At 43.9% G+C, this 121896-nt stretch overlaps 1 protein-coding gene and 2 long non-coding RNA genes across 15 annotated transcripts; 1 reads left to right on the top strand and 2 right to left on the bottom strand.

The window, feature by feature from the left end:
- Positions 1-1754: 1754 nt before the first annotated feature.
- Positions 1755-31616, bottom strand: LOC140386396 (uncharacterized). Its single transcript, XR_011933602.1, has 2 exons — positions 30375-31616; positions 1755-3592 (listed from the first exon to the last, which is right to left on the bottom strand). It is a non-coding gene; the product is annotated as an uncharacterized lncRNA (long non-coding RNA).
- Positions 31617-37218: 5602 nt separating this feature from the next.
- Positions 37219-48127, bottom strand: nr2f2 (nuclear receptor subfamily 2, group F, member 2). Of its 4 annotated transcripts, none has more exons than XM_072468695.1 (3): positions 47963-48127; positions 41427-41975; positions 37219-40029 (listed from the first exon to the last, which is right to left on the bottom strand). In XM_072468695.1, the coding sequence occupies exons 1-3, from the start codon at positions 47970-47972 to the stop codon at positions 39755-39757; spliced, it is 834 nt and encodes a 277-aa protein (XP_072324796.1). In that variant the 5' UTR covers positions 47973-48127; the 3' UTR covers positions 37219-39754. The 4 variants fall into 4 exon arrangements, with proteins under 4 accessions (XP_072324796.1, XP_072324797.1, XP_072324794.1 ...); XM_072468696.1 differs by having other exon boundaries at positions 41427-41954; XM_072468693.1 differs by lacking the exon at positions 47963-48127 and adding an exon at positions 42735-43953.
- LOC140386395 (uncharacterized) lies at positions 45092-70184 on the top strand. Of its 10 annotated transcripts, none has more exons than XR_011933595.1 (6): positions 45092-47207; positions 56200-56877; positions 59311-59429; positions 60150-61880; positions 64894-65080; positions 66225-70184. It is a non-coding gene; the product is annotated as an uncharacterized lncRNA (long non-coding RNA). The 10 variants fall into 10 exon arrangements; XR_011933596.1 differs by having other exon boundaries at positions 59311-61491; positions 61756-61880; XR_011933594.1 differs by adding an exon at positions 48122-49175 and having other exon boundaries at positions 59311-61880.
- The last annotated feature ends 51712 nt before the right edge of the window (positions 70185-121896 follow it).

Genomic DNA, 121896 nt, shown 5'->3' with positions numbered 1-121896 from the left:
TGTTTCAAATTGTTTGAATACAAAATGTGCACTGAATGCGTGCAGTCGAGTGTGAGAGTGGGTGAGACTGGAATCTGCAGTATATAATTTTACAGTTAGACCATTGGAAGAGAGTTTACTTCTAATGTCTCTCGCATTTTAAAAGAGGAAGGTTACCGTCGCCCAGTAGGTAACCAAAATAAAGCAATTCTATTCTGAAAGTTATCACAGATCCACTTATTCGGAAAAAATAGTCATCTATTTTCATGCTTGATCACATTCCCACACAGGTAAAGTAGAAGGCGTTGCTTGTATTTATTATATATATAGAGAGAGAAAATACCTATATGATCTATTGGGCGATGTTGTGTGTTTATGCATGATTCAATTGGACACAAGAAAATGGGATTCAAATCAAATAACAAACATTGGAATCAGTCTTCTCTGCAAATACAGAAGGTGCTTTTTGCATGAGTTACAGCCATTGCTTACATTGCAGTCGAAAATGTATACTGCCGTGAGATCTATATCAATGAGAATTAATATACTATCTAAAACTTTGATTCGTGTACTAGATTGACAGATAACCTCTAACAATGTTTTAAGAATGCACCATTTATTATAGAGCCTCAAATAGCCCCGAAGTTTCTTGGGACCTGGCGAAAAACAGTCAGCACAGACGATTGACCCATTCAGCGACTGAACGCAGGTTTGATTTTATTTGGCGGCAGGAAACAATGTTAAACAACTGTTTTCTGGCAAAATAAATAACTGCACTTTTGATTAGGGAACGAGAGCCCCGCCGGAAGTGACTCTACTAGACACACTGAATTTGCATCTTGGACTATTGCACTTTAAGACATAAGGCTACACTTGCATTGGAATGTAACTAACTTTATTGTTGGAACCTGTTTTAATTTCTCCGCAGGTGCATCCATTATTTGCAGGACTCCTGCCTCACCCCGCTCCACCCCCCCCCCCCAAAAAAAAGAGCGCAAAGTCGAATGGGAAAAAAAGTGAATTATACTTTCTAGTTACCCAAATGGTTTGACACCCTTGTGTTGACTGAGCAAACCCTCGCTTGTTCAAGTGCACAGAAATAAGTTGTTAGCATTCCAGATCATACATTCGAATGCAGAAAATGATGACTGTGCTCAGCCAAGCACATATTAGTTCAATTTGTCTGATTCCCCGCGGGGATTGTTCATAAGAATAAAGCAAGAAAGTTGTTCGAACTGTATGTTGTGGTGGAATTAACTACCAGGAATGCCATGCCTGTCTACGTGGTTGCTCGTTTAACGTGAGGAACTGCCTTTGCTTCAATTTGTGGAAATTGCACAAGAGAAGTCGTCGCTCACACTGCCACAACAACAAAAATTGAAGCCATTGAGCCACTTTCTGTGGATTCCATTCTGCTGGCCTTGCGGCAGATTAAAGGAGAGGGATAAAAATCAATCTCGAGGTGTTCTACTTAACAAGCCTCAGAAAACCTCTCCGTCGTCAAGTTTTCGTAGCATCTGCAGAGGAGCAGTGTTGCTTTGATCACGATGATTGTGAAGTCTTTGCCATTACTTCGCTTTTGCTTTACACTCTACGCAATTTGGTGATTTTCCCATGAATACGATTTACAGAAATGGCAATGGCCATCCACAGAAAGCCCGTCTCTTTTTGAAACACTAAGGGATACATGCATTTTTAACATTCTAGATAACTTATCGAATATGCTCGGAATAAACTTTCGAGCCATAATACTGAAAAATAGACCAGGCTTGGTGCTGCATTACAGAAGCATGTTTATTTTTAATTTAGGTTTCAGTTTTGCCAGAGAGAGAAGATCGCAATGGACGTCATGGCTATTTGATTGCATTAAATCTGCCGCCTTTGAAGTATCCATCTTTCCATCTCCCTGCCACATACGATTCAACACTTTCCAATCTCCTTGCTGCAGCATTCCATTTGCAAAGGAAACATTTTATCATGTTGACGAATGCGCTCAACTCCAATATCCCACGGTCATAATCTGCACGTGGCAATATCCTTATTAATTTCAGGATTGATGGGGAGCGAGCAGCTTGCCTGATGTCGGGAGGGGGGGCGCTGAGGGGAGTGGGGTGCGTGGAGGGAGTGGGTTTAGCGGGGTCGGGGTGAGGGGGGGGGGGCGGGCGGAGAGACTACAGCGATATATCTCCACTGCCACAAATATGTGGCTGTGGTGCCCACCTTCACCTCGCTAATTGTAACGAGGTGCAGACACAATGCCCCTGTGCTTCTACTGTGCTCAGATTTTGTAACGATGCCCGTTTATAATGAGCTGTTGGCACTTGGCTGAACCAATGGAATGGGTGTTTTGTTTGAACAATTGGGGGATTCGCCTCCCAGTTGAGAACTTTGCTGACGCCAAGTGTGCCGGACAGGTACACTCTGTGACGGGAAGCCGTGGCACAGCAAGATCCCATCCAATTTGTATATTTGATATCAGCTGGCGTTGGCTATGCAGTTGAAAAGGGCAGGAAAGGGATGGGGGTTTATCATCCCCTATCGTTGCAGCATGGGCGAGTTGTGGTCGACGTTGGAATTATATTGGGTAAGGTGAAGAGAAAATTGGGCGTGGGGGATGGGAATTGGAATAGAAAGGATTCAGTTGCGCAGAGAAAAGGAAAGAGGTGTAGAGGGGAAAGTGGGTGAGCGAGGAAGAAGGCGAGGTGGAATCTGGAAACGATTTATTCGACGAAATATGAAGAGAAGGAAGGGAGAGGCTGGCGGGGAGAGCTGGCGGGCGGGGGTGGGGGAGGGGTGGTGGTCACTGTAAAGCAGGGGAGCTAACCTTCTCTCCCGTAATCAGCCCTCATTAATTTGTTTTCAGGATATCGTGCTTCGAGTGTGTAAGCTGATTAAAGCAGGGTAGTATTTAGAGTTTGTTTAGGGAAGGGAGAGACTGCGTGATTGAGTGGAGAAAAGCTGATTACACCAAGGCATTCGACTTACCTAGAATTTTTGATCAAGTGAAGTCTGCTCACTGAACTGACCATTCAGAGCATGTGATCTCACTTGCTGTTTCCTTCCTGCCTCTCTATGGTTTGCCATAACCTGTCATAAAATGCTTCCTGATAGGAGTTAAACTCTTATCGACGACCAGATTCATTACCAACTGACAGGCACAATGTATATATATAAAATATATAATATCCTTTACAAGCTTCAGGCTTGAGAAAAGAATGTAAGAAACTAATGATGTACATTGGAGACATAATTCTCAGGACAATGGAAACACAGATTCAGTTTGCGTACAGTGATCACTTTTTAATGTTGGTAGCAATGGGCTGCAACTTAGCGTTCCTGTCCTGGCTGATTATTGTCCTTTGCATTAGTAGACGAGGCATTTCACCCGTATATTTTCTCCATGCAGATATCAAAGGTCTTCTGGTCAAACCGATGGGAGGTCATTCTAATAATACTCAAGGTCACTTCTGGGAGCCAGTGAGTCTCACAGTCATTTTTCATTTGCTTGCAGCATTCAATGACAGTTGCAGGGGACCTGATGTTGCCGGCAATGGACATCATGTGATGTCATCAGCACATGCCACGGGATTTTTCGACAAGCAGAAGCACGGGCCTGTGAATTAAAAAGCGAGAAAGAATAAGAGAGAGAGAGGAGACATATGATGGCAGCAAACACATATCTTGCAGATCGTATTCAGTGTGCACAAAAACTAGAAGACACGATTGTGTTTACTTTGGTGTGAGCCCAAGCCTTTCCTTGGCGCTGCTCCAGCATATCTAACGTTTGGCCATTGGTACCACAGTGAAAAGTCAACACAGTTCAGTGACTGGGTCTCGAGGGAAAAACAATCGCCGGGAGTGTTGCTTGAACATTTATCTAATAAAGAGTTTCCGCAGACATCCTGCAGAACATCCCTGGGACCCCTATTCCTTCCTGCCCTACCCAACCCCCTCACAACAACAAAAAACAATGGCAAGACTTCAGGCTCCATTGCCCTCCTCAGTGTTTGATTTACGTTTGGGCTGTAATTAAACAGTTGAAGAATAACAATGTAGACAAATTCCAGCTGAACTTAAGGCTGCTTCTCCCCTGCCTTAGTGGCCCTTCATTAGATACTTTCCTCTTGGAGCAGAAGGTCAGGGAGTATAAATATAAATTGCATTTTGCATTACTTCTAGATGAGTGAAGCTGTCAAAGCAATAATACTAGCTTTCAGTCCCACTTTCTGCCACTTCTATCCCCTTTTTCGGCCAGCAGGTCATGCACAAATTAAAACTGACAGCCGAGCCGGCATGTCCAACAGACTTATATTGTTATAGCTCTCTGCCGTGGCACAGATCTCAGATCACAGCCTCAGCCAGTCTCTGTGTCCCCGGTGCCTGCTGGAGATACTGCCAGCCTTGAGGAAGCACTGAAGCAAAATAACCAAAAAGAAAACGGGCTTGAACATGTGGCAATTGATGGTGACGTAAAGATGGGGAAGCTTTTGTTGACAAAATATGTTGCCTTGCATTTCTCAACCTGCCCCGTCTCATAGGCCCCACATTATTATCTGCCCGCCACTACGTCTTCAAGACTTCTTCAAAGCGAAGTTTCAACGTGGTGATTGGAAAATTGAAATTGAAGGCACATGTTCTTATTTGCAAGTTGATCACTGTTATTGTCATTTGAAAGGACTTTCTGCAGGATATATAATTTTTTTTTAAAAACAAATTGCATTTTAGTGAAGCTCCTGTTCTGTGTCCTGAAAGTCGCTTGATATAAATGCAATACGTTCTATCGCTCACATTTTCATGGAAATGTTTTGATATGGCTTGTTCACTGATGAAGGATTATTTATGGAAAAGACAAAATGCTCACCGCCATTGCCTTATGTTATTTATATATGGATTCGATTTTGCCGGGCTCTTTAACTTCGTGGTCCTGTTCTTGGCGTCAATCTTGTCGCTGGACCCTTTGAATGGCGATGTAGACAGATACCTGCAAAATTGTTTTACCCCAGAAGGTGACAATTCGACTTGCAGGTCAACCTTACCAAAACGTTAAGGTTTGCTCCCTGATGCGAAAAACATTGGTGTGTGTGTGGGGGGGGGGGGGGGGGGCGGTGCTGACGGACGTTTAATATCAAGTGTTGCCTTAAATGGATAAATTCAACCACACTTCTCTATACGATGAATACCCATTTACTGTCTTCCTGGCGGATATGTGTTCTTAAAACTGTCGTGCAACTTTCAGTGGACTTTGTTTTGGCTTTTATGTTCATGTGCAAAACTTTAAACCTGTTCGTAAATGTTTCCCTCAATATTGGAGCGTTGATTTCGCAATGTTCAAAGTTTGTCTTTGCTTGGAGAAGTATAATCTCTGTTAAGTGCAGTCGAAAAAATAATCGGTGAAATGTACATGAGGAAAAGACGGCCACATCAGTAAACTGTTGTATATTACTGACACTTTTTAAAAAATCTGACGAGTTTGCACAAGAGGTAGTTATTGCAAAGTAAATCATGTGAAAAATGTACATATTTTAATTGAATGAGAGGTGATTACCCCTAAACTGTCAATCATCCTCTTGCCATTTCTGCATAAATTATTTTACAGTTTCAGTTATCTTCTGGTGCTACAGTGCTCACATACTAACACTATAAGTGATTTTTTACATTTTTTGGAGGACTGTCTAAGAGGCGAGCATATCAAGTGGGCTGCATTGCAGACATTCATCGTTTCGGGCGAAGGCACCTATATGTTTTGTTCCTCCGTTTTTCGCTAATTGTCTCGACTGCTGAAGGCATTCATGTTGGGATATGGTTCTTGAACATCACGTTTCCCTCGTTATTTCACTCAAGTCGCTGCGATTCAAACGGGAGCCTTAAGGGCGATAGTTGACATTAGACACAACCCCGCTAGCTATCGCACCAGGTTAAGCCCTCACGCGGCGTCCAAACATGCGCACTTCGTATGGGGAACTGAATAGCGATCAGTCATGGGAAGCCCTCTTGCATCCAATTGTAGCACCTTTATCACTAACACAGCCGAGAACAGCCCGTGCAGTGCACCTTCCTGGTCTATATCCTTCGGAAATTTTACCCGTTCCCGAGTATGCAATTTGCACCATTCGGACTGTGATAGTTGGATAAATGGCTAATCCCATTCTGTAACCTCAGAAATAATCACATACAGTGCCAAATGTATTATTTCATGGGCACAAGCTATTCTTCAGGGTTGCGAGCTTGAGATAGTTAAATTAGCCAAACTCTGCTTTTATTAAATGGGACTTAACGGTTTTTGTTGTTAGAGACGTGAGATAGAGAATGTGCAATGTTCTCGTTGGCAATGGTGACCCGCGATTTGTAATGGCACGATGAATCAAATTACAATGTCATTTATGGGATTCCTGCATTTACACCAGTGTTTTGAGAGCAAATCTCTTTCCATGATTCTGTGCACTTTTCTGTGCTAACTTTATGTTAGCAGCATCCCGCCTCCATGTCAAGATAAAATATCGTAATGGCATACCTCCAATGGAAGCGGTGGATATGTATAATTTTTATATTACTGCCATTCGTGATTCAAATATCGTTCAACAGTAAAAAAAATAATGTTAATCAGATTTGGCTCTGCCATTTTCTTTCTTGATATTGGCACATCGTTTCTGTCACCACTGGAGTAATAGTCTTGGGGCAGGGACACCGAGAGTTCTCGAAATATGAACTTACTTCAATCGTTAATTACAAAAGAGTCATTACGTGCGAAATGCGGAAGAATATTATATGCGGGCACTAACATGAAAGAAAACTCTGAAAAAAGTTCAAACGTAAGAAAACTCTGGTTAGCACTACTACCTCACAGCCCCAGGGATCCGGGTTCGGCCTTGGGTGACTGGCTGTGTGGAATTTGCACGTTCTCCCCGTGTCTGCGTGGGTCTCCTCGGAGCGCTCTAATTACCTCCATTGTCCAAAGATGTGCAGGTTAGGTGGATTGATCATTATCTATTGCCCCTTAGTGTCCAAATATGAGCAGGTTAGGTAGATTGGTCATTATCGTTGCCCCTTAGTGTGCAAAGGTTAGGTGGGGTTACGGGGATAGAGTGGGGGAATGGGCCGAGGTAGGGTGCTCTTTCAGAGGATCGGTGCAGACTCCAGGGACCGAATGGCCTCCTTCTGCACTGTCGGGATTCTATGAAAATCTTGACACAGTCACCTTCTGCTTATTGAACCTGAAGGTTTTGGTGGATGCAATCTTGCCCGCCACTTCAAGATCTCGATCGTGACTCAATATGCCACAGCATCTTGGTGCATGTGTGGTGACGCCGGGGTCACAAGGTATACGCACAAATAGTTTCGTTCATTTTATCACTGTGAAAAATAGTTTTATCGCCTTCAAAATTAGGCAAATAGTTCAGTAAACGACATGCTGTTTTTTTTTAACTTCCCTTATCCTTTGAGAGCAAAGTGATTTGCTTTTACAATCTGGGATCTCTCGTTCAGGTGTGAAGTAAGAAGGTGCTGAGGCTGGGCATTGGCGCGAAATGCTATTTACCATGTTTTGACTTTAGCAGTGCCTGACGAGCGAACCGCTTTTCAGCAACACTACAGATGGCGTGTGAATGTTCCTTACACTCCTGTGATCGGGGCTACTGTGATGCTCAGTAACTCACCCATCAAATCACAAAACCAATGTGTCCCTTAATAGAAATTGGCACACAAAAAATGGAAAGCATACAAAATTCAATTGCAATTACCATCATACGATCACTTTCAATCCAATGAGAATCTCTTTAGAGTATGCATTATTACATGAGGCCAGCAGCATAACATGGGATGAGGCATTGATCTGATTCAGATGCAGTTACATGAAACCCATGAAACCCATAGAATCACTGCCATTCGGCCCATCGAGTCTGCGCCGACCCTCCGAAAGAGAACCCTACCGAGGCCCACTCTTCAACCCCGTAACCTCACCTCATCTGCACATCTTTGGATACTGAGAAGCAATTTAGCATGGCCAATCCATCTAACCTGCAAATCTTGTCTGAACCCATGTCCAGTGAGCGTTGTTCAAATCGTCTTTGGATCTCACGCAGGATGTAGTATAACTCCAATCCAGGGTGAAATCAGTTTCAAATCCCTCTCTTGGCCCTACATGGATTTTATTAAAGTCCTAAAACGAAAGCGTTTTTCCCTTCCAACGAAACGATTACAGAATAGATAGAAAAAAAATGACATGCTTATTTTGTTTTAACATGTACCAAATATCAGAAGCATATAGTAATATGAAAACAAAATGTCGTCGTTGATGTCTGGTTGAAATCAAGCAGGAAATGCTGGAAATACTCAGCAGGTCAGGCAGTATCTGTGGAGATGAAAACCACTTTAAGATTTTGGTCATTGACCTGAAACATTAAGTTTGTTTTTGTTTGCCCAGGTGCAGTGCAACAGTATACAGGTTTCCACCAGTAGTGTCGGTGCATAATCTTAATATGGGATTTAATGTATGGGACTTTGACTAAGGCATTGCGGGATATTTAACAGATTTCAGATCTGAGACGGACTGGAGAGTGCACAGTTACCTAGCAATGCATGGGGTTTATCTGCGTGTTCATTATATGGGACTACCCCATTCTCCGATACACAGGCGCTATCCCAACTTTGATACGCAGGGAATTCCTGGTCCCCACCAAGGGAACATGGAAACTCGTCGTCACACTGCTAGATTGGTAGTAATTACAGAGCATTTGCTCTCTCTCTGCCCCAGTTGAACAGAGTATAAAGTGTTGCAATATCCAACCCACAGTTCTGCTGCAGACCATCACATCGCACAGGTCCTGGCTAAAGTAGGGCGCTTGAGGTAGAATGGTAATCGCAATTCTTTGAATCACAAAATCAATTACAAAATTGTGATGGCGCAGACTGAAGCCCATCGTGCTTGCACCAGCTCTCCAAACAAGCATCGTCACGTATTGCCCTTGCCTTTTCCCGTATTCCTCCACATCGTTTCTCGTCAAGTAATCATCTAATGCCCCCTTGAATGCCTCGATTGAACCTGCATCCACCACTCTTCGAAGCAGCGTATTCAAGGGTTGTATGAAAAAAACTTCACTCTCACATCACAATTGTTTCTTTTGCAAATCATTTTAAAACTGTGCCCTCTCTGCGGAAACAGTCTCTACTGCATCTATTCTTTACAGCCCCCTCAGGACTGTAGCATCTCTGTCAAATCTCCTCTTAGCTTCCTTCTCTGCAAGGAGAACAGACCCGACCTCTCCAGTCTATCCTCATAACGCAATCTGGGGGGAAAAGGCCTGATAGTGAAGTTTTAGCTTTACCAGCAACGTGCGAAATGTTCTTGCTAGATTCCATACGGCCCAATTAAAAGTTAACTCAAATGAAACAAAGAATAATTAAACAACTTGTAGTGATGTTCTTGGTCTGTCTCGAGCTGTTTCACGGTCAATTAATTACTCGTTGAACTACAATCACGGTTGTGAAGGAGACAATTACAACAACCAATCTGTGCACACTAATATCCCAGAAACAGCAAATAAGACAAATGGCTAGTTAATCCGTTTTGGCTGAGGGCCCCGTCTTGACCAGGTCACCAGCAAAATCCTCTGCTCTTCTTCAAATAGTGAATGGGATATTTTATAGACAGGGCGGCATCCGCAGAATAATTCCTAATCTGAAAGCCTGCTCTTCCAGAGAGAGAGAAAAAAACCCTCCTCGTATCTGAGCGGCAGGGTGGCACAGTGGTTAGCACTGCTGCCTCATGGTGCCAGGGACCCGGGCTCGATTCCGACCGCCTATGGGAGTTTGCACTTTCCCCCCGTGTCTGCGTGGGTTACGTTTGGGTGCTCCGGTTTCCTCCCACAGTCTCAAAGCTGTTAGGTGGATTGGCCCTTAGTGTCCAGAAGGTTAGGTGGGGTTACTGGGTTAGGGGGATAGGGCGGGGCTGTATGGTGCTCGGTAGGGTGGTTCTTCTGCACTGTAGGAAATCTGCGAGTTCTCTATGATCTGCTTTGGAACGTCGCCTTAAATTATATACTCAAGTCCGGGAGCACAGCTTGAATTCATAACCTCTAGAACGAGAGACAAAAATGCACTCACTCATGGGCTACAGAGATGAAGAGTGAAAATTAACCTTTGTCACTTCATTAACTAAAGCACACAATTGACATCTCATCGCACTCTGGACTGGTATTTCTTCCGATCATTGTAACTAACCAGCTGTTTTGTTGTCTGTTTCAGGTCTGATCAGCTCTCCACCACTTCTCCAATTTGCTAAGTGGTTTACACTCACACTTCTCTGTACCTTATTCAATAAACACAAAGTTCGATCGTGACTCGTAACTAGTTCCTTTGGTAACTTGGAATGGAGTGTGTGTGTGTGTGGGGGGGGGGGGGGGGGGATCTGCCCCTAGCCTAAACACATTAGAAATGCCATCTTTGTAAATTGAAGAATATACTTTTCACCTCAACAACTTCAGCATCGCTACTGAAGAGGTTGGGCTATGTCTTACAATCCAAAGTTCGGTGAGAGGTCTTGGTCCTGGGTATACTAATACTGGAGGGTATGGGGAGCGGGGGGCGGGGGGGGGGGGGAGGGGTGGTGGGGTGACGGAAGCACTCAAATTGCTCGGGTTTTTGCAATGGATGCAGTGCAAGGCGCATTTTCAAAGGACGTGGCTGTTACACATGTTTGAAACGTCACCGCCATATTCTTCAGAATGTTCCATGTTAGGAGGAAGCAGAGGCGCTTGCCAGTGTTACAAAATAAACTATTTAGGTGTGTCCAACTCTTGTGTGGCGGACCTAATCGCAGCCGGCTCCAGTGTGTCAGCTGCGCGTTAACAGCTGAGACCGGTACCTGGGGCATAGGCACAGCGTCAATTTACGCTCAGATTGACACTGGACAATTGGCATTGGACGGAAGCTTCTTTGAATCGGCACTGAGTGCAAAAGTGAGCCCTTCCCTCTGGAGTCACATTGTTCCTTGCTCTTTTCGTGGACCCAAATGCATATATCTGTAATACATAACAACAGTCGCTGCACCTTATGAAGTAATACTTTACGTGGAGATGTTGTCAGTTCAATAATGAGCTGTAACAATGTAAGTGCTAAGACCAGGAGTTCAATAATTCTTTCTTCCACCATCAATTCAGAGAATGCCAAAATAACCATCCCCCCACACCCCCAAGATGGACGCCGTCAGTCCGTGGATTTCGAGAAACTCGATGGTTTTCAATCTTTTGTCGCCCGCACTAAAATACCCCGCGAAAGGACAAGGCGATATTTGGCCTCGCTCTATCGCCAGTCCGCTCGCCGCGTCTTCCTCGCCACATCGTGCATAAGTAGAAGTCGATCCTGAAATAAACTTGCATGATATTTCCCCCCCCAACGATCTTATGCATCTTGTTTTTCTTTCAATGGAAACGTTTGTCTTCACTTCTGCCCATTGGGTAACATCATGAAATCGGCACCGAAAGACTGGAGGAATAGTAATGTGATTTACCTACACGTCCGGGATTTTCCCTGGTCCTGGGCGGAACCCGGGCACGTGGCGAGGTGCGTCAAATGTGGATCGCAATTTGGAACTTCGGGAAGTACAAAAAAAAATCAACCGTTTCTCTCTCTACCTTTGTATTTTTGTTTCCAGGATCAGATTGCCAGCTGAACCTTAAAGGCTGAAATAACTTTGAGCGTTTCAGAGATACTCCGGGTTTCGGGGCCGTAAAGAGGGCCTAAAATAATAAATAGCGTCCAGCAATTCTATGTGACACGTTTTCGAACATCGGTCACTTTTTTTTCTATCTCGTGCAGTTTTATCCTTGCTATTCTTAATTTCAAAGTGCATCTTGCTGTGCCACTATGGAGGAGAGACCTCTCCTCTTTTCCCGCTTTAATATGTATCCGAATTGCATCAACCATGAACTATTGCTCGAATTGGGCTATCGTCCTTAACATTAGAGGCTCTTGGCAATCCCCAAACTCGCTTCACTCTTGGGTGGGTGTCATTTGGCAGGATTGCCATTTCAATCAAAGTGCTGCCACTTGGTGAATATCCACGTGCTGCCGGTACCAGGGAAAATCACTCCAACTCAAGCTGCTGGGTGGAAAATAAATAGGTTTGGATGGGTCGTAATGTTGTTAATGTAACTGTCAGAACTATTGACAGCTGAAACCTTCATGCTGGGACTAATGCCTCTTGTACTGGTGAGAATGGCAGGTGGCTTGTTTATATATACCCTCCACAAGACGTACATTATGAATGACGGTTAATAGTTACATTCGAATTTCAGGGGCTGCTTCTTAAAGAGTTAATCTGAGATTCTGAAACCTCCAGCATAATCACACGTGAAATATGTAACCATATCGTCCAAGAACGTTGTTTATTTCTCCCGGATTTCACGTTCACAGACTCTCTGCAAGCTGGACGACTAATGGCCAAATCCCTCTAGCTGGACTAACGGAACCGGGCAAGGGCACCTGCACTCTTCCGGTACTCTTATCCCCAAAAGAAGAGGCAGGGACCCGGCAGATAGCCCATCAAAATCGACCTTCGTTTTAATACTGAACCGAAAGTTGTGGGGCCTGTTACAAATCCGGATCTGTAAAGATGCTAAACTACCAATAAGGCATCGGACTACAGCTGTGTCAATGGCTAGGTTCTGCTTCTTAATTATTATTTTTTTATAACCGCCTTTTGCAGAAAACAAATCGAATGCCTTTCAAATCGGCAGGATAACCCCAGATGACATTCTTTCCTGTCAGCTGGTTAGTTTGGGGTTAATTGTGTTAAATAACCAGATAAACCAGAGATGTAACGAAGTAGAAACATCAGGGTATATGTTACACTTTTGATTGGACGTGTCCTACTAATCTGCCGGTCTTCTGCGCCGAGACATTTACCTTTCATTTACTGCCCTCATTTCTTGTTGTTGGAGATATGTTAATTCTCTTCTTTTCCTTCTGTTTCTCATCTCGCCTTAATCGCTCTCTGTGGCATTTCTTGCGCTTTTAATTATTTACCTTGATATATATCTAGTAGATTTATTGGCCGGTGTGACACACTGCCTGCTAGCTTCCCCTTCTCTTCTTCATTGTCCCCGTTCTGGGGAATATTAACCCAGATTTTCTGTTCGCTTCAGATTTTTTAATGTTGCCTTTTTTACCTATTGCTTGCTGATCAGGTCAATTTTTAACATGACTGAAGCATAGATCGTCTGGGCCATGCCTTCATTCACGGTTGGAATTGAACTGCAGCCAATACTGAGAGTCTAATTAGTGCGAGACCAGGTCCTCGAAGTGGACTAATACCGTCCTTGCTTTAAAAAAAAGCAAGTCGCTCTCAAGCCCTCTCACGTGTTTTGTGCCCAATCGATGCAATTGGTCCAAATGGTGAACATTGCTATAATTCCTGTTCCAGCTTGGGAAATGTAAGTTACGAAAAAATTGAGTTATTTCAAGATTATTGGGAAAGTAAGGGGCCTGCCGATTTCCTAACAGCCAATATCCTTACAATTTGATGTCTTCTTTATCACATTAATGAACTACAAGTTAAGTGCCGAGCTAATTTGGCATTCCCCTGATAAATCCTAATGTCACCACCTTTTAGCACAGGGCTAAATCGCTGGCTTTGAAAGCAGACCAAGGCAGGCCAGCAGCACGGTTCAATTCCCGTAACAGCCTCCCCGAACAGGCGCCGGAATGTGGCGACTAGGGACTTTTCACAGTAACATCATTTGAATCACAAGCCTACTTGTGACAATCAGCGATTTTCATTTCATTTCATTTCATTCAGAGCAAATCGAATTCAAAAACAAATATTCGCCGCAAAAAATAGGATTAGTTCTGGAATGTGTTCATCTCAATGTTTGGACTCCAAACTTCTAAATGACTTGTCATCTAAAAACATAAGTGAGTCTACATTTGGCGGCTCATAGGGACTAATCAATCAGAGTATATGGTCTGATTCCACCTGTAAAGTGAATGTCAGCCCCATTGCACCGATTCGGAGTCACTCAACAGCACCGATCTGAAACATATAAACAGGCAGATATAAAAAGGGCGAAAGATTTCACAAAATGTGCGCCATGCTTCAATTGGAGAACATTTCAATTAATGTTAGCATCCGTGAGGTGGTGTGCGTTGCTGATATGCACTGTGAAATAGTATGCACCCTGCAACAACTCCTTTGAGTGCACTAGCCATGTGGACATTCTAGAAACTTAGAAGGGTTAAATACTGTAATAAAATGACTGCATGCCAGTCTGAGAGAGGTGAATTCAAGTGAACTAATATCACCGAGGTTACATGAAATGAATACGCCCCGTTAGCTTCCGACTCAGAGGTTTGATTGGCTATGATTTGTACATAAAAACGAGACAGACAGGCCGGCTTGCGCTTTCCCCCTGATCAGGCTGTTTATTCTTTGAACTCCAAAGCAGCATTTTTGTGCGTGAATTTTTATTGAAATATAAAGTGTATCTGATAAGAATAATTTGTTGAGTAACTGGTTGAGTGCAGACTATCCTACACTGTCAAACACGTGCAGAGCAAATGCTTTTCTTCCTGAACGTAGAGACTCTTGCTGATTAATAGTGAGCCACTAAAGGCAGCCAGGCGTGAGGCTATTAGAAAAAAATTAAGCAGCTTGTGGTAGAGGTTCGCCACAGACAACACAACTAGGAAACTGGGCAATAATTTAATGGTAATGTCAGCTACAAAAACTGGTCATCAATCAGGACAGGCCTTTATCTCCAGCCCCTTCTATCTTACTTTCCTCAGATTCACACTTTCTCTCGTCTGCCAACTCTTCCCCTCCCCTCCATTTTTGCTTATTGCGTAAGTTCTTTGTCGCTCCTGTTTCTATTCTTCTTGTTTATTGTGGTGCACTTTTGAACACATTTTTCTTGCTCAGCCGTTTTCCTCTCCCCGCTTTGCGATCGTTTCTCGTTCTGTTCTTCCTGTTTACACTGATGTTAATGCTCATTTGTCCCACTTTCTTATCCATGGATAATATGCATCTCAAGTTGCCTTTTTAATTTTTTTACCTTTATTGCTCCACACCCTTTTTCGTTATCTCATTCTTTTTCTTCCTCTCTCTTCAAACCATCAGCATGCCTTTTGTTTTTTGTTAAATGTCTATTTGAAACACATGTCTCTTGCTGCACCAGGAGAGGGGAGAAATTTAGTTCTAGCTTTACTGATTGACAAAAGTACAAACGAGGCAACTGAGAAGCCAATTGGGCTGAGGTCCTCACTAGTATCTATTAAACCCGCATCTCAGCTACAGAATCATCAAACCACAGGAAATGTCACAAAATGAGACTTGGGTTGAAATCGATATCCCCCCCCCCCCCCCCCCTCCGCCCCCAACTTATTTGACTTGTGTCTCACGCTAATTAAGAAAATGAATCTCGTTTCTTCCCTTTTCCCAAAACACGTCGTTAGTTCATTTCGTGACGAGAACGCCCACATATATTCCGTGAATCCTGATTAAATCCTTCATATCTCCAACGCCCCATAGTATTTTATTTCACGAGAAGTCGTTATTAATGGAATAGCAGTAGATAGCCAACACCAATGATAATACATGGAGGACTGGCACAATTGCGTACCTTCAGAATTATATTATTTTTCATACCCTTTTAGTTTCAGAATGCTAAAACAAATGGCAAACATTTGAAATGTTTCAAGGTGATCGCCTCGTCATTGTGAATGCCATTACAACTTATCCAAGTTTAAACCTTGTCTTTATGAAGGAGAAAAAATATTGCATAAGATTATTATAAAACCAACTATTTTCGTTAGGAAATGATGGCAGCCTAGCCCGATAGCTTTAAAACCCGCAGGCATGGCAAGATTGCAAGATGATAATTATTTTTTCTTTCATTCTAATAAGGTATTAATTTCTGCAACTTGGCAGAGGTCATCCATTTACAATATTCCTGATATCACGATCTGGGTGTTTTACTTTTCTATCAAACTTTTACTTCAAGCTCATTCTTGCACGTGACGTCATTGATGTAACCGACATCATGCCATGGTAAACAAAAAAGATGTTTCTTTAAACATCCACCTATTTGGAACTGCGCTGAATTATTCTGTTTTGTCTCTGAATGTGTTGCCTTTCTCTCAGTGTCCAGAGCAGTGGAAATAAAACAAATGTACACGAGTGGGGAAAAACGCGCGACCACTCTCGTGATCAACTCGTGCTTGAAAAAAACGAAAGCCTTTGGCTCTTTTTTAAAAAAAATTGGACCACCACTTAATTTGATCCCCAATTTCCGCTCACTAGGGCTTTGATGGCGGAGAGACAACAAGACAGGCAACAATCTCCTCTTTTTCTCTGGGAGACCCGTCAGCGGAAGCGATCAGAGACGTGTCAGAACAGTGCTTTCCAAATTCACTCACCCTACAAGACATCTCTGCGCATCAAAATGCAGCCCAGTTACAGACCTCAATTTTTTGATTATGACTCCACTGATCTTGTTTTGAAATGCGAATCAGTAAAGCCTATAAGCCTTCAAACGTGTGAAATTTGAAAGATCTCAAGAAGCAATCTCAGGCTGCCTGACCCCTGACTGCCAGACTTTTCTACCTCTGCCAGTCTCTCTCTCTCTCTCTCTATCTCTCTGTATGTCCCTGGCAGTATTTTCTTCGCTACAAAATAGCGTTCGCGCCACGTTTAATATCTGTGGATGGCTGTTCCCGTATGGGGCAAGCCTTTGTCAGGCCCCACATCCAGAATCAGTGAGAAAAACACAATTATGTGTGTTGGAAATTAATGGGGACGGCCACCGGTCAGTTGAAAGTATACAAGGGTACATGCAAAATGCCATATCGCCCATTTGGTCTCACTTTAAAAAGCTTTGATTAAATAAGGTGCGATTAAGTCATTTGATACGAGGCACAAGGCAAAAGTTTCCGTCGCAGACGACCGGTCAGTGTTATACGGTAACAAGCAGTGTGTCAAACATAATTCGGGACATGCTAACAATCGTAAATAATCTGATGCGGTTATTTCTGATTGAGAAAAATGAATCGATGAAAAGTTTGCAAGTGAAAGTTAAATAAGTATTTAATACTACCTGTTTAGCTAAAAAAAAGTTTGGTCAATTTGCCTTCATCATTGAAGGCACCTTGTTGCAGAGACACTACCCCTGAATCCCAAACCCTGCGTGATACTGGCTTGAGAGGTTTGCTTTACATTTTTGGTCAATAACATTCAGAACCAAAGCCTCCAGAAGCCATGTGTTTCCTTCCTTACAACGACAAAACAGCAAAATAGGAAACAGACTACCAACTACTGAAAGTAAGCGCGTGTCTGTGCTTATTTGTCCCAGTTTAGACAATCATTATAAAACCTCTTAAAATTCCGGATTGTCCTGTCCACCCCCCGCCGCCCCCCCCCCCCCCCCCCCCCCCATGCCCCGCAATGTCAAGAAGCTATATTTGTTTCAGCTTGCTGGTTGCATTTCACACATTACTCTTTATTTTCTGCTTTGACGGTGAGAGAAAGTTCTGCTAAAGTAATCAGTGATTTGCGGCCTTGTTTCTGTTGAACGTCTCAGCTACCCTTTGATTTGCTGATTATCGATTCCTCAAATTTTGTACAAAATGCAACTAATTCAATCCCAACTGTCAGGTCCCTTTCACAATGCACTTGTCAATGTCCCGTCAGCCCAGAGAGATGCATGCCATGCACTGATCCCTCGTTTCTATCAATAACTGCCATTAAACCAAAAATGAGGCGGTAGGGGGTGGTCGGAGATACATATTTGTACAGACTGATACAGTGCATTTATCATGAAGAAAAGAAAAAAGCAGGAAGACTGCGTGGCTGTAACTGCACTTGCAGTTTGTAACTTCGCAGGTATAGTTATTTGCGTGGCTTTCATTTGGGGGCGGGGGTGTAACTTTCTCTCTCTCTCTCTCTCCCCCCCCCCCCCCCCCCCCCCACCAATCCACCGCCACCATCACTCTCCACCCCTCACCCAACCCCAATACACACACACACGTACACACATAGTTTTGGACCGTAGACTATGTCATTAGATCGAATGGCAAGTCTTTATGGAAAGTGTTTTGCATAATTACATGCCATAGCCAGAATACTAACCCCGAAATTTTATGGGTCACAAAACTTTAACAATTGCCACATTATTGTCCAAGACATGAAGTACGCCACTATCGGCTCGAGGAGAAAGTAGATTTAGCTACATCTAAGAATGTGAGGCCGAAATTTTCTCAGAACCCCAAAGAAGAGAGATTATTCCAATCTGACAACTTGTTTACTTATACCAAACCGAGTTCAACGAACTTCAGGCTTCCCTGATTGAGAACTTCATCGTGATCCCACATAGAAATCCATCAAAGAAATATACCGAATGGCTCCCTTTTACAAATCTTACTTTTTTTTTTGCAATCGTTACCTTTGTGCCGCAGTAATTAAGATATTCTTATCTGAGGAGACAGTTTCTCTGGTAACTGAATAATGTTGTCTTTGATGTAAACTTTTGACAGATTTCGCATCGAGGTTGAACAATTTGCGTAGATACCCGCCTTTAAGATTCGATGAAAATTATAATAAGTGAATTAACCGTGCAAAGCAATGATTCAAATTTTACTGAGCACTGGCCATTGGTATAAGTTACTCTAGGTTCTATGTAGTTTTGGTGTGGCGCAATAAACTGTAATAATTGCTTAAGTTTAGACAATTATTTCCACCATTAAAATCCTACGATCTTTTTGTATATTCTTAGAGGCTGGGGGAATCCGCGTTGTAGTGTAGCACTTAATTTACATTAGGTCTGCTATAAATTATGGAGATATGTGGGTTTAGCAAAACACCCCTAATTGTGTTAGAATTACTAGCATCGTCTCACGTTGCATGATATCGCAGCAATACGCATTATAAAAACTTGTTTTTTTCGGTTGTGCTGATCATCTCTCATGCTATATGAAGTTTTCTTATTTTAACCTCTCTTCCAAGTCATTAAGGTCTTGAGAATATGATGAACTTGTGGTAGAGTTTAATTGGATCTGTATATCTTGTCTCAATTCACTTGAGCTGGAGATTTCTCGTGTAGGGGAAAAATCCCTAATACATTCCCTGTGGGGCTCGCCTTTTGGGAAACGGGATAAGGGGGTAAGTGTTGGTGGGGGGCGAGGGGGTGGGGGAAGGAAAAATGGACAGTAAATCAATGCTACATTAAATCCGTCGCAAATATGCCTTCTGAATGCATTGCTATATTTTATTCCTCAAACAACGATGTTAGGGTAAAACAATTTTAATCGACGTGTTTTTGTTTTGGTTAAGCAGGGCCCTGATGAAATATCTCCCTCGCCCACACCTCAAATACAATTTCGTTTCAAGCCATTCATTATACCTGTTCCACTTGAAACTCTTCCTGCCAAGCGGCCTGATATTCCAGCACCTGTAACAGTGCCATCTCTGCAGGTGTGCTGTACAAATGTTTGAACTGACAACAATCTGAATTGTCGATTAGGTTCGAATTTCCCTTAAAATCAGCAGGCGGTACTTGCAGCGTCTACCCTGACAGCTGTGCATGCCACCGTGTTGACATTTAAAAGTGGCTGATATATTTTGGACCATTTGGAGAGGGAAGAGGGCGGGAAGTGCATAAACAGTAACTTGTTGAATAAAATTGCCGGGGCGTCTTAAGTTGTTAAGTGGCTTCAATGTTTAGTTCGATTTCATTGAAGTTTACATTCGTTTGATTCCAAAGTCGGTTTCCGGAGATAGGGCACAAATTTCGCTAGATAGGCCTCGCACATTCGTTCGAAATGAACCGAGCTTTTTTGACATCAGGTAGCACAAAATACAAAAAAAGTATATCGTTTTTTAAATTAATGAGACATTTAATTTCACAACCCGATGACTATTAGTTATAAATAATAGCAAAATCTATGTTTTCCCTTACGATGCTATGGAATCATTAAAAAGCTAGGTATGTCTCAATGGGAAGATGGTTGGATCTCCAGTACGGATACTTTCAGCAGTGAACTTGTCGAATGTGAAGCTCAACAGGTGCTTTGCAGGAGCTCGCCATTCTCTAGGCAGTTCTGATCTCTACCGGCTATACCTGTCTGAGACATTCTAAGTCTCCGTTATGCAAAGAATGTCTAATATACATGCAATCATCGATTGTGCTAAAATAAACCTTAATTTCTATTAATGAAACCTGATTTAAAATCTGTGCTCTTTGCGGATGCCAAACCCGTAGTCTTAGCACAACACTAAAATACAGACAACAACAGAACATTTCATAAATTGGCTTGATGGGGTTCTTCTAACAGGTACTGACTGTTCCAGAACATTTCATTTTCTGTAAATACTATTGTGCAGAACTCGAAATGTACACATTTGTACATCACGTTGCAATTCAAATACATTTTTTCATGCTGTCTTCAGAAATTACATGCAATGCAACAAAGGGAGCATAACACATAGGTTCATAGGGTCCTAATTGGCTCAAGGCAGTCGTTTATAGGATAATATTTTATTAAAGTTAGCATCATAAATATTCTAATTAACACGGTTGCTTTAATTGTCCAGATATTAGTGGACGCGCATTACATCAGTTTACCATAACGTAGAGAGAAAGATTTAAAAATAAACAACCCTGGCCTACACGATAACTTTCCCGTTTTAATTATCAATGTGAAAATGATTTTCCAAACCGTCATCCAATTGACCTTACCGTTCAGGTCATTTTTGAAAGATACATCAAGAGATAACTGAGCTAAGAAACTTGAAGAAAAATGTAAAAATTTACCACAATCATAACCGCACGGTTGTCGGTTTCAAATGAAATAGCAAGTCATCAAAATTTGCGAATCAGTTTTGGAAAGATTTTATTCCACTGTTAAGTAGCGGAGGGATGCACATTTCACGTGAACGTCCATCATTTGACAAGATACCCGTTATATAATGAGTAGAATTGTTATGTTACACTGCTGAAATAGTTTAAAGCATTTGGTCAAACCTTTACCTTAATTTCAATTAAAAGCATTTATTATAAGAATGTGATTTTTTTTTTGCTTTCAAACCTGGTAACGATTCATCGAATGATGGTGCCAGTGTTGGATTTTGGCGTTTAAAATAAGTATGTCAAATGATGATTAAATATGCTTTCTGAGCACTTTACCTTTTCGCGAATTAGCAGTGCAAAATTATCTAAACGGAGACCTAATTTCACGCAGTAAACATGTGTGTCCACTTTCTTGAAATCTGCAAAGAAAATAACCTGTTTTATAACCTGGAGTCAGCTTTCAAAAAGGAATAAAATGCAAAGAATAAATTGATTTGCTCTGGACGTTATTATATTGATGCCGCGACGGTGACAACCTGACGATTGCAAAGATTATAAGAAAACAGGAAATTAGAAAAAAAACACCGAGGGCTATAAACCTCAGTGAAATTGACGCTCAGAACACAAGCCATAACAGATCACAAGTAGATTGATTATTAATTTATGACAACGGCCCTATCCTTGGAATATACCTGCAATCTATTTCAGGGCAACATATGAAAATGTAATTTGAATGTAGGGAATAACTTTTCTGTGAACTATTACTTCTGCGCCTCAGCAAATCTGAAATCAAATTTCCACAATAAATTCGTCGCGTGCAATTTTCTGCTAACTTATTCTCTCAATAGCCTATCATTCCATATTAATGATCACAAGTCAGCATCGTTGAGCTCAAATTGTTCAAGTTCATCACTTTCCTCTTAATTTTAACATATGTTTTACAGGCGAATTGTTCCCCCCCCCGGTCAAAAAAGAGAGAGATGGGTATTCTAATTATCAATGTTATCGTCCTTATCTGCACTGGTCAAAAAGTTTAATGGTAGCATTAGTTCAGTGTTGATCGCCTGATACTCGTTTGGGACGGTGAGATTGGTGCCCAATTTTATATCAGCTCTCTTTTCAATTACAATCTATCAGTTCCCCAAACGTCGTGGAGGAGACATACTTTCATTGATTAGCCCCTTTCGTCTTTTCCTGGCTTATTTATCAGGGCCCCGGACGAATCCGTGGTACGACTTCACTTATTACATTTAAGAGATTTTAATGCCAAAATGTCACTTTTAATTTCGCGAGACTAGCAACATTCTCGACGTATAATATTCAACGAAACTGGGGCAACAATGTATACGTTTCGGTTCATTTTGTACTGTGAAATTAAAGGAAATATCCAGTTTCTCGCTTTTAATTGATGATAGTGAGCATCTACTTTGATTTGATTTTTAAATGAAGGCTTGATATGTTTGCATTTCCAAAACAGGCGCATGCAATTCAGCAAAGACATTTTGATAAGACACTGTAAGTGCATGTAATTTAATTTTGCAACCAAGTGGATTTTAAATAACACCAACCGTTGCGGTATATTTTATACAATTAGAGGTAAGTAAGCTGGTCTTTCGTTCGCCAGAATTTAATTTTGAAATTTGATATCACCTTCGACACATATCACCTAGACAAAGAACAGGGTCTTTTAAAGCACATAATTTTGTTCGGGGACCAGCGCCTCCTAGTACCTGACTTGGTAATAACTCTAATGGTTTCTCATGAAGATTCATTATACCACATGAACTAAAACAGATAACGTGATCACAGGGCTGGGGTTTTAAAGAAAGTGGACAGTCGGCAATTTTATATCCGCCAATGCCACTCCAGTGTAAATTTCTAACTTCGGAGAGAGTCGCAAAATCCAATGCATGGGTGGGTTTCATTTCGCGGCTGTGCGAGTTCATCCTGACTTCAAACGATTCTTCAACCCGAGAAACTATGCTCACAGCTAAAAGTGTTTCACGTTTATTGGTGATTAATCATGAACGACTGACGAAGGTGAACATTAAATGAATAAATACCAGCTTTAGGGTGTTGGGGGGGGGGGGGGGGTAGAGAAGAAAAAACATGTGGCTTTATTTTACCAGAATAAGGATTCCAATGTCTACTGTTCAGAATTCATCAATCCAGCCCAAGTTGATCGACACAATCATATGTAACTGTAAGGCAGCTACTAGAGGCTCCGATTATTTCACAATCTCTTAGTCACCTAACTTTCACCTGTCCGACTTTCCTCATGTCCTGTCGTATAAACAAAAACATACCAAGCGACAGCGTGTAAACACTTCGTTGCTAAAGAAGGTGCGCAAAACTAGTTAAATCGCCAGGGTGATGTTTTGAAGGGGGCGGGAGGAGAGGGCGTGGGGGTGGGGGAGTAATGTATAGTGGTCATTTCGCTACTATTTTATAATTAAATACTTTCCTATTTGATAAACTTCTGTAAATAAAAATAATTTCACAGTGAGACATCCGACACTCTCTTATTTTAACTGGCCTGTTTTGCAGTTTAATTTGTGTTTGGCCCCAACGCTTTAGACCCGAGATTATTTGGTGAATTTTAAAGGGGAAAACATGTAAATGCAATCCTTACGTGTGAAGTCTCTGTGCAGTTATTTTGCAGAAAAGAGTGCCGTTTCTATCCTCTGATATATACTTCAGCAAAAGAGTCAAAATTGTAATCTGGCTAAATTCAGAGGCTCCAGTTGGTCAGATACTTTGCAGTCGAGTTGGATCACAATTAATAGAAAAAAATCGTTTTCGCTGCAAATATTTATTCCATCTATAGCTGTGTGTGTGTGTGTGTGTGTGTGGCGGGGGGGGGGGGGGGGGTGGATTAAAATGTTTAATCTGAGGATCTCTTCACTGCAGCGGTCACTGAATAGAATTGTGGTATTCACATGATGTGGGTTTCAGCACAATTTTGTTTTACAAAGATGCACAAAATCTATGTGGGGGTTTATCACGTTTCATGGACCCCCAAACAAATCCAATAATGTAAAATTCTTTTGTGTCTGTTTGTATTGCAGCATCTTGAAAGGACAGCAGGAATACCACAGATATTAGCGCCACCCCGCTGTCATTCGTGGGATATGCACTCCAAAAGCAGGGAGCAGATCAAACAGTCTTTCAAATATGACACACACATCGTTACCCTTTGTAACTTTTCATTAAATTATTGAACCTTTTATTAGACACCAACAACAGCATCCTTTTTGACGTGCTGATCCTGAACCGCTCACATTAAAATAATGTTTTTGTTCGGAGACTTAGTAGTTTATCTGCTGATGGCAAAGTTATGCAATGCTAATTAATTCCATTAGCAATCCATATTAAACGATATAAAAATGAATATTGAAAGAAAAAAGAACCACATTAATATATTTTCCATTGAATCGTGAATCCGATCAATCCCTCCTTACAAACTCAAGGATGGGAGATGTAAAAATGTTTGCTCAATGTATCAGCATTTTTCTTATTCGCACAAGATCATTGTCGCGCGTCGCAGTTTTCAGACTTGTGAGGATGAATTCTGCTGCTGTTAAACTTCCTGCCACAAAAGGCAAAGCAAGACTGAGGAGTTTGTATTACAACTGTGTCATAGTGTTACACCGATGCAAAACATGTAGCCAGAGGGGCTGCTAATGATTACAGTATAAAACTCGGCTCCAACAGAACAGGCAGCCTCGAAACTAGCCATTATTAATTCAGTGGTCAGGCACTTATCCAACTCTCCCTGGACTATAAAACAAGAAACACATAGCACTCCAACATAACATTGTTTTTTAAATATGGTGCTTTATGTCTTACGCTAATTATAAACTTTTCCCCTCTTCTTTTCAAGCCCAGTTCCACTCTTTATCCAGCTGATTTCCTCCCCAGCACCATGCTGTAGCATGGTTAGCAGCAAATTATCCCTACGTTTTTGCTATTACATTACAAATTTATTTTATGTGACGCGCCGTCAGACCTTTCCAGCAGCATTTCACTGTATGAGTAATTGTGGAGATCCAGATGGAATAGATTTTCTACATTTGACAAGACATTTGTCATTTTTTACGGAATATAAGTCAGGCTTTTTTTTCGTGCATCAAGTTTCCTAACAATTCATATGATATTTAATACTGTGGAATCAAGAGATTTTTTTTGACGATTCAAGATTAAAAAGACAGAACTGAATTCATTACAAAATCGACACTTATTAAAGTTGGGGACTTATTAAATGTGGCCGGACGTGGCTATGCAGGTTGTAAATCATCGTCCATCGTTTTATTGAAAAGGAGCATTTGAATTCATTTATAAGTGTTGGAGAGTGTGGAAACACTTGTAATAATGGACAGAGGGCGGAACTACTTTCTGGACATCTTTTTAGGTGTTATTTATCTCAGAAGAAATGGTTCTGATTCAGTTCTTTATTGGACTGATCAAGCCACTTTATTGTACCAATGCGAACCTCACCGCAGCTAGTTTTAGGGAAACTGAATAGATTTCGCGTTGGAACCCCCCCCCCCCCCCCCCCCCCCCCGCCCCCCGCAGTAGATTTCTAATTCGCAAAGTATTTAATGAAATAATCTGGTGAATTTGAACAATTTGGACCGCTGCAAAGATGCTTGCGGATCACTGCCTCTAGACAAGCTGCAACAGCGTGTAACATTGAGCCCATTTGGGCAGGCATATTTATAAAATACATCGCTCTCCAAATCAGTCCTTCACCTTACAGTTTCAAAAGATACAAGCTGTAGAGCATCGCCGGTTATTTATGCTCCAGTAAATATGTTGCAAATTTCCTGACTACCCCCAGTTTGTATCATGCTCGCGGTGATTAATAGGCACAATGTCATCGTATCTGGGTCTAAAGTAAACGCGCAGGCGTGTTACTTTATTAATATATTGAACAATGCACTGTAATAATGTGAAATATTAATCGTGCATTATAGTTACACCCCCATCTCAGCAATTTGTCCTATAGCCATTCAAATGAGCGCCGGGTGTTGGATATTTTAATAAAGTCTTGGTTTTTGTTTGATTGTCCTGAGATTATAATAAATGCAATTGTTCAGAGTCACGTGTTAGGCCAGGATTCCAATCTCAGGTCCGATTTAATCTACTGGCTCTCAGCTTGCTTTAATGGTCAGATCTTCGGTGTGGAGGGGGGTGGGGAGAGAAAATGTGAATTAAAAAAGACACGGGCCTTATTTAAAAAGAAAAGCAACATACACGCACAGACACAAACACACACACAAAGCACTAAGGTATGTGTGTCTATTGAACGCCACATTGGAAAAGGAGCGGAGGTATCTGCCCATTCCAAAAGACATTCAGAAGATATTCCAGACATACATAGTGTATGCATATCAGTATATATATGGTGAAAATAACATGCCACTTGAACAAATTTAATGCATGCTGTAACTAAGATCAATGCATGCTGGGATATTAAATATATCTCCGCTATCATTGATTGTGCTGGGACTGTAGAGGCCAGCCTGCTTGGGTTAGCTGTTCAGTGTGGTCTATTTATTAAAGCAAATAACCTGCCTTGGCTATTTCCCCGATATATCAGCAATAATATGATACCCAGTTAAATGAGATTGTCTTAACTGCTCGACGGGGACATGTTGTTCTGCCAACTTTAAATCCAATGCAGTTATTTTTTCTCTTCATATTAACTTTAAAAAACGACGAATCATAATACTTAGCAATACGGGCGGATTTTTTTATTATTAATACTTGCAATAAATAGTCCCACTTATCCGCGTCCACAGAATGGCGACAGTTGATAACCTGCTACAGAGCAGCCATTTTTTTAATCGCTTAGAAATCGTGCCTGGGTGAAGTATTGATACAATAAACTGATCCGCCTAACAATCGAATCAAAGTTTTATTGCCAGATAAATGACTGCAAATAAACACGTAAATAGTGCATCGCCCGAACTTTAAACTCAGCGTGCCAAGCTAAAGCTACCATAAGTAATACTGGGAGACTAAATGTTTTAAATATTACCCTAGTATAACTCCTGGCCAGCAAGAGCATGCTATGATTTCAATGATAGTGTGCGTTTCTGTTTCTGTTGCCCGATACTTATTTAGATATGCTACAATGGTGATTTTTTTTAAAATAGTATCGGTTAAGTGTACCAAATTAATTGGGTACTCCATTGTAACACAACTCTATTTCTATAATTCGGGAGAATAAGAGATATCATTCAGCCTCATCTGGTTGCTGTACTTAACATACAATTTTCAATTAGTACGTGGAAGTATGGAACGTATTTAATTGTGATTCCACAATCATGGTTCCAGACGATATACTTCCACACTTTGCACGGCCTGTCATGCTTCCTAATAAACATTCTGCATATTTTGGCGAAGGTTTAGCTGAAGATTATGTTGTGTGCAATCTGCAAAAGAGTAATCTACGAAGACTTCGGTGTGACTTTTTTTTAAAATGCTTTACAGATTCCGCGTGCTTATTGGGAGACAGTAAGCAGATGTGGTTGAAGAATATGTCATCAATATACAAGATGTGTGAGTCACTCTGTAAATAAATTATTGCTGGCCGTCGATTTAATAATCAAATTTGAAGAGATGCTACAAGGATTAACTACTTACTATATCGCCAAATGACGCCTTATTCTGTCTTCCAGCTAATGATATTAGAAGTTTAGACTTTCTGTTGGATCTGATGTATGGATTCTTTGCACTCTGATTTCTAGACAATTGATAGAAATTTAACATTCTCATCAAACCTCGTTTACCAAGAAGAACAAACCAATCAGATTATTCAAAGGAACAGGAATCCTCCAGGCTGGTGTTACGTTTTAAAGGCTATGCTTTTAGTAATAAATAAATTTGCCTCGATCAATCAGGACATTATTTAGACCAATGCATAGTAGTCCAGCCGACTTCTCCTTAACTGTTGAGATCTGTCATTCAGCCTTTACACATAAAGTGCAGCTAATGCAGCCCATTGCACCAGCAAGTCGCGTGTTATGTCATCTTTCTTATAAAGATTTCTACTTTCAAATGCCTTGCAAAATGTTTGCTGTCGAAGTGCATTCTGCGCAAGTTATGCTTTATGACATGGCAAAATGTTCCATTCATAATATGAACGTATTGTGACCCATCTTTAAATAGGTTGTATTTGTGCGCCGTTTGCCCCTGATGTGTCTCAACATATTTCTGTTTAAATGAACCGAATTCTTAAGCAGGTTGTGTGAGTGGAAACCGCCAAGGTAGTATTTAGCAGCCGTTCCAATTTTCTTATTTCTTGAATAGTTTGGGGTGCTATGCTTTCAAGTAATGGGACAGTAAATTGCCAGTGACCCTGAACTATCGCTAGGTCTGCTTGAAAAGCGTTACTCCCAAACCCAGACAAAGGTTCCATGCACACAAATACAACCTATTTAAAGATGGGTCACAATGCTCGGCAGATTGAATTCTATATATATATCTATAAGGTCTCATAAGGGTTGCAACTTCCATTTAAATTTAATTTATGTTGAAAGTTTGTCCCGTACAAGCACGGTTGTACTTCGAATACGAAGGTTGATTAGGTAAATAAAATAGCCTCCTCCTCGCTTTTCCTTAATATAGCAGATGCACCAAATTCGGGCGTGCTGAAAGTTTCTTTTTGCATTTAGCTTTGAAGGAATAAGGAACACAAATGGAGGCACTTGATTTTCATGTACATAGATATCCACATATATATAAATTTGTGGATGGTTAGAATCTAGTGAAAGCGGTGGAAATGGGACGAAACAATAGATGTTCATAGAACGAGAGAACTTTGTAAATCTTCGTTACTGTTTTCCAATAGCAAAGTGCCAGAATGCGCCAAAGAGCTTAAAGGCTTAACGCTGGCAGTAAGTTCATCATCTGAGCGTGCTATTCTTTCAGGCTTTTTAACCATCCTTTGAGACGATTCAAACCACTCTCTCCCCGGCTTTATCCCAAAAGAAAAAAAAAACCAAAGGACCAGAGGTCGAAGTTTAACAGCATTCCCTTGACTTCCAGGTGTTCTACATGTCGTATTCAAGCATCGGCGCTGTTATACTTCACCTAGGGTTTATTTATTTTTTAAATTCATTTAAAAAAATAAATATATTGGAACTCACATCGATCAAGATGGGTGTCGTGTGAGAGACCTGCGTAAATGTCTATGTGAATAAATACATATGGAAATGTGTAGCTACTGTACCGTGCCACTCACTGTTATAGACAGGGGCACCGAATTAACTGGCATTTTACATTATGGCGCGACGGAAATTTTAGCCACGCAATCGTTTCTTATCTAAAGGATGTGCTGATAATGGCACCAACCAACAACAAAAAAATAAATTTGTGTCATTACGCTTTTCGTAATAGGAAACCACAAGTCCGCCACACAGCACTAGTTGCAACATTATCTGGACTAGAGGAGCATTCATCAAATCAGTCAGTGTTGACAAATTAGAAATATTTGAAGAAAATTTACAACTTTCGCAATAGTTAAAAATCACCAGCATTGTAGTGGCAATTAATAACACTCTTGAGTGGAACACTCGATGACGAATGGATCCTCCTGTTCCGGGAATGATAAGCCCAGCTGTCCCATACTGATGCCGGGTGATAGAAAGATCCGACAAGGGCGGTTGGTGGGTGGGTGAGTGGGTGGGTGGATGAGCTTTGGGTGGGAAGAGGGGGGTGCAATAGTCAATTTGGAGAAAGCATTAACAATGAAACGTTCTCAGGTAGGAAAAGAGGAAGGAAGCAAAGGTACAGAGGGATGTGGGGAGGGGGGGGGGGGGCGGTAGGAGGAGAGAAGGGAAAACAAATAGATGCTAATTGCAATACTTCACGCCGCAACGGATGCTCGACACGCTGCCTAAAGAGCATTTTATGGCTACAAGTACAGCGAACAACAGTAGGCTCCCCAAATGTCCACAACGAACGGAGAACTTACTGAAAAGGTTGCAAATAAAAATCGAAGACCAGCACTCAAGAAAAAAGGACTCACTTACAAGCATAAAACACATACATGCATCACAGTACGGAAATGACCGGTGGGACAGTCATTTATTTAATGGACTCCTGACATTTCCATTTTAGAGTCGGAGATTTTGCAGGCCAAATGCTTCAATGTTAAACTTTCCTTCTCTCTCTCTCTTCATTCTTTCTCGCGCATGCACAACATTTACAGGCCCTTCCCCCAACCCCTAAATGCTGACAGTTCGACATAAACTTCAGCTAAAATATTCTTTTTTGCGTGTGCGTGTCGCTGTTCAGCTCGTTTACAAGCATCCTTTTCAATTGACCATTTATTTATCTATTTCTCTGTCCTGTATATCTTCCCTCTCCCCCCACTCTCTCTCTCTCTCTGTCTCTCTCAGCCCCTCAGCCCTTCGACCCGTTTCTACCCACTCGGCTCGAATCACAGCAGGTCCTAACTACTTGAAATTCACCAAAATAATGACCGTTTCGGAATGATAAATCACCGTCTGCATGTAAACCTTGAAGGAGCTTTTTAGAAAATAGCGTGCTTACTGTGTATGTGTGTGCTCCGCTTCCAGTCCGATCGCTTCAACGATCCCCTCCTGTGAACAGCCAGTTCCGCACTTTACACTGGAATCTGTACATTTTTTAAAAAGTTATACTTTTCTTTTATCGGTTGCAACTTTTTGTTTTACTTTTTTTTGTTGTTGTTGTTGAACGCACACTTGGCTTACTAAATCGTAGCGTGCTGCACAAAAGGAGCTACGGAATGAGATTTATGGCTTTGCAAATGAAAAGATTCATTCGGCATAAGAGGTTAACACAAAGTTCGTATGACCGTGACTTGCATTGGCAAAAAGCAGCGCCCAGTCAGCACAAAGGCAGTTCAAAGGAACCTTTAAAATACACGCAGACCCACACACACACACATACAAACAGACACACACATACAGACACACACACATACGGACACACATACATACAGACGCATACACTCATAAAGGCACACACACACACTCATACAAACACACACACATACTGATACACACTCATACGCGCACACACGCACACACACACATACTCACTGATCACAGACACACACATCCAGACAGACACACAAATACAGCCAGACAAACACACGCACATACACTCATCACAGACACACTGACATGCAGACAAGACACACACACACACACAGGCACACATACACACACATACAAACACTTATACAGACACACACACACACAGACGCACGCACACTCGCACCAGTCGAAACTGCGGGTTTCATATCCCTGCTATAGTTTCCAAGCCCAGGCATCCTTTTGTTCATGACTGGAGATTTTTTTTCTCTCTCTCTCTCTCTCTCCCTCTCCGTCTCCCTCAACCTGAACTTTGCCACTTCGGTGTGGAGTAAACCTCGACTACTTCAGAAGGCGAACAAAAAATCGTTCAAAGCACCGGGATAGAGTGAGAGAGGACGGGGTGATTTGGAATGGGCGGAATATAGTGGGGAGGAAAAAAAAACAGAAAATAAAAAAGCAAGTAATAAACAAAAAGGGGGGAAATGGGGGGAGAGAATGCAATGGAGAAAATAAATGAAGAAAAAGGGGGGATTGATTGGGTGTCTTGGTGTGTGTGTGTCTCTGTTTACGAGTAATGGAAGATAAAAAAGGAAAAACAAGTGTAGAGATAAGACTTGCTATTTCGATGGGGAAAAGCTTTTTAAAATAAGCAAGGAGCAGATGTGTTAGTTGTCAATCTGTGGGTTCGTGCAATGGGAAATGCTAATGAGAGAAAATTAACCCGTCCTTTCGTTATATAGGAAGGGATCGATGGTTGACCCTGGACTCTCAGGACGTCTCATTTATGCGGGGTGGCAATGATATAATCAGCCTCATCTTTAGCACGGAACTTCTCACCAGCTAGCAACTTTTGTTAAGAACCCAGGTTGCATTTCCCAAGCATCCGTACTGTCTCACCTATCAATGATAAACAGACAGAAAATGATTCTTTGCTTACAAATCCCCATCCAGACCCGGGTGTCTATTTAATTATTAACTCCCTGTTATTTCACTTAGAGGTCGGGTTGAACGACTAAAACCTGGAGGCGCCTTTTGGCTATGCTGGACAGTGTTGATGAAATGCTCCTCCGTCTTCTTGCGAAGTGTTTGCGGCGAAACTGTCAGAATTGGAAACACTAAAGTTACAAAACTGGCTTCATTAGTAATGTAGTCGGGTTAGTGCACTTTTCTGTGTGTGTATCTATGAGTGTGGCTGCGTGTGCGTCTGTGTGTATCTGTGTGTGACTGCGTCTTTGTGGCTGCGTGTGTGTGTCTGTGTGTGTATATTGTGTCTGCGTGTGTGTGCCTGCATGCTGCGTGTGTATATGTGTGTGTGCCTGTGCTCGTCTGTGCGTGTGTCTGCCTGTGTCTGTGTACGTGTGCGTGTGCCTGTCTATGTCTGTGTGTGTTTGTATGTGCCTATGTTTGTGTCTGTCTAAGCCTGTGCGTGTCTGTATGTCTGTGTGTGTGCTTGACTGTGTGCCTGTCTGTGTATGTCTGTATGTGTCTATGTGTGTGTTTGTCTGAGCCGGTGCGTGTCTGTATGTGTGTGAGTGTGTCTGTGTGTGTCACTGTGTGTCTGTGTGTGTCTTTATGGGTCTGTGAGGTTGAGTGTGTGTCCGTGTGTGTGTCTGCGGGTGTGTGCCTGTGTGTGTGTGTGACTGTGCATGTGTATGACTGTGTTTCTGTGTGTGTGTTCGTGTGTGTCTGTCGGTGTGTGTCAGGGTGCATGTCTATCTGTGTGTGTGTCTGTGTGTATGTGTAGGTATGTGTCTCCAGAAGTATTGCACCAGTTCCTGTAAAAACGATTGTTGCTGTTTTTTAGTAATCAGTCCACAATGGAGTTCTCCCGGTCAGACGTACCCGTGGAAATACAAAAAAAAATGCGGACAAACACTCTCTAATAATGTGCGGCTGGTTTGTTTAAATTGTTGTTTGTTGAGCAGAGCAAATGTAATCCCCTCACGGCCTTCGAGCCCCATTCATGTATTGCGGGGTGGTGCACGATTCTGCACATCCCTTCTTCACATGCTTCCACCATCTGAGGCGCCAAGACTTGGTTTTGAGATAGGATCCGGCCAGAGGCGCCCCATCATAAAGTTGGAGCAAAATGGGCGAGTGGAGTTTTTCTTCCTTTTGGGCCTCTATGTGTGGTCAAGTGTAGGCAACTGCGCAATTGACGTGGTCCGAAAACATTGACCATAACACGGAACCTTCCGAAAACTTCGGACTGAGCCTAACAGGTGGGCAATATAGGACAGGTTTTAATAAAGCTGGAGATTGGTAATTATACGAAGCAGGGTGGGGGGGGCGGGAGGGCGGGGGGTCCAGTAACATGGTTAACTTATGCCTGAATGCAGGCATTAAGATAATATAGCCTTTACCCCACTTTCAATCATTCTTGTCCCTGTCGTGTTTAACTTGTGGTTGAAACTCGAAGTCGGTTTTAAGTGACAATTCTGTGAATAACGGGTAGATGGCACAATTTTCTAACATTTAGAGAGCACACACGCTGAGCACTAAGTCCATTTAGAAGCACTTTCTTTGTGTGCACAGCGATAACTTGACAGACAAGCAGAACATAGACATCTCAATGAAGCCTATAAAAGTTTGCACAAAGGAATTCGCAAATCACGCGTTTTTGAAGAAACATTGCAGAAGTAAAGATTATGGAGAAGGGCAACACTATTCCGCGGGGCTGTCAATAAATTAATTCCCCTCTCAAGAAATGTCAATTTGAACCACAAATAAATAGTGCAGAAGCTTTGAGTTTTAGAAGACTGGGCTTCGAACAGCAGCCTGCTTGAGTTGAAGGCGAATCCCTGGTGGTAAATCCATCATTAGCATTTATTTCCTTTATGGCGGCAGCTACAGTAAATGTATCCCGTTTTTGTAGCGCTTTAATAGACATTTATTAAATGACTTTGGAAAGTGCGTGGGGAGCCGTCTTCAGAAACTTAGAAACGGAGCATCAAAGGCGCAAGTCAGTAGTAATCGGTTTGTCCTACCTCACCATATCAAACTGAATATATGTATGGTTTATATTTTGGCAGGGCAGGATAATCGTTTTCAATCACACACCTCAGCTGGGACAGTGTATGAGTACCCAGATGAAACGCCTGGATTCGGAGCGCCCAATGTTCCTTTCATAATGCAGTTGGCGTCTCCCGGTTAAATATGTCCACACAAAAAAAAACTTACTCCAGACTTCAGCATGTTGGGCACAGAAGGCATAAAAACCGCGTGTGTGTCTGTTTGTGTGTTAACAATGCGATCAATAACACCCCTCTTGTCGAGGGATTTATACCATCTTCCCTCAATAGGTAACACTGCTTAAGATGGACAACCTCCTCGCGATGAGGGCCTGGGATAGGAGTGGTGGTGGGAGGGGGGGGGGGGGGGGGGGGGGTGCAAATAAAACTTGTCTGCAACACATGTTCTCACTCGCTGTAGCTCGAAAGAGGTTTAATGGAGAGTTGCACTTTATTTAAAATCCAGACAGTTGTCCCTATTTCGCTCTTTTCCCGCCGTAATGTCAACGTCTTACATACCGCTTTAAAGTCAACATGTACTAGGGTTAGTTGAAACGGTATGTGCGTGTGCAGTTTCATGCTTACACGAGTTTATTATCGATTTTGCTTTCATTTTACAAGTGAATGAAGTGACAGAATGCGGCGCCATTCCAGTTAACATTTTCCTTTTCTTCCTCAAAAATAAAAAAAATTCCTTCCTTGAGGAATGAAGTGTGTGTGTGTGTGGTGTGCGTGGAGTTACCCGGTGCTGTATCAAGGAGCGTTGGGACGTCGTGCAAAACCCTCGGCTTTTTCTCAAACTTTCTCGCAGAAGAAAATAAATAAATGTGACATTCGGCTAAGCAAGCGCTCATTGGTTCGCTGTACGCTCCTAATACGGGGACATAAGTGCAAATTATAGAGTTCAAACCGAGCACACGCGTTGTCAACTGAAATCAGCCCCCTAGCATCATGATAGAAATTGCTGCAAAATTGCATCTCAGTCACTTGGAGCTTGAGTGTGGTGACAATCATCGCTGGTTTGAATGCAGCAGTAAAATGAATTTTGCGTTGGAATATGCAGAGCTCAAATTTTGCAAGATATTACACCTCATCCAAATTGTGCTTTTAAAAAAAAGAAAGCTCCACTGGCTTCTCCTGGTCTGAGTTTTAAGGAATGATCTGGCGATTAAATACATTTATATTGAATGAGATTAACAGCCACACATAGCGATCAAACTTTTTATTCAGCAACTCGAATCCTGTTACAACCAACGCCCAGCTTTAACTACTTCAAGATTATTGAGTAATTAGCTTTAGTTGCGTTTCACCATTAATTAGACCAACAACACAGTAGGGAGGCTTTGAAATTCGAGAAAATGGTTTGGGGGGTGGGGAGGGGGAGGATGGGGGGTGGTTGCTGCTGTTGCAGAATCATCTGAAGGAACTTTCAGGCCAGTTTATATAAATAAATGTGCTCGCAGGAGTTTTAAAGATTCTGCACCTTTGCGCGGTGTCCGAAAGCTGTAAATAACATTTCCCTCAAGTCCATGGCACGGCCAATGCAAGACTTTTGTCAAATCACTTGCGTTTTGTTTTTTTGTGTGTGGCTAGCTTTGTCGTGACATCATTAAACCCGAACAAGGCTGAATTTAACCCATTCGCTCTGCGACGAGAGAGGATTTAAAGCGAAGTGAGAAGTATGTTCTCTGTGGAGCGCAGCAAATGTAAATAGATTATTCAAGAGACAACTATCTATGCAAATACGCGTTATTATTTTGCGGTGCGTATGTGCAGCCAACACATTGCACCCTATAAAAAACCATTGAATTGAAAGGCTGGCGATTTTTGTTGTTGTTGTTTTTGAATATTTAAATATCAAACCACAATGGGATCGCATGAAAACGCCGGGCCTTTCTCTTGGTGTTTTGATCTCAGGGACTGTGAGGAATCAAATCTGGTCGGCTCCAGAGCCGAGGTTCTCATTTCCCACACACCCCACTCCCCAAAACAACACCCGCCCCCCCCCCCCCCCCCCCCTCTCTGGATCGCTCTCCTTTAGCATTTGCAATGGAATAAGGAAATAAATAAGGCCCATGCATACGCCCTGCTGCTAATAGTTTATTGGAGCCGCTCTGTACACAAATGGCACCAGAAGAGGAGGAGGGGGGGTGCTGGAAATGTGTTTCCTATTAGTGCTCGCCTGGAGACGGCAGCCTCTTACACGCCGCCATGTTGGGTTTACGAACAGGACACTGAGCCCAGCCGGCTGAACACATACTTTCACACGCTCGGTCTCCAATTACAAATACAGCAGTGCCCCTCACCCCACCCCACCCCCCTAAAAAATTAAACTCCCATTAAAGACACTGGGCGGGCGGCTGCACAAAACTTTCTACCACAACGCAACCGCGTCCTTTGCAAAAGCAACCTTCAGAAATCGCATTGGCTTTGGTGCAGTGCAGATGGGTGTAATATTGAGTTGTATCCGCTTAATTGGGTTTTTCCCCCCCCTTCTTTCGCCTGTGTGTGTGTGTTATTGTTGCTGTTAAAATATCACCAAGCCGCGTTGTAAAACATGATCTGATATACCCCCCCCCCCCCTCTCCCCACACCACCACCACCCTCACGATTTTGTCATTAGCGGTTAAAGGGAAATCACTTGGTTGCTGAGAATGCCGAGTGAACTCATATTGCATAGACCTCCCTTCACTGGCTCCGGGGAAAAAAGTGTTGAGAGAAAGAGAGAGAGAGAGAAGGGGGCGGCACGCCAGATCCATACAAGCTTGCAGATCATGTTTGGCTGGTTTCTTTTAACCCCTCGCACAGAAATGCGAAGCACAGATCAGATTTGGAAGAAAAAGAGGCCGCAGGAAATATAAATGGACACTTCAGGCGAGCCTCACCATATTTCAACAGCCTCAGATCTCGCCAGTTAAATGACAAGCTCGTCAATTTCAAACCCTTTTGTCAGTTTCTCTCCCCCCCCCCCCCCCCCCCAACCACCACCACCTCCACCACCACCCTCCTCCCCGGGTTAATTTCATTGTTCTAAAGCAGCTAGGTTGGGGGTAACTTTTTTTTGGAGTGAGGGGGCGGGCGGGGGGAGTGGACGGGAAGGATTTAGCGTATCAGTATTTATAAACTAACCTCATCTAAATTGTAGAATAGGTAATCAAGCGATCTGCAGTTGAGAAACTTTACTGTCTAGAGATACATTTCTCATTCTGGGTAGATACCATTATGCATCACAGCTGATTATGGTCAAGGCCTCCGCTTATCACTATTTAAATTAAGAACATAGGGAATAAAACAGTGAGAGCCTTTGATTCAAAGCCATAAATTATAATTTAATACCAAGAACAATTTACAACAAAAACGCTGTATACAATTGCTAACACAAACAGGAGCCTGGCGGAGTAACTCCAATACACATATTACTTGCAATAAAAAAAACATCTGAGAAGGCTCGATCTATAAGTTAGAACAGCGGAGCAATACCCTGAAGTAAAAAAACGTGGGTCAGCTGCAAACGTGTTAATAATCACAACCATACATCATTTCTGGTCCAGATCTGTCTCTATAACAGGTAAAGATCACTGTTCCATCAACTATACAAAACGATTTTTTTTTGTGTGTGTAACCACAACATGATGTAGTACGTGGCTGGAAAGCCACACACACAAAAAAAGTTTTTTTTTTGTCTTTTTTTTTAAAAGGGACAAAATGCAAGTTTTCACACTGCAGTGTAGGTAGCAGCACTACCAGAAAAGCTCGGAACAAATGGCTTGGCCAACTCAAACCAGCTCGCTCTGTATTTTTTTTAGTTGTTTTGTTTTTAATACAAGGGTATATGGGAGCACTGAAGGCAAACATTCGCCAAAATGTATATCCTCTATACAATCCAACATTTACATGTATGTAACAAATGTAAAATGTGTTAGCGACCTGTGGCCATGCTCTCACAGTCTATTCCCATATATAAAAATTCAAATGAATTTATATGTATATACATTAAATCAGGCTCACTTATAGTGCTACACATCAAACGTCAGTCACATCATCCTCAGTTTGAAGAACTTCCAATAACAAAAATTGGCAACCACATTTTCCAGACATACTTTTTTTGAATAAATCTCATTTAATATATTTTATTTACAATCAACACTGTTCCTAGTAGCAATTGCTTGTTTAAGTGTGTTCTGTGCGTGAACTTTAGACACAATAAGCTTCAAAACAAAATCTTGACCATTAAAACACATAATGATCCATGCTTCCTAACACCTGTCTAATGTACATTGGTTGCACAGGCACTTAAGTTAGAACTAAATAAGGGTCGGTGGTCAAAATCCCTATGGCATTTTGAATTTAAAAGAGGAGGGGGAACGGCGTTTCGTATTGGGGATTTTTTGACTGTATCTTTAAGGTGTCACTGCTAAACCCAAAAGACAATGAGCAGCATGAGCCCACGGTTTAAATCCTTTCATCGAAAGAGCATGTAGTTTGTCCACTACTACAGACAGTGGTAGTAAACCATACAGGTATATCGAGTAAATAAGACAAATAATCCACGAATTGTAATGACTCCAGTAAACTGCGATGTTTGACCATTGTAATGAGATTTTTTTTCCCTTGGGTGAATATACAGTTGTAACAGCGAAAAAGTTCCATATATCAAATAATATTATAATCTCCGAATACTTCCATTTTTTCTTGAATATAACACACAAGACTGACCAAACAATCCAATCATGACTCTTTACAGTACAGAAATGTTGCACTTTTTTTTAAAAAAACCTTCAGCTTGTATACACGACTTGTAAACTCTAGATACTTAATTAACCACATGTCAAATAGTAAGTGCCGACATAGAGTTCCATGCTGAATCCAAGAAAAGAAATTGTGGCATTACGCTTCCTTTAAAAGGGCAATGGGTTGGTAATTGTTACAAATGGGCTGGAAATATACAAACAGGCGCTTTTATTTTTGGAGCCTGGGAGGACTCTATACTGCAACAGGAACTAAATGGAGCCACATTCAGATCACAAAAATGTTCTTAAATTTAATGAAACAAAATTGTACTGTGTCTTGGACACATAAATGATTTTTGCTTTCGGTAATATACCCACAAAGTACTCCTCCTCCCCCTCCCCACCCTCCCCCCACATGTCAATATTAACGAGTTTTCAACAATGGATTTTTAAATTACAAGTGTGTATCATTTAATACAGGTCTGCAGTCCATTTCCCCCAAATTAAACGTCTCATGAGTTAACACTATAAGTGCGTTTCCAGCATTAAGTTTCAATTCTGTCAATAAAACCTTTCGTCTAACTTTATAGTGGATTCAGTTTTAATTCTTGCAGAACATATTTACGTGATACACCGTATCTGATAAGAAGCAATGGTTATATCAAAAGTATTAGTAGAGAATCACAGAGGAGACTGGTTTGAAACCAGGAAAAATACAAAACAGCTATAGATACATAGACACAGGACAATTTATAATAATTTGGAAAATGTTATTTTCTTTCCTCCTAATTTTGAAATTCTTGTTTAAATGCACTTATCTTTATATCGATATTTCTCAAAAGTTTACAAAATAAACCAAAATAAAAGACTAATTTCCTTTTGTTACAAAAATGATAAGTAGCAAGTTGTTCTGAACGACACAGGAGAGTTTCTGAATGCGTTTTTTTAAAGTTCTTGTACAGTCATTGAAATCCACAGTCCTTTTTCTTCCCTCGCTTCATTTTTTGTGTGTCACATAGGTAAACTTGTAACAGCCTTTTATTTCCTCCCTTACAGAAGGAAGTTGCAAAATAATGTCACTTGCCTTTTTTATTTCCCCCCCTTCCTATTTATTGAATCGACATGTAAGGCCAGTTGAAGCTGCTCCCGGATAGTAACATATCACGGATCAGGGTTTCTATGGGGGTTTTACCTACCAAACGGACGAAGAATAATTGCTCGATGACAGAAGATGAGACGGTGCGAAGAGAAGGGAGACGAAGTAAAAGCTTCCCAAAGCGGGTCGGTTGGTTCGGATACTGGCTGCGGACATATTCCTCCAGAGCACATTGCGATTTCTCCTGTAAGCTTTCTATATGGGCCACATCAGACAAGCCACAAGCATCTTCATTAAGGAAATAGAGCCGGAGAAATGAGTGAGGGAGAAAAAAAGAAATATATTAGAAAAAAGTGTCGGATTAAATAAATTACACCCATACGTGCATTGGACCTTTAATTAGAGAGCATAGGTTATGACCTGACCCAGCCATTGCATCTTGCAATGCTCTAGACCCAACCCAACAGACGCATATTATTAGAGGCATCAAAGAAACACAATGCACAGATACAGCAGCCATTCACAACCACATTCTACATAATACTTTTTCGTTTGGTTTTCTAAACTTAAACCAGATTTAGCTATCCCTGGCATGTAGCATTGCACATGTATGCAATAAATACCCCCCCCCCCCCCCAAACAGCATGTAACAGCAAAGTGCTCACAAAACAGTGAGTTTGCCTGGCTGCACACAGGGCCTGACATTTTACAAATAGTAATAAATTAACTGCTATGGTAATGTCATCGATTGCTCTTGGTTGAGTAGGATCAAGTAGACTGAACAAACAAAATAAACCGCATAACATTTAAAAGTGTTTCCAAGTCGGTTAGTAATTCAAGTATATAAAAAAAGACTAAGAAAAATAGTACTTCACAAAAACTGGCATGTGATAACTTAAAGCAAACACACAACACGTCACCCCCACTTAAGCTCAATCGCCTGGATATTTTTCCTCTCTAACTAAATGCTCCCTTCTAATTTGATTAGTTTGGTTTTAAAAAAAGGCATTTTGGAAAGCGTGGTTATTTTTTATGTGTGAAGTAATAATGTAGGAAAGGAAGTTCAGGTCACGACCCGAGCACTGGAAAGGGTCCAGAGAGTCCTCTGGATACCCAGATCACCCTAACACAACAAGGAAAGGATTGTGGACCGCTTTCCCACAGAAACTGAACATTTCTGTTTCCTGATATCAACCCATGAAAGCTTTATACCAACCCCAGATGAATACTTGCGCTACTGTGCGAACTTGCATGCAGCAACCTTTCACACAATATGAAGGGACATTCAACTCAATCTGCAATGTTTGCAAAATGGCAAAATCTAACTATATTTTCATCGCTACCCTGGTTTTCATTTGTCCTTATGCTTAAAGAAATTCTATTGGGATGGGTTTTCAAGCGAAACGTTGTACATTTTGCAGTAACTGTCTTTGAGATGAAATCACTAATAGTCGTTAAATGTGTTTTTTAAATGAAATTGTTCTAAATATATTTTTAAATTTACATTAAGCTAAAACATGAAGACTTTGCAGCCGTATCTTTGTTCATGTGTAGATGTTGTATAAAGAGTGCATGACACTACACTGAGATCAGAGCTTAGTATTTGACTGTATGTTCATTCTGACCTGATAGCATGGCTGTTCTCATTGCTGATCAGCCATATTTCGGAATGAATATTTGCCTACCTGAGGTGAAGAGGACGATGGCCTTCAAGCAGCTGTACTCTGCCGAGTCGACATGCAAAGCCTTGAGTTTCTCGACCTGCTCCTGGAAGATCCTTATGTGATCCATGAAGGCGACGACCCTGTCTGCAGACATGGGGGACGCGTGCAGCCCGGCGGCGGCCAAGAGAGGTGCCACATGGAGAGGCATGGAGCACTGGGCAGCGTTCAGAACAAACAACTCACTCCAGGTCAGCCTCAGCAGGGCTACCTGGTCTGTGATCTGAAGATCCGGGAAGAAAGGAATATTCCTCGCCCATTCCACGGCGCTGAAGAGCAGCCGAGCGGCCAGTTCACAAATGTTCTCAATGCCCATAATATTGTTCGGCTGCATGCACTGACTGCCGTAGCGGGAGGTCGGGTAGGGCTCGGCCCGCAGTAACAGGGAGATATATCCCGATAAATAGGAATGGCAGTTGAGTGGGTCTCCGTTTGTCAAGGCGAACTGGCCAGGAGTCGGTTGTGTAGGTGGCATTCTTCCTCTTTGGACTGCTGCAGTGCGAAAAGAACAGACTACAGATATTGAAACCTGAATCTTACCACATTTTCAGACAGTTTGCATACAGTAACACACCCCTAAACCATTTACAAACAACAATAGCTGCTGCACACACTATCATTTTTTGTTTTGTTTAAAGCTCCCAGCGATTGTACAACATGAAGCTGTATCTTTCAAACCTAGCCGGCATATTTTACACCGAGCACTGCCATGCCATTTTGCTATGTCATTTCCCTAAAGCGTGTAAAAAAAACTGATTGAATTTTTTTTTACAACAATGGCTGATTTATTTTCCTATCTGGACTTTACTCTGTAAACTGCTCGAACTTGCACAGTGCCTTATTAACACCCTCCCCTCTTTTCATGTGGAGTTTCATGTGTAACATAACACATTTTTTCAATATAGATTACAATCAAAGCACGCTTTCTGCGGCCAATCTACATCTTACTATTTTTTAAGAGCCCCCCTCTCACTCTCGCTTTCACACACACACAGTTTTCTCATATAAATACAGTTTTCTCTGTCTCTCACACGCACACACTGAAATGAAGAAAACAAATCATTTACAGAGATACCCATAAGACTTTCTCAACCAGAAGCACCCTGCAAAGTACAGACTCAAGCGATGGCAATTGATTTTAACTGGCAAGCAGGGAGCACACTTGCAACTTTATAGAATTAAGTCAGAGCAGTTCGGCTTCTTTTCGGCTGGGTGGGAGTGGGTGCTGGCGAGAGTAAAGTCAAACATTTGAAATAAATGAATTCTCAATACCTTCCCGTCTCATGCCGACTTTCAGGCATTTTTTCAGGCGACAGTACTGACACTGATTGCGGTGGTGCTGGTCTATGGGGCAGTTCCTGTTGGCACGACATGTGTACGTCAAGTTTCTGCGCACACTTCTCTTAAAGAAACTCTTGCAACCCTCACAGGTGAACTGGCCGTAGTGTTTGCCGCTGGATTTGTCACCGCACACCACACACTCGATATGCTGCTGCTGCTTCTCGCCTTGTTGCTGGGTCTGCTGGTTGGATTGGGCCGGGGTGCCCGGGGCTCCCGGCTGGCCTGGGGTCTGCGGGGTAAGGGGTGCTCCAGAAGGCGGTTGCGGTCCTTGCTGAGGCGGGGGTGGCTGTGTGCCCTGCGCACCAGCCACGTCGTCTTGCGGGTCTCGCCACGTACTAACTACCATTGCCATATCTCGGGCAAGAGTGTAATCAGACAAAAAAAAACCTGTCTTCTCTTTGAACCGGCTGATCAGGAAAATGAAGGAGGGAGAGTCGATGAGCAGACAACACACAAAAAAAAATACAGAGAAGGGAGAGAGAGAGAGAGAGAGAGAAAGGGAGAGAGAGAAAGAGAGAGAGAGAGAGAGAGAGAAAGAGTAGCAGTTCAAACCAGATCGGCAGAGAAGAAGCGAGTGTCGGGGGGCCAGGACCAGGGCAGCACGCAGTCAGCCATTCAGGAAACCCATAAAAAAAGGACGAAGGGGGGACGAAAGGTTAAAGATTTTAAAAAAAATAGGGATCGACTCTTGAAGGCAGATGCACGATCCGGAGTAGAACTGCCCCGACCATCAACTGATCATAAATTCTTCGCCGTACTGGTAGGAACTGCACACACACACACACACGAAGAGAGTCAACAACTCGCTAGCAAAGAGAGAGAGAGACTACAAAAAAAAGGAGTCGACGTCGTGGAAAAAAAAGGGAGCTATAGAACCTCTCTCATGCGAGAGGAGGCAGAAAATAAGGGAAGAGGGAGAAAATCAAACTGATCAAATATGCAAAAAGGGGGTTGGAAGTGAATCCGATTTGAACGAGCGGGCTTGCGGAGTAATTTTTCTGAAAGGGGGAATCTGCGCGGATGGCTGTATATAGTGAACTTTGACACGACTATTGAAACTGACACGTTTCTATGGAGATGCTTTCCTTATATGGCGCTGCCGAGTGACGGAGCCAAGCGGCGGCTGCTGGCGACTGACAATCAAAGGCGACTGGTCAGAGCTTTAGGTTCGAGGGGCTGGGACATCTGGTCCGCCCCTTGCACCGCATTGGACAGGCACCTTACTTATTATCCAGCACGTCCTGGCCGGGAAGAAATTTACATTACATCCATGCGCAGAGGTCTACTTGGAGAAAATAAGTTTTTTAATTCTCTCTCTATCTCCCCCCCCCCCCCCCCCCCGCCACCCAACACACACACACATTATTTCATTTTTAATACAATCTGGAGAGATTTGGGAGGGTGGCTCAATGCTTTAAATATTACTACCACAAATTAACAGGATACATATATTAACTGATCTAATGAAGAATATTAAGCAGAGAAGGCTCAGGAATGCCACAACATTGAACATTCCCCAATTAAAATTATTTTATAAACACGTCCTTTTAAAAAAAAATGCAGGTGGAATCTTGCCACGCGAAAGCCTAACTTGACATTAATAAAGAATCCACGGCATAGCCGCCAAAGAGCGTGATTGTAACATATGTATTTTTAAAAAACAGAGTTTCTTCAGGAATACCAGGGGAAAACACACACACACTATTCACAAATTAGTATGGCCGAGGACAAAAGTTGATGTTGAAAGATGTAACATTGGTGGCGGTGCTTTTGCATTGATTGAGACGTCCTGATGGGAGTTGTTTTGAAGTGTGGCGAGGATTATTAGAGATTTTATGAAAGTATCCAAATAAAATTAAGGGCACCCTTGTGAAAACTCAGCCACGGCTGGTTTGTGAAGAATTATTTGTTCCTGTACGGTTGCAGAAGGTGTGTAGCCTGAGAAAAGCCATGGATGCTCGTGAGGGTCTCATTCATCTAATGAACCATTATTAATACGGATAAATATCACGTTTACTTTGAAATACTTAAAAGTAAGAACAGCTTTGAAGTGTGCGTATACTTAGCTAGATACGCATAAACATACATAGTCAGACATGCATATAGATGCATGAGGATTAATGAATAATTTCGCTTTAAATTGCCCCAAACTATCTGAAAGAGCGGCGAATCTTTGGAGCCGAGCTGCCCGGACAACGCTATCCCCCCTCTCTACCCCTCTGTAATAATGGATTCGAATTTCCAATTCTTTATTTTGGAAGAAAGATAACTGTATTTATACCACATTATATCTGGCGGTCACCCGGGTTTGGTTGGGGTTAGTCTATTGGCAGTGCTGCCAGAATTAACTTCTTAAAAAATGGACGTTTCAACAGAACAAAATTGACAAATGTTTCTACGTCTGAGAAATATACAGGCTCAGATCAATTAATTGGTTTGGGGGCTCTGGTCGCATTGTGAGCTATATTTATTTGCAGGAATTGGATGATTAGCGAAATTTATCTCGCCTGCTAAGTGAGTACATGCGATTGAACTGGCGTTTGGGGTAAAAAGAACACGGAATTTTTTCTTGTAGGAAAATGTTCAGAATTCGCTGGTCGCTGAGTTGCAGATGCGCGTTTCACAGGATTCGTCATTCTAAAAGATGCACTCTGGTGCACATTTTAGAAGAATCCTGTACATTTCACAGGTAAGTCTTGGAAAATTAAATGCACGTGCGAACTGTTAATGTTCCAATATTTACACGCTTGAACGATGACTGCAAGTTGTACCAGCTAATATATAAAATATGATATTATGAACATTGGAGGGTACAGCACACGGTCAGGGAAACATTACATTAAACAGGTGTTCGATTTGAGGTGCAGCGGGCGAGCACATTAAATACCGTTACACCACAGAAATGTTTACCCCTCTGCCTTGTGGACTTTCTTTTAGAAATTTGCCTGAATGTAGATACTATGTGGAAACAATCTCTTGGCGACGTGTTTACAATTTAATGAAGTGCTTAAGAATTGTAACACACCATATTATGTTTACTGGGGGGGTAAACAAACTCAATTCCATCTTGATGCTCATTTACTGCAATCGCACAGAAAGCATGCCCCGGTCACATTAGCAAAGAATGGACAAAACCTTCGGCACATCATCTTCAGCAACATATATATTACAATCTGCAAAATGCATGCATCTTTTCAAACGTAACAGTTTACCATAGAAAAGGTCAGTGAAAAAGATAAGTATGAAGTATTGACATTCAACAACACAAAATGCAACATGCGGTTAACTTTTGAGAAATATTAAGTGAATAATCTTATGTTATTAATTAAACTGACGTGCCAAAACACGGTGTTATCTGGCGAAGTATGCAGAATGCCAGGGGGCTTTTTTTGCTTAGAAAGGCACACGAAAGTTTGAATTTTATCGGTTTTCAGGAGCACGGGTGCAATGCCTGTTTTCTTTATTGCAAATGGACAGGTTGCACTTTGCAATGATTTCAAAAGTAACTTTGGGTTTGCTTAGAAACAAGCCAGCGAGGCTGTCAGAAGCCGCCATTTAAATGCAGTTTTTTTTAAAAGACGAGGAAAAGTATGAGATTTGGTAAATTGAATATTGTAACGGGTGCCAACCCGAGCGTGCTAGAGGAACCTATTTATAACACGATCTGGTTGCCACTTACTTCTCAGTTCTCTGATAACCAGTTAGATCTATTGAATTTGAGTTCCCTGTGATTTTGCCCTTCTTTTTCCACCCCCCACCCCCCTCTCTCTCACTACATTGCAACACGATGAATAGGGAAAGTGGTTCCCATTGTGTCCCGGTGATCTCAAAGTCATTGCAGTTTTTAAGCGGTGACTTGTGGCACTTTGATAACCGCCGGGAGCTGTCAGAGCAGCGGGCTTCTGAAAAATTTACAGTGCTAAATCGCAGCATATGCTGGAGAATTTGTCAAAATCTTGTACAGTATCTGGCTGCCACCTAGCGTATGGAGTGTCGCTGTAGAACTCCAGAGGAGAAAAGGCTTTCAAAAGGATCGCGGCGCCTCCTCGCTCACAACGCGCCCTTTATACCCCGAAAAAAAAAACTTCTGCACCCTTAATGTGATTAATTCTTTAGGATTTTTCTCTAATTGACTCGGACGTTGCTGAGCGGGACTGCTGATCTCCGTCGCTTTGTGCTTTTTAAAAAAAAAAACAGATCTGCCTGGACGCTTGCTTGACTTAGGTGCTTGGCGTTGTCTTCTTTCTGAAACAACCGATTGGTAACAGATTTTTTTTAAAACTCTAAAGCGATTCTTCTAACGCAGTTAAAGCCAAATCGAAGCCGGCTGCTTCCTACCCCCAAAAATAAATATGCTCCCTCCCCCTCCAATCATCAGATGGTGTGGACCTAGATTAAACAGTGGTGAGTACCAATTTCTAATACCCAATTTAAATAGGAAAAAAAAAAAATCTGTTGATTGTAGCAATGGCTATTTTCTTATTTGCCGCGAATCTGTGTTATTTTTTAAAGTTTTTAAAATAAGCGCACCAGGGATACCTAGTATTGTAAATCAAAGCACTATTGCAGAGCAATTTAGCAATGAATGGGGAGGTGTGTGTGTGTGTGGGGGGGGGGGGGAACAAATTTAATTCATTAAAAAACAGGAGCAAAGAGGCTTTGGGAATCTATGCACACAACGGTAACCCGCTTCAGGAAGGTTCGAAGTCCCCCTTTATTTCTAAGTTGGCAAATTCGTATTATACCTGCTCCTTCTGTTGTCTAATGCTAATATTACACAGTGGGGCGATACTGCGACCCAATTGCAGTGCGACTGAATGTCCGACGGACGATATGTTACATTGGGAGACAGATAGACAACTACCCGGATTCCTAAAGGCTGTGCACCAGATTATCAAAATAACCCGAGCAAAAAACTCAAGCCTGATTTAATGTCATATCAAAATAAAAATCTAAAATGAGCTGAAGCCAACATTTAATTGTTTGAACGGACATTGAATATGCTCCGAGGCAGAGCATGTGTTGAAGTTCAAAGCCTGCTTGGTGTCAAAATAATATAGATTAATTAATAAATACAGGTGTTTAAGAACGATTCTGTATTGCTCAAGGAAAGCGAATCTTCCCTCGGCTAAGTAAAACATATATTTATTAAAACATACCAAACATCATTGCTTGCAATTGTCTTTGTTCGGTGTCCGAAATTATTTGCGTCGTGATGGGTTCGAGTCTCCTCTCTGGACACAGGAAGTTGTGAATCTTGGCGGAACTGAGTTGCAAACTACTGAGTGAGATGAATCTCTTTTTTTTCTCTCTGGCAGGTGAACTGAAGGAGGGTTTGTCTCCTACTCACCTGATCTATTTGTCTATTGAAGACAATCATTCATTTCATCGACCGTCATATGTTTGCTCGACCGATAGTGTAAACTGATAAAAAAAAAGGCTCGCCTTTGGCGAGAAGCGAGAGGGGCTCACCATGCATATTCAGAAAGCAGGGAAGTACTTTCGATTTTGCAATTTAACTTTCGCTCCATCTCTCGGTAAACTTCTTATGGGATTGACGTTACCGCCGAGATGCAGCCGAGATGCAGGAAGTGCCAGCCGCGCAAACACCCCAAAGCGACGAGCTCTCTGCAACTTTTGACTCTTTCCCTGCCATCAGTTCCACAGCTTTCACTAAAATTCCCCAATAAACCTTGTCTCTCTTTTTAAGGCGGCGGCGTTGGAAAGCCATGAAAACAGCAAATAGTTCAGAACTCATGCATATAGTCTAAAACCAGATCTGCTTTGCCCCTGAGTTAGTTAAACATGGTAAGAGAGAGGGGGGGCGGGGTGATAATTGAATCAGAACCTTTTTACCCTCATCCCCAAATAGTGTCAGGTGTGTGTGCTTTCTGGAGTTTGGAGAACTTCTCTGTTGTCAAAGCTCATTTGCTTCTTCTATAAACTTGCTTAGTCTCAGAATATGAAGGTGATGATTTCCTCCAACGCTTATACCCCACCCCGCCCTTTGCCCCATCAGCCCCGTCTAAAAGCTAAGATTACTTTGAGATTTTTTGAGACGAATTGTTGATTCGAGAACATGGGTTTGTCGCCAGTGTAAAATTATCTGCGCGGTATCCGAAAGGGTATCTGTAGCTTGTGGAGAATCCCCCCAGCCTCAGGCCTTTGTCTCGGCAGAGTTGAGAGAGGATTGTGTGTGAATCGTGTGAAAAGGACGGCCAGGGTCGCTTCAGATCGATTTTTATTTGTCCGCTCTGTCTTTTCGGATCAGCGCCCTTCAATGGACACATAGGCGCTCTTTCAAGAGAAAAATCTTGTGCAACATTTCTGGCCTGATTACAGCTAAATACTGCTCACTGTCCGGATTCTAGGGTAGGAATCTGCTGCAATTAAATCATTAAGTACATGTGCACTTCCAAATCTTGCCAGTATTAGCCGCTCCACTACTTTTCCATACAGCCATTTCTAATAGCACAATAGGTGAGAGAACCTAAACATGGTATAGACGTTTTCTAACACTATAGGTATATATATATTAAAACAAACCCGTTTGTGCAGCGGCTATTTCTTGATGCTTTTGTGTTTTATAAAGAACAAATAATGCCTCAGCGAGGGAGAACCATTTAAAGTGCATTTGAAGATAAGCCATGCCTATATGTGGAACCCTATTTTAATTGGCAAAGATGCAAAAAAGAAACTAACTGGATATTTTATCTGTGTTTAATGTCTGCAGACCCCCCCCCCCCCCCCCCCCCCCCACAACTGCCAGATATCACCCATGCAGTTTCTCAAAAGTCTTGATGTGGTTAAATTGTGAGGATGCCGCTCGGCAAGTGAATAGCTACGCAAAGCTAAAATTTGTTCAATTCGAAAAAGAAAACCTTTTCCTTTTGGTTTCAATTATTTTACACATCACATTGAGAAGTACATTTGAAAGTTGACTGGGGGCGAAGTCCAGTGGTGTCTGCTTGGCGTGTAACTAAGCAAATAACGTGGCGACCTAATTGAGAAGGAATAGATGGGACTTAAAGATCAAAACGCAATGCTGGCACTCTGGTCTTGCCAGTAAATATTTTGCAATGAAAGTTAACACTGCAGGGTCGCATCTCAAAACTAAAATGCCTCCTTGATTTCAAACTTCACCTTTAGCTAGCGTCCCCACTCAAACGATGGCCCATCTGCAGAAGTTACTGCGGCTTAAGGCAAGATAAAAATAGAATGAATACCGTTTTAAAAGACCAGACCTAAGAATGTATGGCATTGGAGATAAGCACGATTCAAGCATTGCCGGGTTGTCTTGTGAACGCAGGGCCACCGCCTCATTTCAGGTTAGCGCCAATACTTGTGCTGGATAAAACTATTAAGCAGTTATGTGCACTCTCGCCTTAATAAGAGTCACTCTGTTTTATGAATGGAAAGTTGACAAGACAACTAGCTTATTAACAATCGCGTCGCATTAAAGGGATACGGGGCGTGACTCAGAGGTTGAGTCAAGAAGAAATTGATCTTAACAGAAGAGCAGGAACAGAGAGAGAGCGAGACAAACGTGAAGGGCTAGAAAGGTATACCATGGAGACAGCAGTTGTCTACATGTTACAGCACGCCTCCTATTGGGTCCTGTATCGATTGGGAGGGAAGCTGAAGATGTCACCAGACCAAATATTTACTGATCACACACAAATAACACGGGCATATCGATTGTGTTTTTTTTTCGCTGGTGAGCAGAGAGCAAAGGGGTAAATCATTGTGTGTAAAGAGAGAGAGGTTTTAAAGGCATGTTTAAGATGCTGGGATAACCGGATAAAAAGAGAGGTGCGAAAATCGATAGACACTGATTAGGAGGTGATTTCTGACAGTGGGGAAAGTGCTCTGTTAAGGATAAAACAAAGCAGGCTGTCATAGAAAATTATGGGAAAGGAGCAGAGGGAGCGAGCGAGGACAAGAGGTACCCGTGTTAGCTTTAGTGCAGTGAACAGCATTTGCCATTTGGCTGAAGTGTAAATACTAAAAAAAAGAAAGAGTGCAAAGAAGATAGGCGGTACATCCCTCCTTTATGAAGATCCTATATCTATGCATTCCAATGAATATACATAGATGAATACTAAGTGTCATAACATCGATGTAAATAGATAAGCTTTAAAAAAACAGCAGGATGCCGAATCAAAGCTGCACGTTAACATTTTAAACAAATTAAGCTTCTATCTATATTTAGCTATAAAGCTGCACAGAAGCGAAAAGGCAAACTGCATCCCGAGGTATCTGGGAAAGTCTAATTAGCGATTTGTAGAGTGTCATCTCCTGTTTTGCACTCCCTGGAGATAAACTGAGAGCTGCAGGTGGAGAGGATGATAGTGATAGAGAGAGAGAGAAAGACGCGATGCATTCACCGTCAACTTCCAGCCAGAATCCCGCACTCCAAGCTCAAGATGGGCGCCTCTGACCCCCAGGCCTCACGGTGCTGCCCTGATTAACCCATCCCGGCCCAAGATATAGCAAAGGTTAACCATGCTAATGAACACGTAAAACAAATCTGATGGAGTTTGAAGGCGAGACGAGAAGCGTCAGAGCAGACGGGAGTTCCATTGGAAACTCATTGGTGTTTCGTTGGCGAGAGAGTAGAGAAATTAGTATAGTTCTCTTGTGACACGCTTCTCTGGGTATGGTCTGATGGGAGAATATGAGAAAATAGGCGATTAAATGACTAGCCTAATGTAAAACTGGTTAGAGATCAGAGACTCAGAATTTCAGAAATAGTTTGTAATATTTGAGTTCTGGTGAAATCGCAGGTTATGAATTCTGCTGATTTTTGGCCTGGCTGATTTTGTAATCATCGTCTGTACAAGAGATTCCTCTCGTCTTTCCCTACACGTTGCCCCGATTCACATTAAGAACCCGCACATTTTTCCGACCCAACATACCAATGGAAATTGGCGGCACATGTAGATGTCTCACTTCAAGTCCATTTCGAATGCCTTTAGCCGACCCAACTTACGACGCACTTTGCACTCGCTTATGTTACACGATTAATGATGCTGAAAGGTAGCAAGGCAATGGGATCGATAGCTACAGACTCCCAGAAACAAACAATAAACAAGAGTTGTCAACAGGGGGTGTCAGAAAGATTATTTGAGGCGGAAAAAGTGAAAGTTTGGTGAGCAAGTGGTGGATATCGTGAGGACTGAGTACAGGGTTAGGAAGCGGAGAGCAAATACAATTTAATAAAGGCACTTGTGTCGTGAATGCCTGTCCAGCCTGGTCATGTCTGGACAATGGAAGCAAACATATTTATTTGGAGCTAAGAGAATTCAACTTTTCTTCAGAACAAAAAAAAACAACTGCGAAAAAGCTGTTTTGCTTTTGGAAAAAAACTTTGGTACTAGCTTGCAGACTGCTGCAGACACGATTTGTGTTACCGATGTAAACCAATTTGTCACTGTCCGCTTTAATTATTGGGGAAACGCCAGGGTTCTACAACCTTTCCTCTTAATATATTGTTTAAAGGTTTTCACTCGCGTCCCCCGATACCCCTTTTCGCAACGCAACTTCACACATCCCTTGAATTCGGAGATCCCTCCGCGCAACATTTCCTGAGCCCAACTTTGTTCTGAACGTGGGCTCAAACGTCAATGAAGTATTGCAGCAAATGATCAGCCTCTCCCCACCCCCACCCCATCACCCGCCCCCCAACCCCCCAACCACCCAGACCACCACCACCCCAAACAAGATCGCTGTGATACAGATGCGAAATTAGCTTTGCAAAGCTCCACGCCCCCCCCCCCCCCCCCACCCCCATTCCTATTTATTAGTCAATCGATAGGAGTTTCCCTTGTTTGCAACTGGTTCCAATTCATGTTTAAGATAACTGAGCCCTTTATGGCTTATGTTGAAATATGACTAAACCAGGCTTATTTGTATGTGTCAGGGTGGATACCAACCGCTACATTAAAAAAAATTACTTCAGTTTTGCTAATAATTAACGGTCCTGGGACAGTGTCATTTTTAAAAAAAGAAACAAAGTACCATATTGTTTACACAAGGTGTGGGGAGCACACATTTCACCTACTGTCCATCAGCCTCGTCTTCCTCTGTGGACAGTCAATTCAGTGTTCGTTTTAACTTGCATTAATCACCGACTTGGATGCTGCTTTAACTTTTTGGGGTTTCGTTTATTGTTCGTCCCATTTCTTCCGCAAACACTTTGTTGTTCATTTAAAGGTGCAGGTTACATGCGCCCCCCCCCCCCCCCCCCCCACCCCCCCTCCCCGCCTTTCCCCTTCTCTATCTGTCTCTGTGCCCTCAGGGACAATCTGAGAACATGCAGCCAGTAGATTGCTTTCAGAGGCTGGCTCTGGGATGATGGATTGCCATGTCAATTTAACCGGCGAAGGATTAATTTGTTTCAATGATTTCTCTTTAGGCAGAACGCCAGCATTTTTCTATCTCTTCCTTTCCCCCCCTTCCCTCTCCTCTTTACAACCAAAGTAGATGTAGTTTGTAAGGGTGATAATAGTAAGAGATAAGTTTGACTCTGCCGTGGCGTGACATTGCAATAGGGTTACACAGTGATTTTCTATCTCCGTAAAATGACTGCTCGCTAGCTATCTGATCAGAACTTTACATTCAAATGTATTATGTCTATGGGTGTTTGTTTATAATGCAGCACAAAGGAGTTTGTGTAAACCACCTTTTCCGAACACTATTTAAATGCCAAATGCAAAATCAGTCTTTTTAAAGTTTGGTGCATGTTTTTTATGCTCAACTTATTTTCGAAGAAGTATTGAAACGGAGGGAATTTTTGGCATTACGTAACATAGCACAAGCAAACCGGAACATTGTACTGATACAGACGAATTTATCAAGCCCCAACTCTGTTCTCTTAAAAGATAATGGCCTAGATGCCCTCTATCTGATATAACTGGCTCACAGCAAACTCTCCCCACCCACAGTAGAGTGCGCCCCCCTCCTCCCTAACGCAAGCAACTTGATTGCTTGAGTCCTCTACGCAAAAATGACTTGCTGAAATCTTGTTTCTTCCTAATTATTCCAGCTAATAAGTTGGTAGACCTGCTGCTCAAAAACGGACTAGTTGATCAATAAAACTCCACAGTGCATAATAGCTAAGTTTTGCTTCTGCACTTTCAATAATGATGTATACATCAAGTGGCCTCGCCTGAAGAGCTTCCCCTCCCTCCCTCCTGTGACTGACATTTATATTACACGTAACATTTCCGTGCAAGATATTAAAGTATTGATCAATTCGAATTAAATAGATTTGGGATTCGATTTTATTTATGCTCTTCCTGGAACCGTACAGGCGGAGTAGCTCAAGCTGGAAGCTCCCTTCTGCCCTTCTAGATGACAATTTAGATGTTAGCAGATCACATGGGCGCAAATAGCTGTAGTCTCCTATCGAAAACTTGGTGAAGAAGATTAATAGGACTCGTCAGAGCTATGAAAGCACAGCTTTGCAGCAAATTTATGCTCCAGGAAGATAAATTGCTGATGAAGATTTTAGTTATCAAACATCTCCAGTCCTCGGATACTAGATTTAATTAGTATTTTCTTCCTCTCCAAAATCTGAAATTATGTTGTGTCAAAATCAGCTTGGTAAGATAATTAAAGCATGTCTTTTCAAACGTTGCTCCTTCTGACTACTTCTTTCGGGCAAACCTTGCATATATGTCCAATGGGTAAACTGCTTCCTCCCTTCGTTGCTTTATTCGAAATATTATGCTTACCCTTTAATTCTGAGCCAGCATTATTCAAACCGCTGATTTATGATCAATAGCAGCCGACAGAAATGTGTGTATTATTTAACTACCTCCTTCTTTAGTGATGGAAATAGCTGTAAGGAGAAAATATAACATATCCTTCATGCCAGGAGTTTAGGGACCACAATAGAAGCTGGCGGTTAAGTGTGTAATAGAATAATAACTTTGCATATGCATTGTAAGATTCGATGCTTTCACAGAAGTGTCTGCCACCTGACACGCAGCTCCTCCATCACAGCGCTTCACTGGAGTACCTGCCTCAGAAGTTGCAGTGCAGGCCCGGATTAAATTTCCTGAACTTTAAACATTTGGATATTGCAAGACAATTAGAATGGCCAGTGTGGGGGCGGGGGGCAGGTCGCTCCGGGTGTAAATCAGTGAGAGAATATGTCACTTGCGAGAAAAGTGAAAATAAGTTTTTTTAATGTGTTGTGAATCGAGCAAACAGAATTGATTCCCTGACAGATAGTCAACTGGGTCTGAGGTCCATTGGAAATTGTTGCTTTAAAGTCCGCTTGTCTTGTCCTCCAACTTTGCAGCAACCTCCATAACTGTTGACTTCGGCAAGTGATTAGAACAGAGATGAAAAAAAAACATGGAAAGTTAAACTGTAGTTAAATTTAACGCTTCATTTTACCTCGAAACATATTTGCGCCTTACACATACTCCGATTGGGCACAAATAAAAACAATTGTATCTCATTAAAATGGGAAATGTGATATATTGTGAGAATGTGAAGCTTTATATATTAATAGAAAGCCTTGAATAAATGCAATTTGTATCACCAAGGGTTTGGCACAGAATGCAATATAGCAGAGGAGGATTACTTAACAGTGCAGTACTCGAATTCATTGGACAAAAATTTGGGACTTCGCTGCGAATTGAGCATTGAATGCAGCTTTTTTTTTCTCCAACGTGTTGACTCAAATATTATTTTGACCATGGTTCACTTAAATCTGGAACATACATCTTTTCTCTCTACCAATAATTTCGGGAATCTATTATAGCCAACGCTGGAAAGAAGCGAATACATTTGTCAAGAGTGAGAGGGATGTTTTAGCTTTATTAAAATATTTTTTTAAATGTCACATATCCTTCGTAGAACATGCTTGCGTCGCAGTATCAGACCAACCTCTTTAGCTCACAGTGCACTTGGTCTTCAGTTGAAATTAAATGTAAAATGCTACCAGAAGCAAATGCAATAATAATATTTTGATTTAAAATGACAGGTTTTAAAGCATCGTTATATTTAAGGTAGTGGAAACGCCCTTATACTCGGTTTCTTTAAAGATAATCGTCTGTCAATTTTCAACACACTTTATGTGTTGCAAATTTGCATGAGTTGCAAATTGTAAAATGTGCTGCTAAATTGTTGAATTGAAATTATGGATCCTCAAGTCACCTTTTGATCCAGATCCTTTATGTTTAACAGGTGCATCCTTAGATCTATCCATACTTAGATCTATAAGTTGCCCAAGGGTTGGCAGAAAACTCAAGATGTATTTTCTGTAGTTTTGACGGAATGAAATCATTTATTTATCTTCACAGTTATCCTATTAATGAGCTATTATGCTTTGAGATGATGAAATCGGCTGTAAAATAAATATTTCTTTATTTCTTTTCAGGATGGTGTGCCCGATTTCCCCGAAGAAGAGGACCCATTCTAAACTACATCATGCCGGGTTAAAAAGCCAACTGCATTTTCCTTGAAATCCCAGTTTTAATCTAATTAATTAAATCTGCCTGTAGTCTGATTATTTCGGAAGCCAAACAACGTATTTACAGCACTTTAACAATCGACTTCCTGTCCCATCTCCGAGTCTCTGACCAACTTGAGTCAATTTGGATACAGTAATGAAACTGGTCATAGTCCATAAACTGACCCACTTTCTCACATGAAGCATTAGAGAATATCGCACCTGTGATATTTATTTCCATTCTTATCGAGGCAAGGTGGGGTCATTGTCAAACTGTCACAAGAGGCAGAAGATTCAATATGTTCTCCTCTTAAATTGTTGAACTTCAGTTCAGAAATTTCACTCATGGGATAATCTAATTATTATGCAATCCTTTTTACATTTAAAAGTCGCGTGTCTAACCCCAGTAAGTGTTATAGCCATGCTGGTTTAACATGTCCCCATTCATCGACCGAATTACAAGCCTAATGCATCCCTGGCTATATTTCATCTGCAAAACCAATGAATGTTAACTTTGCAGTTGAATTTCCCATATGAATTAATGTGCAAATGTTTGTTTACATTCAGTGTGCAATGAAGGGGATGATAGTACTCAAATATTAATTGGTAAGAAAAGTCAAAACAAAGCATGAATTATGAAATAGTTAAATTACTTGTAACGCTGCACCTTTATAGTCTGCAATTTGTTTGGATAATAATGCAGCCCTTCTGCAAAAAGGTAATGATATAATTTCAAACAGTAATCCTTCCTGTTAAAAGTCTGTTGTGTAGGAGCCAAGTGTGAAATAACGCATTATATATCATCAATGTTTGATCGTAACCAAATCAAAAGATGCTGAGCTCCATTGTTGTGCCATATTTGGACAGTATAATTCAGCCTGGGACCAGCAGCAGGTGCTCAGAAGAAAGTCTATTCTGTGTGACCGCTGATCATAATACTGTAACACTTGATTTAAGTTGCACATCTTACACTTTGCAGTTTTAAATACCCTTGAAGATGAACAAGTCAATAATCAGGCTGCTCTTCATGAGTGTTTCTGCTGGAATTCCATGAGAAGCAAAGCTAAGTGAAAAAATATCAATTGATATTTCATTGAAAAAAAACACATCCTTGTTCATGGTATAATCAGTATTTAAAATGTTAGTTTATGAACACCTTATTCCTTCTGAGATTTCTTATGCCAAGGAACATTTTAAAATATTCAGAAACCTATGTGACTTTGCTTTCAATATACATTAACAAAAATAATTGATCTTGAACAGTTTTCTAAAAATAAGAATCGCTTTATTTCAACAAGTTTGAACAAGTTTCAATTTCTATAGATCAGTGAAAATCTTTTAAAATTCTTAATGAAAAGACAATATGAAATTCAAAACATCTACACATATACCTTGGCATGGGCACGGCGGTGCAGTGGTTAGCACTGTTGCCTATGGTGCTGAGGACCCAGATTTAATCCTGGCCCGGTGTCACTGTCTGCATGGAGTTGTACATTCTCCCTGCGCCTGCGCGTGATTCACCCCCACAACCCAAAGATGTGTAGGGTAGGTGGATTGGCCACGCTAAATTACCCCTTAATTGTAAAAGAAATGATTGGGTACTCTAAATTTATTTTTTAAATATATATATACACTTTGGCATATTGTGGAATGCAAATAGATGTCATTATTATTGGAGAAGGAAACAGTAAATATCAAAGAAAATGTTTGGACTTTAAACGCAAATAACATTTTAAATGTTCAGCATTGACTTCAATCCAGCTGTATCTGCTTGTTCATTTTACTAGATACTCCAATATATTTTTCCATGACTTCTTGTTGTCCCTCAGTTTGTTTAACATGGCATTCATCTTTTTTTGACTCTTTGTACACCTTGGGGTCATCAAATGATATGTCTCAGACATATTCATCTTTGAATTTATTTTTGATCTCAGTCCTAGTTCCTTTTCTTATTTTCAAGGGCAGCATGATACCATAGTGGTTAGCACAATTGCTTCACAGCTTCAGGGTCCCAGGTTTGATTCCCGGCTTGGGTCACTGTCTGTGCGGAGTCTGCACGTTCTCCCCATGTGTGTGTGGGTTTCCTCCGGGTGCTCCGGTTTCCTCCCACAGTCCAAAGGTGTTCAGGTTAGGTGCATTGGCCGTGCAAAATTGCCCTTAGTGTCAAAAATTGCCCTTAGTGTTGGGTGGGGTTACTGAGTTATGGGGATAGGGTGGGGGTGTGGGCTTGGGTAGGGTGCTCTTTCCAAGAGCCGGTGCAGACTCGATGGGCCAAATGGCCTCCTTCTGCACTGTAAATTCTATGATTCTATGAATGCAGACATTTACAATGTCCATCACCCCAAAGTAATGGTCATCACATTCGCCATGGTAACAATCTCAAAGGAGGCCCCTGGTAAATGTTCCAAAATACACTCCCTAATTATTTCCTGACCATGAAATCCCTACCGTGCAGAATGAGGCCATTCAGCTCATCGAGTCTGCACTGGCCCTCTAAAAGTGCACCCGACCTAGGCCCAATACCCCACCATATCCCGGTAATCCCACCTAGGGGTAATTTAGCGTGGCCAATCCATCTAACCTGTACATCTTTGGACTGTGGGAGGAAACTGGAGCACCTGAGGAAACCCACGTAGGCATGGGAAGAATGTGCATTCCATACAGACAGTCACCTGAGGTTGGAATCAAATTCGGGTCTCTGGCGCTGTGAGGCAGCAGTGCTAATCACTGTGTCCCCCTGCCACCGATGAACGAAACATTTTAGAACATGGTACAATTTTCCATCTCGGGACTCAATGTCAGCACCAATTCTCAATGTGTTGTGATAAAGAATATAGCTGCCTGCACTCTTTTCAAACATGTGCTTTCGGACCCAGTTTAGAAGAGCACTTACAATTACACTGTGATGTATTCCCACTTTCCACAGTAGCTATCCCTTGACCTCTCTAAACAACTTCATAGCTATTGTACTAAATTTTGACTGTTACAATTTGTGTGTCTATGCCCACTCAGAAATAGGCTAAAATGTTTTTCACACAGTACTTTCTCAACAACAACAACATGGTTGATATGGTGCCTTGAACGTACCAAACATCCGAAAGCACTTTGGAGGGATACAATCAGATACAATTAGTGCCAAACCATATCGACATATTAGGGTAAGTGGCCAAAAGCTTGGCAAGTTTTAAAGGAGGTCTGTGAGAGGTGGTGAGGCTGTGGAGGTTCAGGGAGAGAATTCCAGCATTTAGTACCTATGCGGTTAGAGACACTGCTGATGATGATGGCGAACAATGACTTGTTAACATTAGATCACAATTAGTACTTAAAATGAAAAATAACCAAATCCATCACTTTAACTTTACAGTACTCCTCAACACTGGAGGTAGCAAACTATCATTGAATGTTAAAATGCAAAGTGCACTATTAAGGATAGCAACAGTAAACTGCCAGAGGAGAGAAAGCACAAGGCATTATTTACTGTATTCCTGTTTTAGGTTGTCAGATTACTGCTGTAGTCTTCAAACAGTAAAGATAGAGAATAAACATCAGTTAACCATCATGCCTTTAAGCAATTAAATTTTCATATGCAATTGCCTACACGACTGAGATATTTATAAAAAAACAACGTGATAATGTATTGAGTCTGAAGGGCTTGTTTTGCAAATGTTCCAGACAATTTGAGTTCTAACACAAACAAACTAATTTGATTGTTTAAGGGTATTAGATGCTGGCTTATTTAAACCTCCTGCAGTTCTTTTGCTTTATGAGCACTAGATTCCTTTGTAGCTTGGAACTTTCAAGCTATGTTGGATGGATATTGTATTGTGAAACTGCAATCAAAATATTTAGTTAACAAAGACTTGGCTGTATGTTAACAGGTTTCCAGTATCATGCATTTTCAAAATGGTCACATTTTTAGTATTCAGCAAGACCCAGAAAACACGAAACCTAATCAGGTAAGAGAGGGAGTTAAAAGTATCATGCAAAACTCAAAACACAATCAGATCAAGCTATGAGTATAAAAATATGACTTCTTATTCCATGCTCATTGTCACAGAAAATTGGAAGCCATGGGAATAACTTCTCCCTCCTTTGAACTAGCCAGCAGCAACCCAGTGCATTTGAAATTAATGTCATACTGCATTATCGTACACCTTTACGGGAAACATATGTGGTAAAGGCAGATAAACATGCATTCTCTGCATGTTCCGCTACACAAATTGCTTTGGGCTACAGTGTTTTTTCATTCACAATATTTCAAATTGAACATTCTTTTGCTGTGTTGCCAGTTGTCTATTTTGCAGAAGCTGCTGTTTTGATGCAGCATTGATTAACTTTCCTGCATTAAACTGAAAATGTTAAAATATGAATGTATACAGATGGGAACTCATGGTAACAAATTTGTCTTCATAAGTATAATGGACAAAATGGTTTAGATAATATGTTTTAAGCCACAGCTAAATCATTTGTGGTTTCCTTAGTTCTTAAATATATATCTTAGCAACCCATGTACAGATCACAGACTCAGTCAGCTTGGCTATATCCTGAATCAAACATAAATCCTTATTTGTGGTCAAAAGTACGTTTTCATAACACAAATTGCCAGCTTTAAAAAAAATGATGCAGAAAAGTAGTTCTCGCTTAGTTTACTTTTTCCTCTCTCAGGTTTTGTCACAGAATGCTGGACACAATAAAAGTTACCAGGAAACAAATATATTTTCACAAGTATTCAAAAGAGATGAAAGATTGTTTGAGCTTGTAGATCTAATTGGCAGCAGCTCCATTCTAATGAGGACTGTGGGGATTCAGAAGCACTGGTCACTGGTGGCAAACATTCTAGAATGCATGCCCGTTGGTACTTCCAGACAAGTTTCAGAAAAACCATAGCTTGCACCAGAATTACATTTGACAAAATAATCAATATTAATGCAAAATATGAATATGATTATGTCAGTGTATGTATAAGTAAATTGTGCCTCTTGCACTTATCTGGAACCAGAAAATTAATTCATTAGATATTCTGCAGATTTTTCATTAGACTAACATTACTTGAATTTGTTCAAGTGTTTATTTTCACAGGTTTAAATTGAACCAAATAAGTTCTTTGGACCTTTCCTGTCTCTAGGGTTCTTAACCATCCTGGATTGCCCTGGAGTCTTCAGGAATGAAATATTCATCTCCATGAAGCAAGGGAGAAAAAACCATTGAAGTGTGAAAAACGTGTGCATTTTTCACTTTTGTTTATTAGCTAGAAAAGGACTTATTTTTAAAGAAAGCTGTTTAACTGAGTGGGGTGATTAGAGGCAAGAGATTATGCGATGAACCCTTCAGGAATATAGCAACCAGAGTTGGCAAACCTACTTGTCTCTGTGCATTCGTATGTCATTACTTCTGTGGTTTAGCTATTATGTTGATGGCGAAAGTCTTAATCCAGGAACCAAAACATGGAGAAAAAGTGTTGATATTTCTTTATTTCTTTCTAAGATATTTTTGGATGGATGGCTGGGTAACACTAAGCAACGCAGAATTCGTAAATGCGGTTCGGAAAGTTGATCAAGAAACACCAGTAAATAAGTGGAGAAAAAAAAGTGTATGTGCCGGTAGTCAATGTAAGACAGCATTTGGGATCAATTAACCAAATGGAATGTTAAAGTTTCTTGTTTACACATTCCTTCCCTTGATCTGTGGTTATAGTCACAGAACAGTCCAAGGTCTGAGGACAGAGATCAGCAAAGTCAGAATTCAGTAAATCATCCCAATTTATAATGGGCTGTAAAATGGAAAGAAAGCAATAGCTTCAAATAGCATTTAAGCACTACCTAAAATAATTTATATGCTATAAAAACATTTGGAGAAGATGGTGCAATTAATAGAGCAACAGTTAAATTATATTTCTTATTAAACCTTAATTATGGAGGTTGTATGTCAAAAATTTTCTCTTAACCTCAGATTTAGCTGAATCAAAAAGGATGAATATTTTTTTCTTCTTCGATGGTCGGTATTAATCCATACAAATTGGCTGCAAATCCACAATACAAACTGGTTATCAGATTTCACATAATTGCTTTAATGTTTTGATTTGAAAGACTATGACAACAAATTGTATAGGAGAAGCAGAAAGCATGTTAATATTGAGTGCGCATTTGCTTGCATACATGTGTGTGAGTGTGTGTGCATCTATTTGTGTTTGTGTCTGTATCTATCTGTCTGTGTGCGTGAGTGTGCACACATCTATGCACGTGTGTGTCTATGTGTGTGCATGCATCTATGTGTGTGTCTGTGTGTGTGCATGCATCTATATGTTTGTGTCTGTGTGTGTGCATGCATCTATATGTGTGGTGTGTGTGCAGATGTGTGTGCACATCTATGCACATGTGTGCCTGTATGTGTGCATGCATCTATGTGTGTGCACATCTGTATCTATATGTGTGTGTGCATGCATCTATGTGTGTGTGCACCTGTATCTATGTGTATATGTGTGTGTGTATCTATGCATGTGTGTGCGTATGCATTTCTGAGTATGTGTGTGTGGCATCTATGTGTGTGTCTGTGTGTGTGTGCAAGCATCTATGTGTGTGTGTGCATCTGTGTATAAGATCTAAGTGCACTGTCATAACAAAACAGAAAGAGCTGCTAATTGCTAATTTAGTCCATTTTATAGGTTTCTTGTCTGTGCTAGATGCTGTTAACATGTGGAAAGTGAAAACATTTCATTTCTGCAATACTGTCAATCCTCACATTGATGAACACAAATGCAAGAAAACACAGAATTTTAGAATATCGAGTAATCTCTGCAATAAGATTTCGTACACAATTTCAGAATACAAGGAGATGAATTTATGAGCTATCTCATTCACAGATAATATTTACGTTTACTGGAAGGAAAGCAAGTCTATTAAAATGAAAAGTCCTGTGTTTTTTGGTTGGTTGGGTGTTATTTGTTTTGTTTTTTCCTCTTGAAAATTGTTAAAATTATATCTGCCTTAATAAAATATTTTCCCCAATAAAAGAAAAGTCGTCCAGCACAAAAACTAGCACCACTTTTAAATATCAATTTTCTATCATGTTAAAGAATATTTAAAAAAATAAAATTTATACCATTGAGGATCATTAGTAATGATATGTATCCATTGTTGGAATATTTAAACAGCACATGCAATTGAAGAGATTTGTGGATGGATTGAGGTGTCTGCTTAAGTGAGACTATCCTTTATTTGAGGTTATTGATAATTCAAAGTCTTAGTCTAACAAGGTGGGAGGCATTATACAAATGTTACAGAATAATTAAATAACCAACAATTCAAGTAATGTAAACCCAGGTCTTCAGTTCTACTGATAGCTGGCAGCTGAACACACCAAGGTAGATGCTCTATGAGACCCCTTGGAAGTCTCAACTCAACGGTTTTGTGGGAATTTCCTGGAAAGCTTGAACTTCCAAAAAGCAATCCGCCTGCGTCCCATGACCCTCGGAAAAAGTCTCCTGCTTTGAGTTTGAGTTGGGGGCTTTAGACAGGTCCAGGGTATTTACATGGATAGCTACTCAGGAAATGTTACACAGAAAAAAATCCTAGCCTAACACCTGGGTAACTAAACAACTGACCTCCACAATCACTCACACTGTACCACACCTCCCCCCACGCGACTGCCTCCCTGATTCAGACCCCTTATCATAAGACCATAAGACCATAAGACTTAGGAGTGGAAGTAAGGCCATTTGGCCCATTGAGTCTACTCCACTATTCAATCATGGCTGATTTCAACTCCATTTACCCGCTCTCTCTCCATAGCCCTTAATTCCTCGAGAAATCAAGAATTTATCAACTTCTATCCAACCTGGCTGTCCTCCAACCAACTGATTGCACCCACTCCCGACTCCACTGACCTGACTCATCTCTGACCTGACTAGCTTCCACCACCTGATGATTCCCGAGTCCCCGTCTCCCCTGAACCAACCTGACTAGCCCCCAACCCAACCAAATTCCCCCCGACCTGACTACCCCCGACCTACTAACTCACACACCCGTCTGCCATCCTGCCTACCAGACACGCCCATCACCCTGACACTCTACCCACCTGCCACCCTGCACTCTTACCCACCTATCCCCTCATTCACCCTACCCCCTCCCTCATTTATCTTACCCACGCAAGCCCTTTTCCCATTTATTTCACCCACCCTACTCCTTTACCCACCCTACCGTCTTATCCACTTACCTTACACACTTACTTTCTCTCTGTAGCTGTTTTCAAAGCAGCTCTGGGACATTTAAGCCTTTACTTACTGGAAACAGCAGATTGTGCCATAACAAGGTATTGTAGCCTCTCACCGCTGCTCTGTACAACGTTTCCAGCACTGTGTCAGATGTGATGGATCCTCGATTGGAAAATCACTTAGAATAATCGGAGGCAGATACTTGTGCATTTTGTTTTGTCTGATCAGGGTCAGAAATAGTGTTTGCAATCCTGATTGGAAGATGTGGGCCATGGAGTATTTGCATCACATTTCTCCGACTGTTCTCAATGGTACTGTTATATTTGTGTTATGTTGCAATATTAGCTTTTCCTTTTCCCCTGAAAGAATAAATTAATTGAAAATGTTTACTCATTGCATTTTTTTCCCCACAGGATTCGGTGCAGCTCATAGATTTTTTCCTGTGTGCTTTCCAGATTGAAATTTGAGATCAACTTTCAAACTTACTTCAACCCAATTTTAGAAGTCGGGAGGAAGGTCAATCATTCAATTTTGTGACATAAGAAATCCTCTGTTGTCAAGAGAACGGGCTCCGCAAGATTAATTTTTGCTGCATAAATGGTAGGAGATTAACAATTATACTTCAATAAATTATAGATTTCTATGACACAGATACACTTGTGCAAGTTGCAATTATCCCTTTCTGGGAGCCATTGTGCAAATTGAATTAAAACAATTGTATCACAGTGTTTTCTCTTATTCATTCATGTGATGCAGGCATGGGCAGCATTTGCCTGTCCCTAACAGGCCTTAAGAAGGTGGTGGGAAGCCATTTTCTTGAACTCCTGCAGTCCAAGGGGTGCAGGTACATTCACAGTGCTTGCAGGGAGGGAGTTCAAAGATTTTGACCCAGCGACAATGACTGAACAGCGATATAGTTTCAAGTCAGGATGGTTTGTGACTGGTGTAACAACAGAGGAATCATATTCATGTGTCTCCAGCTCATCATGGTAGATCTGCTCAATAAAGGGGAGTAAAAACAGTATTAAAAAGATGCTTTTTGGAAGATGTTACTTAACCTCACAATGTGTTCAACTTAAATACAATATATGATGAGAGTGATAAATCCACTTCCTGTGCCGTGGCCAGAAAAAATCAAATCAAATTATCAGTAATTCATAGGAAAATATATGGCTTATAAGACTTAACCAGAAGGAAAATGTTCTGTTTCTGCGTGTACGTATTTCTAATTGAATGAGCCACATCACTACCATTTCTTTGAATGGTAGCATTGGTGACACGGGATTGAAGTACCTGGAGAATTCAACATGCATGAGTGAGTAAAATTGAGTGAGGATCGAGGGTGCAATATCTCGCAAGGGACCTATGGGGTGGGAATGATTATCTTCCCCGTGGTTCTCGCGGGGTACTTAATTTAGCAATGGGGAAACTTTAATTTAGCAATGTATAAAAGGTCGACTAGTAAGGCACTGACCAGGAAGAGACCCGGTAGGGATCTACCAAGAAGTGTATAGACCGTAACTGTAAATAAATCCTTATTTTACTTGGTGTGGACTCCCCCTGTCCTAATTAAAGAGCGTTAACAAAAATTCTGAGCGTTGTCTGGAAGTCGGCTCCAAACCGTCAACATCTAGTTTTTATTGTGGCAGGACATGGGGCAGGAAACCAACCTGTTCTCAGGAGTGCATTGGCATTTTAAATGTGTTCATGAGCCTGGGAAACTTAGATTTCACCTGTTTTGCAGATGTATTCACAGACAGCCATGTTCCCGGGCCTCGGAAACCTGACAGCGGCAGTGAAGTGAGGACAACCTCAGGAAGAAGGCAAGCACCCCAACATGTTCCTCGTCATCCAGGAGGAGCAGGCATGTCCCCTCCCTGCACCCCAATCTCCCCTATACAAGCTCCCACTTCCCTCACACCGGATGTCAAAAACCAAATCCACTCCTTCCCGAGCTGTTGATTGGGCCACACTTTAGGATCGGGCCTAGCTAGCCCTTCACTCTCTTTAGAACCTCTCCCTGCCTGACTGAAAGTCTTGCCTGCTAATCTGGCTTGCTTCTAAGTGGGGCACATGTCGGGGCCACAAGTTGCAAGGTGTGGAGTTAAAAATCCACTATGTGGGGAAACCTGATTTCCAGGGTTCTCATGTGCTACCAGGTGAAAGTTAATGTGGACATGTATAAGGTAAGGCACACATGAAGGGAAGACGGTCAACATGTATACCTTTAAAAAAAAATTTAGAGGACCCAATTATATTTTTTTCCAATTAAGAGGCAATTAATGTGGCCAATCCACCTAACCTGCACATCTTTGGGTTGTGGGGATGAAACCCACGCAGACACAGGGAGTATGTGCAAACTCCACACGGACAGTGACCCAGGGCTGGGATTCGAACCCAGGTCCTCAGCGGCGTAGTCCAACCACTGCGCCATGTGCCGGCCTTCAACATGCATACCTGATTAATGGTGTGAAATAGCTAAAGATGAAATAGATTTAGGACTATATCAGACTTTATATTAAATGTATACCCAATCAATGCAAAGCAGCATTTGCTGCAGAGCCCAAAGCATTGAATCACAATGCAAAGGAAATCATCAATCTGTACAGGTTCTGACCAAATCAGCTGTGAGTTATTTTGGTTGCTGAGAAACACGGGAGAGACTCGAGCATCGGAGGTGATACACAGAAGACCAACAAAGTTAATCCCCACAATCTGGGTCTGCAATTTGAGGAAGGACTGGAGAGAACTGGAATCTTTAGCCGGCAGAGGTGGCAAACGAGTGGTGATCTTGCAGAGGTAAATCAGATAGTAAATAATATGGAAAAAGTTACTCCAGAATACCACTTAAAGTGCAGGAGTAGAACAAAAGGCATGCAAATTCAAAGTAACAAAATGAACTGGGATATTCTTGTTCACACAGCAAGTGGGCAACACTTTGAATAAACTTCTGGGAAGGATGTTGGTATTATTCAAGAAATGACTAAAGGCAACAATGGAAAAGTGTAGGGTTGTTACAAATGGATTAATTAAGTTTGACCAAATGGCTTTTCTCATCAGAAAGTATATTGTGATAATGCAGGGCTCTATTTTCATGGAAACGGAACCAATCTTATTTAAATGTGCATTCTAATAAAATATATTCAATATATTATCATGAATGTGGGGTGATTTAAAAACTCTACTGAAGAAAAATCAAAGTTAAACTGTTTAGAAAACAGAAGTATTATTAAAGTACTTTGAATTGCTTGGTAATTGGAATAGCCAATAATTTATGTGCTGATGTCAAGTAGAATTTCAATGCCAGTTTAATAATGAGTAGCGAGGGACCTAAGGACTGATGGATAATGGACATGTACTGTGCAGTATGCAACAAAACTTGGATTCCTTTAATAATCCCCATTACATCTGTTGGTGCACAGTGGGCCAATCTGCCAGCATATTAAATCGCAGAACAGTCTGACTTGAGATCAAACTCAAGTTCGTGCACACAATAACACCTGTGACTCTTGCAAAGCATTTTGAACTGAGGAAAGGTGCATGGGTCGAAAGGGAAAATGGGAAGGAACAATGAATCCAAGGAAAAGACAGCACTCCTGCAGTGGGAATGTGCCACATGAAAAATAAATGTATCGATTAAGTCACCAGTTGAGTTAATTCAAGAATAAAGATTTTTAACTTGAGTCCATGCAGGCCAAATCTGTGGCAGTGAGCTTTTATCGCAATGTATGTACGCACAATTGTGCACTTTCAAACCATTGTAACATTATGTGCTTTAATGGGACCAGGGACCTGGGTTCGATTCCCGGCTTGGTCACTGTCCGTGCGGTGTTTGCACATTCTCGGCGTGTCTGCGTGGGTTTTCTCCGGTGCTCTGGTTTCCTCTCACAATCCAAAAATGTGCGGGTTAGATGGATTGACCATGCTAAAGGTTAATTGGGGTTACTGGGTTACGGGGATGGGGTGGAGGTGTGGGCTTGAGAGGGGTGCCCTTTCCCAGAGCCGGTGCAGATTCGATGGGCCAAATGGCCTCCTTCGGCACTATAAATTCTATGATTCTATGATTCTGTGAATTTCTTTCGGGATCATCTGACTTATTTACTTCATTGCAATGCAACGCGTTCCTAACACATGCCGTTTATGTGTCAAGGTTTGTTACTGTCCGCAGGGAGTGGAATAAAACAGAATTTTGGCCTATTTCTTGGGAGGAGATCGCACACAAGCAGCATAGTTGTATTTTCATTTGAAAAAAAAAAAATTTAGAGTACCCAACTTTTTTTTCCCAATTAAGGGTCAGTTTAGTGTGGCCAATCCACTTAACCTGCACATCTTTGGGTTGTGGGGGTGAAACACACGCAGACACGGGGAGTATTTGCAAACTCCACACGGACAGTGACCCAGGGCCGGGATTCAAACCCGGGTCCTCAGCGCCGTAGTCCCAGTGCTAACCACTGTGCCACCGTGCTGCCCTGTAGTTGTATTTTCATGATAGAATGACATGTTTGGACATAAATGATACCATTGTGTTATGTGTGGCAAAAAGTAGCTGGCTAACTGAATCCTTTTCAATCACAAGGCTGGCTCTTCTGATACCTGCTTTCCCACCTTTAGGATATTTGCAGAATTGAGCAGAAACTTCAGTTGCTACCAGACACACTCAACCCTGAATTCTCCAAATGGGATACGTGTTTCTTCTCAAAGATGTTCAATAGGAATGCAGGGTGCTCAATCATGTCTTCTGCATACAATGAAACAATGGTAGGGGTTTTGGCCCCATTTTGGGCTAGGTTTGGAGGCAAGCAGATGCTGAAATTAGCCCTGCTGGCCAGACTGCTCGTTTCCTGCATGCAGTGGGTAGCTGATTAGCTTCAGTATGGATCATTTTGGGGGAGGTGATGGCAAGTGGTATTGTAACTAGACTTGTAATCCAGAGACCCAGGGTACTGCTCTGAGGTCTCATGTTCGAATTCCACCATGGCAGATGGTGAAATTTGAACTCAATAAAAATCTGGAATTAAAAACCTAATGATGACAATGAAACCATTGGCGATTGTTGTAAAAAAAAATATGGTTCACTAATGTCCTTTAGGGAAGGAAATCTGCCTTCCATACCCGTTCTGGCCTACATGTGACAGTGATGTGGTTGACTCTTAACAGCCCCCTGCTAAAATGGTCTACCAAGCCACTCAGTTCAAGGGCAATTAGAGGTGGGCAATAAATGCTGGTCCAGCCAGCGATGCCCACATCCCAAGAATTAATAAAAAAATACGAAAGGAGATCAACTGGGATTTTCCAATCAGACTTTAGTTTCTCCCATTAAGGAAGAGGCCAGTTTAGTGCATGAATGTAGACACGCAGCAGCACACTTGGATGGGATGGAGAACTGGGTGGGGTCAGCACCCCAGACAGGCCTGCCTGGATGCAAGATCTGCCAGAGACCAGCCTCTACAGAGATCCCCTCTCACACCCACAGTTTCCCACTCTCGACCTTTCTGTAATATCCCACATGGCATCTACAGGGTGGGAATGCTTGTCTTCACCCTGCTCCTTACGGACTATGGTCTCCCCTGCCAGGGCGGGGTATCTCTGTTACCCAATGTATGTAAGGTCGGGCAATAAGGCACCAACCAAGCAGGAACCCCGGTAGAGGTCTACCGGATAGTATATATATCATTTGTATAAATAAAACTTTGTTTTTACTTTACTCAGTGTGGACTCGCCATGTCCTTATTAAACCTTCCATCAAACTCCTCCCACCACCCACCCCCATCTCACAAGAGCAATGGTGTGTCTCGTGAATCTGATTTGTAATTAAAGATGGAAAGAAGTTTCACAGTAAAGTGCCCTCTCCATTGCTTGCCTTCCTTTACAGCCTGCTACTTCTCTCAAGCTGAAAGGCCTCTTATTTGCCCTCCAGTTTCAAGACCACGCCCCTCACTTTTTATTGGACAGGAAACCCCCGTCTCCATGCCAATTACAGGGGGGCCCCCCATGAAAATCCCAATTAGTGACTGTTTCCCCCTGAAGGAAAGAACCAACCTAATGTGTTTGTTGCCCTCAGTGCTTATATAGTGTGAAATTTTCTCTCACATAATTTCTACGTGGACTACATGACTTTTCGCTGTGGCTGGTTTCGCTGGATTGTGTAATACAAATTCTTTTGCATTTGTGAAACACAGGAAATGTAACAAGAATGTCAACTATGAGAAATGTAATATAAGCTTATGATAGCTGGTTAAAACAGAAAAGAACAGCTGATCTTGATCAGACCAGACAGTAATATCTTCCTTGGTATTGCTTACTCCCCCATTGACCATCTCATGTTCCCTCTATTTAACTATTACTGGTTTTCTACTGCTCATGCACCAATCAATCCCTCCCTCCAATGTGCTTGACTATGCTAGTCCAATATAAAGTTAGGTATCCCTCTGGCTCCTAAATTCAGATCAGATTAGGATAGTAATCATGTCATGAGCCATTGCCAGCTAGTACTGGCTGCTACAATCACACAGAGCTGTATGGGAGCAGTTTTGAGCACGCTGCCTTGTAACTGAACCCTTGTGTTACATGCTAGTTGGCATTCAATATCAACTCAATCAGCAAGGCAGTGGGTAATGTGTTGCAGAGCGCTGCACAGGGTGAATCATTCAGTTCCGTGGGCTGGGGTTAGTGACCTGGATGTGGATAACCGCTACATTTCAAAGCTCCTGATCTATTACAAGCTATTTGGCTATGATGCTGCAAGTCATATGGTCTGTGTGGTGATTGCAAAGCATGGACTGCCAACCTTTTCTTTTACTTTGTTAGGCAGATGTGATAACAACTTTAAACATTTTGGTCTTTTATATTGATTTTTCTCTCAATCAATATATACATTTTAATTTAGAATATTCCTTAGCCTGAGCGGCACTAAGCTCACAGATATTGACAACAGCAACTTACATTTATAAAGTACCTTTAAAATAGGATGACATGAGTCTTGGCTGACAAAATTTCACCTCAATCCAAAGATGGAAGAGTTTGGTCAAAAGGAAAAATTTTAAGGAGCGCCTGAAAGCAGAAGATAAGTGCAAAGGCGGGGAAGTTGATGGAGGAGTTTCAGAGCTAAGTTCCAGAAGGCTGAAGACACAGCCATCAATTGTGGCATGAGGGAAGCCTAGGAATGGAAAAGAGGTCAAAGTTGAGGAATACAGAGTTTTCAGAAGGCTGTGAAGCTCGGGCGGATACAGAGATAGGAAGGGACAAATATACGGTGGGATATGGATATGAGAATTTAAATTTTCAGAGAAGTAAAATTAAAATACATAATGGAGAGGTTTCAGAGAATCAATGCATTGGCTCAGATCTTCCAGTCTCCAGATCCTACCCCCACCCTCCCCCTAGATGTCCTTTGCGGCCCAGCGGAAGTACCGACACAATGACTGCGGGAATTGCTCGGAAAGGTTGAAAGTCTGGTGGAAAGTTTCCCTGCTCCTGGAGGCCCTCTGAAAAAAGTCACAGGCTGGGAATGTCCGCTCTCGTTCTACTTGGGACGTTGTTGCAACATCAGGAATCCATTATCATAAATTTGAATGGAATTGTCAGACCTCGACGCCTGATATTACGCCCCCCCCGTCCCCACCCCTTCCCAATTTTAGATTACCCATTAAAGTCAGCGTGAGGGAACACCTTCGTGAATTACTGCTGGTTTCCCGTGGCATGCACCTGGTGGGCAGACCCACTGCAGGATCTCAGGGAAAATGCACTTTTCAGGGGGAGGAGGTCCATTCCTGGGCAGTATCTGGGCACAGCCCAACCTGACTAATCCCCGACCTCACAACTCCATCCAACCCCAGCCAACTACCCGCGGTTACCAGAATGCGACAGCTAGCGCCAGATAAAGTGGGCATGGCTCGTCTTTTTTAAAATGTATTTGCTCATGCGTTGCGGGCATCACTGGCGAGACCAGCATTTATGGCCCATCCCTCATTGCCCATGAGAAGGTCTCTCCCCCTGCCACCCAACAACCACCTCCCGTACCACCACCAACCCAATGCGAGGAGGAAGCAATTCGATGGAAAACTGCTTCATGTTTCTGAAGGAGCTGGGATCGGAAGACCCGGCCATAACTGCGGAGCAGAGTCATGTCACAGAGAGGTTGGAGTGGTGATTGCTTCTCCTCGAAAGATTCAGGCAATTTATTCAACCACCATTTGCTTTTTGGCTGAGGTTTCCCAATTGTAATTCCACATTCATTGAGAAGATTTAATTGCCATGACCCTGCCACATAAACTGTTCATAACAATTTTATGCATCTTATGTTGTACATCATATTTTCTATTTCAGCATTAAATATTTGCAATGCAAATGTCACTTGCTTTCTTGTACACTAAGTTCTTTTGTTGCATAAGTGCTTGGGTCAGAAGGTAACAACTATATGAAACAGAGTAATAGACCCAAACAGATACAGCACAAAAACATATAAATCTCTTTCGTTATGATCTAAAAGTAGGTCATACTTAATGGCCCAATGTACAAATATTATAATTCAGTATGTGACATCTCAATTTTCTCAAAACTCTTCGAAAATTCTGAAATTTATTTGCGATGCAGTCGGTATGATTTCAATAGATTTCATGACCGTCATTGCCAAAGGGTTGCAAAATGTACATTAAAGAAGGTGCACTCAATTCTTTTAATTACACACAGTCGAACCTTGTTATTGCAAACCTGCAGGAATCATTGAAGTAGTTCATCTTATCCATATGTGAGAACCTTTATTGACAGCAATGGAGCGCCCCAATGGCACCAAGGGAAATGTTTAGAAGAATAAAAGTTGGCAATAGCTGAGTTTATATTTATATTACTGTATATTATAACTACTACTACCATTTTAGACCTTCTACAAATTATAGACTATTTAACCCTTTGACCAATGCAGCATCATTCACATGCCAAAATTGTAGCATTTGGGTTTTTTCCGTGAATGCTTTGAAGGAAGCACTTCCTGATTTACATACCGCTTTCCAATTCTAGCGTCTAATACTAAACCAGAAAAATGAACCGAAAATGTCACTGCCTCTGAAAGAATAACAGCTTCGATTATTTTAGGTGTTTGAAAGGATGTGATCGCATCTCTGCTTCTTGCTCTCGGTTGTATTTTGCCAGGTACCATTTTGCGAAACGTGGGCATGACTCTGTGCGGTGTCAACCCTGAGCTAAATAAGCATGTGAAAATGAAAGCGTCAGGCTAACTCAAGTTAGAATTTATCTATTTTCATGTTTTAAGATTCCAGCTACTATCAAATCAACACTAACATCTCACCCAGATGAAAGGCGGCATTTAAATTTTCTGGCATGGCTTCCGAGGATATTTTACAGTGGCTGTCATTAAAAGGCACAGCTGGTAGCTGATCGTAGAACAGCCAAGTATAGAGTTCTATGCAGTGTGGTGTGGTTATTCGCCCTTATCACAGCTAATCATATTCAAAAATGAATGATTTAAAAAGCGAAATTCATGTAGCAATACAGCCTATTTTGCTCACTTGGGAGGGGGCCATTAAGCTCCATACAGGTGTCACCAGGAAAACAGTTTTATCTGACAGCTTTTCATATTCAGTTGGAAGAAGAGGGTAAAGTTATAAGAATGTTCTGGGTGAACTTGTTTTAAAATCACAACCCATAGGCACTTTTAAAATACTCTTAACTTTTAATGTGGGTACCACTACCTAATCTAGTTTAATTCATAGGGTACATGCCACTAGACATCCTGGCAGATACTTCCACGTATGGGTATAATAAAGACATTTTTAGAGGCATAGGCAAAGGACAAGTTATATAAATATTTAGGTTAGTGCTAATACATGTGCCCTTGTGTCATTAAATGGTGGGTTCAAGACCCACTCTGGAGACTTCAGGTTGAACCTTCCAGGAAACAGGAGTAGAAGCCTTCCAACTTCAACAAAGCACCCAGCTGCAGGAAGGAATTGGGAAGCCACTTCAACAAAAAGGTGCCCTCTCCACAATTCACTAAAAACATTAATTCAACACGAGAAGCAGCCAGGCCACCACTGTGATTGGGGTGTTGGGGAAGAGCCTCAACAGAGCAGACTTTGGCTGCATTACCCAACCCCCCCCGCCCCCCTCCAACCCCCAAGCAGACAGGAAGGGAGGGCCTCCGAGTCCCGCATCTTTAGAGATGCTGCCTTTTGGATAGGATGTTAACCTACCTCTCAGGTGGACAAATGTGAGCCTATGGCAATCTTAGAAGAAGAGTATGGGATTTTCCTGTGTTCCAGGCCAATACTTATCTATTACCCAACACCAATAATATGGCAAGTTGAATCAATAATTCACTTTTGTTTTTATTCCAACTTCAAATATTTTCAGGATATCGGGACTTTGATATTTGCACCACTGTAAATTTTTCTTGAAGAACAAACAGCGAACTTTTCAGAATATCAATGAGGAGTGCCATAGAGGGGAGCAATCTACCCATTAACAGTGCATAGTCACATTCAAAAGGAGGACCTGTGGCACACAGGTGGTGTCCCTATCTCTGGGCCTAGATGGTCTGGGTTTAAGTCCCATTCCAGGACCCGCAGGCCACAGAAAGTGCATTCATAAGATAACCAACCAGGTTAATGATCAGGCCATAAATCTTTCCTATGCACCTGATGGCAGGTGGTAGGAGTGGGAGAGTTTCCTGGTTAGCCATATCCTATAAGGAAACAGCACATCACTGCCGTACTTTGCCAGGCACAATCATGGAGCAATCCAATAGGAGACCTTGGTTGTCAATGCCCTCTTCGGACATATTACCTGAAGGAGGAGGATTAACCTTTAACAAATGTGTCAGTGCACACAATACAATAGACTCTATTAGCCACTATCATTACAAGGTACAGCTCTAGCTATGCAAAACAATGGTTCAGGAAAACAAATATTTGCCCTAATATAGAAGTAAGAATGTTAAATTGTCCCAAGATCTCATCTTGAAGCATTGTTATAACTTTTAGATCCTGTTCAACACACCAGCTAATACATCAGGGGATATTTCTTCTCTGTATTAGTCATAATGAATAGGTAGATGTGACTAAGTATTTGAGAAAATCAAATTGAGTAAATCAACATTTTATTTGTTTGTATTTTTCAACATGAACTGCCAAATGCAGGATAAGGCCATTTGGCCCAACCAGTCAATGTTGTTGCTTATGCTCCTCACAAGCCTCCTTCAATCCTACTTCATCGAACTCTATCAGGATATCCTTCTATCCCTTTTTCACTCATGCACTTGTATAGTTTGGCCTTAAATTCATATGTGCTATTTTTCTCAGCCACTCCATGGGATAGCAAGTTCTACATTCATCCATTGCGAGTAAAGATGCTTCTCCTGAATTCTTCATTGTATTTATTAATGATTATCATATATTTATGGACCCCAGTATCAGTTTTCCCTGCAAGTGGAAACAACTTCTCTGTGTCTATCGTATTGGATATTTCCATAATAGTATTGACACCTCAACCCTTAACCTTCTCTGGTTTTCTTCCCTTACTAATATGTGTGGAGATATCTTGTTTGTGAAGGATTGCTTTGGCCAAGTTAGAGACAATGGTGAGGAAACCCTGCATCATTGAAAACAAAACATGAGTTCCTCACATACACTGCCGCATCATCAGATTTGGACAAGAAATATTCCAATTATCATTGCAGGGGAGCAAGTTTCATTGGAGAGGAGATTCAATGCCTGTTCTGTGAAAATATGCTGCAGATGCTATAGCATTTCAGTCCTTAGGCTTAAATATAATAACTTAGGAAATCAAAGAGCTGCCAATATATCACCAATTCAATTGCTCAGATTTTGTGGCTGTAATGATGGCAAAGTTGTCAATGTTCACCAGAATTACAACAGTGAAACAGACAGCAACTTCTTTTTGCAGATGCGCCATTAAGTAAGAAAGTTGACAAACTTCAGTCAGGGATTCTCTGCGTTTCCATAGTCTGTGCGGTTGAAGAGCCCAGGGATGCAAATAATTGGAAATCACTTGAATTGATGTGCAATCCCGCTTTTAAACTCTTATGCTTGGATTCAATGGCCCAGATATGTTGGGATCTGCAGCTGGAGACTCAGCAGCCCAGCTAGAAGTCAATCGACTTCCTATTGGACTGGATAATCCCAGCAACGGGTTGGGCTGGAAAATACCACCCTCAGCCTCGCCAGAAAAATCATTCAAAAAGTTATGCCTTGTGGAATGATGTGTAACCGGGTTTTTAATGATTTACTAAATTCTTAATTACTTATGAACAACCTCTCTGACCCTGACAAAGTCTAATATTATATTTGTAGAATGTCAGGTTGCTTGATTATGACCAAAAAGATTATAGATTTTTAAAATAAAAAAAAGAAAACATTTTTTTCTTTAAAAAAAATAAATTTAGAGTACCCAATTCATTTTTTCCAATTAAGGGGCAATTTATCGAGGCCAATCCACCTACCCTGCACATCTTTGGGCTGTGGGGGCGAAACCCAAGCAAACACGGGGAGAATGTGCAAACTCCACACGAACAGTGACCCAGAGCTGGGATCGAACCTGGGACCTCGGCGCCATGAGAAAAATTAAAATTTTAAAGTTTGTTTATGCTATTCTAGTTTTTACCTCAATCCCATATGTATGCATCAATATTTATTTCACACTCTATTTCACTAAGAAGTGATGGATAATCAGGGCTTTTTTTCTACTGGTTTGCTGTCTGTGAGAATTCTTGAACGTGATTGACTATTTAGCCTGCTTGATGGTAGGGAGTTGGGGAGAGTTACAGAACAAAGAGATTTAGGGGTAGAGGTTCATAGCTCCTTGAATGTGGAGTCGCAGGTGGACAGGGTGGTGAAGAAGGCATTCAGCATGCTAGATTTTATTGGTCAGAATATTGAACACGCCAGTTGGAACGTCTTGTTGAAGTTGTACAAGACATTGGTAAGACCGCACATGGAATACTGTGTTCAGTTCTGGTCACCCTATTATAAGAAGGATATTGTTAAACTAGAAAGAGTGTAGAAGAGATTTATGAGGATGCTACCAGGACTTGATCGTCTGAGTTGTAAGGAGAGGCTGGATAGGCTGGGACTTTTTCCCCTGGAGCATAGGAGGCTTAGGGGTAATCTTATAGAGGTCTATAAAATAATGAGGAGCATAGATAAGGTAGATACTCAACATCTTTTCCCAAAGGTAGAGGAGTCTGGAACTAGAGGGCACAGGTTTAAGGTGAGAGGGGAGAGATACAAAAGAGACCAGAGGGGAAATTGTTTCACACAGAGGGTGGTGAGCATCTGGAACAAGCTGCCAGAGGCAGTCGTAGAGGCGGGTACAATTTTTTTCTTTAAAAAACTGTAAGGCAGTTACATGAGTAGGGTGGGTATAGAGAGAAATGGGCCAAATGTGGGCAAGTGCGACTAGTTTAGTGGTAGAAACTGGGCGGCATGGACAAGCTGTGCCGAAGGGCCTGTTTCCATGCTGTAAACATCTATGACTGTATGACGATATCACTATCGCTGGGTGTCAGGTATCCTCTTAAGTTAGAGCTGTAAGGAAAGTAACATAGCGAAAGGTAAAATCATGCCACAGAAATTTTTGTAAGAAATGTTATTCAAAGACAACAGCGATTTGATCACATTGCTCCGGACCACAAAATTCAGGCTAATGTGTTACTTTGCATACGATGTACACAATTAATTAGTTAGAAAATGATTGTAGAATATCTGAAAGCCTAGAGGAAAAAGAATGAGCTGTGATGATAATGAATGAGTGCTGATGGCATATATAATTTGAAGTTGTTCTGCATTACTATATAAAAGCAATGAATTTGTTTGAGGTAAAAAAATAACATGTGCATTTAACAAACTTATGTACTCTTTAGTGGGGAGTGAGCTTCCCTTGACATCACTGTACTTAATAAATGCAAAACAAAGTGCAAGTTATTTATTCAGTCAACTGCAATTCATATGCCCATTAAGTGTGTACTTCTTTAAAGCTGGGAGATGGTAATTTTCCACGAAACGTATCACTTTGCAGACAAGCTGTCAAATCAGTTTTATATTCGGACTTCTTAATACCCTTTTCATTTCCTAACCTTCAGCCAAGCTAATATCAGCCTCCAAGGTTCAGAATCTGCCCATGCTGTCCATTATTGTCCATTATTGTTGTTATAAAAACCAACATGGGTCTTGCTCAATCACGTGAACAACAATCCATGCATGCATGCTCACTTTGATTGGTGTTCACAAGTTGCAAAGATATTTGACCAGCAGTTGGCAGAAGTCTTACAAGTAAATCAACACATTTGCCTGTCTGAGCAATTAAGACTCCTGCAGACAATGTCTTGAATTGTGATCAAATGCCTGTAAAACCTGTATTACTCAGGAAAGCAAAGGAACAAGTATAAAAAGTTGAATTAACTGAATTATCAGTGATAATTAGGAGAAGACAATTACGGTCTCCTCCTGATAATTCAATGTAATTTTTTTGTGCTGAAAATTTTGAATTATCCACTGACTAATTAAGCAGCGTAAATAACAGTTATTTAAAAATTGCCTTGGCCTCGTTAAAGACAATGTGGAAAACACCCTCCAGGATTTGAAAACAGAGATGTAAACCAGTAGCAAAACATTTTGAATTATCAGATTTTGGGTAAATGACTTGAAATTTGGAGGAGTAAAACAAGTGTTGAGCTCCATAACCAAAATAATAAAATATAAGTCAATAATAATAATATAATAATAATAATCTTTAATAATAATAATCTTTTCTAATAATAATCTTTATTGTCCCAAGTAGGCTTACATTAGCACTGCAATGAAGTTATTGTGAAAAGCCCCGAGTCGCCACATTCCGGCACCTGTTCGGGTACACAGAGGGAGAATTCAGAAGGTCCAAATGACCTAATAGCACGTCTTTCGGGACTTGCGGGAGGAAATCAGAGTACCCGGAGGAAACCCACGCAGGCACGAGGAGAACATGCAGACTCCGCACAGGCAGTGACCCAAGCCGGGAATTGAACCTGGGACCCTGGCGCTGTGAAGCCATACAGCTAACTACTATGATACCAGCTTTGACAAAGGGTCATTTGGACTCAAAACGTGAGCGCTTTTCTCTCCCTACAGATGCTGCCAGATCTACTCAGATTTTGCAGTATTTTCCCTATGCTAGGGTGTTGTCAAGGAAGCCCAGATCAAACTGTACTGAGTACTGATTAGACGGCACCTTGTGCTTGTGTCCAGATCTGTTTACTGAGGAGGTTTTGGAAACCATGTAGTGACAAAGAAAGATTTGCATTTCTATAGCATCTTTTGTAAACAGGGGACAGGATTCTCTGGCCTCCCAGCCGTGTGTTTCTCGGCAGGGCCATTTGTTGGTGGCGGGATTCTCTGCTCCTGCCACTGTCAACGGGAATTGCCATTAAAGCCACCCCACACCACCGAGAAACCCTCGGGCGGTGGTGTACTGCCGGCAGGACCAGAGAATCCCCCCCCCCCCCCCCCCCGCAGTGAACGGCTGGAGAATTTCCGGCCAGCATCTTGGAAGGTGCTTTACAGTCAATGAAGTACTTTTGAAGTGGAGTCTCTGTGGTAACATGGCAGCCAATTTGTTCACAGCAAGCTGATACAACTATGACCAGGTAATCTGGCATTAGATGTTGCATGGTGGATAACTATTGGCTAGAACACCAGGGAACTCCGCTGCTCTTCTTTAAAATAGTGCCAATGAATCATTTATGTCCATTTGAGCAGACAGACAGAGACTTGACTTAATGCCTCGTCCAAAAGATGACACCTCCGGCAATGCAGCAGTCCCTTTGTACTGCACAGGAGTGTTAGCTTAAATGCTGGGTGGGATTCTCCCCCTCCACCCTCATGACCTCATGGCATGTTTTGCAGCAGTGGTGGAGGTGGCCCACCATTGGCCGGCTGCAGGATCTTTTGGAGGGGGGGGGGGGGGGGGAGATCCCTCCAGCAGGGACAACCGGAATATTTTGGCCGTTGCATTGAAGGTGGAATTTGAACAGACAACTTTCTCACTTTAAGATGTACGAATGTTCCCACTGAGTTACACCTGAGCATAGGCAACATACACATGCTGCACAATTCACAGTTGTGTAACCAAATTTGTCAGTTACATTAATTGAGTCATGATATAATGGCTTTAGAAATGTCAATGGGGCGTTGTTACAAGCATGGCATGATTGGCTAGTTTGCTGGAATAACAAGATCAAGTTTTGCAAAAATCCACATAAGAAAATAACGCTCAGCTGACATTTTACATTTTAAATTCAATTAAACAAAACTCAAATCCTTCTCCAAAGTGTAGAAAAGATGCTCCCTGCAGTTGCAGCCTTGATTTGCAGCCACTACAATAGATGGATAAAAATGAACAGGCTAAATATTTGAAAAAGAGGCATTGTTTTTCTTGAAGTAAACAGTTATTGAAATTTAATAGGAAATGCTTTTCCATGGCACTGGTGATGTTGCTTAAATATTCTTGTGCCATCTACGTCATTTGTATTGTCACGTGTTGCTGATGTGTATTAAATTCAAAGTTGGAAAATAGCAAACTTAATTGCTATTATGGGAGCTATTAGACAGGCAATAGTGTAAGTTTAACTTCAATATAAATTAATGGGCTTTCTTGCTGAATGTTTTGGTGGGCATAGGAGGAGCTTCCCTTTCATGTATAATGTTTCAGTAATGGTGTGAAATGTACAGGACAGTGCACTGATCACAGGGCATCACCAAGGAAATAAACATTGTTCAATGGTAGCAGTGGCAGATTTGTTATTTGGACTCAGCTTCCATATTTTGTTGTTCTTCTATTCAAAGATATAAAAAAGAACATAAAAGGTGGCACATTGGTGGTTAGCACTGCTGCCTCACAGAATAGGGGATCTGGGTTTGTTTCCCGCCTTGGGTGACTGTATGGAGTTTGCACGTTGTCCCCGTGTTTGCGTGAGTTTCCTCGGGATACACCAGTTTCCTCCCACAGTTCAGAGATGCGCAGGTTAGGTGGATTGGCCATGATCCATGTGCGGGGTTACGGGGATGAGGTGGGGTGGGTGGGGGTAGGCCTAATAAAAGTCCTCTTCCAGAGGATTGGTGCAGACTTGATGGGCCGAATGGTCTCCCTTCTGCACTGTAGGGATTCTATGTTGAAGATGTTCCAAAGTTCCCCACTTGAAGATACTCTGGTCGGAATATTCCCATAATTTGTCAGAGTGTCAGGTTCTGACTGAAAACCGGCATGTCTCTCTTCACTGCCGTGTTTTCAGACCAAATACCCAGCTACTCTGATTTTTAAAAAATCAGGGGCATGATTTATGCCATCAGTCTGGTTGGGGGGCGTGGGGCGGCCTGATGGAGTTGATAAGGCTGGCTCCACAGAGATCGGGATGACATCTTTAGAGGGCGCTCCAATCAGAACTGACTGTTGTGGGGAGACAAATGATTAGGATTTACTAACAACAATCTATTCGAGCACTTAACAATTATTCTTAGGGATTTGGAATCTGTATGGTGTAATACATTATACTAAAGCAATAACGGACAATTTTACAAAGATGGCAGTTAAAGGGTGGCGTGAAAACATCTGCAGCAGTCAGCATAAGGGTCAAACAAGATGTTCCAGTCAAAGCAGTTTTTAGTGACTTTAATGGCTTTTTCTTAAGACTCAATCTACAAATAGTCAGGATAAATGTTAACAACATGTTTTCCTAACTCGGCCGAAGAACCAGACACATCTACCAAATCTGGCAACAAGTAGAGAGGTTGGGGGGGGGGGGGGGGGTGGAGGTGTCCAGAGCAATATGAGGGATAGATATGCAACTTGTTTAATGTAAAATTTGAACCAGGTAATGCTCAAATGTAAACAATATCTGTGCCTACACAACCTGAACTGTTCAGGTATTACTTGATTTGATATATTGGGTAGAGTCCGCTCTGGAAGTCTTTCTCAGAAATTGTACTCTCTCAACTTGTTGGTCAATAAACAGTCGTTCTGTGCCAGTGACTCCTTTGATTATTTTGTAGAAAAAAAAGAGAAACCACAATACTGATGTTATACTCATCCCAGCACCCCCGGGCAGCATGGTGGTGCAGTGGGTTAGCCCTGTTACCTCACGGCGCCGAGGTCCCAGGTTCGATCCCGGCTCTGGGTCACTGTCCGTGTGGAGTTTGTACATTCTCCCCGTGTTTGCGTGGGTTACGCCCCCACAACCCAAAGATGTGCAGGGTAGGTGGATTGGCCACGCTAAATTGCCCCTTAATTGGAAAAAATGAATTGGGTACTCTAAATTTATAAGAAAAAAAAAAATCCCAGCACCCCACTCCCACACAATTATTGGGGCTCTCCCTCCCACAACGACCATGGCAGTATCGCCTCCGCTCCCCCCCTCAATGTAAGATCCCCCCCTCAATACTAGGTTTTCCCCTCTCATTGTCACTCCCCGTCACTGCCACGCCCACACCTTCAAAGGTCTCAGTGCTCTCCCTGCCCATGACACGTAAAGAGACCTCCCCCCAAATTGGGCGCCGCAAAGGGCTTGCCCCTAGCATTGCCCCCACATCACAGGTTAGCATCGGCCAGGCATTTCCCTCCCCCCTGGGGGCTATACTTATCTTGGTGCCCCCAGCTGGATCCCTTCGACTGCTCCACGTTTTCAAATAGCTGATTTGTCACGTCAGCGAGGTATGAATATTTGGTGAATGGGGACCATATGGCTAGGAAGCCCTTTCATCACATTTAAATTTTGTGAAATTTATTAAAATGAGGTTCCCGTCCTTTGTGGGTGGGAACCTCATTATGTCACTGCGAGGGGTGGGGAAAATGGGATAACGAGATCTTACCAGCGAGTATCTCGTTTCCCGACTCTTGCGGCATTTTGGGCACATGTGGCTGTTCTCGCTGAAGGCAAATGCGGGCGCAAAATCACCCCTTCATTATGAATAACATGCACAGCATGGTTCCACAAACCTCTTAGTCTTGTATTTGATATGTGTTATTTGAGGAAGGCATGCTGATCAAGTTACTTCTCTGTTTTGAATGCGCCACTGCAACTTTAATATTCACCTGAGTAGGCAATCTGGGCCTCAGTCAGTTTATTAACTTATATGAAAGACACCATCAGAACCAATGCAGCATACCCTCAGAACTGCACCAAAAGCATCAACCTACATTCAATGGTAAAGCCCGAGGGTGGGGCTTGAACTCACATCATTCTGGTTCACTACTCAGAAAGCAACTGATCAAACTTGGTTGGCACATTTATCCTTCTCCTCTTAAAATCTGTAACCTACCATTATAAGAAAGTCCTTTGTATTCATTCACAATGCATGCTGCACATCATTGTAGATTAAAATATGACTGTCATACAACGGTTTGGCACAATGTAACAAATATCTTGTCCTGGGACATAAATAACATAGATATTATATGATAAAAATATCCTGGAAGCCTCTGGTTTCAATGTCATGTCTTCCATTCAAACACACAGGGGATTTCCATATCTTTTCACTCAAGCAAACTATGACAGCCACACGCTTTCCATGACCACAATATAACCACAGTCATCTGAAAGCAAAGTAAAAACAAATTTCACATTGCTACCCTAAACAATCTTCCAAGAGTGTGCAGAGAGACAGAACTTGCACAACACCCCCCCCCCCCCCCCCCCCACCCCCCAAGTTGTGCTGATCCTCCTCAGTATCAGAGAGTGTTGGCGGGATTCTCCGTTGCCTGATGCCAAAATGGGGAATGGCAATCGGGCGGAGAATGGCACACGACACCAAAATCGCGGCAGGAGCCTGTTTGATGCTGGGTCACGATATTCCGTCCCCTCCAAATTGGCATCATCGAGACGTGCGCGCGCAGTCGCAACCGCTTTTGCATATCATTATCGGGCCCACCCGCGATGCTTCACGTCCGATGGGCTGAGTTCCCGACGGCGCGGGCCATGTGCGGTCTGAACAGTCGTGAGCCTGGCGTGGCGGCTGCGGAAAGAGGGAAAGGGCATACGGACAGTGTCCAGCACCACCATACTTTGCCAACAGCCGTGCCGCTTGCCAGGGGGCTTCGGCCAGGGCTGCGGAGAGTAGTGGGGGTTGGCCAAGAGGTGGGCTGTGGGGTCGGGGTGGACGGGTACACAGTCCAGCACAACTGCCGTCATATGTTCGGGTGCAATTGGTGCGTGTGTGAGGGGTGCAAGCGTACACGCGGCTGCAGCTTGTCAGCCATGCATGTGTCCAGTACGGACCCTGTGGTTCCCCCACCATTTTTTGCACGTTCCGCAGGTGTTTCACGTGGTGCCGGTGCTAGTCCCTCACTGGTAGCGGAATTGGTGTGGGTATGGCGCCGATTTTCCATCGTGGAATACCACGGATCCTCTGTTGGCATCAGCACTTTGATGCAGGAATGGAGAATGGAGCCCAGAGTTTTTGGAAGCTGCCCACACAGGGAGCTGTGATGCTGCTACTTGCTTTTGAATTGGAGGAAGTAAGACCTCTTGTAAGGAACAATTAAATGATACTGTGCTCTGCTCCAATGGCCAGTCTAATTTTCACCAGCATAGCAGAGCTGATGTGATTCTTCACCACGTGAAATTTAAATGTAAGGCAATGGTCTGATTAACATGTTTAGAGAGCTGGATCAGTGTTGACAAACTTCAACTTACACTGCATGATATGAGTTCACTTTAATGGACACCTCTCTTCTCATGGTCAACATACCAATATAATACCACGTTTGGCATTAATGTAGCTGCACTAATGGCAAATGTCAACATTTACTGAGTCAAACTTAAAAATATTAGGGGCGGTTCGGTGGTGCAGTGGTTAGCACTGCTGCCTACGGCGCTGAGGACCTGGGTTCGAACCCAGCCCTGGGTCACTGTCTGGGTGGAGTTTGCACAATCTCCCCATATCTGCATAGGTTTCACGCTCACAACCCAAAGATGTGCAGGGTAGGTGGATTGGCCAGGCTAAATTGCCCCTTAATTGGAAAAAAATAATTGGGTACTCTAAATTTAAAAAAAACACCTAAAACATTAAAGTGAGTGTTGTGATAATCACATTCAGAGCAACAATTGCGGCTCAAGTATGTCACTATGTAGCATTAAGTGATCCAGTTGAATTAAAAGCTACATTTGTGCTGTATAAGCAAATTTAAATTACGAATCGTTCATCATGCAACCAAACGATCATTTTGAAAACTTACAAGCACTTTCCTGGAGTTGTTCCCCTCGCTGTCTTCTAATTTTGTGAGATTCCATGTGATCTGCTGGGTTTCTTTGGGTGCAGGCTTGAGACTTGCGTCTTGCGTTTGGGAGTCCCTGCACCTGCTGCTCTATCAGGAGCAACATGCGATTGACAAGATTGATGCAAGTTCTCAAAAGTAACATTGCATTTTCAAGTAATAAGAGTCAAAAGTAAATAGTGTCTTTTCTCTGATTGACATTTCGTTGTTGTCAGTTTTGGGTAGCTGATGAAATGAGCTAGTCTTCGGAGGAACTGACGACATAGCTGTTCCAGTAGGAGATGGGTGAATAATCCCTCCAAATCCCTCACCTCATGAGGAATTTTTTTCCCTCCGATCTTTTCCATATCAATGATTGGCATTGTAGATCCATTTTGTCCATGGTGGGAAGGAAAAGGCACTTATATACCATGATCAAACAGAGATCTGAAGGAGCAAAAGTCTTCCTTGAACACAGAAAATCTATATTGGAAGTGTTTTTATTTTGTCCCAAGCTCAACGGAAAGCATTATTTTGCAAAGTTGAATCCTTCAAAGATTGATGCCACTGGAATGCACATAAACTTGATAAGCAATTAGAAGGTACCTGTACTAATGCTGCTGAGTTACCCTTTGGTCATCAAACAAGCTAGATAATCAGTATGAACTTACGTTTTGCTAATCCATCCATGAAGTGCACAGGAGTGTACAACGGAGCAGATGAAGATTTGGTGAAGAGGCCTGCAGATTTTATTTTTACACATAGAATTGCATGGAATATACAGAGTTACAGATCATTAGGCCAGTATGCCAGTATCTGTGCACCACAGAAGCGGCATCTCATTCCTCTTCATCTAACGGTGCGAGTATAACCCTTCATCCCTTCCTCCCTCCTGTGCTTCTCTAGCTTCCCCTTAAATGCATGTGGTGATATGCATTAGAAGTATTATGGTACCCTGTGATGCCGAGAGGCTATTGGTGGATAGACGCAGGGTCACGATTGGATCAGCCGCCTACTGGCTCCACCCAGTAAGGCAGAGTATAAGAGCCCGGGTTCTCCCAGCAGCCGCATTCTGTAACTGTGCTGCTGCGGAACAACTCTGCGTAATAAAGCCATCGATTGACTCCTTCTCATCTCGTCTCGTGAGTGATTGATTTTGCTACAATTTATTACGCAGACTTTAAAGAACATGGAACTCCGAATCACTCCGGAGTGTCTGCGAATTAGCCCCCACGTGGCAAATTCAGCGGTGACTTTTAAACACTGGTTAGCGTGTTTTGAAGGATACCTCCGAACGGCCACCTGCGTACCTACAAAAGACCAGAAAATGCTGGTCCTGCATTCCAGGGTGAGCTCGGAAATCTACACTCTCATAGAGGACGTGGACGATTACCAGGCAGCACTCGCCATGCTGGGAGGATTCTATGTTCGGCCCGTCAACCAGGTTTATGCACACCACCAGCTCGCGACGAGACGGCAAATCCCCAGGGAATCGCTGGACAAATTCTACAGTGCGCTGCTAATACTGGGGAGAAATTGCAACTGCCCACCCTTTCCGGCAGATGAACATATGGAGCTACTGATTCGGGATGCTTTCGTGGCAGGTATGCTTTCGTCCCAAATTCGCCAGCAATTTCTGGAAAGAGACTCACATGGCCTCAAGGAGGCACGGGCCCTCACTGCTGCCTCGTTCGCTGTGGCATCGCAGAACACCCATGCCTACGTCCCCGACCGCGCGGCAGCCCCTTGGGCACCGTGGACCCCTGCCGCGACCGAACCCCCGGCACCCTCCGCTCCCCCGCAGGCCTGTGCTGCCAGAGCGCCAGATCACCCAGGTGGGCCCCGCTGATACTTTTGTGGGCAAGCAAAACACCCCCGACTGTGCTGCGCGGCCCGGTCAGCTTCTGTAAAGGGTGCGGCAAAAAGGGGCACTTTGTAGCAGTGTGCCAGTGCCGGGGGGTCGCCGCAATCTCCGGGGGAGAACCAGGACCCCAACCTCAACCCCCCCAACGATCCATGTGCGGCCACCGGGCGCCGCCACCTTGGGTCCCGGCGGCCCTATACCCCCACTCACTATCTGCGGCCTCGCGACCCTCAAGGTTGACCCGCCTTCCCTGTTTGCGAACCTCACCCCGGATTGCAAACCCGTCGCCACTAGGAGCAGACGGTACAGCGCCCAGGACCGAACCTTTATCCGGTCAGAAGTCCAACGGCTGCTGAGGGAAGGCATAATCCAGGCCAGCAATAGTCCCTGGAGAGCTCAGGTGGTAGTTGTAAAGACCGGGGAAAAGCAGAGGATGGTCATAGACTATAGTCAAACCATCAGTAGGTACACGCAGCTGGATGCGTACCCTCTGCCCCGCATATCCAACATGGTCAATCGGATTGCACAGTACAAGGTCTTTTCCACGGTGGACCTTAAGTCCGCCTATCACCAGCTCCCCACCCGCCCGAGCGACCGCAAATACATTGCTTTTGAAGCAGATGGGCGGCTCTACCACTTTTTAAAGGTTCCATTCGGCGTCACTAATGTGGTCTCGATCTTCCAACGGGAGATGGACCGAATGGTTGACCGGTACGGTTTGCGGGCCACGTTTCCGTATCCCGATAAGGTCACCATCTGCGGCGACGACCAGCAGGGCCACGATGCCAACCTCCGAAAATTCCTCCAGACCGCAAATGCCCTGAATCTCACTTACAACAGGGAGAAATGCGAGTTTAGCACCGACCAGCTAGCCATCCTTGGCTAAGTAGTGCGAAACTCAGTTATAGGCCCAGACCCGGAACGCATGCGCCCCCTTATGGAGTTCCTCCTCCCTCACTGCTCCAAGGCCCTGAAACGTTGCCTGGGCCTTTTCTCTTATTACGCCCAGTGGGTCCCCAACTACGTGGACAAGGCCCGTCCGCTAATTCAGTCCACTGTCTTCCCCCTGTCGACAGAGGCCCGCCAGGCCTTCAGCCGCATCAAAGCAGATATCGCAAAGGCCACGATACACGCCATTGACGAGTCTCTCCCCTTCCAAGTCGAGAGCGACGCGTCCGACGTAGCTCTGGTGGCCACCCTCAACCAAGCGGGCAGACCCCTGGCCTTTTTCTCACGCACCCTCCACGCCTCAGAAATCCGCCACTCCTCAGTGGAAAAAGAGGCCCAGGCCATAGTGGAAGCTATGCGACATTGGAGGCATTACCTGGCCGGCAGGAGATTCACTCTCCTCACTGACCAACGGTTGGTTGCCTTCATGTGCGATAATGCACAGCGGGGCAAGATCAAGAACGACAAGATCTTGTGGTGGGGGATCGAACTCTCCACCTATAACTATGAGATCTTGTATCGTCCCGGGAAGCTAAACGAGCCTCATGATGCCCTACCCTGCGGCACATGTGCCAACGCACAAGTGGGCCGCCTCCGAACCCTCCACGAGGACCTCTGCCACCCGGGGGTCACTCGGTTCAAGCACTTCGTGAAGACGCGCAACCTGCCCTACTCCATCGAGGAGGTCAGAACAGCCACCAGGAACTGCCAAATCTGCGCAGAGTGCAAGCGCATTTCTACCGGCCAGATAAAGCGCACGTGATAAAGGCTTCCCATCCTTTGAACGCCTCAGTCTGGACTTCAAATGCCCCCTCCCCTCTACCGACCGCAACACGTACTTCCTGAACGTAGTTGACGAGTACTCCCATTTCCTATTCGCCATCCCGTGCCCAGACGTGACCGCGGCCACAGTCATTAAAGCCCTCTGCACCATCTTTAGACTGTTCGGTTTCCCCGCCTACATACATAGCGATAGGGGGCCCTCCTTCATGAGCGACGAACTGCGTCAATTCCTGCTCAGCAAGGGCATTGCCTCGAGCAGGACGACCAGTTACAACTCCCGGGGTAACGGACAGGTAGAGAGGGAGAACGGAACGGTCTGGAAGACCGTCCTGCTGGCCCTACGGTCCAGAAATCTCCCAGTCCCCCGCTGGCAGGAAATCCTCCCAAATGCCCTTCACTCCATCCGGTCGCTGCTGTGTACCACAACAAATCAAACACCTCACGAACACCTCCTTGTTTTCCCTAGGAGGTCCTCCTCCGGAACGTCACTCCCCACTTCGCTGGCAGCCCCGGGACCCATCCTGCTCCGAAAACATGTGTGGGTACACAAATTGGACCCGTTGGTCGAGAGGGTTCACCTCCTTCACGCGAACCCTCAGTACGCCGACGTGGCGTACCCCGACGGCCGACAGGACAGTCTCTCTGCGGGACCTGGCGCCCGCCGGATCTACACATACCCGCCCAATACCAATCACCCCTTCCCTCCCACCGGCGCGCCCCACAGCCGCCCCCTTCCCGGGTCGATCGGTCCTTCCCACGGCCTCGCCTAAGGGTAGTGAAGCAGGAAGAGACATCACTACGCTCCCAGGGACAATGGTGCTCGAGCCAGAGCCTTCATCACTGCCGGGGCTGAGACGATTGGGGAGGACGACCAGGGCACCCATTCGACTCATCGAATCGTCATAACAAAGCAAGAAATGCCTCTGTAAATAATTCAGTTGCCCAGTAAAAGCGGCATTGTAAATAGTGCTAGTAGTTTGATATCAGAGCATAGCTGCTGTGTTAGTGGCATCCCAGGTACCGATTCTGTAAACCCCTACCACCATACGGCCCACTACCCCCGCCGGGGTCTTTTTTAACAAGGGGTGAATGTGGTGGTATGCATTAGGGGTATTACGGTACCCTACTATTGGTGGATAGACGCCGGGTCCCGATTGGATCAGCCGCCTACTGGCTCCACCCACGAAGGCGGAATATAAGAGCCCGGGTTCTCCGAGCAGCCGCATTCTGTAACTGTGCTGCTGGGGAAAAGTCTGCGCAATAAAGCCATCGATTGACTCCTTCTCATCTCGTCTCGTGAGTGATTGATTGTGTTACAATGCATTTATGCCTCAACTACTCATTGTAGTAGTGAGTTTCACACTCAAACTACTGTCTCCATAAAGAGGTTTTGCCTGAATTCCTAACTGGATTTATTAGTGTTACCTTCTATCTTTTCTATCTAATGAGATGGTGAAATGCCATCTTTGAGGCATTTGACTTAACAGTACAGAGGGGTTCACAGGTGTTGAAGAATATAATAGAAAAGGTCATTGCGGTGTTATACTGATCTGTCAGTAAGTGCGTCAAAGCACTCTGACTAACCAAAGTGTAAAGGCAAGCAATTAACATTGTAAAGCATCAGGTCAATGCATGAGGCAGGTTCCACATGACAAAGTTATAGGGTTAAGTAATTGTTTGAAAAGCATTCTAAAATACTAATTTATGCTCGCATGGTTTAGGTGTGCAACCAGAAAAGGCAGGTGATGTTACAGAAACTTTGCCCCAGGCATATACGGCTATTGCACAATAAATTCCAATTCAAAACAGATGATAGTGAATCGGAAGCCCGCGATACGTCTCCCGCAACTTATGTTTCCATTAACTTCAATTATTATCAAAATCGAGAGAGGTATAAATTGGGCTGCTGGCTCATTATCACCCCTCTACACGATAAACAACGCCAAAATCTACCCCTCACTGGCCGGGATTCTCCAATCCGGGTTTGCCCCGCCACCGCTGCCAGCGAGAATGGAGAATTTGGTGAACTCCATTCACTACAGCGGGACCAAAGAATCCCACTGGCGTGAGTGGATGAAGGATTCTGGCCATCATTCTGATTAAAGCTGGTGTCAAGGATATAGCATGAACAATAAATTTTGTTCATGAATTATCATGACCTTTCTTCCCCTCCAGCCAATCTCGTTGTTAAGGATGAGATTTCAGCCAGCCTACCCTTATCACGCCAGAATCTTTCTCGGGAATTCTTGGCCCCTGTATAACTGTGAAATGACTGCCAATAGCTGGATTCTCCAGCTCCATGTTTCTCGGCCGCGGGCCGTTCTCCCCAACACTTGTCAATGGCATTTCCATTTGTAACCACCCCACCCTGGCAAGAAACCCATGGGCAGGATCATAGCAACAGGGGAATTCTGGCCACTGTCTCAGTACTAATGGCAATTCAACCATGGCTCATTAAAATCTATCTTACTCTGCTAATGTACAAATGGCAGGGAAAAACACATGGGGCGGGATTCTCCGTTGGCAGAGGCCAAACTCGGGAAAGGTGATTGGGCGGAGAATTACCTTATTGACAACTGAATGGCTTAGTAGACCATTTCAGAAGGCAGTTAAGAATCAAACAAGTGGCTGTGTATTTGGAATTACGCATAGGCCATATTGGGGCCAGGGCAGAAGATTTGCTTCCACAAGGGATATTAGTGAATCAGTGGAGCTTTTGCAGCAATCCAGTAGTTACCAGGTCACCATTGCTGTTACTCACATTTTATTCCAAATTCCTTGAACGAACTGAATTTAAATTCTCCAGCTGTTCCCTCCTCAAACATGTACATATACCGATATGGGAACGTATACAGAGGTAGACAAATGAATGCATAAAATAATCAACTCATCAAACCCACACTTTCTCAGGATACTGCACAATATGTCATATTGTGAACTCATCTCCTTTTCAACTGTTGTCAGAAGTCATCTCCCAGGAAGCATTTGCTTGTTGCCAAAGTGTGATTGTAACTCATAACTTCCTCTCATTAGGCCAGGCCTCTGAATTACTGATCCAATGCAGAATCACCATGCCACCGTAACTGGTGGGGTTGCAGAGGGGGGCAATCAGAACTTGGAGTGTCCTGGAGGGATTCAACAATGAGGTAAGGAACTTGAAGATTTTGCTTGAGGGACAGAAAGCCACTGGAGCTTTGCAAATGATAAACCAAAATAAATTTAAAGTTAACCAACCTCAAAAATGAAAGCGAGAAGAAAGAGCACAAAAGAAAAATTTGTGGATGCCAGGAATCTGAAAAATAAGAACAGAAAATGCTCGAAAATACTCAGCACGTCTGGCTGAATCTGTGGAGAGGAAACAGGGGCCGGATTCTCCGCTGCCGGGATTCTCTGTTTCGCCGGATGCCCAGTGGTTTCCCGGCGTGGGGCTGCCCACAATGGGAAAACCCATCGGCCGGCTGGCGAGACAGAGAATCCCGGGGGCGCACCGCAACAGAAATCTGGTGTGGCGGGGTGGAGAATCCCGCCCTTGATTTAAAATAAAACTTAGAGTGCCCGATTCTTTTTTTTACCAATTAAGGGGCAATTTAGCCCAGCCAAACACCTACCCTGCTCATCTTTGGGTTCTGGGATGAGACCCACACGGACACGGGGAGAATGTGCCAACTCCACACGGACAGTGACCCAGGGCCGGGATCAAACTTGGGGCCTCGGCGCCATGAGGCGGCAGCGCTAACCCAAGAGGGAAACAGAGTTAGCCTTTTGAATCCAGCATGACCCTCCTTCAGAACAGCCAAGTTTGCTGAGTATTTCCAGCACTTTCTGTCTTTTCTTGTGAGAAGAGACATTATTTTGCACAAAGTAGCATTTACACATGTAATTATTATTACATGGAATAGATTCCCAGAGAAAGTGGTCACTGTAGAGAAGATTAAGTTATTTGAAAAGGAGATGGCTATGTTTCTGGTGAGGATTAGGATTGGTGATTATAGAGAGAAGTGTGGACTGACATTATTAACTATCCCACAGAACATAATAGTCCCTTGTTAAGTGTAGGAGGAGAATATTGCCTGGAGGCCAGGGTGGCTTCGTGGTGGTATAATAATGGATAAGTATTGGGTAGTTTATTTGACCAGAGATACTTTCTGACAATGGATTAAATAGGTGGGGTTGGGTCCACAATAGGGTATTTTGAGCAGCTTTGATGGGCTGACTACTCTTTGCTGTAATATGTGTGTATGTGTGTCTCTCTGCTGACATGCACATGCAAGTAAATGTACAACCATAGAGGGTCTATCAATGGAAAGATTTACTTCCATTTGGATTGAGCAGGTAGTGTTGTAAATTCTCCATGAGAACTTTCCAGTTGCAAGACTTATTTAATGTGCTCAATTTCTGAATTAGTTCTGTAACTAGCACCTTGAATTAAGAACTTCGGAAATAGGAACAGGAGGAGACCATATATTAGATATTTCCGTAAGCTCAGGGAAGGTGGTAAAAGAGGGGGAGGGGTGGCATTGTTAGTCAAGGACAGTATTACGGTGGCAGAAAGGACGTTTGATGTGGACTCGTCTACTGAGGCAGTATGGGCTGAGGTTAGAAACAGGAAAGGAGAGGTCACCCTGTTAGGGGTTTTCTATAGGCCTCCAAAACGTTCCAGAGATGTAGAGGAAAGGATTGCAAAGATGATTTTGGATAGGATCGAAAGCAACAGGGTAGTTGTTATGGGGGACTTTAACTTTCCAAATATTGACTGGAAACGCGATAGTTCGAGTACTTTAGATGGGTCCGTTTTTGTCCAATGTGTGCAGGAGGGTTTCCTGACAGAGTATGTAGCTAGGCCACCGAGAGGCGAGGCCATATTGGATTTGGTACTGGGTAATGAACCAGGACAGGTGTTAGATTTGGAGGTAGGTGAGCACTTTGGTGATAGTGACCACAACTCGATTACGTTTACTTTAGCGATGGAAAGGGATAGGTATATACCGCAGGGCAAGAGTTATATCTGGGGGAAAGGTAATTATGATGCAATGAGGCAAGACATAGGATGCATCGGATGGAGAGGAAAACTGCAGGGGATGGGCACAATGGAAATGTGGAGCTTGTTCAAGGAACAGCTACGGTGTGTCCTTGATAAGTATGTACCTGTCAGGCACGGAGGAAGTGGTCGAGCAAGGGAACCGTGGTTTACTAAAGCAGTCAAAACACTTGTCAAGACGAAGAAGGAGGCTTATGTAAAGATGAGATATGAAGGTTCAGTTAGGGCGCTCGGGAGTTACCAGTTAGCTAGGAAGGACCTAAAGAGAGAGCAAAGAAGAGACAGGAGGGGACATGAGAAGTCTTTGGCAGGTAGGATCAAGGATAACCCTATGGCTTTCTATAGATATGTCAGGAATAAAAGAATGACTAGGGTAAGAGTAGGGCCAGTCAAGGACAGTAGTGGGAGGTTGTGCCTGGAGTCCGAGATAGGAGAGGTGCTGAATGAATATTTTTCGTCAGTATTCACACAGGAAAAAGACAATGTTGTCGAGGAGAATACTGAGATTCAGGCTACTAGACTAGTAGGGCTTGAGGTTGATAAGGAGGAGGTGTTTACAATTCTGGAAAGTAATTGGGCCGGATGGGATTTATCCTAGGATTCTCTGGGAAGCTAGGGAGGAGATTGCTGAGCCTTTGGCTTTGATCTTTAAGTCATCTTTGTCTACAGGAATAGTGCCAGAAGGCTGCAGGATACCAAATGTTGTCCCCTTGTTCAAAAAAGGGAGTAGAGACAACCCCGGTAACTATAGACCAGTGAGCCTTACTTCTGTTGTGGGCAAAATCTTGGAAAGGTTTCTAAGAGATAGGATGTATAAACATCTGGAAAGGAATAATTTGATTAGAGATAGTCAACACGGTTTTGTGAAGGGTCGGTCGTGTCTCACAAACCTTATTGAGTTCTTTGAGAAGGTGTCCAAACAGATGGATGAGGGTAAAGCAGTTGATGTGGTGTATATGGATTTCAGTAAAGCGTTTGATAAGGTTCCCCATGGTAGGCTACCGCAGAAAATACGGAGGCATGGGATTCAGGGTGATTTAGCAGTTTGGATCAGAAATTGGCTAGCTGGAAGAAGACAAAGGGTGGTGGTTGATGGGAAATGTTCAAACTGGGGTCCAGTTACTAATGGTGTACCATAAGGATCTGTTTTGGGGCCACTGCTGTTTGTTATTTTTATAAATGACCTGGAGGATGGCGTAGAAGGATGGGTGAGTAAATGTGCAGATGACATTAAAGTCAGTGGAGTTGTGGACAGTGCGGAAGGATGTTACAAGTTACAGAGGGACATAGATAAGCTGCAGCGCTGGGCTGAGAGGTGGCAAATGGAGTTTAATGCAGAAAAGTGTGAGGTGATTCATTTTAGAAGGAATAACAGGAAGAAAGAGTACTGGGCTAATGGTAAGATTCTTGGCAGTGTGGATGAACAGAGAGATCCGGTGCCCATGTACATAGATCCCTCAAAGTTGCCACCCAGGTTGAGAGGGTTGTTCAGAAGGCGTACGGTGTGTTAGCTTTTATTGATAGAGGGATTGAGTTTCGGAGCCATGAGGTCATGTTGCAGCTGTACAAAACTCTCGTGCGGCCGCATTTGGAGTATTGCGTGCAATTCTGGTCGCCGCATTATAGGAAGGATGTGGAAGCATTGGAAAGGGTGCAGAGGAGATTTACCAGAATGTTGCCTGGTATGGAGGGAAGATCTTATGAGCAAAGGCTGAGGGACTTGAAGCTGTTTTCGTTAGCGAGAAGAAGGTTGAGAGGTGACTTAATTGAGGCATACAAGATGATCAGAGGATTGGATAGGGTGGACAGTGAGAGACTTTTTCCTCGGATGGTGATGTCTAGCACGAGGGGACATAGCTTTAAATTGAGGGGAGATAGATTTCGAACAGATGTCAGAGGTAGGTTCTTTACTCAGAGAGTAGTAAGGGCGTGGAATGCCCTGCCTGCAACAGTAGTGGACTCGCCAACACTAAGGGCATTCAAATGGTCATTGGATAGATATATGGACGATAAGAGAATAGTGTAGATGGGCTTTAGAGTGGTTTCACAGGTCGGCGCAACACCGAGGGCCAAAGGGCCTGTACTGCGCTGTAATGTTCTATGTTCTATATGCCCCCTCGATCCTGATCTACCATTCAATACGACTTTTAAATTAACTGCATAGTCCTGCCCTTTGTAGCCACCTGGGTTGGCCAACTCCCAATGTAAAATGGAGAACAGCAAAGACTGAAGGGAAATTCAGCCAACACAGGCAGAAACTAGCAGGTGCAAGTTTACTGTGTATTAAACTCTGCAAAAGCCCAGACAGCATCGATACAAGCAGCCATCTGCATAATAATGTAGCAGCCATCTACATACTAATGAGCGATCCCCGGGAACAATCGAAACATTTGGGATAAACGAGGCAAAGCCAGAGTCCTCGGCGCCAGCAGGAGCCAACACAAAAGAGGTTAACGGACACCTCAAGACCGCCCATCGATCAGGGAACCGCTCCAATATTGGAGAAATCGAACCAAGCGATTGGAACGAAGTCCAATCACTTGGAGCCAGGTACGGGTCCGCCCCGAAAGGCGGGAAGCCCCTGGGGACTATAAGTAAAGCCCCCAAGTTCGAATCGTCCTTCTTGACAGGGTCACTCAGCAACGCTACCCAACCCTTGACCATGACCTGTTCAGCTGCCGCCAAAAGACCCTAAGTCTTAATCAACGCTCGCTACGAGATAGGCGCTCCTAGTTACCAGTCCATACCAACTTTTTAATCCCGCAGACTCAGAACCCGAACAAAAGGACGAAAGGCCATTTGTTCCCCTGACCTGGTGGGCCAGTCCGAAGCTAAGTATCGGCCTGTTAGTTGTAGAAGTAGCTTAGACGTAGAATTTGTGCCTGAGTAGCGATTACTGTGTATAATAAATGGGTTTGCACTGAGTGCTGAATTCTGGTGCATTTGGGTGCTATAGTGAGAGTTTGGTGACTGAGGGAGTATAAGGCTTCATTTTTATCTAAAGTCTAGTCTTTCTTTTATGTAGTTAATTAACTTAGGCCTGTTAGTTGTAGAAGTAGCTTAGAAGTAGAATTTATGCATTTGACAGTAATATGTTGCTAACTTTTGGTTGGTTCAATTGGCTCTGTTTTATAACCTTTGCTCGCGAGTCGCCAGGTATCTTTATGATACCGCCACAAGGTTCAAGTTCAAGTAATGATCAATAACTCAATACACCAATTAGTAAGATTCAAATCAAAGCACATTTATTATGGACAGTAATATGTTGCTAACTTTTGGTTGGTTCAATTGACGCTGTTTTTCACCTTTGCTCTCGAGTCGCCAGGTATCTTTATGATACCTCCACGAGTTTCAAGTTCAAATAATGATCAATAACTCAATACACCAATCAGTAAGATTCAAATCAAAGCACATTTATCACAGTAACACATTTAACACAGTAAATCGCTACCCATGCATAAATTCTACTTCTAAGCTACTTCTTCAACTAACAGGCCTATACTTAGCTTCGGACTGGCCCACCAGGTCAGGGGAACAAATGGCCTTTCGTTCGGGTTCTGAGTCTACGGGATTCAAAAGCTGGTATGGACTGATAGCTAGGAGTGCCTATCTCGTAGTGAGTGTTGACTTAAGACTTACGGTCTCTTAGCGGCAGCTGAACAGGTCACGGTCAAGGGTTGGTTCGCGTTGCTGAGTGACCCTGTCAAGAAGGATGATTTGAACTTGGGGGCTTTACTTTATAGTCCCCAGGGGCTTCCCGCCTTTCGGGGCGGACCCTGTACCTGGTTCCAAGTGATTGGACTTCGTTCCAATCACTTGGTTCGATTTCGCCAATACTGGAGTGGTTCCCTGATCGATGGGCGGTCTTGAGGTGTCCGTTAACCTCTTTTGTGTTGGCTCCTGCTGGCGCCGAGGAGTCTGGCTTTGCCTTGTTTATCCCAAATGTTTTGATTGTTCCCGGGGATCACTCATTAGTAAGTAGATGGCAGCTACATTATTATGCAGATGGCTGCTTGTATCGATGCTGTCTGGGCTTTTGCAGAGTTTAATGCACAGTAAACTTGCACCTGCTAGTTTCTGCCTGTGTTGGCTGAATTTCCCTTCAGCCTTTGCTGTTCTCCATTTTACTCGGCAGTTGGCCAACCCAGGTGGCTACACCTTTTCCCGTATCCCTCAAACGCCTTATACCCAAAATTCAATCAATCTTGATCTTCAACATATTCAACAGCTGAGCATCCACAGCCATTTGGGATAGCAAATTCATACGATTCACTACGAGCTGACTGAAGAAATTTGCTTTCATCTCATTCCTAAATTGCTGATCTCTTACCCTGAGATAATCATTTATTGTTTTAGACTCTCCAACAAAGCAAGCATCCTTTCAGCATCTACCGTATCAAACCCTGTATGAATTTTATAAATGTCAATGTGATCCCCTTCCATTCTTATAAACTTTTTCAGAATGGCAACCTGTGACGAGTGGTGTCCCGCAGGGTTCAGTGTTGGGGCCTCAGCTGTTCTCTTTATATATTAACGATCTAGATGACGGGACTAAGGGCATTCTGGCTAAGTTTGCCAATGATACAAAGTTAGGTGGAGGGGCAGGTAGTATGGAGGAGGTGGGGAGGCTTCAGAAAGATTTAGACAGTTTAGGAGAGTGGTCCAAGAAATGGCTGATGAAATTCAACGTGGGCAAGTGCGAGGTCTTGCACTTTGGAATAAAGAATAGAGGCGTGGACTATTTTCTAAACGGTGACAACATTCATAATGCTGAAGTGCAAAGGGACTTGGGAGTCCTAGTCCAGGATTCTCTAAAGGTAAACTTGCAGGTTGAGTCCGTAATTAAGAAAGCAAATGCAATGTTGTCATTCATCTCAAGAGGCTTGGAATATAAAAGCAGGGATGTACTTCTGAAGCTTTATAAAGCATTAGTTAGGCCCCATTTAGAATACTGTGAGCAATTTTGGGCCCCACACCTCAGGAAGGACATATTGGCACTGGAGCGGGTCCAGCGGAGATTCACACGGATGATCCCAGGAATGGTAGGCCTAACATACGATGAACGTCTGAGGATCCTGGGATTATATTCATTGGAGTTTAGGAGGCTGAGGGGAGATCTAATAGAAACTTACAAGATAATGAATGGCTTAGATAGGGTGGATGTAGGGAAGTTGTTTCCATTAGCAGGGGAGACTAGGACCCGGGGGCACAGCCTTAGAATAAAAGGGAGTCACTTTAGAACAGAGATGAGGAGAAATTTCTTCAGCCAGAGAGTGGTGGGTCTGTGGAATTCATTGCCACAGAGGGCGGTGGAGGCCGGGACGTTGAGTGTCTTTAAGACAGAAGTTGATAAATTCTTGATTTCTCGAGGAATTAAGGGCTACGGAGAGAGAGCGGGTAAATGGAGTTGAAATCAGCCATGATTGAATGGTGGAGTGGACTCGATGGGCCGAATGGCCTTACTTCCACTCCTATGTCTTATGGTCTTATGGTCTAGACAATATAAGCCAATTCTACACAATCCTTTCTCGAAGGACAGGCCCCTCATCCCAGGGATCAATCGAGTGAAACATGAGTGCACTCTTAAGTCAGCCTTTGTTGCATTCCCTCTGAGACAATAATATTCTTCTTTAAGTAGGGAGACCAAAACTGTACACAGTGCTGCAGATTGGGATGGCGGGGTGGGATGATTTTGAGCCTGCATTGGTCATCAGTGAGAACGGCGATGTAAAATCCGGAGCGAATCGGGAAAAGCCATTATCCCCTGAAAGACCGTGTCATGATATTCAGATAAACATCATGGTGCAAACATACATACACACTGATGGACAGATCAACGGACCATTCAATACACACACAACATCACAGCCAATCACAGGGAAGAGCATACACATTATAAAACGGGGAACACAACACTTCCCACTCATTCCAGCGGGAGACAGCTCAGGGCACAGAGCTCACAGCAAGCCACTCAGACATTCACCATGTGCTGAGTGCTTCTCCAAGATAGTGTTAGGGCTAGGTCCACAGGTTAGAGGGTAATGAACAAACCACAGTAACCAGTTTACAGATGTAGTTATTGTTAGTAATAAAACTGAGTTGTACCATCCGCAACCGTGTTGGTTCGTCTATGTAGCAGAGCACCCAACACGACAGACCGCTTTTCCCTACCCCTCGGCAGCGAGGTCATAAGGTTCAGCATGAACCTCATGTAACTGTATTTTAATAACTGTTAATACTATTCGTGAGCCTCCCTGCCACATGATCTCCCCATACTGAACATTCATACCTTGCCGGTGTGACGTTACGTTGGCGAGGTTAACGACAGGTTTGGCTAAATGAGAAACAGTCAAGGGGATCTCTCCGGTTGCGCAAAGGTAAGTATAGACCCCGAGGGAGAGAGACATGCCTAGGCAGTGCTACTGCCCTTTTGCACTGGTTGGTACTGTCAGGTTGGCAGTGTCAACCTGGTACTGCTAATCTGGCAGTGCCAACTTGTGCCAGGGTGCAGGGGCAGGCCCTCATGGGAACCGCACGGAGGGTTTCCATTCATGTCTTATGGGGGTGGAAACAGGCTCTAAGGAGGGAACTTTTAGGCATGGGGAAGGGGTAGGAGAGGGAACAGAGAGGCGGAATGCAACTGGTGGGATTGGAGCTGCCAATGATTGTCCGAGGGGGGAGTCCTCGATACCTCCATGATGGGGAGCTGGGGGCTGCCCAGTACCAGTTCTGATAAAGGCACCCTTCAAATATTTCCCCCCCCCCCATCTCTGTGGGGCTGGGTGCCGGCTCTATCAGGTTCCGCCCCACCAGAGTGACAGCTTAAACCCCACCCAGTTGCTTTCTGTTTTAAAGAGTTCCAAGGTCCAGAAACTGGTCTGTGCAACTGAAGAGCTACACGCCAGTCTTCAGTCTGAGCCTGACACTTTGCCAAATTCTGGGAAGATTCTGCACTTGGTCTCAGCAATGCCTAATACAATAACAGCAAGTCTTCCTCTACTTGTACAGGCTCTTTTCAACAAAGGTCAACATACAATTTGCCTTTGTTATTTGTTTCTGTACCTGATTTGTATATAAGGACACCCAAATTTCTCTGAGTACCGACATTGAATTAATAAGATGCAGCTCCAAATCTCATGAAGTCACATTGGTCCATGTAATCTGCTGGAGTGGTATTTAATTGCCTGAAGGAATTGAAACTGAATTTTGCAGAGGTTTTGGTTCCTTTATTGGGTCTGTTTCTTTCTTAATGTATTTTCTTTTTTGCCGCTTCCAGGTGATTACCTTGCTACCGGGGTGGGAGTGCTGGGGGTAAGGTGTTGTGGAGCAGTGTGGAGACAGGAGTTGTCTGGTTATGGTACCATTATCATGAATGTGGACCAGTCTTAATTAACCGGCTTTTCATAAAGAATATAAGAACAGACAAAACAGGTGCAGGCCGCTGACACCTGGATCCGTCTCCATTCAATAAGATCAGTGCTGATCTGCTTGTGTCCTCAACTCCATGGCCGGGATTCTCTGATCCCCTGCTAGGTCGGAGACTCGCTGGGGGGAGGCGTGAATCCCACCCCGACACCCCGCGCCGGATGCCCTATTCTCCGGTGCCATTTTTCGGGCGGCGGCGGGACACCTGTAGCCACCTGGGTTGGCCACTTCCCGACTTAAAATGGAGGTCCGCAAAGACTACAGGGAAATTCAGCCAACACAGGCAAAAACTAGCAAGTGCAAAAATCCTGTGTATTAGAACTTGCAAAAGCCCAGACAGCACTGAAACTCACAGCCATCTGCATACTAATGAGCAATCCCCGGGAACAATCGAAACATTTAAGGTGAATAAGGCCAAGCCAGACTCCTCAGCGCCAGCAGGAGCCAAGACAAAGGAAGGCCAACGAACACTCAGGGACTGCCCAGTGATCAGGGAACGGATGCAGTATTGGAGAAATCGATCCAAGTGATCGGAACGCAGTCCAATCACTTGGAACCAGGTACGGGGGCAGTCCCGAAAGGGCGTGAAGCCCCAGGGGACTATAAAATAGAGTCCCAAAGTTCAATTCGTCCTTCTTGGCAGGGTCACTCAACAACGCGAATCAACCCCTGAGAGTGAACTGCCCAAGCGGCCACATCAACCAAGTAAGTCTCCAGTCAACGCTCGCTACGAGATAGGTGTTCCGAGCTACAGGTCCACACCAGCTTTTGAATCCTCAGGACTCAGGACCTGAACAAAAGGCCATTTGTTCCCCTGACCTGGTGGGCCAATTCTGAAGCTAAGTATAGGCCTTTTAGTGATCTAGTCTAGAAAGTAGAGTTATATGCATAAGTAGTGACTTACTGTATATAATAAATGTGTTTTGATTTGAATCTTACTAATTGGTGTGTTGAGTTATTGATCAGTACTTGAACTTGAACCTCGTGGCAGTATCATAAAGATACCTGGCGACTCGAGAGCAAAAGTTAAACAAACAGAGCAAATTACGAATTAAGAGCCAACCAAAAGTTAGCAAAACATCCGCCACGCAGGACGGGGACCGTTGACAGCGCCCCCCCCCCGGCGATTCTCCAGGCCCCGATGGGCCGAGCGGCCGCCCAGTTTTGGCCAGTCCCACCGGCGTGAATTACTCACCTGACGCACGGTGGGACCTGGCAGGTGAGTATGCGCGGGCGGTCCTCGGGGGGGGGGGGGGGCGCGGGGGATACGACTCCCGGGGGGCCCCCACGGTGGCTTGGCCCGCAATCAGGGCTGACCGATCTGCGTGCGGGCTTGTTCCGTGGGGGGGGACTTCTTTCCTCCATGCCGGGCCCGGGAGCTGGCGTGGAGGAGAGAACCCCCGCGCATGCGTGGAAATACGCCGGCCGGTCTGGCATGCGCGGAAATACACCGGCCGGTCCGCGCATGCGTGAGATTACGCCGGCCGTTCTGAGTATGCGCGAACTCGCCAGCTGGAGTGGCGCCAACCCCTCCAGCGTCCAGCTAGCCCTCGAAAGTTCAGAGAATTCCTTATTTTCGGGGGCTGTTGACGCCGGAGTGGTTGGCGCCGGTTATCCCGCTGGCGTGGGGACTTAGTCCCCAGAAGGGAGAATCCAGGCCCATGTTCCTGTCTGTCCCTCCATAACCCTTGACTCCCTTGTAGATCAAGAGTCTGTCCAATTCAACCATTCATATACTCAATTATGCACCTCCACTGTTCTCTGGGGTAAAGAATTCTAAGGATTAATAACGCTCTGAGAGATTAAATTCCTCCTCATCGCCACCTTGAATGGGAGATCCTGTATTCCAAAACTGTGACCCTAGTCCCCGTTTCCCACATGAGGGGGAACATCTCTTAACTTTGACAAAGGGTAATCTGGACTCGAAACGTGAGCTCTTTTCTTTCCCTACAGATGCTGCCTGATCTGCTGAAATTTTCCAGCATTTTCTCTTTGATGATTCCAGCAACCGCACAAATTTGCTTTTATTTCTTAACTTTTACCCTTTCAAGCTAACTCAGAATCTCATATATTTAATTAACATCACATATCATTCTTCTAAGTTCCATTAAGTATAATCGCCCCCTGTTGAATCATTCCTCAGAAAACAATACCTTCGTCCCAGTAGTCAAGCTAGTGAAGCTTCTCAGAATCGCCTCCAATGCGTGTGTATTCCTCTGTAAGTATGGAGATCAAGATCTGGGCATTTGCCTCCTCAAGGAGCTGGAAAACACCACATCAAACAGAGATCATGGACAGGGTTCTCTAGTCCGCCAGCTCAGATTTCCCGGGCGACGTGCCCCCGCTGGCAGTAGGATTCTCTGTTACCACCACCTTCCAATGGGACTTCCCATTGTGGCTATCCCATGCCGTCAGGAAACCCACGGATGTGGGTGCACTGCCCACGCAACAGAGGATCCTGCCGCAGAGAATCCCGCTGCATGTATTTTTTCAGGAAAATATGCCTTTCTCACTCCACATCATTAGTCAAGAAGGACTTGGGCACAAAACACTCACATATATTTTCTGAGGCCGAGCACCCTTGGAAGATTGCATTTCCACCCTTCCACTGTTTTCAACAGCTAATGCAGCCTTTGGAGCCCCTCCCTTCTCCCCCATTAAAGGTGCCTCCTTGGAGAATTTGTGACCACTGGGGGAAGCCTACTGTGGAGTCAGGAACATTCTGACAGTTAAGTGTGAATGGTTTTGACATTTTAAAATGTCACATCAGATGTTGGGTGCAATTCAACGGTCTTGTCACGCCCAATGAGGCCGTTGAATTCTGTGAGATTCAACAGAATTTCGTGAGTTGTCATGATCTGGATCTCGCTCTTGCTGGGACCCAGATATGCACATTTAAATTAGCAATTAGCCGGAATCACCAGCTGTGCCTGGGAGACCTTGCTAGGGTGTCATTTAGGCCTGGTCCACTCAAATGTGGACCAGTCATAACGGAATATAGGGGGGGGGGGGGGGGGGGGGTGCTCCCAGACCATTGGAGACCCCTGGGTGGTTGGGCATTGGGCAGCGTGGGACCCTGACACTCTCAAATGTGTAGCCGCATGGATCCTAGCTATGCTTGCCTTTTTATGGGGTATGTGGAACATTCCTTGTTCCAGGCCTACCCGGGCCCCCTCCCACAACTCCTTTACCGATACATTGATGACTATTTTGAGCTATTTTCATGCTCTCGTCCGGACCTGGAAAAATTCATCAACTTCACTTCCAATTTCCACCCCTCCATCACTTTCACCTGGTCCATCTCAGATACTTCCCTTCCCTTCCTTGATCTTTCTGTCTCCATTTCCGGCAATAGACTACAAGCCCACTGACTCCCACAGCTCTCTGGACTACAGCTCTTCGCACCCTACACACTGTAAGGATTCCATCCCTTTCTCACAACTCCTTCGCCTCTGTCGCATTTATTCCGACAATGCCACTTTCCAAAATGGTGCTTCGAAAATGTGTTCCTTCTTCCTCGACCATGATTTCCCACCTACAATTGTTGACAGGGCCCTCAACAGTGTGCGGTCCTTCTCCCGCGTCACTACCCTCGCCCTCTCCCCTCCCTCCCAGAACAAGGATAGAGTCCCCCCACCAGCCTCCGTATGCAAAGCATAATCCTCCGCCATTTCCGCCAATGCCAGCGTGATGCCACCACCAAACACATCTTCCCTTCACTCCCTCTGTCAGCATTCCACAGAGACCGTTCCCTCTGAGATAATCTAGTCCACTCCTCCACCATACCCAGTAACTCTCCCATCACCCATGGCACCTTCCCATGCAATCGCAGAAGGTGTAATACCTGCTCCTTTACCTCTTCCATGCTTAACATCCCAGGCCCACAACACTCATTCCAGGTTAAGCAGTGTTTCAATTGCATCTCTTCTAATTTGGTCTACTGCATTCGCTGCTCCCAATGTGGTCTCCTCTATATCGGAGAGACCAAACGCAGACTGGGTGATCGCTTTGCTGAGCATCTCCGGTCTGTGCGCATTCAGGATCCTGACCTACCCGTTGCTTGCCATTTTAACAAAAGACCCTGCTCCCATGCCCACATGTCTGTTCTAGGCCTGCTGCAATGTTCCAGTGAAGCTCAATGCAAACTGGAGGAACAACACCTCATCTTCTGGTTAGGCATGTTAGAGCCTTCCGGTCTCAACATCGAATTCAACAACTTCAGATGATCAGCTCTACCCCACCTCAACCCATTTGTTTTCATCCTATTTCATTTTAACTGTCTTTTACCATTTCTTTCTGTCTTAATATATTTAACCCCCCCACCCCCCCCAATCTTATCCACTTTTCCTCAACCTTTTTTCTCTTTGCTTCCCCCTTCCCCTCCCCCCACATCTACAGTTCATCCTCTGATGTTAGTTTCTCTGCTGTTTGGCCTTTCACATCTTTTGTTTTCTCTGGGGACTGCCATTAGCACACTTTCCCCTTTGTTTCTGTGGCCAATAGTACCCGTTTTCCCTGGGTTTCTGTGGCTATGACTCATCTTTCATTCTTACTCCACAGTATAAATATTTCCCACTTTCTCTGTCTGTTAGCTTTGACAAAGAGTCATCAGACTCGAAATGTTAGCTCTTTTCTCTCCCTTCAGATGCTGCCAGACCTGTTGAGATTTTCAGCATTTTCTCTTTCGTTTCAGATTCCAGCATCCGCAGTAATTTGCTTTTACCCTGGCACTCTCACTGGCACATGGGCACTTTGACAGTACCAGCCCAGCACATTGGCACTACCACACGGGTACCTGATAGTGGTGGGTGGCACTGCCAGGGTGCCCAGATGACAATGTCAAGGTGCCTGGCTGGCAGTGCCAAGGTGCCCATGTGCCAGGGTGAATGGGTGGCACTGCTAGGGTGCCAGGGCAATAACAAGGCACTGTGTGCCAGGTTGTCCATGCCAGGGGTCAGGCTCTGGAGGTGCCTTGCCCGTAAGATGTGGGGTGATGGGAGGAGTTCAAGGATGCCATAAGAGGTAAGCTGGGTGAAGTGGGGGGAATGCTCTGGAGGCCATGGTGGGGTCGCTAAGAGGGGGCCGCCAATGCAGGAGATGACTAAAGTGCGGCCTTGACAGGGCGTTCCTTCCCAAGGCCATAACAAATGGCAAAGTGTCATTGAATAGCGGGGTCTCTCTCGGCGCTGTAGGGGCTGAGAAATACCCCGCTAAACACGACCAAAATCGGGCATAGAAATCTTTTGGTTCTTTTGCACCCGTTGTATTGTAATGTAATGTAATGTATTTTTAATGCAGTGATTTATCATATAAATCTGATCGGAAAATAGAAGTTGACCATTATATTGAACAGCATTGTGTAAGTGTTGATATGCACCTTTTCCACTGGAAAAAGTACAATATTGCATTCAAAATGTGGAAAATACATTTGCAAATCTTCCTCTTACGTTTGGCAGTTTGATTTAAATGTATAGTCAGTTCTGACTTTGAAATAATCCTTTACTATTGAAAGTAAAAAATAAAGATAAGCACTTACTCCACGCAGGCAATTGGCTTGGCAATGGAAGTGTAACACCATCTGTTCTTCCAATTCTAGGGTATTGGAGTAGCACTGTCAGGTTTTGGTTGCTGTGGCCATTATGAATGCTTGGTTGAGTTCAAAAATTGCTTGAGTGCTTAGCTCAGCCTGTGGCCTATTTCCACAGCTACTGGGGAGTATGATTGACTGTTTAAAGAGGTTGTAATAACATAATCTGCTTTTTATGCAATTCCTGACTACCTGGTTGTTTGTTTACACACCTGAATGGCCACTTAAGAGATTAACCCTTTTTTAATTGAATGCGGTTCATTCTGTTTGCAGTATTTTGGGTCAAAAACCTGGAACTCCCTTCCGAATAGCTCTCTGAGTGCACCTACATCACATGGACTATAGAAATTCAGAAGGCACCTCACTAACAGTTTATTAGATTCAATTAGGAATGGGTGTTAATATTGGCCTAGCCAACAATGCCAACATCCTGTGAACAAATGATAACAATTTTTAAAAAAAATCAATGACAGAGGTTTGAATGATTATTTTATTAGATTGTTACTATTTAAACTTTTATACCTACATTTAAAAGAATTATATGGCTCATGAGAATTGTATATTGGGCATAGTTGGTGATTGGCTATGGTGGATTCATGGGGACCATCAAAGAGACATGGGGTATTGGAGGGGTTATAGAGTGACCATGCGGGAATTCTGATGGTGTGTGGAGGAAGCATAACGATCTGAACAGACATGGAGGGGACATGGGTGGTATGGGGGAAGTGAAGGGGTATTGGGCGGGTGAGGGAATGAATGGGATGAGGATTGAGATTCAGGGGGCATAGAAACGATACTGGGAGCTGGGCTGTGGCCTCCTTGAACTGAGACAGACCTTCTAACTAGCTGGCTTTGACGCACACACTCTACACCTACTCCATCACGACTTGCAATCTGCATCAGAAACGCAAATACTAGGCGCAATTTTGAGTTCATGATTGCCGTCAGCCAGGATGGCAACATGAGAAAAAATCTCACCAGGATCGGGAAATGAGATTCTCGCCAGTGTAATCTTGTTTCCTGATTTTCTCCGTCCCTTGTGAGGACATAGCGAAGTTCCTGCACACAAAGGATATGAACCTAATTTAAATATATTTCAATGGATTGACATATTCTTAAAGGGCCACACAATCTCCCCTCACTGAATGTTGAAACCCTGTGACGTGATGTGACATGGTGAGGGTCACAACGGCATTACAAAGACGTGGAGCAGCTGAGGGGTTCCTGCCAGGGGCGCCAAGGTCACTATGGCTTCTGGGGGGAAGATGGGCAAACTTGGGTACTTCTCCCTGGTATTGCCCCTGGGCACTGCCCCATGGCACTACATTCGCACTGCTCTTGGCACCAATTGGCTCTACAAGTTTTGCACTGCCAGGGTAAATCTGCTATTGCCAACCTATGCCGGGCTGTGCCAGTGCGGGCCCTCTGGGAAGCATCATTGTTGAGGGGGGTGGTGGTGAGTTCCTGTTATGCGTGTGGGGGGAGGGGGTTAGAGTTAGCTGAGGTTTTTGAAGGGGGGACGGACTTGGCGATGACGGGGAGTGGGCAATTTGGGGAGGGGGGGGGGAACTTGATTTGACAGGGCGAGAGGGCGCAGAGGAGGGCCAGTGCCAACCTGTTCCATCGGGCATGTCTCCCTAGCCCCTTGAGGCTCTACTCCCTGCCCAAAGAGATCCCATCAGCTACCTCGCACCTGATCCAACATGTAAACCTCGCCGACGTGATGTCATGTCGCTGAGGTTTCAATATTCCATGAGGAGGAATTATTTGGTGGAGGGGCCACTAAGTAAATTGAAATGAATTCAAATTCATTAAAATGAGATGCATGCCCTTTGTGGCTGTGAATATCACGACGTCGTCGGCGAGGGGTGGGGAAATTGGGAAACATGATCTCTCTGGAAAGAATCGCATTTCTCTGTTGTTGCAAAATATTCCGCTCCGCTGCTGTTTCAGCGAGTGGCTAAGGTGGCCTCAAAATTCTGCCCTTAGTGTCCACCGCACAAGTTGTTTTCCAACCTATCTTTATATCATCAAAATATTTGGCTGCAACACTCTGTCTCTTCATGCAGATCATTAAGATAGATTGGAAATATGTAAGACTCCAGGACTGATTCCTGTGGCACACCGTTCATTATTCTTTGGCATCTAGAAAATGCTCCAATTATCCTCACTCCCTAGCCCAGACCTTCTAGACTCTGGATCGTTCGAGTCCGGTCGTATGACTGGAGATGCACGTCGGGATCCCTTGGAAGACCCAATGCACAGATTCCAACAAAATTGCCTGGGAGCTTTGAACTTTCTGTCACCAATCCCCCTGGGACCAACCAGAAAAGTCTCCAGCTCTGAATTAGAGTCAGCGATTTCAGACGGTTCTGAATTACTTACCTGGAAAGTTATCCGGGAATTGTTAGACAGAAAAAACCTGGTCTTACTCCTGGGTAATTACATAACTGACCCCCTCAAAATAGCCCTCCTGCTTCCCCCAAAAATCCCCGACCCACACAGCTCACCTGTGACCACCAACTCCCCACTGGCCCGCACACCCGACCACCTCTGATCCCCGACTACCCCACTGACATTCTGACTGCCCTCAATTCTTAGCTCCCCCTAATCCTCTGACTTCCCCTCCTCAAACTGACCAGAATAGCCCCCGCCACCCAATTCCCCCCTGACCCCCGTGACTTGCACGTCCAAACCCTGAGTCCCAGCTCACACCTCAGGCTATCCCTCATGCCCACCCCCCAACCTGACCTGCTCAGCGCTTGCCACCTGACCCCCTGTCTCATTCCAATCCTCAACTCCTCCCGACCCGATCTGACCCAACCTCACTGCCCTACCCAGTTGCCACCCTGCCACCTTACCCACTTATCTCACCCACCCTTGCACATTCATCCATTCAATTACCCATTCACTCCTACACTCATTCACTGACACTCACTCTCTAACTAAGTAACAGTTTAATTAGCAAATTTACATTTTATGAAATCATACCTTTTGAAGTCATATTTTCTAGTGATTTCATTAGTAGGTTGATAATTCCAGGGATAAATAACGTTCTCCTGCATTTAATTAAAATTGAAAATTCGACCTCATAAATCTCCAGGAGATAGCTCCTCCAGTAGCACAGTCATAAGAGCTATACTTGGTTTAATGGAATATATATTCAAATTAATCCCAGATAGTGATTGTGCAGTCAACAACCTCAAACAAATCTATGCTGAAAAACTTCAGAATATGTTTTCTTTTGTTTGGAATAAAGTGAACTAGAGTCAGTGTCTAGAATTTTTTGTACCAAATTCAATGGTGCAATGGGGGCCTTGTGACATTTAAATTCTTACTTACCAGAATGCAGCAATTAGTGGCAAAAAAAGGGGGCATGGCCTCTGCTCAAATTCCCACCTCTGATGATTCTAAGGCTTCCTGCTTTGAGAGAGTTCTGCAGGGTCCTCCATTGGCAGTTATGGCCAGAGGAAGGCCAGTGCGTATTTGTTTTTGTCTGATCAGAGTCTGAAACAGGGGTTCTGATCCAGATTGGAAAATTTGGGCCCCCGTTTCCAGTTCATTAGTCAAGCTTCCAGCCATATTGCTCGCAACACCATGAGATCCTATCTTGTGTGGTAAACTATTCATGTCGCACCTTATCAACTGACAAGTAGTCCCAACTATTGCTTCCCCTTCATCCACCCTGCTTGATACATTCTCAAAGAACTCTCAAATGTTTGTCAAACATGTTTTCCCTTTCATGGTGGCATGGCAAAGTGGTTAGCACTGCTGCCTCACAGCGGCAGAGACCTGGGTTGAATTACTCCTTCAGGTGACTGTGTGGAGTTTGCACATTCTCCCTTGTTTGCATAGGTTTCCTTCAGATGCTCTGGTTTCTTCCCACAGTCCAAAAATGTGTAGGTTAGGTGGATTGGACAAGCTAAATTGCCCAATAATGTCCAAAGATGTGTGGATTAGGCGGGGTTACGGGACAATGGGGATAGGACGGGGGATGTGGGGAAGGCCCGGTGGCACAGTGGTTAGCACTGCTGCCTCACAGCTCCAGGGACCCGGGTGCAATTCCGACCTTGTCTGAGTGGAGGTTGCACATTTTCCCTGTGTCGACGTGGATTTCCTGTGGGTGCTCTGGTTTCCTCCCACAGTCCAAAGATGTGCAGGTTAGTGTCCAAAGTGTCGTGTTAGGTACACTGGTCTAACACTGGCTGCAACTGGATGCAGCTTAGATCAGAAAGATACTCCAGACCTTGAAGTTAGTTCAATCAGGTTTATTGAACTAATAGCATAGTTAGCACAGTTCTCTGTGAGTTCGACTCTCTGCTAACTTAAGTGTGGTTATTCTGTCTGACTGAACTAGACTAGCTCTTCGCCACGTGGTGGAGGTGTGAGATTGTAACAACACCCTTGACTGACTCCCTAGATGTTCATCAATGGAAAGAGGCGGAGTGTGAGTGCCTCGTGTCTTTTCTAGTCAGATACCACCCCTGAGTGTCCTGCCTGCTTATTGGTCATATCCTGTTCTCTGTGTCCATTAGCTGCTTGTCTGTATATCATTATGTGTGTGTCTGCATATCGTGACATCTCCCCTTTTTTAAAATGTTTCGATGACATATGTGAACGTATTTACAAGAATAGGCCAATATTAACATATATACATGCAGTGGATGTGAACATATGTACATGTGAAAACAGCTGTCTAATGCGAGAACACAGAACATAGCAAACAGAACAAATGTTCATAAGTCCAGTCTCTGTGGCTTGCATCTGATCCTGGTCAACCGCCGGAGAGGTGGTGGTGGGGACGACAGCGCCTTGATGGGCGGGATTGAAGCCTGACCGGTGGCCTCGTGAGTCGAGGTATCAGGAGGTGGCAAAACAACAGAAGGAAACGGAGAAGAATGTGGTTGCGGGCAGGCAACTTTGCGCAGTGCCTGTCTGTTTCGTCGCACAACAGAACCATCAGCCAGACGCACAACATACGTGCGGGGGGCAGCCTGTAGAACAACGACAGCTGGAGCTGACAAGCTGCCATCAGGGATCTTGACCCGAACAGTGTCTGACGGGGATAATATGGGCAAATCGGTGGTATGAGCATCATAGCCCTATTTTTGCCGGTCTCGGAGTTGCTGCACCTTCTGCAGCACCGGGAGGTGATCCAGGTTGGGCACGTGTATGGCTGGAAGTGTCGTTCGCAGGTCCCTGTTCATCAGGAGTTGATCCGGCGACATGCCAGTAGACAGTGGAGTCATCCTGTACGCAAGCAGCGCAAGGTGAATGTCAGACGCAGAATCCGCGGCCTTGCAGATGAGCTGCTTCACTATGTGCACCCCTTTCTCAACTTTTCCATTTGACTGCGGGTAGTGTGGACTGGAAGTGACGTGTTTGAACTGATACGACTGGGCAAAAAGAGACCATTCATGGCTGCTGAAGCACGGGCCATTGTCACTCATGGCAGTGAGTGGGATACCATGCCTGGAGGACGTCTCCTTACAGGCCTTGATGACGGTCCGAGATGTGAGGTCTGAGAGTTTCACGCCTTCAGGGTAATTGGAAAAGTAATCAATGATTAACACGTAATCATGATTATTTGCATGAAAGAGGTCGATGCCAACCTTGGACCACGGAGAGGTTTCGATTTCATGCTGCTGAAGTGTCTCCTTACTCTGCGCTGGCTGGAAGCGTTGACAGGTCGCACAGTTAAGGACCATGGGCGGGATTCTCCGACGCCCCCCCCCGCCGGATCGGAGAATCGCCGGGGGCTGGCTTGAATCCCGCCCCCGCAGTGTCCCGAATTCTCTGCCACCAGAGATTCGGCGGGAATTGCGCCACGCCGGTCGGCGAGCCCGCCCCCGGCGATTCTCCAGCCTGCGATGGGCAGAAGTCCCGCTGCTGTCAACCCTCTGGCGCCGGCGTGGATTAAACCACCTACCTTACCGGCGGGAGCAGGCGGTGCGGGTGGGCTCCGGGGTCCTGGGGGGGCGCAGGGCGATCTGGCCCCAGGGGGTGCCGCCACGGTGGCCTGGCCCGCGATCGGGGCCACCGATCTGCGGGCGGGCCTGTGCCGTGGGGGCACTCTTTTTCTTCCGCCTTCGCCATGGTCTTCACCATGGCAGAGGCGGACAAGACCCCATCCCCTGCACATGCGTGGGGATGACATCAGCAGCCGCTGACGCTCCCGCACATGCGTGGTCTAGCAACCTGAGTTGGCCAAGTCCCGATTGAAAATGGCGAACGGCAAAGGCTGAAGGGAAATTCAGCCAACACAGGCAGAAACCAGCAGGTGCAGGTTTGCTGTGTATTTAACTCTGCAAAAGCCCAGACAGCATCAATACCAGCGACAATCAGCATAATAATGTAGCAGCCATCTACATACTAATGAGCAAAACCCGGGAACAATAGCAACATTTGGGACACACAAAACTAAGCCAGACTCCCCGGTGCCAGCAGGAGCCAACACAAAGGAGGTTAACGAACACCTCAAGACTGCCCATCGATCAGGGAACTGCTCCAGTATTGGAGAAATCGAACCAAGCGATTGGAATGAAGTCCAATCACCTGGAACCAGGTACAGAGTCCGCCCCGAAAGGCGGGAAGCCCCTAGGGACTCTAAAAGTTATGCCCCAAGTTCAAATCGATTTCCTTGACCGGGTCACTCAGCAACGTGAAGCAACTCCTGAGTGTGAACGGTCCAAGCTGCCGCATCCCAGAAGTAAGTCTCAAGTCAACGCTCATTACGAGATTGGCGCTCCTAGCTACCAGTCCATACCGGCTTTGAATCCCGCAGTTGCAGATTCCGAACGAAAGGCCATTTGTTCCCCTGACCTGGTGGGCCAGTCCAAAGTTAAGTATAGGCCTGTTAGTTGAAGAAGTAGCTTAAATGTAGAATTTGTGCATGAGTAGCGATTACTGTGTATAATAAATGTGCTTTGATTTGAATCTTACTAATTGGTGTGTTGAGTTATTGATCATTACTTGAACTTGAACCTCGTGGCGGTATCATAAAGATACCTGGCGACTCGAGAGCAAAGGTTATAATACAGAGCCAATTGAACCAACCAAAAGTTAGCAACATATTACTGGCAACTCCGCCGGGACCCGAACTAGAAGTGGCTTAACCACTCCGGGAGAACCCAAAAATTTGAATTAGAGATCCAATTGGGAACAGAAAACCACAAGTGTTCAAGCAGTTCTGAGCAATCCACATAATTTGGACGTGTGTGTATGCATGCGTAACTAACAGGGCTACAAGGTAATACTGATAGATTTTTTCTTGCGACAAAACTGTCGAGAGTTTGTATTTCGGAAATTAGCGAAAGCCGTACCTGTAATTACAGCACCGCCTTAGTCCCCCTGTTCCAAATTTAAAAGAAGCATTCAGATCGGAAAGATGGCAATGCAGGCAATGCAGCGCCTCATGAACCCAGAGGAATTTGCGGTCACAGCAACCAGCAGCAGTAGAGTAGGACAGTGTCCCATATGAGAGGAAGAAATTAGGAAGTACCTCAAAGGGAAAGGATGGCCCCTTTGGAGCGAATTTTGTAGCAATGAGGAAACAGGTCCCGGTAGTACAGGACATTCTTGGTGGGAGAACCTGAGCGAGATCCACAAGAAGAGCTTAGGGAAAGCTTGCAAGCCGATGGCAATCGTATCCTGCTTGGCACAATTGCGAGGCACAGAGGAGGTCGTTAGGACGCTCCGGAAAGAGGTAGAAGGCATACATCGAATGAGTAAGGTCGATGTTAGTGAGGTAGAAAGAGAGAACTTAGAGTTAAGGAGGAAGTTGGCAGCAAAAGATGGAGAGGTGGATGATGCCAAAAGGGCACACCAGTCTTGTCTGGCGCACTTAAGCAGCTTCCAGTCCCAGTATGAAAAGGCCTATCAGAACACGCAACGTGCAGTCCTGGTACGGGAAGAAACCGAGAAGCAGGTAGAAGCATTGCAGAGGCAGTGTAGTGACCTGAAGGCAGCGTTAAGAGCACTCCATGCTGCCACCACGGAGCAAAGACAAAGCTCACTCGACCACGCAAAGTGCCGGAAGCAGTTTGCAGAACTGCAATCTCTGCTTTCAGTTCAGAAAGGATTCCAGGAAACCTTCCGAGCAAAGTCCGATGAGGAAGACGGCCCTGATTGGGAAGAGTTAAACGAGACAGCGCAGAGATATGTTCAGGGAACATGTGCGCAGGGAAAGCCCCAGAAGAGGAAAGCGCCCCAACCCCCCACAGAGCAGATAGTTCAGGCTCCAATGAACTCAGTAACCACCCACCGCATAGCCACAGCAGACGACACAGAATTTTTGTATACCACCCCCTTAACAGTGACCCAATTACGGGACGCATGCGAGAAAATCACACCGTTCCTCCCCACCTCAGACCCCCACCATTTCTTTGCCAGAGTAAAGCAGCAGGCAACTATGTACGGCCTGGATGAGCGAGAGCATGTAAAGCTCACAGTTTTAAGTCTAGACCCTTCAGTCGTAGCAGCCCTTCCCGACCCACAGAATGTAGGAGGAGGCACTCTTGCAGAAATGCAGACCGCGATCCTGGATGCGATCGGGTATCACCGGGGTGACCCCGTAGAAGGACTCACTAAATGCAGGCAAAAGAAAACCGAGCACCCCACAGCATTTGCTGGACGCCTGTGGATCCATTGTGCAGCAGTTTTCGGAGACTTAGACCGCACTCATTTGTCCCCAGACAACATGGCCAAATGGACCCGCACCCTTATGTCCCATGTCACAGAAACAGGACAAAAAGCTTGCGCGAATTATGATCCCTCAGAGGAGGCTCATAACGAGAAATGGGTCGTAAAAAGATTGTCCCACACCTGGGAGCAATCTGTACAAAACAAACCCGCAGTTAAAAATCCCGAAGAAAAGCAGGCCGACGCAGACATCCAAGCCGTTAAAACACACCAGAACCCCGCATGGGTAAATGAAGGAAAGAACAGCTCCCCACAAAAGTCACAGGAGTGTTACAACTGTGGACAGTTGGGACACTTTGCAAGAGAGTGCAATGCCACACGAAAGCCACAGAGAGCCCAGCAGATGGGCACTCTAAGTAGGAATAAGACAGAACCCATTCATAATGTTAGCACCCGTTCGGATCAGACGGACCTGACCGGAACGGACTGACAGTGTTCGGGCTCCCCCTGTTGGGTCTGCGACACCCTTTGGGATAGGTCCGGACGACCGGTAGTTGCAGCAAGAATTCGGGGACTGCCCATCGAATTTCTATGGGACACAGGAGGGTCCCGCACCACAATTAATTCCTCCACCATGTTTCAAAAGGACACGTGGCCCACTACAGCCACTATCACCCTCAGCGGCTTTACAGGCCACTCACAGCAGGGACACATCACAGCCCCTGTACCCATTCAAATCGGCAACATCACCACCAAGCACCCCGTAGTTTTAGTTGACCTGCCCCACACAGCAGAACACATTCTGGGAATCGATTTTATGAATTCCCACAACCTCTCCTTTGATCCAGTCAACCAATGTGTCTGGAAAATGGCAAAATCCGCAAGAGCCCCCGCAACGCTCAACATAGGTGAATACGCGAACACAATTAGCACAGTAGGCGAATTTGGTTCAACCCATCCACGCTTAGCACAGACAAGCAGGTTAGGCCAGTTCTGCAAAAGAATTGGACAGCATTCGCGACCCACAAACACGACTGTTGTCGGATGACTGCTTCCGTACAAATTATAGGACCTGACCCTAGACCCCAAAAGCAGTATGGATTTCCCCAAGAGGGAGAAATCTCAATGGTAATAGACAGCTTATTAGAGCAGGGCGTACTTAGGTCAGTAGCCTCCACTAATAATGCCCCGATTTGGACGGTGAGAAAGTCTGATGGATCATGGCGACTGACCATCGATTACCGGGAACTCAACAAAATCAGCCCCGCAGCAGCCCCCACAGTAGCCACAAATCCCGAAACCATGCTCAAGCAGGGACTCAATTCCCGATACTTCACGGTTTTGGACATCAGTAATGGATTCTGGTCCATTCCATTGGCAAAGGCATGCCAGTGCAAATTTGCCTTCACCTTTAAAAATCAACAGTACACGGGGACATGCCTTCCACAAGGATTCCACAACTCCCCCTCCATTTTCCACCAACAGCTGGCAAATGGTTTAGCCAAATTTTCTCGCCCCAAATGTCTGGTCCAGTACGTAGACGACCTACTACTGCAGACAGACACCAAGGAAGAGCACATTGAGCTTCTGTCCGAACTCCTGGAACTCTTACATTCAATTGGTTGTAAAGTTAACCCCAAAAAGGCCCAGATTTTGGAAGACAAGGTGATATATTTGGGAACAATTATCACAAGATCGAGCATAAAAGGATTGACTCGATTGCTAAATTGCCCCTTCCCCAAAACGTTTCAGCCCTCCGGTCGTTTTTAGGACTGGTTGGCTACTGCCGAAACCACATTGGTAGCACCCCTCTCAAACCTCCTAAAGAAAGGAGCCCCCTGGGAATGGCTTCCGCAGCATACGGATGCTGTGGACTCTTTGAAACAAACACTCATAACACGCACTACAAGTTCCAGACCCACTTTCCCCTTACGCTATAGAGGTAGCAAGCACAGGCTTTTGACCGTGCTCCTTCAGGAACGGCATGAACAGTTAAGGCCCGTGGCTTACGCCTCCAGAGTTTTAGATGCTGTGGAGCAGGGATTTTCAGCCTGTGGGAGGCACCTGCTCGCAGTATTATGGGCAGTACAGTATTTTTCGTACATTACCGGACTGAACCCCATCACAATTCTCACCGAACACACCCCCAACTTTTACTGGACGGATGACTCAAGGACGGTACAGTTAGTCAGAAAAGAGCAGCCAGATGGAGCCTTCTTTTGCAGGGACGGGACATCACTGTTAAAAGGACAAAGACCCACACTTTTTTAGCCGATAACGTACAGTGCCCCGGAACCCCCCATGAATGTGAAATTATATCTCCACACCACAACACAGGCCCCTTTATTGCTAAACCCCCCCCCAGAAATATAGGTAGTTCAACCCAGAACCCCAAGCACACAGACACGTGCAAACCCATAAAGATATATGTGGATGGATCTTCCACAATATTAGAAGGGAAGCGCATAACAGGATGCGGTATTTATGTCGAGGACGCGCAGGGATGCGCCCTAGAAGAAATAGCAATACAACTTCAAGGACACTGAGGCGCGCAGGCAGCAGAACTTGCGGTCATCGCATACATAGTGGAACACCCAGATTCCTTCCCCAGCCCAGCAGACATATACTCGGACAGCCTCTATGTCTGCAACAGCCTTACGGAATTCCTACCCCTGTGGAAAGCAAGAGGATTTGTTTCCGCAGACGGAAAACCCCTCCCCTCAGCCCCATTACTCCGTCACATTTTAGAGAGAGCACAAAACAGGACTTTTGGGATTGTCAAAGTTCGAAGTCACCATCGTTCCTCCCCCACTGGAAATGTAAAAGCCGACGCACTGGCTAAAGCAGGTTCCAGGCACGAATATTTTTGGACACCCCCTGAAAGCGCACCAGTGAATGCAGTTCAGGTCTCGCAGACGAAGATCGAGGATTTAGTGCAGGCCCAGAAGCAGGACAGCAATCTCAGGGAGATTTTGAAAGGAAACTATCCAGCACCCTACGAGAGATTTAAAAATGCTCTGACCACACATGACGGTGTGGCGTTAAAAGACACCCTTTATGTGGTTCCTGAACAGGACAGGAATCAACTGATTTGCTTATTCCATGATGGTCATGGACATCAGGGAATCGATCCCACTGCAGCCCACCTCAGGCAGCTCTGCTGGTGGCCGAGTTTAAAAGAAGATGTTACTCACTACATTGAGAATTGTCTTATCTGTGCCCAGAATAATCCGGACAGATATGCCAAGAAGACTCAACTCAGTCACACCCGACCCGTTAATGGCCCCTGGACTAACCTCCAGATTGATTTTATAGGACCATTGCCCCCTTGAAGGAATGGTTATAAATATGTACTCGAGGTGGTAGACACGTTTACCAAATGGGTAGAAGCATTCCCATCCAGAACTAACACGGCAAAGACCACAGCCAAGATTTTAACCCACCACCTCTTTACGAGATGGGGACTCCCCCGCAGCATTGAATCTGACCAACGTTGCCTTTTTACGGGATGTGTCATGAAGAACGTCCTCACGATATTTGGCATAACCCAACAATTCCACATTGCATACCACCCACAGTCGAGTGGTATCGTGGAGCGTATGAATCGGACCCTAAAATCAACCCTCAGAAAAATGGTCCAGCAAAACAACACCACTTGGGACTCAGTCCTCCCTTTTGCGCTGATGTTTTTGCGAAACACAGTTTCAACTTCTACAGGTTACACCCCACACACCCTCATGACCGGACGCCTCATGAAAGGCACAGAAGTCTTATTAGGTATAGACTTGACCAGCCCTGAAGTGACGGCCCTCACACACGAGAACGCAGTCAAAAATTTAGTGGAAAATGTTAAAAAAGCTCAGCTAGCAGCCGCAGTGAAATTGGGCACAAGAAAGAAACAGAGCAAGGCCTGTTTCAACAAGACAGTGCATGCGACTGAGTTCAGTGTCAGACAGCAAGTCATGCTCTCCGTATACAACCCCAGCACATTCCTGTCACCAAAGTACTCGGGTCCGTACTCCATTGCGGACAAAGTAAGCCCTTCTGTCTACAAAATAAAGTACCCCAACGGTAAGACTGCGTGGTTACATATCAACCAGCTGAAGGCATATGGAACACAGTCTAACCACACACACCACGTCATGCTTGACGCAGCAGACCACGCCCCGCCCACAGCTAACGTAACCCTACCATCCCCCAACACGTCCAGCCCAGCCACGGACTCAACTTCGACTCCACCCCCGAACTATAGACTCCGCCCTGGAACACCCACAGACTGCAGCAGCAGCTACAGCGCCTGTGACTCAGACGATAGCCACAGCACGCCTCGCTACTATCCCCATGCAACAGGACCCACACCCAGCGAATCTGACCATGATTCGAGTGATCCCTACACGATCACTTTCCCAAACAAACCCCACCACCGACCACCGACCTACAATGACGACCCCGATTCCGTCCCCACAGAACTAGACACCACCTATTGGCACAGAGGTAATTCGTACAGACTCGTCCGGAATAACGAGAGCGATCCCAGGTCATACCAAGTAGCCCTATCAGCCCTGATACACTCGAGAGTTTGGCATCCGGGAGAAGATGACGACCTTGAGTCTGACTCCCAAAACGAGAACCCCTTTGCGACCCTGTTCTCAACCGATAACTGAGGTGTCCAGATCATGTTTTAAAAGGAGCCGCTTGGGAGAAAACGGTGTCCTTTCTGATGGAACCTGCAGCATGTTTTATGTTGTTTGTAGTGTTTGTCAAATGTTGTATGTCAGACCGGAAAACATTTTTTCCACTGCCCCACACCACCACCCCTCTGACGCCCACTGGCAGTCAGAGAAACTGGTTTGGCCAGACGCTAGTTCAGAGGAATTAGTTTGTCCGCAGAGACTTGTAAATGTCCCAGACGCCAGTTCAGCGGAACTCGTCTGTCGACAGAAACACAGACGCCCGTTCGTAACTGCTCTTCTGGTTCGAGGAAGGAACCAATACGGCAGCCCCACACGATGACTACATTTCTTGCCCATTCTTGTCGGTTGCTCAGGCAGTGGAGAAATGGCTCGGGACCCGCCCTGCCTGGGAACTCCCCCTCTGGTCAGCTATGCTCTGGTAGGGCACACACGGCATTGGTCGCCGTCCTACCCGGGGTCTCCATCCAAATCGTACCTGTCGCGGCACATATGCACCTCATTTCGGCAAAGTTTTTTTCAAAACATTTTGTTGTGTTTCAGGTAACCCTTAGGTTGCCAACCCTCTGCTACTTACATCCTCAAACATTTGGATGGTAAATCGCACAGTCTGCGAGACGGCTCGCACTGGTTCAGTATTTGTAAGTGTGTCTTGTCCTGAAATTCGCTTTTTGAAAAAAAAAATGAGGGAGTCACACATAGTGACCAATTATAAAGGGAGTAATTGGCACTAAAGTACAGACAGGCTATCATACGAGATGTTAAATCAAGTTAGTAACAGACGCTATGCTTGATTCCACAGAACTCCAGAAGCTCCAGGACCAGAGAAGAGAAGAGAAGAGAAGTGAAAGAAGAAGAACCATGAGGACATCCTCCGCGTGGCTCATCGTTATAATGGACATTTGGTTACACGTGAACACAAACCCCCTGACCTCAACCCCCCCGCCCCCCCCCCCCCCCAGCCGTTAATGATTCACGTCCCCACAGTACCCAGAGCCCAGTCACAAGCAACACCACACCATCTTGGTGTGACAGGTTTATAACCTGGTATTCCCTGTCCTACGTGATAGAATCCTTATTGATATTGGCGATACTCTGCTGCATCGTGCAGACTATCCGTCTGAGAAAATGGAGAAGGAGAGCCTACCGCACTCGCACCCCGGTATATAGGATCAGATCCCCTATTTT

Source organism: Scyliorhinus torazame, chromosome 12, assembly GCF_047496885.1.
Source record: "Scyliorhinus torazame isolate Kashiwa2021f chromosome 12, sScyTor2.1, whole genome shotgun sequence".
Taxonomy (NCBI): Eukaryota; Metazoa; Chordata; class Chondrichthyes; order Carcharhiniformes; family Scyliorhinidae; genus Scyliorhinus; species Scyliorhinus torazame.
This window is presented reverse-complemented; position numbering and strand designations above follow the sequence as displayed.

Bases quoted from the DNA above. Each gene is read 5' to 3' on its own strand.
- nr2f2 (XM_072468693.1), bottom strand. From the start codon at position 43,155: ATGGCAATGGTAGTTAGTACGTGGCGAGACCCGCAAGACGACGTGGCT. The intron at 41,976-42,734 runs GTATTGAGAATT...CAATATCTGTAG, and splicing joins AGTCGGCATGAGACGGGAAG to TCTGTTCTTTTCGCACTGCA. The intron at 40,030-41,426 runs GTAGGCAAATAT...TCCTTAATGAAG, and splicing joins CATCGTCCTCTTCACCTCAG to ATGCTTGTGGCTTGTCTGAT.